The following is a 144179-nucleotide window of genomic DNA, read 5'->3' on the forward strand; positions in this document are numbered from 1 at the left end:
GAGCTGATGTTTGGAAATGAAATCTTTGTCCGGCTATCTAGATGGGGTTGCTTAGATAAAATTTATCTCCAGCAATAACTCTTCCCTGGGAAAAATCCCCAGTATAAATTATAGGTAGTTAAAGGAGGACAATAGTTTCTCTTGAACCTGCAATGTCTCCATTGCCTTTAGCTCAAAGTAATCTTCATACAAAAGTGGCATATTTTGAGGAGGTCTGTTTCTGAAACCGTCCAACGGCAGTGTGAAAGGTAGAGTTTAGAGAGAAATGAAAGATAATGAGAACACTGAGTTGCCTCTGGTCCAGTTTAGAGGAAACAGGCTGCTTCAGGGCAGTAACTGTGGAGATATTGTCATGCAGATACAGAAGAGAAGATGAATGTGAAACAAGAAATAAAGTTAGCAAGACTTAGAAACAGGGTAGATGTGAAAAGTGAGGGGGCTTCAGCAATTCAGGTGGTTTCTCAAGCTTGTATTATAATGGGTTTCAATTTGAAAAGATGAGATATTTCAAAGAAAGAATTGTTTTGATGTTACGGATTTGAGGTGCTGGGAGTAAGAAGATTTCAATAAGGAGGGCAGGGTTGCAGTACAGAACACTAGCTTTGCACAAAATCTCTATTTATAACACCCTTGAAGGAAAGCATGATAAAGAACAGTCATGCTTCAGAGAAGTGAAAAAGAATGAAGTTTGAAATTGTCTCATGAGGGAGTTTGTGGCTCAGTCGTAACAAATCCGACTAGTATCCATGAGGACACGGGTTCAAACCCTGCTCTTGCTTAGTAAGTTAAGGATCTGGCGTTGCCGCATATGGAAGTCTGGGAACTTCCATATGCTGCACCTGCAGTCCAAAAACGACAACAAAAGAAAAATAGATATAGTCTCATGATAGCAAGTAGGAGGCCGTTGGTTAATTTTGCTAAAGATTTTTGGCAGAAGACTGATTGCATTTGTATGAGGAGAGACTGTGAGGTGAGGAAATGAAGACAGTGACAAGGAAAGACATGATAAATATGGGATTTAGAAAGTATATGTCCTTTCTCTTAAGAATTACAGTCCTGCACAGCCTGTCATCCAGTGCATAAAAATACCTGCCCCTACTATGCTCAATTTTATGTTTGTTTATGGTGGAAGGCATTTCTGCAATCTATGATGAGGTTTCCTAAGAGAAATTTTGGTGAGTAATGTTTTTTTTTTTCCAATAAAATTGCATATTTATTAAATAGAAGACACATAGCAGACTATTTTTAATGTTGAGATAAGAACAATGACTATTTGTTGAATGCCACTCTACCTTATTAAGAAATATTTCATGATAAGATGCATAGTGATGAAATATCACCAAAATGTTTGCTCTGCTCTGGTGGAGTAGTGATTGTCCTAATTTTTAAAGGTGAAAAACAGACTAATTCTACATGATATTGTAACATATGTCAACTAATAAATAATAAGACCAAGCACTAAATCCATTCATTTCTCTGATTCTAATGCACTGAGTCATCAGACACTTATTAAACCCTCAATAACTATTTATTGTATTATAGGCTTATTTCACACCTAAGAACATTTTGTATGTTTAAAATATTTAAATTTAAAACACATTAATATATCTGAAAACATAAGGAAATGATTACAGAATTTATGGCTTTGAAGAGTTTTCTAAGCACAACATCAAAGGTGAAGCTATAAAGGTCAATATATTTCACCATCTAATTTTATAATTAAAAAATATCTGTTGTCAAGTGTATGAGAAAATGTTGAATGACAAATGGTAAGCTGGGAAAATTATTTGCAATATATGCAATAGGAAAACATAAATTTTAAATGTATACTAAGTTCTTAGATATAGTTTTAAAAAGATAAAACCAGAAACAGAGAAATGGGGTACAAACAAAAAAAAGAACTTTGTAAACATAGAAACACATACATTAAGAATATGAAAAAATACACAATCTAACTTGTAGTAAAGAAAATGCACATTGACACAAAAAATTAACTTGCAATTTTTACTTATGAACTTGAAAACGATTATGACACACAGTAATATTCTGTCTTTTCAAGCCTGTTGAGAAATGAGTATTCATATATAGTGCAATAAGGTTGTAAATTAATGATTGGTTAATGGAACAAAACCTGTTAAAATGTGAACGTTTTGTCACTTAGAAATTCTGCTTCCAGAAATCCGTTCTGTATAAATTATCGTTTATATATTGATTGTTTTTTTGTTTGTTTTTTTGTTTTTGTTTGTTTGTTTGTTTTGTCTTTTCTAGGGCTGCACCCACAGCATTTGGAGATTCCTAGGCTAGGGGTCTAATCGGAGCTGTAGCCTCTGGCCTACGCCACCGCTACAGCAATGCAGGATCCAAGCCACATCCGCAACCTATACCACAGCCCACAGCAACGCCGGATCCTTAATCCACTGAGCAAGGCCAGGGATTGAACACGCAACCTCATGATTCCTGGTCAGACTTGTTAATCACTGAGCCACGATGGGAACTCCTATTATGTTTGTTATATATATGATTTTCCAGAATACTATAATTCATAATTCAAATTACAATGGTGAAAGTTTGGAAGTTATTAATTATTAAACAGTAAAAGTGCGTTCAATGGTTAATGGTATATTATAATTTCAAAAACTCTGCAGCAATTACAAATACTGATTGTTGCACATTGTACAAGATTGTTGCATGTGATAGGGAAAATGTTATGATGTATTTTAACTGGAAAAGGAAGTTAAAATTATATAGACAAAACATTGTGAATAGTTTGGCCTCATTTGTGTCATATTCACACATACATGTCTAGTAGTTATTTCTAGATAGTGAGGAATTTTTCTTTCATTTTGAGTGTCTTAATTTCTACAGTACTGAATATGTATTGCCATTGTAAAATGTTATTTAAAGTTACACACACACACACACGTACATCCACAGAACACATCTTAATTCTATAAAATTAGATCTGAAGTGATAATAAATCTTTTGGCAATATCTTTTAATCCTTTTAATACATGTATTTTACTTTCCAGGCAATTCTTTTTTCTTTCTTTTCTTTTTTTTTTTTTTTCTCGTCTTTTTCTAGGGCCGCGCATGTGGCAGATGGAGGTTCCTGGGCTAGGGGTCTAATCAGAGCTGTAGCCACCAGCCTATGCCAGAGCCACAGCAACGCAAGATCTGAGCCGCATCTGCAACCTACACCACAGCTCATGGCAATGCTGGATCCTTCACCCACTGAGCAAGGCCAGGGATCGAACCCACAACCTCATGGTTCCTAGTCAGATTCGTTAACCACTGAGCCAGGACGGGAACTCCCAGGCAATTTTTCTTTGGATGGTATTTTTAAAAAACCTTTTCATCCTGGAGCTTCACGCTTTTATCTGAACTAGCACCTCAAAGTAAAAGCTCATTGAGTGTGACTGTATATGAAAGAGAGCATCATAACTGTTCCCAAGGGAGTGTATGTGACTATGTGTGGAAGGAGGTGCGGAGTTTAGCAATGATGAATTGGTCACTGATCAATGCCTGGGAAAACAAGTCATTATTGACTCCCCACATTCCACCAAATATGATGCATGAGGTTGAAATATTTCGAGGAATTTCCACTGCAAGCAGCATCACTGGGAGCTCTCTCAGAGCAAGGAACCAAAAAAGGGAAAAAGCAGACAGTCCTAAAATCAGCTCTGTTCTAAGAACCAAAGACATATGATGATTATTTGACAAGGCTCCTTTACAAAACACTCTACAAGCTTCAGCTTTGCCTGCTGTGCCTTGAGTCAAGTGGTGGCTGGTGCTCTGAAATCCATCCCAGCACCTTGTGTTGGCAGTCCCTTGCCAAGTGAATTCAAGAGGTAGCAGCTGCCTTGGAGCAGCGGTGTGGCTGCTACTTCCCTGGGCTGCAAAGCAAGAACTGGAACCCATCATGATTCCATTTCAGTGAACAGAAGGATCTGAACTAGGGGATGTCTGTCCAAGAGTCAGAAAATATTTTCCAGCTGAGAAACTGGATTATGGCTCCTAGAGCTTCTTTTCTAACCCATGAACATCTTTGGGGGGTTGCCTCCCTGGGATCCTCAAATTGCCAAACAAAATTTGAATTAGGCCCAGAGTGAGGGAAAACTCAGATGCTTTATTTTGCTTCCAGGCAAACATATGCCTATTTAAAACTTAGATTCTTCTATGAATTTATTTTAAAGAATGTTCTAAATTCAGTTGCTTTTCAGAGGAGAATGAATTCCTCTTCTTGTTCTACACCTGAATTTGGCCACATTTTGGACAAGGATAAAATTGCATTTGAAGACACCGCCCTTCAGTGAGAAGGTCGTTAGGATAAACAGTATAGTACATGACACTTTTCTCCATGAGCAATGAGACATTCCATTTTTTGTGTGTGAGTGCTGCAAATTTACACTCAGGCTACCTAGATAATAACTCCATCTTCTCAAATCTGCTCCCAAGAGGGACCCATGTCCCCTTCACCCAGAACAAGTCCCAACCCCAGGGTGAATTTTAAGAATGAGTTTGCTATTCAGTGAATTACTTCCTTTTTCTTTGGTTGCTTGGGGTTAGCTCTAGAAGGTTCATAAATTTTACCTCTGCTGATGGGCTACTTAATTCTCCAGCCACCATGTGAGGAGTTAAAGATTTATGAGAAAGGAACTCTACCAGATGCTTTTCTGCAGACTGGTCAGGGGTTTCATTTAAATCATTAACAGTTTAGAGAATTGGGGGAGAGTATGAATGAAACCCCATCATTCTGTCTTCAAAAGGAAATCCTTAAGTAAATAGTCTTTCCTTCTCCAGATTGCAAATCATTATAGCAGTTTTGGGTTGGGTGTCAATCTGGGGAGCATTTGGGGGTCTGTAGTTGGCTATGGAATTTCTAGAGCTTCCTTAGCCCTGATAAATTAAGGAGAGAGTGAGAGAGAGGAAGGGAGGGAGGAGGGAAGAAAGGAAGGAAGGAAGGAAGGGGAAAGCTAGCTGACTATAGGCTTCAGAAGATTCTTCAAATCTCTGCATAGCCAGAGATTTGATTTTGTCTTTTTTCCAGCCTAATTGCAAATGGTACCCAAATTGAGCCCTTCTGTCTTTGCATAAACGCACAGGAAGATAAGCAACAATATTCAAGGAAAGACTTTGACTCAAGGGTCCTCTCTGTGTACAAAGTCTGAAATGAGAAGGGTTGATGAGGAAGATGGCTCCCCTCTGTCCTGTAACTCCAAGGTATTGACTCTTCCTGTCAGGTTGGCAGGATGGCTGTAGCTTTGCAGCAGCCTGCTCTTCAAACTTCTGAGAGAACAGCAGAGAGCTAGGTGCAACAAAGAAACTGCTATGTTTGATTAATGCATCAGAGTCTGCACTATGGTACTGCCAAAGTCTCATTTCAAGCCTCAGCACAGTACTTTTGCAGAGAGTGAATATTCAGTGTAGCTCTCCTCTTTGGAATTCATCATACAAAAGCATTAACAGATTCCATGACTTTCATGAAAGCTGTAAGTTGAGATAATTTCTCTCCTTTGCACCTGCTTCAGCCCTGCCATCTTTGTGCAGCAGGAAGGTCTAAATATTGTGATTTGCTTGCATGGCAGTATGTCTTTTTAAAATTATTCCCTTTTATACCCAGCCAAAGGCTTTAACATTTCAGTAGTGGTTATGGAGTGATGAAAGCAGCTAAGGATGAGACTTTCATGCCGCTAAAGTCCTCTTATCAACAGTGGGTACCTAAGCTATGGAAGGTCCTTCATGGAGAGGTGCAGTTTAATACTATAACAGGGAGACAAGCATTTTGATTCCTAGATGTTTCCTTGAATGAAGGAGAGGGGTTAACTTGTTGCTGAAGCATATAGAGTCAGAGGAAAGATGGCAACATCACTTACAATAGTAAGAAGTCTGGAAGAGGAGCAGAATGGGTCAAAGTGACTCATTCAGTTTGGACATAATATTTAAGGACAAAGGAAAGTACATGGAAGTTTGGTTTATCTAGGTCTGGGAATTTCAGAATGAGTGAAAGACAAAGGGGTAATGTATTCTACGTAACTAAATGTGTAATAGAAATGACTGACATAGGAATTAGACAAGAAATTAGAAATTACTTGGCCTGATTCCTTGTCCATAAACCATTTAAGGACCATGGAATTCCTCTCTTCTGTCCTTTCTTGGTGGAATTCAGAGACACTTTCCAGAGTTGTTTTCAGTATATAAGCCAAGTTCCACACTAATGTCCAAGTTACGTTTCCAGTACATTCAAGGGACCCAAAAGGTCTGGAATTTCTTTCTGAAGCCACACTTCCTGAAAGGGACATTAAAGACTCTTTCCAGAATCTTCCCAGATATTCAGTTCTTGTGATTGCATTGATGGATTATACTCCTAAACTACACAGACACCCAAGAAACAGAGGTTTTCCTTCTTGGTCTCTGTTTTTCAAATTGGTGTTCAGAGAGTTCTCAATCTAAGCATGATCACTAATGAATGAGTCGCAATAATCTCTAGTGTTTTACAAAAGCTGCCATGCTGCCCAAACAGACAGCCTCTCAAACGTCTAAGTCTAAAAGGGTAAATTAAACAATGGGAATGGTATATATATGTTAACAACAGTGTAGGGACTTCTCTATTCCAGCTGGTTACCTCTTGGGGCAATAGCCTGGTCCCATCCCAGGTCCCTACTGGCTTCTGAGGTTGCAGCTGGCTAAGTACCAGCCAATTCTTGTTTATGAGGCAATGCCTGATAGTTAATTAATTCCAGGGGAGTATTTGTGACTTCTTTGGCTTCTCTAGGATGCAAAAATTTCTATCTGCAAGTTTACCGTGCTTTGTTCTTTGATTGACCTGTACATGATGTTTTACTGAGATGTCTCCATTGGCTGGAGATGGGGAAGAGCTGACAAAACTCCAGGAGTTGAAATTATATTCCATAGAGGCACATGTGATAAGATGGTATAGTATATGCATACTGGTCAATGGTCCTTAGCAACAAGTGTTATAAAAGACCAATGAAGGCGCTGGTGATGCTCTGGGATTTGGAGGACCTATGGACAGATCTCAATTTATATCACAGAAGAGATCCTGATTCCATTTAGTTTGCTAACTAATCATTTTTTCATGTTGCAAATTGGTCAGTATTCAATGTGAGTGATTTTTTTTTTTTTGTCTTTATAGTAGCATGCCCACAGCATATGGAGGTTCCCAGGCTAGGGATCTAATCGGAGCTATTGCTGCCAGCCTACGCCAGAGCCACAGCAATGACAGATCGGAGCCACAACTGCGACCTACACCAGAGCTCATGGCAACACTGGGTCCTTAATCCACTGAGCGAGGCCAGGGATCAAACCCACAACCTCATGGTTTCTAGTCGGATTTGTTTCCACTGCGCCACAATGGGAACTCCCGATGTGAGTGATTTATAAAGTACAACAGCAAAAATAATATTAACCCAAAAGTGCATCGTTGAACACTGATGATTTTTATTGCACTCTTTTTTCTAGGTCATAATTTTCAAAAGTGAGTTATATGAATCTAGTATCCTGGGGAATGTAATGTGTTATGGGTTAACAAAAGTTATAGAAAAAAATTAAGTGGTGAATAAGTTTAGAGAATGCTAAGTTAAACAACAACAAAAAAAAAACTAAAATGACCCTTAAAACATTAATCTATTCTATATTTTCCCAAAGGTAAATCAATTAGGCTTGTGAGAATATATACATATTCTTTTTTCCCCCAATCCTGTAAAGGCCAGAGTGGGGGATAGGGATGGTGAGAAAAAAAAAATGCTATGATTCTCTGTTGGTGTTTAGGTATTTTCTGTGCGTGTGTGTATTTTGTAATTTTTTTTTTAAATGGCTGCACCTGTGGCATATGGAAGTTCTCAGGCTAGGGGTCAAATCAGAGCTGCAGCTGTAGCCTACAGCCATGGCAACACCAGATCTGAGCTGTATCTGTGACCTACAACACAGCTGTGGCAATGCCAGGTCCTTAACCCCTGAGCAATGCCAGGGATTGAACCCACATCCTCATGGAGATGACTTCAGGTTCTTAACCTGCTGAGCCACAATGGGAAATCTGTGTATGTTGTATTCTTTTAGCCTGCCAATCCATGAGAGAAGAAATTATTCTGTATACAAGTGAGTTGCCAAGAGATATTTGTTTTTATAAATAAGAAAAGCATGCTACATAAATGTATTTGCATAGTACCTTACCATTTTTTCATACCTCTTTCATACCTGACTGCATCCTCAAAAAGAGAGTAAAGAAAGTTCATGTCTCAAGAGAGTTGTCAGGATTGCACAGATTCAGTTCCAAATCACAAAATAAAACCTGAGAACTCCTAGCTATAGGCAATGATTCAATTTCACAGGTAAAGTATATGCTATGGAAGTCAAAGCTCAAAGTGTTAGCAAGATGAGTAAAAATTAGAATGAGAAACAAGATGATATGAAGTAAGATTTTTTTAAACTTCTCTTTAGTCAAACTCCTAGCTACATTTGCTTTTATGTATTGATCTACAATTTAAAAAAATAGTCTGTTTTATACATATATTACATACATTAAAGAATATATATTTATATATATTTTACATGAAGAGCATCACATAATTTCACAGTAATTGTAAAAATTATTAAAACTTAAAAGAAAAAAAGCAGAAGGACAGAAGGAAGAGGGAGAGAAAGAGAAGAGAGAAAAGAAAAGAAAGGGAAAAAAAAGCTATATTTGGTGAAACAGAAAACAGAAGAGAATTCTTGATGAGGTATAAACTGGCCAACTTCTAGTGAACATTGCAATAGAAATAGCCTTTTACAGGCTCCCCAAGATTGCTTGAGCTTCAGATTCTAAATCAGCCTGAACAGGGTATTCTGGAAACAAGCCTGTTCCTGTTGATGTTTTCTTGCATCTGGTTTTACATTCTTACGGGGATCAAGAACAAACAGACCACTTAATCTCCATCCCCCAAGTATCACAATTTGGCTTTCTGTAGAATGGATGAAAAGTGTTGCCAACTCCATTCTTCTTTCCATGTTCCTTAAAGCAGATGCTTGGCCCCATTAGAAGGAGATACCTTAATGGCCCCAAACTAGTCTGTCATCAAATACCAACCAAAGCAATACAGAAAATTGGTAGAAACACCTGTTTTGGGAAGGGGGTCCAGTTTAATTTGTAGAAGCATTTTTCTGAAGGGAGTATCTATCTAGCACATGTGGTGTCAGGATCAAGAGGATAATTTGTTCCATCCCCAAATGTAGCCCTTGAAGGTTTGCTGAAGACCTAAATTATATGGTTGAAAGTTAGATTTTTCAATCCATGACACAAATATGATCACCTTAAAAGACAGTGTAGTTAAAAGGACACACTAAGTGGGGAACATGTGTTCCATCCCTGATTGGACCAGCAAATAACTATGTAATTTTAAATGTACCACGTTTTCTTATTGAATCTCACTCCTTTCTTATATATGAAATATAAGGATTAGATTTCATGACTTCAAACCTTGATATTTCAAAGGATATTGTATCTCAAACTATTATCAGTCACTTATGCTTTGGTGTATGGATGAGTTTCAGGTTCATTATTGAGAGGACTTGCCAAGGCAGGAAGAATTAGGATTTTGTATGTTTCATGTGAAGATGGTGACAAAGGTACAAGTGACATAATTAAAGGCTCCAAGGCAAATTTTACCATATAATTTTGTTTGTACTGGTAGTACAACTTATAAAAAATATTTTTAAGTTCAGTTAAGTCTAAGCTTCATTGCAAACTCTCATGTCTTTACCAAACTGACCAATCTCATTACACTTTGTGCCGTGCTTTGAGATAGGAGTGGAGGAGTTTATTATCAAGACTAAAAATTATAAAACAACATCATGCTTTGTTATGTGTTTTGCCTTGGTTTACTGTTTCTCCCAAGTCTCCTGTCTAAGGTAACATGCCAAGAAAAGTCACATGTCATCTCTCTCTTAAATAGAATTCCTTGGTTGTAAGGCTGTCTATAGAATACAAGCTCTTTGTTGCTGTCTCTGAAAGTTATGGAAACTTAAGCTGATCTAGATAAAACCCTACTTAAAAAAAATAATCAGTTCAGCTACATTCATGACAGGTTCATGCTGGGTAAAAAGTCTTACTGTGTCACTCCTTCAGAGTTCTGGAATCTAAGGGCTTATCTTGCCAAGTGGTCTATTCTCATTTTGGGTATTTTTAAAATGCCAATTCTTCCTCTTATTAAGTTGAAGAGGAGTGTTCAACCTCTAGGTTTGTGGATCCCATTCCCTATAAGAACATGATTATAAATCTGTTCCCTACCCTACCACTGTGATTCCAGTATTAAGTCACCTATCATACCTAACCGAATTTCTTTTTTTCCAAACCTGCACTGCTAATATGGCAGCTACCAGCCCATGTGGCTCTGAAGATTAGTTTTATATATCACCTTAGTTAGGCTTTTGTCCCCCATTATATAATCAAACACTAATCTAGGTATTGCTGGGATGGTATTTTGCAGATGTGGTTAATACCTACAATGTGCTGTCTTTGGAGATTATCCTTGGTAATATAAGTGGGTCTCTTTCAGTTGGTCAAAAGATTTTTCAAAACAGAGCTGAAGTTTCCCTGAATAAGATAAGATTCTGCCTGTGGAATACACCTTTAGCTCCTGCCCAAGATTTGCCCAGGAGTTCCCAGGCAGCCCTCTCTGGCAAGACCTCACACTCACAGAAGCCAATTTGTTGCAATGAATTAATTTCTCTATGTATACACATACATGTAACTGGTTCTGTTTCTCTGGTGGAAACCTGGTTAACACAGTTGCTGTTTACATTTTGCTTTAAATGAATTAAAATTAAATAAGACTTAAAAGTCAGTCAAAGTGGCCACACTTCACATTTCAGATGTTGGCTACCCATTTGAGACTAAGGTCTATTGTACTGGAGGGCATGGAACATTTCCATCATGGCAGAAAGCACTCATGCACAGCATTTATCTAAACCAAGCTTTTCTAGTTCCCTCAATCATTTTTTATTTCACATGTTGCTTTAACACCATACTATATTATCTTGTTTGAGCTTTAATATCTCTGTTAAAATATTATACTGGCAATTGAACATTATATCCTCCAAGTGAAATCTAATTGGCTCAGGATATAAGGGAATTACTATCCCTTAAACTGGATATTATTGAAATGGTTCCCAAAGCTATCTGTATCTAGATGGTCAGGCTTATTTTCCCAACCTTTATGGAAAATCTTGTTCCATATATCCCTCTAGCTTACCAGTGAATAGTTTTACTGTAGAAATAAAACTAATTAATAGAGAAAAGATGGAGGAGAGAAAAACCTAACCCCAAGAGCTACATTGCTGAGATATTTGCATTGGAAAGTTTAAGATTTACTCATAAACAGAAAAAAACAATAAAAGAATAAGGAAGAAGAGAGAATTAAGGGAAACATACAAGATTACATGGTAGAAAATAGAAAAGAGAGTAAGGGTGAGAGATGGAAGAAAGAGAATCTTCTAAGCAGATGAAGACCCTAGGAAGATTGGAGAAAGAGAGCAATGAGGGAAAGATGACTTTAAGAGGTGGTGGTTGCTTTTTGAAATAAATCCTCTTTAACATTGACATAGAAATATATGGAAGGACTGTACTTACTTTAAATCACTTTTAATTGTAACTAGTTTTCATTTTTAAAATTTGCATTTTAATGAAATATTGCCCTCTCCCTTAGTTATGGAGACCCAGAGTTTATTATATTCCTATTAATCTCATCTTAGATTATGGTTAAATTTGTTTCCATTGCATCTCTTTGCTCATTTTGTGTGTGTGTGTGTGTGTGTGTGTGTGTCTTTTTGCCCTTTCTTGGGCCACTCTCACGGCACATGGAGATTCCCAGGCTAGGGGTCTAATCCGAGCTGTAGCCACCGGCCTACGCCACAGCCACAGCAACGCAGGATCCAAACTGCATCTGCGACCTACACCAGCTCACGGCAAAGCGGGATCCTTAATCCACTGAGCAAGGCCTTAACCCACTGAGCAAGGCCAAGGATCGAACCTGTAATCTTAGGGTTCCTAGTCGGATTCGTTAACCACTGAGCCACAACAGGAACTCCTCTCTTTGCTCATTTATATTGTTTGTAGTCAATAAAAACTGCTAAATGCTTTTACCATGAAATTCTATTAGGTTTCGTCATTCCTTCCTGTACATGGGCAACTGATTGCCAATGCATATACAGAATTTTACATTTTATGTTAAATTTGTTACTGTGAATTTGGTCCCATAATACTAACATGTCAAGAAATTTTTAGAAATTTTCTCTGATAGCTCATATCTTATTTCTTTCTCAAAATTAGAATGATTTTAGCTCCAAAAACCAACTACCTATAAGAAACTCACTTGAACAAGGAAAATTACTGGTTTGTGTATCATTAAAGTAGAGGTAGAGTGGACTTCAAAGTTCATTGACCTAGGGGTTGTACAATGCCATCCATCAATGTTTCAGAGTCATTTTTTCCTTTCAATGTGCTTTCTGCAGTTTCATCATGAAATGGTGTACCCTTATGGTAATACAGTAGCTGCCAGGAACATTCAGGGTCATTGCTTCCTTGATCACACAAAAGGTAGCAAGAGTAGCTTTCACAGCTTCCCCTTAAGAGATAAAATTTTTTTAGTAGTCTCCAACAAACCACTTCTTGTCGATCAGATTAGATGACATGCTTATTTCTGAACTATCTCTGGCAAAGTAACAGGACTGTCTTAGACTAATTATATCTCACCTGTAAGGTGAGGATAGTCAGCTTCCTTTGAATAAAATTGTATTTATGTTAAGAAGAAAGAAGTGGAAAATAGATGCTAAATCAGTAGTCTACATTTGCTATTTCAAAAATCCTTTCAATTTTGAGTGACTGAAATTTTTGATTATGTCTTTATCCAATTTTTAATTAAAATGTTCATAAGGTGACATGCAGGAATACCTCCAGGAATCACTTTTCAACATGTCCTCCATTTGTTAGTTAACAGGCTAAGTGTTAATGTAAGAATCACTGACAAAATATTAACTAATTAGGATCCAGAGTTTCTAAAGTGCAATAATTTGGGAGTTCCCGTTGTGGTGCAGTGGTTAACGAATCCGACTAGGAACCATGAGGTTGTGGGCCTTGCTCAGTGGGTTAAGGATCTGGATTTGCCCTGAGCTATGGTGTAGGTTGCAGATGTGGCTCGGATCCCATGCTGCTGTGGCTCTGGCGTATGCCAGTGGCTACAGCTCTGATTAGACCCCTAGCCTGGGAACCTCCATATGCTGCAGGACCGGCCCAAGAAATGGCGAAAAGACAAAATAAATAAATAAATAAATAAAATAAAGTGCAATAAGTTGTAAGATGTGTTAAAACTTGTTGCTAATAAGGAAAATCCAAATGTTTACTGAACACCTATTATGTGCCACATACTTTTCTAGGTGCTGAGAATGTATGGTGAACAGAAGAGGCTCACATGCTTATTCCCATGGACCTTATATTTTAATATGAGGCATTGATTCAATAAATGAATGAGTTAAATTTTTAGCATATCCAATAGTGATAAATAGGGGAAAATAAAGCAAGAAAGGACATGAGAAAGTGCAGGAGGTATATTGGGAGTGATTAGGATTTAAATAGGATGATTACTAAGAGCCTGAGAGGAAGGAACAAAGATCTGAAGGAAATCAGGGAATAAGATATAAAGATTTGTGAGGAAAGATCATTCCCCACATAGGGAACAACAGGGCAAAAGGAAGAGTTCAGAAAACAGAAAGAAGACATTTACGGGTGGAGCCAAGTAAGAGTGTTAGAGAGGGAGGTTGGGGACAGTGCAACGGGAGAGGGTAGCAATTACGTTGGGCTAAGATAATATGGGGCCATTTTAGTGACATTGGCTTGTATTCTGATGAAGATGAGAAGCGTTGGAGAATCTTAAGCTGTGAATTGAGGTAATCTAAATTATGTCCTTAAAAATATTTTTCTGGCTACTGTGTTCAACAGTAACTTTCAGAAGGATGAAGGAAGAAGCTGGACATCACACTGAAGACCATTGTGAGAATTCAGGTGAGAAACGATGGGAGAAACAGAATGATGATTCTGTATTGAAAAGAGGTCAGAGTCTGGATGCATTCTGGAAGTTGCATTCCTACCAACAGAGTACAAGGGTTCCCTTTTCTCCACATCCTCACCAACATCTGTTATTTGTGTTCTTTTTGATGATAGATGTTCTGACAGGTGTGAGGTGATATCTGATTGTGGTTTTGATTTGCATCTCCCTATGAATTAACAGTGTTGAACATCTTTCATATGCCTGTTGGCTATTTTCATTTCCTCTTCAGAAAAATTTCTATTTAGTTCTCCTACCCATTTTTTAATTGGGTTGTTTGTGTTTTTGATGTTGATTTGTATTAGCTGTTTATATATGTTGGATATTAATTCCTTACAGTCACAGTATTTGCAAATATTTTTCCCATTAGTAGGTTGTCTTTTTGTTTTGTTGATGGTTTCCTTTGCTGTACAAAAGATTTTAAGTTTAATTGGGTCTCATTTGTTTATTTTTGCTTTTATTTCCTTTACTTTGGGAGACAGAGCCAAAAAATATTGCAGTGATTTATGTCAAAGTATGTTCTGCCTATGTTCGCCTCTAGGAGTTTTATAGCATCTGGACTTACATTTAGGTCTTTAATCCAGTTTGCATTTGTTTTTGCATATGGTGTTGGAGAATGTTCTAATTCCATTCTTTTATATGTAGCTGTCCAATTTCCCCAGTACCTCTTTTTTTAGAAGAGAGTACGATACTATGCTTATACATTGATGGAAAATGATGCAGAAGAAAGGGAGGGAAAGATGTTGAAAAAGAGACAGGGCAGAATTCCAGATATAGCAACCATGTCCTTTTGTTAAAGAGTTGGAATGACATTTACTGCACACTTGTTCTAAATGTGAATAGCCAGCAAATGAGTCATTGGGAGATTCCAAAATGAGATTAGGGAGCAGTAGCAGGTAAGCATCTTTGTCTTCAGTGTGTATAGGCCATTCATAGATGAATGATAGTTAGATAGTGTCATATATTTTATCCTCTGAAAAAGTTAGTTTCATACTAAAAAACACATCATTCTATGTGATTGCACAAGAGGATAGCCTATTACACATTCATAAAAATACTTTTAGATTGTGTTAAAATTAATTTTATTATTGATTTTAAAATGATATAATTAAAAAGACATCAGGGGATAATGGGTCCATTTAAAGAGTCAAGAAGAAACCTAATGGGAAGTAAAGTCTGCAGAAGTCTCAGAAAGCATATTAGTTTCCAACTGCTGCATAAGCTAACTTGGAGACTTAAGAAGACAAAAATATATTATCTTAAAGTTTGCAAGAGCTCCTGTTGTGGCTCAGCAGGTTAAGAACCTGACATAGTGTCCACAATGATGCAGGTTTAATCCCTGGCCTCATTCAGTGGGTTAAGGATCAGGTGCTGCTGCAAACTATGGCATATGTCACAGATGCGGCTTGGATCCCATGTTGCTGTGGCTGTGGTATATGCCAGTAGCTACAGTTCCCATTTATTCCCCACCCTGGGAAGCTCCCTATGCTACAGGTACAGCCCTAAAAAGAAAAAAGAAAAAAAAAATAGTTTTCATGGACCAGGAGTCCAGGTATCGATTAACCAGGTCCTCTGCTCAGGTCTCACCTGATGGAAATCAAGGTGTACACCTGGGATTGAGATTCTCATCTGAAGTTCAAGGTCCTCTTCCAAACACTTGTTGTGGGCGCTCATTTCCTTGAAGCCATGTGACCAGTATCCTCATTTTCTTGCTAGCAGCCAGCATGAGATTTCTCTCTGCAACTAGAGGCCACCACAGATCCACATGGACCTGATAGGTAATTCAAAGCTTGGCAATTTGCTTTCTTCCAGGCCAGTAGGAACACATGGTTATGATATTACACCTTCTTTTAAAAGGTCCTCTGATCAGGGCAGGTGCACCCAGAATGGTCTCTCTTTTGATGAACTCTAGTCACTTGATTAGCAGCCAAGCACAGGAGTGATACCCGGTCTTATTTGCAGATTGCTCACACAGGCAAGGTGTTAGTACACAGGGTGTGTACTCCAGAAGGTAGAAATTTGAGGGGACAAACCTTTTTTTTGTCTTTTTTTATGGCCTCACTCATGGCATATGGAGGTTCCCAGGGGTCCAATTGGAGCTGTAGCTGCTGACCTACACCACAGTCACAGCAAAGTGGGATCTGAGCTTTGTGACCTATATCACAGCTCACGGGAACGCCAGATCTTTAACCCACTGAGCAAGGTCAGGGATCAAACCTGTGTCCTCATGGATGCTAGTCAGATTCATTTTTGCTGAGCCATGATGGGAACTCTGAGGGGACAAATCTTAGAGTCCTACACCACAGAGAGTAAACTGTTCAATGGAAATATATAAAACCTACCTCACCATTCTTGGTGTCTTGACTTTATCTGACTGAGAAAGAGAAAGAAGATAGAGATTTGAGAAGAATATTGCATGATAAACAAGGCCCATTTCTGGGGAAAGACTATGTTGTCTAATGAAGGTCTGCAACCACGTGAAAGGAGAAGTTACCATTCATTCATAAGTATCATTTTACATTGTCTCCCACTGACCTTAACATATACATTTATATATTTATGTGGGTAGATATAAATGGATCACTTTATTGTATAGCAGAAATTATCACAACATTGTAAATCAACTAATACTTCAACAAAGCTTTAAAAAATTAAAAAAATTTTGGGAGTTCCCATGTGGCTCATTGGGTTATAAACTCAGCTAGTATCCATGTGGATACCAGTTCAATTCCTGACCTTGCTCAGTGGGTTAAGGATCTGGCGTTGCTCTGAGCTGTGGTGTAGGCAGACATGGCTTGGATCTCACATTGCTGTAGCTGTGGTGTAGGCAGGCAGCTGTATCTCCGAATCGACCCTTGACCTGGGCCCTAAAAAAAAAAGAAAAAAAAGAAAAAAGAAAGAAAAAAGAAATGAAAAAATTAAACAAAGAAAATTGGGGTAGAAATTTTCTTCCCCCCACCTGCAAAGAAAAGATAGGAAACTCAATGATTTGGGAAATCCATAAATATATTGCTTTAAGATAGATGATTTTTGCTTTAAGATCTGAGCATCCTTTAACCTGGATTCCCCTTGAATGAAGGCAGCAGTGACTCTAGGGTGAGGTGAGGCAAGACTCAGGAAGACTGAGGCTTTTTGATATTTTTACTCCCCACAATTGGGAAAATCAATGGAAATTCGAAATTGCTTGTCTGTGCCATGAGATCACAAGGGATTTGAGCGTATCTACGTTGATCACCACACCAGTGGATAAACTAAAAAAATAGCTCTGTTGGGAGACAGATGAGAAAATCCCGTGGGAAGGCTTTTTTCAGAGGATTCTCTGGGCATAAAAGATGAGACTGTCACTGATTTATTACATTCTCTTTCTGAGATGAGCAAAGCCAGACCCAGTCCATCCAAAAAAGAAGGCAAACTGTGTAAACATATTCAGATAATTTTGGCTTGTTTTCCATTACCCTCCCTGCTTGTTTGGCATTGAGCTTGGTTGGAGGGCCAGTATCCACCCCCTCCCCAGGATTTAGGTTAAAGGGGAAAAACACAAAATGGGAAGTTTTCCAGGAGTTTGAGTACAGAATGGCTCTTTCCCAGCACCCTGGTGGTGAGTGAAGCCTGAGTGACTCAGGAATAAACTCTGACAGCCAATGAGCAGACCTCAAATTGGCCCTGAGTCATTCCATTATCGTTTTGTAATTACATCTTCACATACAGCGGATTTACATGTGTTAAGATTCATTTAGAAATGGCACAGGAGCACCTGCAATTTGGCATTCCAGTTAGAGTGTCAGTGTATCAAATACTTGATTAATAAACTCTGAAGTGTTGAGATGATTCTCTGTCATTAATCATATTCTCTTCTATCTCTATATTACCTGAAATCATTAGAGGAGAAGAAAGCCTAAAGCATAATCAGCTACCAGCATGTTAACGCAATGACTAGACACTTAGCTCCGAAGAGGCAAAAGAAATTAAGTAGGTGGGAAATTACACTAGATGTGTTTTTTATTGGGGGGCGTGATTGTAGGGCAATCCTTCTTTAAAGCAGGGGATAGTGAGCGAAAATCACCTATTAATAATGATTAAGAGAATTTATGACCACAGATAGGGTTTCATCTACTCAAATAAGAATCTGAAGAGCTTGTTGCTTTGAGCAAAAGGAAACCCCCCAATAGCAACTCGGGAATTTATCCTTTGTGTGTGTGTGTGGAGCTATTGGTAATGAACCATGCAAAAGCAGCGGGAAGCTTCTTTTTTACATCATCAGTTATCTCATTCATATTCACACAGATTTAATTCACTCATCAATCAGTGCTTACCAGGAGATAATGCAGTCTCTTTGAGGTATGGATGTGTCTATATTTCAGTGAGATCAAGCAGCCTCATAGTCGAGGTGTTTGAAAAGATTGTAGCAAAAATCAGAACACATCGGGGACAAAGTCATACAATGTACATCGGCTGGTCGATGTAGAATTTTTCAGGAATGCCCTGAATTATTGTGCACCTAAGAATTAATGTCACTTGCAAAATTGTAGAGGATAAAAGACTTTTTACAAGGCACAGGCAGAGAAAAATCTTTTGACTCAGACAAGCTAAATCACTATGAGTGTTGAATCCTAATATGGAAAGGGATTTTAATATGCAGACTGGAGTGGGGAAGAGATACTTACCTTGAATCAAATAACTCTTATGTGCACTTTGTTTCTTATAATTTAAATATTATATCTTTCTAGTGTCAAAGATCCTGAAAGAGCAACCCTACTAACTTTTAAGAGGCTATGTTAATGGAGTTATTTCTTAAATGTACGGAACTATGGAGATCACCCAGCCTGGGATGTACTGGGCTGCTAGTCCTTGGTTTATATCTTGAAGAGTTGGCTGAAATATGTCATTTTTACCTAATTATTTTAAATTATTGAATTGGCTGTGGAAGTTACTGAGGCTAAGAATGGAAAAACAATATATTCATATTTCATGTCCACATTTTTGCATTACCCAGTAGTTCAATTCAGTGGTTTTCTCTCATTATTTGTGAAGTAAAGACTCAGACCAGGTGACCTCTGAATGACCCCCGGCTCACACACTCTAGGACTCTTCAACAAATGCACAAAGATGTAAGCTCCATGAAGGCAAGGACTTTGGATTTTTCTGTCTACTAAAATCTTTAAAGAACATGTACATTCATGACTTCACTTGTTCCCCACAGAAATCTTAGCAAGCAGGACTATCAGACTTCTAGCTTCATTTTACAGAAGGGAAATCGGAAGCCAAGAAGTTAAGCAATTTTCTCCAAATCCCAGAAACCAGTGGCTGAGTCAGGACCTGATTCCAAGTCTTTCCATAAAGCTTAGAGCTGGTGGTATCCTGGTGAATGTTTAATAGTCTGATCTCGGAGGAGATAGCTCTATGTATATAATGTATCCTTTATACATATGATATTTACATAATATATATGATATATATAAACCTATAAATATACATGATGTATTTCCTATATATAGGATATTTATATATATATATAAATTTATAAATATATAGGATATCTATATCCTTTATAGGAAACTTACTGATATAAAGGAGGTACAACACAATTTAAAAATAATAATTCAAATATGCATTACTCTTTATTGTAAATTCCTACAGCCAATTGATTCCTGCAGATTGCTTTGGTTGATTTCTGCCAGACTTTTACATTTGAAAGCACCACAATTTGACAAATAGGGCTTCCTTCTAATTTAAGAGCTCTTTCCCAATAAATGCATTGTCATTAAATCTGATATGTAATATACTGTAAAACTATTTCTCATTTTGTATAATACTAATTAAATTGAAACCTTTTTAAACTACAGTACCAAATCAATCCTTAATTTGTCATGTTTTCTGATTTTTGGTGGTGTAAATACTTGGTCATGTTCAAGCCACCAATGTGACATGACTGAACACAGATTTGGGAAGAGATGTGCAGTGACCCACTATCCTAGAGTGTTTCCACTCAACAGGTGCAGCAGACATAAATAAACACAGCACTGTAGGCAATGGTAAGTTTAAGTAATGTTGCTAGGAAGTAATGAGCTTCAAGAATTTATTACCTTTGGCTTTAATATAAGTTATTCAATCATAGGCTTTTATAATTTAAGTTTTAATAAAGAATGTGTTTAACTACTAGGTTGCAAAATTTCCTGAAAATTTAATGATTAGCTCTTACAAACAAAGCCACCTGGACCTGAACTTTTTTTTTTTTTTTTGGCCTCTCAGGTAATTCTATGCTTTCTTACTATTTTAATGTTCATGTGGGAAAAATACTTTGCCTCCCTTGAGGTAGGTGTATTTGACTTTAAGATGCTCATGATATTTTTGTTTGGTGGTGGTGGTGCAGCCAGATAACTGGTGTGCATGTGAAATGATCGACTCTCTGAAGGAAGTTCTCTAAGCCCACAGTGAAAAATAACTGCCTTTGCATCCTCCATGCTCCCATCATTCTGGTTTCAGATGCTCTCTGCTGACTATCAGGATGGACGTCCTAGCTTCTTGACTAGCTACCTCATCCCCATCATTCTCAGGGAACCACTGGCTTTCCTACTTCCTCCCTTACACCACTCCGCCCACCAGTTCCTGCTGACCCATCCTTCAGAGGCCTTGCACATTACCCGTATAAATGTGACCACTTTAAGTTCTGTAACAATGCACTTTGATGCCTCAACCATAAATAGTTTCAAAATTAAAAATTAGGTGTCACTCCAGCATGTTCTACCTGCAGACATATTATGCTTCTTAAGTGAATTAGTCTAACCCTTTAGCCATATAAAAGCCAAACCAATCCAACATGCTAAAATGAAATATTTTGACTGCATTTCAGAGTAGCATTTGATTATACAATGTTTGATTATATATATGTATTTATTTATATTAAATATATGTGTGTGTGTATATATATATATATATAGTTTTAAATTATTTTCCTTTTCTTTTTTCTTTTTTTAGGGCCACACCTGTAGCATATGGAGGTTCCCAGGTTAGGGGTCAAGTCAGAGCTGCTATTGCGAGCCTACACCACAGTCACAGTAACACCGGATCCAAGTTGCGTCTGGGACGAATGCCAGAGCTTGCTGCAATGCTGGATACTTAACCCATTTAGCAAGGTCAGGGATCAAACCCACATCCTCCTGGATACTAGTTGAGTTCTTAACTTACTGAACCACAAGAGGAATTCCTCTACCCAAATATTTTTGTTCAAAAAAAGCAGAACTAAAGTTCTATACCTTACGCTCTAAGTCTATACCTGACGTTCATAATAAAAAGTCCCGTTACATTATATCCTTTGTAGAAATACATGATTAATGACAACAGACTTTGATGTCTCAACCATGAATAATTTCAAAATTAAAAATTAGATGTCACTCCAGCATGATCTACCTGCATACATATTGTGCTTATTTGGTGAACTGGTTATTAAGAAAAAGCGCCTCTGCAGCAGACCATGCTGTGTCTGGATTTCCATCATATACAGCATTAGAAAGAAATCCTATAGAGCCTTAGAATATGGAGTTACTGATTTTCAGAGTTTCATCCTTCCAGAGGTTTAGAATGTCCAAATAGGTGAGAACTAAATAAGGAAGAGGAAAAATTATTCAAATCGGCCATTTATTTATAATCTGCAGAGCTTGCCTTGCTCTTAGCCTTACTTCTCTGCAGCATCACAAAAATGCTGTTCTTCTCAAGCTGTTACAAAAGGGTCTTTCCTAGGCAAGTGTCCAAATCCTTAATAAAAAAACCCAGCACAGGTCACAAATATTTGTCATTGAGTTTCCTTTCCTTTCCTTTCCCTTTCCCTTTCTTTCCTTCCTTCCATCCTCCCTCCTTCCCTCTCTCTTTCTGTCTTCCTTTCTAATTTCTTCTTTTCTCTCTTGTTCACAGCCACATGTGTGGCAAATGGAAGTTCCCCTTGGCAACACTGGATCTGAGCTTCATCTGCGACCTATGCCACAACAGCTTGTGGCAACAATGGATCCTTAACCTACTAAGTGAGGCCAGGGATTGAACCTGAATCATCAGGGACACTAGTCAGGTTCTTAACCCACTGAGTCACAATGGGAACTTCATTATTGAGTTTCTCTCCAAATGCCAAACACGAAGTGATATATTTTTTTCCTTCTTTTTTATTTTTATTTTTCCATTATAGTGGATTTACAGTGTTCTGTCAATTTCTACTGTACAGCAAAGTGACCCAGTAATACATATTTATATATATTCTTTTATTCACATTATCCTCCATTATGTTCCATCACTAGCGACTAGATATAGGTCCCTGGGCTATACAGCAGGATTTCATTACTTATCCATTTCAAATGAAACAGTTTTCATCTACTAACCCCAAAGTCCCAGTTCATCCCACTCCCTCTCCCTCCCCCTTGGCAACCACTAGTCTGTTCTCCAAGCATGTGAGTTTCTTTTCTATGGAAAGTTTCATTCGTGGCATATATTCGATTCCAGATGTAAATGATATCATATGATATTTGCCTTTCTCCTTATGACTTACTTCACTTAGTATGATAGTCTCTAGTTCCATCCATGTTGCTGCAAATGGGTTATTTTTCCCCTTTTTATGGCTATGTAGTATTCCATTGTGTATATGTACCACATCTTCTTAATCCATTCATCTGTCAGTGGACATTTAGGTTGTTTCCATGTCTTGGCTATAGTGAATAATGCTGCAATGAACATACCAGGACATGTATCTTTTTCAAGGAAAGTTTTGTCTGGATATATGCCCAAGAGTAGGATTACTGGGTGCTATGGAAGTTCTGTATTTAGTTTTCTGAGTTTCTACTGCCATACTTTTTTCCAAGGTGGTTGTACTAATTTACATTTCCACTAACAGAGTAGGAGGGTACCTTTTTCTCCACACCGTCTATGGCATTTGTTATTTGTGGACATCATTCTGACAGGTGTGAGGTGGTACCTCAATGTAGTTTTAATTTGCAATTCTCTAACAATTAGTAATGGTGAGTGTTTTTTTATGTGCTTGTTGGCCATCTGTATATCTTCTTTGGAGAAATGTCTATTCAGGTCTTTTGCCCATTTTTCAATTGGGTTGTTGTGTTTTTTCTGTTGAGTTGTATAAGTTGTTTGTATATTTTAGAGATTAATCCCTTGTCAGTTGCATAGTTTGAAACTATTTTCTCTCATTCTATAGGTTGTCTTCTTTTTTTTTAAGGTTTCTTTTTCTGTGCAAAAGCTTGTCAGTTTGATTAGCTCCCATTGGTTTATTTTGCTCTTATTTCTGTCGCTTTGGGAGACTGACCTGAGAAAACATTTGTAAGGTTGATGTCAGAGAATGTTTTGCCTATCTTCTCTTCTATGTTCTCATAAAACTTGTAGGAGTTTGATGGTATCTTGTCTTATGTTTAAGCAACTTTAAGCCATTTTCAGTTTAACTTTGTGCCTGGTGTGAGGGTGTGTTCTAGTTTCATCGATTTACATGCTGCTATCCAGTTATCCCAGCAACACATGTTGAAAAGACTGTCTTTTTCCCATTTGATGTTCTTGCCTCCTTTGTCGAAGATTCATTGACCATAGGTGTCTGGGTTTATTTCTGGGTTCTCTATTCTATTCCGTTGGTCTGTATGTCTCCTTTGGTACCAGTACCACACTATCTTGATGACTGTGGCTTTACAATATTGACTGAAGTCTGGGGGAGTTAAGCCTCCTGCCTGGTTTTTGTTCTTCAAGATTGTTTGGGCAATTCTGGGTCTTTTGTGGTTCATATAAATGTTTGGATTGTGTGTCCTAGTTCTGTGAAAAATGTCCTGGGTAATTTGATAGGGATTGCATTGAATCTGTAGATTGCTTTGAGTAGTATGTCCACTATTATGATATTAATTTTTCCAACCCAGGAGCATGGAATATCTTTCCATTTCTTTTAATCCTCTTCAATTTTCTTGATTAATGTTTTATAGTTCTCAGCATATATGTCTTTCACATCCTTGGTCACATTTATTCCCAGGTATTTAATTTTCTGGGGTGCAATTTTGTATTCCTTTTCTAATATTTCATTGTTAGTATACAGAAATGCAACCAAATTCTGAATGTTAATCTTGTATCCTGCTACTTTGCTGAATTTGTTGATCAGTTCAAGTAGTTTTTGTGTGGAGTACTTAGGGTTTTCTATATATAATATCATTTCATCTACATACAGTGACAATTTTACCTCTTCTCTTCTAGTTTGGATACATTTTATTTCTTTTGTTTGTCTGATTGCTGTGGCTAGGACTTCCAATGCTGTGTTGAATAAAATTGGTGAGAGTGGGCACCCTTGTCTTGTTCCAGATTTCAGAAGGAAGGCTTTCAGCTTTTCTCCACTGAGTATTGTATTTACTGTGGGTTTGTTTTAAGTGGCTTTTATCATGTTAAGGTATGTTCCTTCTATACCCACTTTGTTAAGAGTTTTGTCATAAATGGATGTTGGAGTTTGTCAAATGCTTTCTCTGCATCTATTGAGATGATCCTGTGGTTTTTGACTTCTTTTGTTAAAGTGGTGTATGACATTGATTGATATGTGTATGTTTCAGTTGGTTAAAATTTTGATGAAATTTTTGCATCTATATTCATCAAAGATAGTGGCCTATAATTTTCTTTTTTGATAGTATCTTTGGTTTTGGTATTAGTGTGATGGTGGCTTCATAGAATGTCTTTGGGAATGTTCCTTCTTCTTCAAACTTTTGAAAAAGTTTAAGGAGGATGAGTATAAGTTCTTCTTTGTATGTTTGGTAGAATTCACCTGTGAAGCCATCTGGTCCTGGACTTTTATTTGTAGGGAGTGTTTTTATGACATATTCAATTTCATTTCTAGTAATCAGTCTGTTCATTTGATATATTTCCTCTTGATTCAGTTTTGGCAGGACGTAAATCTCTAGAAAGTTGTCCATTTCTTCCAGATTGTCAAATTTGTTGGCATATAATTGTTCATAGTATTCTCTCATGGATTTTTGTATTTCTGTTATATCAGTTGTGATCTCTCCCTTTTCATTTCTTATTTTGTTTATTTGGGTTTTTTCTCTCCTCTTCTTGGTGAGTCTGTCCAGAGGTTTGTCAATTTTGTTTACCTTTTCAAAGAAGCAGTTCTTGGTTTTATTAAATTTTTTCTATTTTTTTTTGAGTCTCTATTTTATTGATTTGCTCTTTGATCTTTATAATTTCCTTCCTTCTACTGACTTTAGGTTTTGTTTGTTCTTTTTCTAATTCATTTAGGTGGTGGGTTAAGTTGTTGATTTGAGATTTTTCTTCTCTTTTGAGGGAGGACTATATCACTATAAACTTCTCTCTAAGCTTGCTTTTCTGGCATCCTATAGATTTTGAACGGTTGTGTCTTCATTATCACTTGTCTCAAGGTATTTTTTTAATTTCCTCTGATTTCCTCATTGATCCACTGATTTTTTTAGTAGCATGTTATTTAGTCTCCATGTAGTCGGTTTTTTGTCATTTCTTTTCCTGTGGTTGATTTCTAGTTTCATGCCATAGGGATCTGAGAAGATACTTGAAAAAATTTCTATACTCTTAAATTGGTTGAGGTTAGTTTTGTGCCCCAGTATGTGGTCAATCCTTGAGAATGTTCCATGTGCACTTGAAAAGAATGTATATTCTGATTTTTTTTTTGGATGTAGTGTCCTGAAAATGCCAATGAAGTCTAACTTTTCTATTGTGTCATTTAGGATCTCTGTTGCCTTAATGATTTTCCATCTAGAGGATCTGTCCATTGATGTGAGTGGAGTGTCAATGTCTCCTACTATTATTGTATTTGTATCAATTTCTCCCTTTATGTTTGTTAGTATTTGTTGTATATATTTGAATGCTCTTATGTTAGGGGCACATATATTGATGATTGTAATAACCTCTTCTTGAATGGATCCTTTTGTCATTAAATTGTGTCCTTTGTCTTCCTTTATGGCCTTTGTTTTAAAGTCTATTTTGTCTGATATGAATATTGCAATTCCTGGTTTCCCGTCTTTTCCATTGACATGAAATAACTTTTCCCACCCCCTAACTTTCAATTTATATGTGTCCTTTGCCCTAATGTGAATCTCTTGTAGATAGCAAATTGTAGGCTCTTGATTTTTAATCCAATCTGCCACTCTATGTCTTTTGATTGGAGCATTCAGTCCATTGACATTTAAGGTGATTATTGATAGATATGTATTTATTGCCATTTTAAACCTTGACTTCCAGTTGATTCTATGTTTCTCCTTTGTTCTTTTTTTTTTTTTTTTTTTTTTTGGTTGGATGATTTCCATTTATTTTATGCTCATGTCCTTTTCTTTTTAGTTTTGTGAATGTAATGTTTGGTATTGATTTGTGGTTGCCCTGTTTTTCAAGTATGTAAACCCCTTCCTATATCTGCTTACTTTAGCCTGATAGTCACATAGGCTCAAACACATTCTAGAAAAAAAAGAATCTAGATTTTTCGTTCTTTCCTTCCCTATGGTTTATGATTTTGAAGTCATTTTTTAACATCTTCATATTTGTCCTTTTGCTGTTTCTTGTGTTGATTATCACTTTTACAATAGGTTTTTTTTTTTTTTCCTTTTAGATATGTATACTGGCTTATTTAAGTGACTGCTTTCCAATTCCAATTTCCTCCAACCTATTTCTTTTTACTTTTTTATTTAGAGAAGCCCTTTCAGTATTTCTTTTAGAATGGATTTGGTATTGCTCTACTCCTTCATTTTTTTGTTTGTTGGAGAAATTCTTTATTTCTCCTTCTATTTTAAATGATATTCTTGCTGGGTAGAGTATTCTAGGCTGCAAATTTTTCCCTTTTAGAACTTTGAATATATCTTACCGCTCTCTTCTGGCCTGTAGTGTGTCTGTAGAGAAATCACCTGTTAGCCTTATGGAAGTTCCCTTGTAATTAATGCTTTGTGTTTCTTTTGCTGCCTTTAGAATCCTCTCTTCATCTTTAAATTTTGCCATTTTTATTATAATATGTCTTGGTGTGGACCTGTTTGGACTCAACTTGCTTGGGGCCCTCTGTGCTTCCTCTATCTTGATATTAGTTTTCTTTTGATTTGGAAACTTTTCAGACATAGTTTCTTCAAATATATTATCAATTGCCTTTTCTTTTTGTTCTCTGTCTGGAATCCCTATTATGCCTAGATTGGCCTGTTTTATATTATTCCATAAATCTCTTACATTGCTTTCATGTTTCTTCATTTCATTTTCTGTCTGCTGTCCTGACTGGGTGATTTCCATTATTTTATCTTCCAAGTCACTAATTCATTCTTCTGCATTATTCATTCTGCTCTTTAGTGCCTTTAGCTCAGTTTGCATCCCTGCAAATGAATTTCCTAATTTTCCTTGATTCCTCCTTATATTTTCTTGTTCCTTTCTAAAATAATCTGCATTACTGTTTATATACACTCTTATTTCCTTCATATTCACCCTTAATTCCTTCAGTATTTTCACTATCTCCTTTTGAACTCGGTGTATATTAGACTGCAGAGGTCTATTTCATTGTTTGCTGCTTCAGGAGAATTCTCCTGTTCTTTTAACTGGGAATGGTACTTGAGCTTCTTCATTTGGCCTATATGTGAATTTAGGGAAACCAACTTCTGTAGGAGGGTTACTTCTATGCAAGTGTGCCCCTTTGTATTTTGTGGGGGGGATTACTACTTATTTTTGCTGTGGAAGTTTGGCTATTTGGTGTCTCTTTCTTCAGTGTGAGCTGTTATCCCCTTGATAAAGTGCTGAATGTGTTTCCAGGGAGAAGTAGACAATGGGTAGGTCTAGTAGTTAGTGCCTGGTTGCTGGGCTCTTGCCAGTAGCAAGGACCTGCAGGGAGGTGGCACAGGATACTCTTAATTGCAAGGCTCTTGGCAGTGGTAATGAGACTCAGGCAGATTTAGATGGGGCCAAGTGCCTGGAGCATTTGGCAGCAGTAGTGGCATGGTGTATGAGTTCCCAGGGAAGTGAGAGCAACAATGGGTGGCGTTCAGTCACAATGCCCTTCTCTGTGGTGCCCTCTGAGCTGACTGGGGCTGCAAGTGGTGCCTGTTCACAGACCCCTAGTGGTGGTGGGGCACGTCCACCTCTTGAGTCAGAGATAACTTCAGTGGTTTGCCCCTGCTACCTATAGACCATGCACTATACACCCTGTCCTGCTTAGCCCACACAGGAGGTGCTGCTCAGACTGTTCATTGTTGCAGGGTCCTGGGATTGACAGTGACTCAATTGTGAGTGCTGCCTGGAGCATTTGGCAGTGTCATCAGCAGGGTGGGTGTGGTCCTAGCAGAGTGAGAGCAACAACAGGTGGTGCTATGTTGCAGTGCCCTCTTTTTTGCCAACCTCTGGGGTTACTGGGTTTACAGGTGAAACATGTTCACAGACTCCCAGTGGTGGAGGGTCATGTCTCCCTCTGGTTTCTGATATGACTGCTGTGGTTTGTCCCTGCTGCCTGTAGACTACATGAGAGGCGCGACATTGCACTTAGCCCCCCACTGCCTTTAGCCCACACCAGAGGTCCCAGACAACCTCTAGCCCACACAAGAGGCACCCAGTCTCTTGTAGCCTGGGCAAGGCGCCTCTCACCACCAGTAGCCTGTGCCAGGGGTGCCCCACACTCTGAGAGCCCACACCTGCACAAGGAAAGAGATTTCTATGGTGGTCCACGCAGCCTTATCTTGCCCTTGCCAACAATGGCACCTTGCTTCTCCTGTGAGCCCAGACTTCCTCCTGGGTTCCCTCTGCTGTGGCATTTTGCTCCCCAGCTCATGGTGCACTACTCCCCTAGCCCCTCAGGCTGTCTCCACACAGCCAACACTAGTCCTCTCCCTGAAACTGACCTCCAGAGCCGTAGTCTCAGCACCCAGCCCCCACCAGAGTGTCTTAGGCTGTGCCATTCAGGGCAGCGGTGCAGATGATCTGTTTGGCTCACTCTGCTCTACCCTTCTCAGTCAAGCTGCTATGCTTTTCTCAGTGACTTTGAGGCCCCACCATCTTGGCTGATCTCCTGGTCAATAAGGTGTCTTCCCAGGGTGTGGGTTTCCTTTCTCTTTAACAGCTCTCTCTCAGGACTGGTAGTCCCATCTTAATTTCTTCTCTCTCTCTCTTCTTTTTTCTTTTGTCATACCCAGTCATGTGGAGGGTTTTTTGCCCTTTTGGAGGTTTAAGTTCTTCTGCCAGCATTCATTAGATGTTCTGTTTGAATCGTTCTACATGTAGATATTTTTTTTCTATGTCTTTGTGGTAGAAGGTGAGTAGATGTCTTACTACTCTGCCATCTTGATCCTTCCTCCATGAAGTGGTGTAAATCTTGTTCCCAAGAGTTTTCTGAATCCCTCATTAAGCAGATCTCTGATGATTCTATAAATCCTTCAGAATAATGGTATTTGAACTTTAATAAAAATTCCTAATTGCAAAAAAAGTTTAAGGATTTAGTCTGTTTATAAGTGTATAAATAAGCAGGTATATGTGATATAAATACACTACTGAATATGTACACTAAAAATGAACTCTAAGGTAGAAATTTTATGGAATAAGATGGAAGATACTTATAAAGAGCTGTTGTGTTACAGAATATTGAGTAGAGATTCCTGTGCTATACAGTAGGTCCTTGTGGTTACCCAATTTATATATGGTAGTGTGTATCCGTTAATCCCAAACTCCTAATTTATTCTCCCCCTCTCCATATTTCCCCTTTGTTAGCTATAAATTTGTTCTTGAAATCTGTGAATCTGTTTCTGTTGTGAATAAGTTCATTAGCATCATTTTAAGAATTAGGTTCCACATATAAGTGACCATATATGACATTTGTCTTTCTCTGACTTACTTCACTTAGTATGATCATCTCTAGGTCCTGCAAATGTTGACTATTCCTGCAAATGTTGAATCTATATGGGAAAATAATCTGAAAAAGAATGAATATATGTTTACATATAACTGAATCACTTTTCTATTTCCCTGAAATTTACATAACATTGTAAATCAACTATGCTCCAATAAATAATTAAAATTAAACAATTTTTAAAAAGAGTAATTGTAGTGTCTCCCCCCTGTTTCCCTCCCTTACAGGGGATCATCAAGATTGAACCCCTGGGTAATAGTGCTGGATTTGGAGATCCCCCAACACAGCTTCCAATTTTAAGCAGAAAGCTCTGCTAAGACAAGAGTGAGCCTAGACCACTGCATGAAAGATACTCCTTTCAATAATATTAGGTTTGTTGATTTAGGAACATGACTGCTCTTCTCTGTATGTACTTCATTTCTTGAATGTAGTTTAATTCCTACTTGGTCTATTTTTCTCCTCTCTTTTCCTTCCTGCCTAAACATCTTACACAGAGTTCCATCCCCTGGAAAATCCAGTTATGCTTATCCCTGGTACCTCCGCATCCAGAGCCTTTGGGATGGTTTCCTTTTTGGTGGACTTAACAATATAAACGCCCCTTTAGTTCACATTGCACTCCTGTAGGAGGTGATAAAAAGTAAGATGTGCGACATCTGCCTGGGTTTCCCAGCTGAATATCAGGAGCAGCTGTTGCAGCTGGGCTGGAAGAACTGATTCTGAACAAAAGGGCTGTGAATAGTATTTCTACAGCCCTCAAGGGACTGTGAAGGTGGTGTGCTCGCATCAGTTATTTTATGACTAAATTATCCAGTTTGAGAATTATTCAATCTCATGTTTCCTTTTCTTTCCTGTTGCCTTCCTAATGTCACTTAATCTAATCCCTTCGCTGACATGTGACAAGAGGATGGGAAATAAAATCCTAATCAGCCAATGTGACTGCTTTGCTATACCTGGTCACATCTAATCTTAGGCTGCTCCCAATATGTGCATAGCTCTGTGCTAAATGAGAGGCTTAATTTGTCTAATAAAAATTAAGTAGAAATAATCACGAAAATGTGTGATGCACACTTAGGCTACATTAAGAAGTATGTACCTGAAAAGAATAAATCCAGGTCTTCCCATAGATAATTACAAAAACCACTTTAGGAGAAACTTAACTTTGCTGACATTGCTAGATGGAGAGATTTAATTCAAACAATGAAAATTACTTAAACTGTTTTTTCAGTCCACAAATAGGTCCCTTGGTCATTTGCAGAAGACCTGCAGCCTCTGGTCTCCTTGCTCATGGCTCTTTTCCTTCTCTCTTATCTTCCCCCTTTAAGCAGAAAACAAAACATTCTTCATTTCTTTCTTAAGAGCAGTTTTGTTCTTTTTAGCACTTAGTCCCATCCCTAGGTAGCTGAAGTCTCTGTTAGAGATTTCGTATTTGTAAAAACCCACCAAGCTGAAGCTAGAGACACCCCAGAGCTTAATGGTTTACCCTCCAGATCTCCCCACTCCCCATCTCTCCTACAGTCACATGCAGCCACGGAGGCTTCTCAGAGGCGCTGCCAGGGACAATTCCAAGGCCACTGGGGTAGCTTTTGATTATTTTCTTTTTTTATGGATCTATAAGTGACAATGGTTTCTTCCCCATCACCTTGGTCTTCCTCACCTCTCACCTCGGCCCATCGTACTGCCATTTCCTGCTTCCTCTAGTCTACACTGAAATGGTTCATTCAGTGAGAATCCACTTATTTTGTTCTGCTTCATTAACATACCCCTCTGGCCACTCTTTCAGTTTGAGGTGGGGTGAGAAGAGGTGTGGGCAATTCAATGTAAACCTCTGGTGTTTTGCTGAAAGGTGTTACAGGATGAAACCATCACATGTTTAAGTGTGTTTAAAATTAAGTGTTTAGACTTTTCCAAATGTCTTTTTCACAACAGAACCTGAAGAAACATTGTAAATCAAATATACTTTAATATAATTTAAAAAAATAAATAAATCTTAAAAACAACCAAATGTCTTTTTCACTTTCCAATTTTCTGTAAAGCATCATCATATAATACATACAATAGTCCTGTGAGGAAGAGTTGTTTTTTTCCCCTACCTACTTATTAAAAAAAAAAAAATCATGTAATCAGAACACCTAAGCTACATAATACATCATGGAATTAATAAGTGATGATACCAGGAGCTGAGTCCAGATTGCCTCACTTTATTTTTTTTTTTCCTTTTAGGGCTCTATCCGTGGCATATGGAGGTTCCCAGGCTAGGGGTTGAATCAGAGCTGCAGTTGCCAGCTTACATCACAGCTCACAGCAATGCTGGATCCTTAACCCAACTGTGCTAGGCCAGGGATCGAACCCGCAATCTCATGGTTACTAGTCAGATTGGTTTCTGCTGCACCACAATGGGAACTCCTATTAATTCTACAAATACCATTCTATTCTGCAAAGTAGCCACGATCTCTAACACACAACTTCTTCTTTGAGATACCTCACTCCTCTGCTATTTCCCCCCCCCCCACCACCTTGGAAAGAAAGAAGAATGAATTCTCAAGCAAGGTGTAAGCAGAGCCCTGAAAAAAAAAAATAAAGAAAGAAAAAAAAAAAAAAAAACAAAAAACAAAAAACCTCAAAGCTGCAGAAACCACAAAGCCCAGCTTTCAGGTCTGATTGGATTAATGGTGGTATACAGAGCAGTTAAGACTCACCTGGAGCTGGGATATTCCTCCACCATTTTTCTCTTTCAGAGAGTCAACTACCATACCCACTACAGAATCTGTGTGTTCATGTGAGGAAACAACTGCTTGAATAGGGTCACAGCATATGGAAGCCCACTGCTCCTGCAAGAACATGAAGTTGTGCCATCTCCTGATGGCACTTCTCCAGTCTTACCCCAAGCCCACAGAATAGACTGGTACATTGCAGGTGTCCTTCCAGGCACAGAGTCTTGGTAGCAACCACATGGGCATCTTTTTAGAGAGGTGTGACTTCTCAGGGGGGTGTCAGCACAGTTGGTGAGTGTACAGAAGGGATTGGGTGGGGGTGGGGATGGAATGGATAACATTTGTCAGAACTCAGAAAAATCTTCAAATTCTCCTCTTTCTGAGCTGGAGTGAGGAATCTGAACAGATTGAAGCACAAGTCAATGCTGTGCTGTAAATTCACAGCCAGACTCGAAGTTGAGATGTGTAGAGTCGGGAAGGAGGAAAGCCTAAATTCATTTCTGCTCTTTTTGATATCCCCACCTGCCAAAGAAGATCACCACCGACCTCATCCTGGCTTCCATTTTCAGGTACTCAGAAGATGAAATGTTTGTCAAAACATGAGTGAGCTCATGCTGGGAAAACAACCGTTTTGAAAGAATGGATGGTGTTAGCGTTTGGTGTAAATTTTCTCACGTTGCCCAAAGTTTGTGAAATTACTTTTGAAAAATGCATTTGCATCATTCTAAGATTCCAAAGTCTCTTAGGTGCTAGTTACTTGGAGTGACTCTGTTTGGTCTCTCAGTTTTTTTGTCAGCAGTGAGCTTCATAACCCAGTCTCAAATATATTAATGTTGTTGGTGTACAGGGCTCTCTGTGCTAATAACACATCAGTGTTTTAAAGGAATACCTTCTAAATAAGCCAAGGAAAATTAATGCACTATTTTACAAGTGAAAATCTAATCTCTCCTAAAAGTTGTCAAGGTCAGAACATGAAAGTAGATTAAGATGTTTGGCTCACATTTGTAGCAACATGAATGCAACTATAGATTCTCATATTAAGTGAAGTAAGTCAGAAAGAAAAAGACAAGTACCATATGATATCACTAATTTGTGAACTCTAATTTGTGAATATGGCACAAATGAACCTACCAATGAAAGAAAAACAGATACACAGGAATAGAGAACAGACTTGTGGTTGTCAAGGAGGTCAGGGGAGAGAGATTGAGATGGACTGGGAATTATGAACTATTACATTCAGAATGGATAAGCAATGAGGTCCTACTGTACAGCACAGGGAACTATATTCAATCTCCTGGGATAGAACATGATGGAAAATAATATAAAAAGAATGTATACATTTGTATGACTGAGTCACTTTGCTATATAGCAGAAAATGGCACAATATTGTAAATCAACTATAACAATTAAAAAGAAGATGCTTTGACACAATGATGTTCAAATCATGTTTCTCATGATCCTGGGTTTTTTTGAAAATCCCTTTGGGACTTCATTAGATGTGAAGAAAGATGTTGAGAAGTCAGGAATTCCAACCACATTTCAAAACAAATGAATTCTATTTTTTTCACAGTCCATCAATGTGGGCCCTTGGAAAGATTTCTGTGGGTGAAAAGACTGCCAAAGCTTAAAAAAGTGGAAAAGACCAATATCGCTAAATCCTTCCATGATAATTGCACAAAGAACTAAAGAGAAGCTAATTCATCTTCTTTGTTATTGTCTGCCACTTTCTGATGCAAAACCTTCAATGACTCTGTATTGCCTAATTAAGTTCAAGTTCCTGATTAAAGCATTCAAATCTCTTTATTATATTTAAACTTTATCTAATATGTTCTCTTACTCTTAAGTTCCAACCCACCTGGACCTCTTACCATCAGAACAAACTTCTCACTAACTCATTTCCTCTTCCTGTCTTTGCTCACTCTATTTCCTTAGCTTGCAATGGATTCCCAGGGAGTCACCTCTACTTGTCAACATCCAACTCTTCCTTTGTCCCCCTTTTTAATGGTATTTCTATACTCATACATGCCTTCATTTTCCAGCAGGCTACATTCCTTCTTCCCACTGGACTTCACCAGCACTCTTTCCATCTTCAATAGCATCTCATAATCTCTGCTACTATCTCTTTTTACTTGTCTTATTTTTTGATTCGTTCTTTGTTTTCATTCATTAATTTTCTTTCAATTCTTTTCATCCATTTCAAAATGAGTCTCTGCTGCACCATATGTCTTCCAGAACCTTCGCAGGACCAGAGCACAGCCATTTTAGGTTGAAATAAAGACATACCATTGGCCTGGTGGATCAGTTGAGGGACTGAATGTGGCTTTCGTTTTATCATGGAGAAAATGTAAAATTTCCTTGCTGTGCAGCCACTTCTCAGTCTTTTTGAGACAATGAATGTTCTCTTTCTGCTTTCACTGGAATTGCCATTCTACTCATATAGGAACTAGAAATAATCATGAGCTATAAATATGTACTCATCTCCTACTATTTTCAGCCACCCTCACTGTTCTGGACACACTGGCCTCATTGCTATGCTGTGAAAAGAAACACACGTTTATTTTTGCCTCAGGGCCTTTGCAATTTTCTTCTCTGTGTGGTTATTTTTTACCCTCTGTTCAGCCAAATCACTGCTCTTGCAATGCAGCCTCAAAGAGACTTTTGCTAACACCTTATCTCAAAAGACACCCTGTTATTCTCCATCCCCATTATTCTGGCTTATTTTACTTAACCTGATAAACTATCATATGTTTAAATTGATCCTTTGTCTGACCTAGCTAGAACTGAAGTTCCACGAAGGCAAGGACTTAGCCTTGTTTACTGACATAACTCCAGCACCGGAATGGTCCCTGGCACAAATGGAGACCTCAATAAATATGTACTAAATAGTAAATGGAGAACTAAAGAAATTAACGTAAGCAGACTACCAGAAGGGTAGTGTGATTTTTCAGAAAATTACACACTAGATTAGAAGAAAGAAGATTTGAATTCCAGTCCCTGTTCTGTCCTTAACCAAAAAGTGAACCAAGTAAATCCTCTAAATTTAATCTGTTTAAAATGGTGTTTTCTTTCTTTAAACATTGAGAAAATTAGACCAAAAAAGATAAAAAATTTCAAATCTAACTTTCTATTCTTTTAAATCAATGACTGCTTCTTCAGTGAGTTTCATTGTACCTCCTTATACAATGAAGACCTGTAGGCTGCTGGCATACACTGGGAGGAGTCAGCTTTCAGAAAGCATGGTGACATAGACAAGAAGTGACCAGAATTCACCCTGGAGTTGTTTATATGTGTGGAGCAGCTTAATGAAATGACAGCTCTTGTTTTGTAAAGCAGCTAATGGACTTGACAAGAATCACAGTTTCCACGCAAGGACACTAGCAGTCCAAATAATGAGTCTTTAACTCACTCACCAGGGCTGTCATATCCTCCAAATGCATTTGTTAGGAGCTATATTGGGCCAAATGCTTAATAAATTCAATAATCTTTTCACTAAGTGCATTAGCTGTGCCCGGCTATGATCTTGTTGGATTGTATTCGCTGTGCTTAAGCAATTAGAAGTAAGGGCAATTGTTCCAAAGAAGTGGGAGGGAATGGGAAACTGGAACTAATTGGTTGCTTTTCCTGAACTGGGATGGGGTAACCCACCTAACTAGGATGCAAAGCCAATTATAAAATCCATTTAAGTGTAACAAATGAAGGTCTGAAAGATTAAACTACTAATTAAGGTCAGGGACATTAAATTTCAAAAGGTGACCATTTAGCCTTAGTCCAGTCATGCATATCTCTTGCCAAGTAAATTGGTGATAGAAATTTAGGATGAAGACCTTGCTAGAACTCTGAAGTACTGACATGAGGCTGGAGCAGGAGGCATGAAACCAAGGAGTCTAACTTCCAGTGGCTTCTTGACTTCCTGGTTGATTCTCTGCATCAGAGATTTCTTACTTTGCACATTACTACTGGCCTATAGGTCAAGGACTTGGGGAAAAAAAAAAAACCAGACATCTTGCAGAATTAAATAAAAATTGGAATCAAGACTCAGGGCTACAGCTGAGTCTTTATGTAGAGATAATAATACCCACATTTTCAGGCTCCCTAGGTGTTATTACTAGGCAGAACCACTTCAAGGTATATGGTTTCTAAATATGGCTATCTCACTTGTCCATCTCTTTTTCCTGTGAGTATCTATCGTTACTCAGCACCTACAGCTCTGTAGTTCATCTTCTTGGCACTCAGAGATATACATTCTCCAGTCAGCTCAGATTGTATCTATAATGTCTTCTTACCCTCCCAAGCAACTGACTTTTCTTCCATCCTTTCCCTCTGTACCCTCACCATGATTACTTCCCCACCCTGTTCCATTGCTCAAGGGGCAGCTCTTTCTTCTGTGATGGCAGAAGACTCATACACAGACATGAGTTCTGATAATTTATGAGAGGCTAATATGTTTATTTCCATAAAAAGAAAAACACAAAGTCTTAATACAAATATCATCAAACACATACTGAATTTTCTGACAAGAGGAAAATTGGAAGACCATTTATTCTGGAAAATTCTTTGTTACCCATAATGAATCTGAAGCCAAAAAATGTGCTATTCCAACCATCATGACACAGTATTCTTTCCAGTAACCATACTGACACCTTACCAAGTCATAATGTTGGACTAAAATAGATTTCTCAAATGTTAGATTTTTAGTCTCCCTGGCAGGATTTAGGGAAGGACAGCATTTTGATGACCCTTGGATCACATTCATTGCCTTGGTTAATCTAGAGGTAAAGGACAATACTATTGCCAGAAGACAGGAGTGTAAGATATTGGAAAGAGTTACACATCAGTACAAGCATAGTCTTATTAAAAACTTAACATCCCTCAAGGTACACCTGATACCTAGCTGGAAAGCAGCCTTGTAGAAACAAGCATGGCTTTGAGGATCAGTTTGGCCTGGGTTTACATGTTGACCTCATTATGTTCTTCAGCAGCTGTTTATCCTCCTTTCTCCTTAGTTTCTCTTTATGTAGAGATAATAATACCCACATTTTAGTAATATTGTGAACATGTAATATATATATAGATATAGACATAACTTTTTAAAAAAATTTTATTGTTATTTTGCCAATGCAATTTTTTTTCTACTGTACAGCATGGTGACCAAGTTACACATACATGTATACATTCTTTTTTCTCCCATTATCATGCTCCATCATAAGTGACTAGACATAGTTCTCAGTGCTACATAGCAGGATCTTATTACCAATCCATTCCAAAAGCAATAATTTGCATCTATTAACCCCAAGCTCCCAATAGTCCCCTCGGCCCCCAAGTCTATTCTGCAAGTCCATGATTTTCTTTTCTGTAGAAAGGTTCATTTGTGCTGTATATTAGATTCCAGATATAAGTGATATCATATTGTATTTGTCTTTCTCTTTCTGACTTACTTTAAATCGGCAACTTAACCCACCACCTAAATGAATTAGAAAAAGAACAACAAACAAAACCTAAAGTCAGCAGAAGGAAGGAAATAATAATGATCAGAGAACAAATCAATAAAATAGAGATTAGAAAAAACAATAGACAAAATCAATCAAACCAAGAGCTGGTTCATTGAAAAGGTAAACAAAATTGACAAACTTCTGGACAGACTCACCAAGAAGAGGAGAGAAAAAATCCAAATAAACAAAATAAGAAATGAAAACGGAGAGGTCAGAACTGATATAATAGAAATACAAAAATCCATGAGAGAATACTATGAACAATTATATGCTAACAAATTTGACAACCTAGAAGAAATGGACAACTTTCTAGAGATTTATGGCCTGCCAAAACTGAATCAAAAAGAAATAGATCAACTGAAAAAACCAATCACTAGAAATGAAATTGAATATGTCATAAAAACACTCCCTACAAATAAAAGTCCAGGACCAGATAGCTTCACAGGTGAATTCTACCAAACATACAAAGAGGAACTTATACCCACCCTCCTTAAACTTTTTCAAAAGTTTGAAGAAGGAACATTCCCAAAGACATTCTATGAAGCCATCATCACCCTAATTCCAAAACCAGACAAAGATACCATGAAAAAAGAAAACTATAGTACGAGTTCCCGTCCTGGTGCAGTGGTTAATGAATCTGACTAGGAACCATGGGGTTGTGGGTTCGATCCCTGGCCTTGCTTAGTGGGTTAGGGATCTGGCGTTGCCGTGAGCTGTGGTGTAGGTTGCAGACGCAGCTCGGGTCCCACATTGCTGTTGCTCTGGTGTAGGCCAGCAGCTGTGGCTCTGATTGGACCCCTACCCTGGGAACCTCCATATGCTGTGGGGGCGGCCCAAGAAATGGCCAAAATGGCCAATATCTTTGACGAATATTCTCAACAAACTTTTAGCCATCAGAATCCAACAACATATAAAAAAGATCGTACACCATGACCAGGTGGGATTCATCCCAGGTTTACAAGGATGGTTCAACATATGCAAATCAATCAATGTCATACACCACCTTAACAAAAGGAAAGTCAAAAACCACATGATCATCTCAATAGATACAGAGAAAGCATTTGACAAAGTCCAACATCCATTCATGATCAAAACTCTTACCAAAGTGGGTATAGAGGAAACATTCCTGAATATAATCAAAGCCACTTAAACCCACAGCAAATTTAATACTCAATGGAGAAAAGCTGAAAGCCTTCCCACTCAAATCTGGAACAAGACAAGGATGCCCACTCTCACCACTGTTATTCAACATAATACTGGAAGTCCTAGCCACAGCAATCAGACAAACAAAAGAAATTAAAGGCATCCAAATAGGAAGAGAAGAGGTAAAACTGTCATTGTATGCAGATGACATGATACTAGATATAGAAAACCCTACAGACTCGACCCAAAAACTACTTGAACTGATCAACAAATTCAGCACAGTAGCAGGATATAAGATTAACACTCAGAAATCAGTCACATTTCTGTATACTAATAATGAAATAGTAGAAAAGGAATACAAAAATACGATACCTTTTAAAATTGCTCCCCAAACAAGCAAATACCTGCGAATACATCTGACCAAGGAAATGAAAGACTTATATGCTGAGAACTACAAAACATTAATCAAGGAAATTAAAGAAGTTGTAAAGAAATGGAAAGATACTCAATGCTCCTGGGCTGGGAAAATTAATACGGTAAAAATGGCCATACTACCCAAAGCAATCTACAGATTCAATGCAATCCCTATCAAATTACCCAGGACATTTTTCACAGAACTAGAAGAAACAATCCAAACATTTATATGGAACCACAAAAGACCCAGACATGCCAAAACAATTCTGACGAAGAAAAACCAAGCAGGGAGCATAACGCCCCCAGACTTCAGGCACTATTACAAAGCCACAGTCATCAACACAATGTGGTACTGGTACCAAAACAGACAGAGAGACCAGTGGAATAGAATAGAGAACCCAGAAATAAACTCAGACACCTATGGTTGATTAATCTTTGACAAAAGAGACAAGACATAGACATATCTTATATACACACATATTTCACAATGATTTTGGCATGTAGTAGTAGTCAGAGAAGCAGTTATTGCACTTTGTTTTTACTAAGGTACATAGAGACTACTTTCTTAGTTATTGTGAAGTGTGAATTACCTGAAGAGCCACCAAGCTACAAATGCAGGGTTTTCCTTGCCGCACACTTTTGCTACGTCAGAATAACTTTGTGAAAAATTAACTCTGTGAAAATTTGAACCTGCCAGAAAAGGTAATAACACTTTGAATGGCAATTGTGCCAAATCAGATGCCCTTTCCACAATGCAATTAGGCACATACATGCATAAGCGCATGCACACACACACACACGGTTTATAATTTAAGTCCTAAGATTTTGTGAATCCGATAGAAACAACATTCTCCTCCTCCTCAACCACCTGCAAGAGTAACCTTTCTCCATGACCCTAGTGGACCGTCCAGGATGATTCCCCCAGCTGCATGGCCAGGTGATCCATTTGCTGCCAGTTACCACCAGGAATGTCCTCCTTTCATGAGCACCTGACTATAGGTTGGTGGAGGAAAGTCCAGGTCTTCCATTTCTGTTTCCGTAGTTTTGTTCCCCACTACACCACTGAGCAAAGCTAAATGAGTATTAATGATTATACCAGAGGGTAGGGGTAATTTGGGTGAACTGTAACAAAAGGAGAAAATTTCAAACAGTTGGCTAACTACTGCTTTACCCATGGTTCTTAGAAAGCTGATCCCTTGCTGGGATGTTCTCCTGAGAAGGTCATTTTCTGGCATCCTTGGTGGGATCCCAGGACCCCCCGGAGGTTACCAAAACACATAGATCCACTAGTCCCTTACACAAAATGGTGTGGTACAGTCAGCGCTCCACCTGCCGGTTTCGTATTCACTAATTCAATCAACCACACATGTGCAATCTGCGGATGTGGTGTGGAGGGCGGACTCTATGCTTGTCTCCCTAACCTGGCTCTAAAGATCCCCCTCTCTCCAAGAGCATTTCCTTCTTCTAACCTGCACTGGGCAAATTAATAACCATCTTTGGGAGATTCTATCCCTTATCCTGAGGTTGGTGATGGATACCCCAGGTTTGAATAAGTCAAGGTAAAGAACTGGAGAAGGTCAAGCTTCATGTTTTGTCATAGCTATTCGCTGACACCTCTAACCTCAGGAATAGCTCAGAGCAGAGCCTTATCCTGATAAGTGGCCAGCACAGTCCAGGCCTGACACAGAAACACTGAGTCTGATCCTCCTTTGAGATCACTTCACCCGAGTGAGTGATGGGCACACCTATTCATCCCCTAGTTGTCCAGTGAGTAACTGTTAGGTACAAGTGACTGCTAACACAAATGTATGCAATTCCCAGAATAAATTATCAGTGAAATAGTAATTATCAGTTATATATCTGTCATTATATACATATATATATATACACACACACACATATCTGTATATCTATATATATCTTCTATGTTTTCTAGGTACCTCTCTAAATGATGGCATTAATATTTCACATGCAAAATTATGGTTTGCACAGTAGTTATCTCCTGCTCTCAAATTTTGCCCTTTGTGACCTCTGAACATTATTTCTTCCAATGGTCACTGCTTGGGATACAAAAGAGCAGGTCAAAGATTTGAAATTATTCCCTGATAGAATTATATTAAGTTCTTTATCATGGACACACATGCACATAAATTTCCATTTCAAATAAGGGTGGGGAGGACTTATTTATTTTTCAGTTGGAGGAGTATTTCCAGAAGTAATTTCCCTTCTAAAAATTATGTGATCATTTCTCTCTGAGTTGACTTCTTAGGGACGCTTCCTTAGAAAACTGCCTTTTCCAGATCTAGCTTGAAATCAACCTGATGCCTAAACTAAAAACTTTTCCCTTTAAATGTTGTTGATGTGCACATTAGAATACGCTGGCGAAAAAAAAAATAAAATAAGGCAAATAGCCTTTGTCTCATAATGGGCCAAGCTTTTAGTCAAAGCCTGAAAAAAATAAAGGGATTTCCTGCCTTCTTTAAAATGGGTCCCACAATATCTAGCCTGGTGCTCAAATGCCTTCCAAATCCCCTTTGAGTGCTTTTTAATCCCTACTAATGTGCAGCAACAAATCAAAGATTATTCATCCTCCTCCGTCGACCAACGTATTTGTCTGGCATGTAGCACTAGGCATTCTAGGTCCTATTAGAGTTGAAGCTATTAGAGGAGGACAGGCATCTGAGCAGGCCGTAAGGAGGGTGGGAAAACACTTAACCTAATGCTTATCCTTTAGACTTGAAGCACTGGTGTCTACAGTTAACAAGACATATGGTTGTATTGAGCCAGGAGGCGACTGCTTTCCAATTCAGTTAAATGTCTATTTCCACAACATATATAATTTAATTGCATATCTGATTAAGTCAAAAAATGGGAAAAATCTCTGGATATACAGCACCCTATGCTGACTACCTTAACGTGGACTCACTTGTTACCTCACTACCAGCTTTAATACAGCAATTAGTGCTGGCAAAACTCTATTTGCTTATAGACCTAATTAGAGATCAAGAGAGTGGCTCACTTCTGATAATTGCATGGCTGTGGCCCATCTATCAGCCATTGTTAAATTGTTGTTATATTAATGTAAAGCTTATAATCACTGCTGTTCCAAATTGAATAAAATGTTCTTGCCAATTCTCCAATGCAATTAATTTACATAAAAGCCTCTGGAACCAAAATTAAAATGATATACATCTTTTCAAAGTCTTCAGTTAAAACAAAGCTAAGTAACAAGGAACTCATACATCTTGTTCCCATGCATTTTTATGTTTACTGGCGTTAATGGCCAAACAATCATTAAATTGTGCCTAAAACTAATTAAAATGGTTATGCTCATACCTCATTTACTTTAAGCTCTAATTTATTATTCAAAGCATTAATATTTTAAATTCTCTGTTCCAGAGTCCGAGGAGATTCCAGGCAGTGGAACAGGAGGTCAGCCACTCACCTTCCTTCCAGGAATCTGCATATAAAACACATTAGTCTCACCAAGGCATTTGATACTGGCTCAGAAGAACTAGTGGTAAAAGTAGACTTGTCTGTTTGTTCCTTGTGCTTAAACTAAACCAGTAAAATAAAACATAGTCATACATCATCAGAAGATCTGTATGAGCAATGCAAGCAAGAAATATTAAATTATAGATGGCATACTTATATCATCTCCAAAATAGAGAAAACCAAAATTTGTTACAGGGCATGTGCCAGGCACCTCACCATTAAAACTAGTGGAGGCAGCTATTACACTGGGTGGTATTAGGGATCTTCAGAGTTTCATCACAAATAATAGCATTGGTGTGATCACTGATGGCAGAGTCAGGTCAGAGAATTCAGTCTCCAGTCTCTGGGTCACTTTGCTATACAGCAGAAATTGGCACAACATTGTTTTGTTTTGTTTTGTTTTTTAATATAGTTGATTTACAATGTTCTGTCAATTTCCGTTGTACAGCAAAGTGACCTGGTTATACAGATATATACATTCTTTTTCTCATATTATTCTCCTTAACACAACATTGTAAATCAACAATTCTTTAGTTAAGAAAAAAAAATTTCAGTCTGTGTGTCTAACATCAGAAGTCACATTAATAATGCAGTATGCTCTCTGATAATTTTACACTATTAGTCGAGTTATGTTGTTACTCAATTACTAAAATCTACCATTTATTTAGAGACTACTCTGAGGCAGTGTCTCTTACATAATTTATCTAATTCAATCTATACAACAATACTATTATTGCTGCCATTTTAATATTTGATGAGAAACCAAAGCTCAGAAATATTAAGTAGCTGGTCCAAGGTCACAACAGCAGATGACAGAGCAGGAAATTAAGCATATGTGTAATGTTTCTAAAGTCCATGATCTTTCAATGAGACCCTGATGATCATTTTACATAATTTTGATTCTTCTGGAGCTGAGAGGTATTTATTCCTCACATATCTCCTATATGATTCATCTTCACAGTTTTTGTTCTTTAGTTCTTTCTTATTATCTCCTTGCCATCCTATTACCATAATGTAGATCAGAAACCTGCACCTTGAGTAGATTAAACAGGAGTAGAAATCTACTACAACAATAGTTGCTAGGAACCTAAGCCTGTTAAAAATAGAATATTTAGTAAATTCCTCATTTACCTTGAGTCAACTTTCACTGCTCAGTAGACTGAGTAATATTTCAGAGTAACCTAAGGAAAAAGAAAATACTGGTTATTTTGGCAAGGTAGAGGATAAAATGTGCATTCTTTTTGAAACCCATTTCTAATTTTGATCTTTTGACTTTTGTACTAAGTGGCAGCGTGAATGTGAACAAATTAGTCCCTCTTAGGGGCTAGTTTTGTCATCTGTAAAAAAACAGGATGTTGTACAGGAAGTTCAAAAGGCATCCTTGAAACTCTACTATCTATGATTTTATTTAGAAGAACCTAAATCTAGACAATGACCATAACTTGGAGCTCATAAAGTTGAAAAGGGAATATAAATGTGCTCTGGAGTGTGGTTCAAAAGGAAATTGGAAACTGAAAACTCTTGTGCTGATGAGTGGCCATATATTCGGGGTTTAAAAATATCTTTAAGAACAGAGTCATTTTGTCAAAGAAAACATGTCCCTGTCTGTGTGCACACATGTGTAGGTGTATAATCCCAACATATCCGACAGGTATAGCAGAAACAGATATGAGGGCTAGAGTTGTGGACATAGACATGATCTAGGAATTCCATCTTCTTGACTTCCCCTTTTATCTCTACAACATGAAACTCTGCAAAACCCCAGGTCTCCAAAGACCACAACTTAAACCATTTCAATGAAAAATTACTGCAATGGAAGACACAGCAAGGAGGGGGAAAAAAAAGGAGGCATCTAAAAAATAAAAACACGTGAAACTCCTCAGAGCCTTCTATAACTTTAAGTTGCCAAAAAAAATTGAAAGAAATAAAAAGAATGATTAAAAAATATCAAGGAGAAATAGGGACAAATGATATAATACCTACCATGGCAAGGGATTCAAAGTGTATCAGGACTAATGACAATAAAATTGACTTTATATACAGTGTTCAGACTGAGAATGAAAGGGGATAACTAGGAGTCTCCATTGTAGTTCAGTGCGTTAAGAACCTGACGCTGTCTCAGTGAGCATGCAGGTTCGATCTCTGGCCTCATTCAGGGGGTTAAGAGTCCACCATTACTGTAAGCTGTGGTGTAAGTCACAGATGTGACTCAGACCTGGTGTTACCATGGCTGTGGCTTAGGGTGCAGCTGAAGCGTCAATTCAACCCCTGTTCCAGGAACTTCCATATGCTGAGGTGTGACACCAAAAAATAAATAAATTTATTAAAAATAAATAAAGAGGGATAAAATAAAAACAACAACAATAATAATAATAATAAAATTTATTAAAAATAAATTTATTCAAAATAAATAAAAGAGGGATAACTTACCACCAGTGGGGGATGGACATTTTGGAGGGATGTCATGGTTGTTCAGAAGGTGAGAGATTACTTCCAAGTGTGGTAAAACTGTGACAAGAATCAGAATAAAGCCAAATACTCTTAGGTTAAAAAGATACTGAAAAGCAGCTGCAGACAATGGAAACTTTTAGAAAAGAAATGAAGTGTTTATAAAATTTGGGTTTGAGGAGATTTAGAGAAAGGACAAAAGACATTCAAGGCAGAGGAAAAGGCTGCCAAACTAAAGAAGGGCAAAAAGAGGATAATGTGCATCTGGGAACATCATCTATATTTTTCAGAAGCAAAGGCTGAAAAGTAGTGGAAAGTATATTTATTCATTCAATAATTAACGATTCAAAATTTACTGTGTGTTCTAGGTATTGGACAAAACCCCTTGACATCATTCTATGAGGCGACAAATAATATGTAAGAGGTTATACAAGATAAAAATACATGTTATAGAAAAATATATATCAAGAAAAGGAACTAAAATGATAGAAACATGAAATGTTTGAATGAGAGTTGCATGGGAGCCTCATTGAGAAAATGAATTTATTTTTTTTTTTTTAGGACTGCACCCTTGGCATATGGAGTTTCCCAGGCTAGGGGTCACATCGGAGCTGCTGCTGCTGACCTACGCCACAGCCACAGCAACGCTGGATCTGCCCTGAGTCTGCAACCTCCACCACAGCTCACGGCAACGTTGGATCCTTAACACACTGAGCAAGGTCAGGGATCAAACCAGCATCCTCATGGATATTAGTAGGGTTCATTTACCCATGAGCCATGATGGGAACTCTGAGAAAGTGAATTTTGAATCAAAGCCTGCACTAGTCTTACTGGATGTGTGAGTGAAGGGAGGAAAGGCCTCCTGTACCAAGGACCTAAAGTGGGAACAAGCCAGGAACAGTAGGGTAATATGGTTGGATAGCGGTCTGAGATGAGGGGAACAAGGTAACCAGGCAACAATGCATGTAGGGTTTAGAGAATATAGTAAGTGCACTGATTTTTACTGACACAATTAAGAAGGCACTGGAGGGCTTTTTTTTTTTTTTTTTTTTAAATTGGTTCTCGTTTAAAAAAAAAACAGCTTTATTGAAACATAATTGACATACAATAAACTGAAAATTAACATATAATTTAATAAGTGTTGTCATATGTATTGCACTGGTCATGTTCTCCAGGAACAGAACCAATTACATATTTTTCTTTTTCTTTTTCCTTCCTTTTCCCTTTCTCCTTCCCTCATTCCCTCATTCCCTCATTCCCTTCCTTCCTCACTTCTTTCTTTCTCTTTCTGTCCTTCTTTTTTCCTTCATTCCTTCCTTTCACCCTTCCTTCCTCCCTCTTCCTTCCTTCCTTTCACCCTTCCTTCCTCTCTTTCTTTCTTTCTTTCTTCTTTCTTTCTTTCCAGTTGGTTATGGAAGCTGAGAATTCCCACAATCTGTCGTCTGCAAGCTGGAGACCCAGAAAACCCAGAGGCATAATTCAGTCTGAAGCCACTGGAGGGTTTTAACCAGAAGAGGAGCTTGATTCAATCTGCATTTTCCAATGATAAATCTCTCCACTGAGTTGAGAGAAGAGAGCAGGAGACAAGAACAGAAATGGGAAGATCAGTTAGGATGTTAGACCAATAATCCAAAAAAGAGAAGATGCTGAATGGGCCAAGATGATGGTGGGGGAAATGGTCAGATCCTGGTTATAGGCTAAGGATGAGATGGATGAAGGAAAGAAAAGTTTCAAATTTGACTTCTAGGTTTTCAGCTTTGGCAACTAAAAGATGAACAGGTGATGTGGGAAGACTGAGAAAGGAATTACTTTTGGTTTCATGTTATGTTTTTGACAGGAAAATATCAGGAACTCAATTTTGGATGTGTTATTTTTGATATGAATATGAGATATCAAGTGGTGGTGTTAATCAGGTAGTTAGATATATAATTCTGAAGTTTAGGGGAGAGGTCTAAACTTGAGATGTAAATACAATGTGAATGGCTTGTAAAGCCATGAAACTGTGTAAAGCCATCTAAAGGAGTGGGTGTGGGTGAAGAAGAAAAAAGCGAGAAGGACTCAGCCTAGAGATCTTCAATAGCTGGATCTGGAGGCATAAAGAAAGGCCAGTGAAAATAATCTAAGAGAGACCAGAAATATGAAGAAAAATCAGGAATGCATAGAAGCCAAGGGAAAGTGTTCCAAGAGGGAGAAAGTAGTTGACTATGTCCAATGCTTTTGACAGATCAAGTTAAATGAATATTAAAAAATGACAGGATGGTATCTAGCCAAGCAGGTTTGGGGGTGTGGTTAGGGCAAAACTGGACTGGATTGTGTTTAAGAGAGCATGTAAAGATAAAAATAGAAACAATAGGTATAAAACCTTTTAAGAGGATCTAGAAGGAATAGAAGTAATGGGGCAGTTTTTACAAGAGGGAGCGGGATCCAGATCTGATTTTCCTTTCTTTTACATTTTTTAAGGTGAAACACTGTAAGCATGTTTGTGTGGTGATGAGAATCACCAAGTCAAGTAAATTGGAAGGGGAAGATAAAACCAGGTCAAAAAGGTATTAAGCATTAGGCTGATAACTTTGAGCTTGTCTTATAGGCAGTGAGGACACACTGAGGTCAGAGGCATATATGTTCAAAATTGATAAAAAAAAAAATCAGTGGGAATCATAGCTTAAATTAGTCTCAAAGTAGATAAAAGATAGAGACAGAAGGTAATTGAAATGATGCTACCAAACCAGAATCAAGCATACATCACAACAAATAATGTGGGCTGGGAGTGAGAAAGAGTGAACAGTTCAAGTGAAGTGTAAACTTTCATTTACAGGTGATTAAAAGAACAGTGGTAGTATTCACTGAAATAGGGAAATAGGGGAAAGTGGGGCATGGACCAGGTTGAGATAGTATTGCTGTGCTCATAAGACATCTATATGGAACATTCTAAAAAGCAGTGGAAAATAATCACTGTGTTGAAGAAAATTAGCTTAGGAAAACTCTTGTCTCTTCTGAATGTTTAAAAATCATAAAAAGCTTAGTAAACCAAATTAAAATAAAAATATAGCCAATGCTTTGGGGCTCATTTCCCTTTAATGTGATTTGGAAGGCAATGAATGATGAGCAGGATCATACAGTTATGCGAGAATCCTTTAATACTTCCTTAACAAGTTAAATAGTTATATAAGAAATAAAATAATACTTTCTTAATATCCTATTTTATCTCTTAGGAAGCAAAAGGTAATATGCACTAATTGGAAATGTGGGAGAATTTATACCTAGACATTTTGATTCCAGGAGATACCGCTAGTTTTATGGTGTCTGAGATATGAAGATACCATTGTTGGAAATGAGACTAAGCAATAGTACCTGAGACTTTGAGAATTCTCAGATAATAGGTGTAAATAATCATGGCCCAAGTCTATTACTCTGAATTGCCTTCACCTCAGCCCTAGTATATCCCGAGATATACTAGGGATATACTAGGGATGTACGCTTCTTCTCTACCATTAATAGCATTTTGCCCAGATTTTGGTGTCAGTTCTTAGTTTTCTGATGCTTCACGTTCTGAATGCCCCACACCCTCACCCCAACTTTATTCTTAGCTCTTTAGTCCTGTTCTCAGCCCTGAGCACTTCCTTCTCTCTACCCCAAGTACTTTTCATTTAGTCTTTTCCTGTCCAGCACAGAAAGTGAGTTTCATTGCTTAATGGGATGGGCCACCTAGATAAGATATATTTAAACAACTTGAGAAAAGCTTTTAATCCAGTTTTCAGCTTCCATGATAGCCTTAAGGTGCAAGAACAAAGGTATGTTATGGCCATTACATCCTAAGGCAAGGGCAGATGAGAAGGAAAAAAAGGAGTAGAAGAAAAAGGTCGAGAGAAGCATAGAAAAAAGGAAACACATGCACACACAGAAACAGAAAGAGGGGTTATATTTATCCTGAATACTTAAGCCATAGGTCTTAGGTCACAGGTGATAGGTCTTAAGTCATAATATTCCAATCCAAGGACTGCTGTCAACCCATAATTAATTTTTTCAAATGTGTGTGGCATGACAAAGTAGGATCAACTTAATGAATTTTTTATAATTCAAGTTTATTAAATTTACAACTGTGATTTATTCTAGAGCATATTCTTCCTATGTTTTGTGTCATATATTCCATTAAAAATGATAAAAAAAAACCAAATGATACTGCTTTGCTTTTTTTTTTTTTTTTTTTTTTTAAATGGCCACACTTGCGGCATATGGAAATTCCCAAGTTAGGGGTCAAATTGGAGCTGCATCTGTGGTCTATGCCACAGTCATGGCAACACCAGATCCTTAACACACTGAGTGAAGCCAGGGATCAAACTTGCATCACATAGAGATAATGTCAGGTCCTTAACCTGATGAGTCAAAATGGTAATCCTAATACTGTTTATTTTTAATTTCTGGCAAAATTAAAAGTGGACATTTATGTGAATGAGTATACCTGTGTATATAAGTATGTGTAGTTTATATACTATTTACTCAACAAAAATTCCTAAACCTGGCAACTATTATCTAACTTACTTCTGTATCAACGTATTTCAACTTGCAAGTTAAGCAAAGGGGTCTATGAGTAAATGAAAGAATTCATCAACATAGCCTCAGTACATATATACTCCAATGAATCTAGTTAGCACCTACTTTTGTCTCTATTTAAGTGGCAGAATAAAGTAGAAATAAAGCTATACCTTGAAGAGGTAAAGAATTAAGAATGTAAAGCATCAGCAAAGAGCCATCATCACCTCAGATGCTCTAACATCTATCTGTAAGACCAGTTTGGTGATCCTTAACCCCATGTAGGGATGGTTTCATGTGAGGTTAGGCAGGTCCCTACATTTTTCTTTTCTTATTTATAGGTATGTTCCTATTCAGATTTTTAAGGGCCTTCATCTTATTTGGGCTGAACTTAAATGTTTCCCAGGACTGAAACAGTTTTTTTTTCCCTTGATTGTCTTGTGTATAATTATCTCCATTTTTTTTTTTTTTCTCCTGTCTCCACTCACCTTTCCAGGCAGGAACTTCTAGGGACCTAAATTCTATTTGCCTGTGTGTGACTGCCCTCCAGTTAACATATCACAGGACCACCTAATGTTCACTCATTTTCTTCTGATGCCTCTAAATCAGTATTCTGAGTGACCTTTGGTATAACTTCCCTCTGTTGCTCTAGTCTTTTATCCAAGAAGGTGGCAACATCAGGTCTCCAAGCGCCAGCCCACAGTTCAATAATGTGGATCGGTTTCTCAATCTTTTTTGCCTGAATACATACAAATGAAAAAGAATTGCCTCCATTTCTTTTCAACATGCTTACTTCTGACCTTTCACGTTTTCGCAAATCAACATTTGCAAAGGCAACAGTACAAAAGGAAAAAAAATTGGAAGGAGGAGAGAAAGGATAACCCAGCACTTTCACTTTGCCAGAGAAGTCTATTGACTTAGAGCAACAGCCGACCTTTCTCAGGAAGGACATCTTCAGACAGGTGGTGTTCCTGTTAATCATGAATTATCATTCTGCTCCTAGTGTCTGGGCCTTCTCTCCTCACGAATATGAAGATAACGCAGTAACACAGAGGCAGGCCAAATTCTCTTAGAATCTGGAATGCTAGTGCTGAAAAAGCATTTAGAGGTCAACCTGTGCACAAAGGCACTCATTTCAATAACAAACACAACTTGAGAAATCTTTCTTTACCTACCTGTGTGTTTGAGGGGCGGGGGAGACCCACCATGGAGCATGCTAGGTAATGGGAATGTACAGATGGAAAAAACAAATGAACAAAAAAACCAGTTTCTATCCTCTTGAATAAATAAATACTATCCAGAGAGGTTAAGTGATGTAGCAGAGATTATGTGTTTAGGACAGGAGCTATCCTGATCTCTAGTATTATATACCCATTATCTTTCTTTTTTTAAGGCATATTTATTTGCCCTTCCAGCTCTAAGGGGATTAATAACATCCTCATGCTGCTGCTGAGTTACCATTGTATCACCCTCATTCATCCTTGTGCTCACCGCTGGCCAGTAGAGTGCCTTGAACATGGCTCGTGCTTGTATTTCTTGTTAAATATGTGTACACTTCCCAGGGGGTATAGACACAACTATAACCTATGTTGGTGGAATTGTGTGTAGGGCAAGAGTGGGGATGGGGAAAATATGTCATTATGGAGGACTGGGCTAGTGTTCACAATGATTTCATAATTCAGTGATTCAAAGGTCAAAAAGGTTAAAACTGAGTCATTGACACACCAATAAAGGACATTCTTTTCAAACTTGCTTCATCCTTGTCTGCCTTGTGACTTTCAATCAACTGAGAACCTAATTAATGATTTGTACTGCCTCAAAAAACATAGGAAAGTAAATAATGCTTACATATAACATTAAAGTGTAGCAAAACAACTGGCCCAAAGATAATCAAAAAATATCAGAACAAGAACATGGATAATTTTGATACATAAAAATATGATTTAACTTTTAAGTTTTGCACCAGAAAGAGCTTCGTGAAAGCATACTTAGTGATTTTATTTTCTATAAATGAGACTATTACAGCCTAAAGAGTTTGTCAGGATATTCACTATAAATCAGACTAATTTTCAGGGAGCACAGTTGGTAATAAAAATAGAATAACTTATTAAGACAAAAAAATTACCCAGATATTTTTCAAGAAAAAAAAAACAAAACAAAACTCATATGAGTAACAAAACCCTCAAAAAGATATCTGACTAGGAGTTGGAGTTCCTGTGGTGGCTCAGTGGTTAACAAACCTGACTAGTATCCCTGAGATTGCGGGTTTGATCCCTGGTCTTGCTCGGAGGGTTAAGGACCTGGTGTTGCCGTGAGCTGTGGAGTAGATTGTAGATGTGGCTCAGATCATGCATTGCTGTAGCTGTGGTATAGGCCAGCACCTATAGCTCTGATTTAACCCCTGGCTTGGGTATCTCCATATGCCATGGGTGTGGCCCTAAAAAGACAAAACCAAAAAACAGACAGAAGATATCTTACTAGGAGTTCCCTGTGGTGCAGTGGATTAAGGATCTGGTGTTGTCACTGCTGTGGCTTGGGTTTGATTCCTGGATCCCTGGCCTGGGGAATTCCGCATGCTGCGGGTGCAGCCAAAAAAGAAAAAGAAAGAGAGAAAGAGAGAAAGAGAGAAAGAGAGAAAGAAAGAAAGAAAGAAAGAAAGAAAGAAAGAAAGAAAGAAAGAGGGAGAGAGAGAGAGAGAGAGAAAGAAAGAAAGAAAAGAGAGAAAGAAAGAAAGAAAGAAAGAAAGAAAGAAAGAAAGGAAGAGAGAAAGAAAGAAAGAGAGAAAGAAAAGAGAGAAAGAAAGAGAAAGAGAAAGGGAGGAAAAGGAAGGAAGAAAGAAAGGAAGGAAGGGAGGAAACTACAGAGAAAGGCTGAGAAGAATGGTATAACTTCTGGGAATAGAGCTAAAATTGAAGTAAGATAAACCACTAAAATCTTGGTAAATTTGTAAGGAAGCCACATTAAGATTTCTCCAAATTCAGACCTAACCCTTCAGCTTTTAGGTACAGATAAGTCCAAAACTATTTCTTGACTGGTTAAATCAAACAGATTTATTTTTTGATTCTTGCCAAAGGATTATTACTAATACGTAGGGTCACCCCAAGCCCAAATCTGGCCCCAGGCATGTCTAAAACTCAGTTTTATCCTTGTACCTCGAAATGATCAAGTTCTTGGTAAATTATAAATTAGAATTACAGTGAATTATTTTCAAGCATAAATTATCAAAAGAAACGGGTTTCAGTTCCTCTGATATTTACATTCTCTCTGCATCGGGCCAGGAACTCTCATGGGAGAACTGGGTCTGAAGTGACCATGGCTGTATCCCCCTGGGTGGGCTGGCAGCCACTGTCCTGGTGGAAGGTAGCTCTGGAGATAGAGGGGCTGGAGCCAGAGCTAAGTGCCAGCCAGAGCTTCTAGGCTCCAAGGCAGTCACCACCCTATCTGAGCTGGGGGTCCAGTGGAGGCGTTGGAGCAGATAGATGCCCTTAGGGAGCTAGGTTTCTTGCTGGGTGTGATGGCAGTTTCTACATGGGTTGGAGGCCTGGGCTTGTGCTTCTGTGCTGGTTTCATCCTCCTACCCCTATAAGCTTTTCCCTTTGTTAATAGCTGGGTTGGTGCTGGAGTTGTTGGACCTGCATTAAACTAGTCCCTCTCCCTCCCAAAGGTGTGCAAGGATGTGGGTGCTGGCAGTGACTGGTCAGAGGCAGGGCCCTGGCCTGGCCAGCTCTGTTCTCTGTAAATGTGTCCTTGGCAACAGCAGCCTTACCCTTAGTGGGGAGCAGTGCTGGAGAAAGAGGGGTTGTATCAAGAGCCTAGTGCAAGCCAAGGGCACATTGGGGTGTTTCTGACACTCCTGCCAAGGGCCCAGGCAGTTTTCAATCTGTTTCCTCCGTGCTGGGACTAGCAGTGAGACAATCCGCGCAGGTGCTCTTCAAGATCTGAGGCTTGCATTCTGTGGATTGTCTTTTTGTTTTTTTAATGGTTTCATTTTCTGTGCAAAAGCTTTTCAGTTTGATTAGATCCCATTGGTTTATTTGTGTATTTATTGTCATTATTCTAGGAGATGGATCAAACAAGATATTGCTGTGATTTATGTCAAAGAGGGTTCTGCCTATGTTTTCCCCTAGGAGTTTTATAGTGTCTGCCCTTATATTTAGGTCTTTAATCCATTTTGAGTTTATTTTGGTATATGGTGATAATGTTCTACTTTCATTCTTTTGCATGTAGCTTTGCCAACAATGCAACAGACAAGGGCCTAATCTCCAAAATATGTAAATAACTCAAGCAACTCAACAACAGCAACAACAAAAAACAACCCAATTGAAAAATGGGCAGAGAACCTAACATTTCTCCAAAGAAGACATATGGATGGCCAATAGGCATATGAAAAAATGCTTAATGTCACTAATTATTAGAGAAATGCAAATCAAAACTAAAATGAGGTACCACCTCACACCTGTCAGAATGGCCATCATTAACAAGTCAACAAATAATAAATGCTGGAGAGAGTATGGAGAAAACTGTTGGTGGGAATATAAATTGGCAAAACCACTATGGAAAACAGTATGGAGGTACCTCAGGAAACTAAATATAGAACTACCATATGATCCAGCAATTCCACTGCTGGGCATATATCCAGACAAAACTTTCACTGGAAAGGATACATGCACCCCTATGTTCATAGCAGCACTATTCACAATAGCCAAGACAGACATGGAAAGAACTTAAATGTCCATTGACAGATGAATGGATTAAGAAGATGTGGTGTATATATATATACAATGGAATATTACTCATTCATAAAGAAGACAAGCTAATACCATTCACAGCAACATGGATGGAACAAGAGAATCTCATATTAAGTGAAGTAAGCCAGAAATAAAAAGACAAATACAATATGATATCACTTATTTGTGGAATCTAAAATATGGAAAAGCTGATCATATCTAAAAATAACAAACAAACAAACAAAGTGAACCAAAAAAATGACCAGATGATGGCCAAGAAGAGCAGAACTGGAGTTTCTGGGGTGGGGAGGAAAGGGGAGGAAGTGGGATGAATGGGCATTTTGGGGGTTTTGGGGATGCAAACTGTTATATTTGGAATGGATGGATAATGGGATCCTACTGTACAGCACAAGGAAATGTGTATGATTGGGTCACTTTGTTATACAACAGAACTTGATGAAACATTGTAAATCAATTATGCTTTAATAATAATAAAATTTTAAAATGCAATGGCATAAAAATAATTATATAACTGTGTTGGTAAATTCATAATATATAAAGATGTAATTTGTGTTACCATAATAGTATAAAGGAAGGCAGAGTGTATGGGAACCATGTTGGAGTAAGGTTTTGTATAGCACTGAAATTAAATTGGTATTGAAGCACCCCCCTTCAAAAAAAATATCAGAGGATTACCACCATCCCCTAAGCTCCACTGGTCTTCAAAACAGCTAGAGAGCTCATCTTCCCAGTCAGTGTGGTACCCTGGGGCTGAAGTCTCCAATATGTGGCTCAAACCTCTGGTTTTCCAGGGAGGGCATCCCAGATCCCGGGATGTCCCTTCCTCTTCTGGATTCCTTATTGGGGTATGGGGCCCAAATAAATAGCTTCTCCCTTTCCATCAGTCTCCATGCAGATCTCCCTTTACAGCCATTGTTGTAGAAGAACCATCTTGCTAGTCTTCAGGTCACTGTCAGCTAGAGTTGTTCTATATGCAGTTGTGGTTTGATATGTTCTTGATGGAGGTGAGATCACCGTCCTTCAGGTCCTCCGACTCGGATCATGAGCCTGCTCTTCAATCATGTTTTTCTTTATTAAACAAGTTTTCTCCTAAAGCAGCTTTACAGATGAATTTTAGAATGGTTTATTTCTCCAGAAACCTAATCTCCTTCATTACAGGGCTTTTAAAAAATAATTTAATTTTAGGAAGATAATTTTAACTAATGCTGGGGCTACTCTGCTGATAGCTCCTTGTTTAGACCAGGCTTCTTCACTGAATATATTTTTTAAAATGTTTTGTATACTCTTAGTTTATAGGCAGTAGATATCTAGTCGGACATATATATAGCTTTGTAATTAGAAACTTTGTGTGTTTGTTTGTTTGTTTTTGGCTATAAAAAAAGAGGCATGCAGCTGGCCAAGGATTAAACTGGCACCACAGCAGTGACAATGCTGAATCCTTAGCTGTTAAGCTACCAGGGAATTCCTAGGAACCAGCATTTTTGTGGGCAGAACTGGAGTCAACTCCTACCTTGCATATATTAATTCAACTGTTTATGTCTTAGTTTTTTTTATTGGTAAATTATCAATAGTAAAATTACCTTAGGGTCTTTTCAGGAAGACTGAATGAAATAAAGCATTCAAATGCTTAGCACAGTTTTCAATACATGGTAAACATTCACATGTTAAATTTTCACTATTATTATCATTGTAGAGCCTGATGATTATGCATCGATACTTAATCAGAGATTCTTGATGAAAAAAGTATGCTGGTTCAATATGCTTGTTTATATTCTATGAAGCAAAGCACTTATTCTACGATAAATGAACTCAACATACAGCCATAGCAACAATCCACAGATAAAAACTGAGTGTAGCAATTGTACTCCTACAGATTCTGTAATCAAAAATACTTCTCAAAGCCAAACCTCTAAATTGGACTGACAATTATTTTTAGAGGGACTGGGAATATTCTTGGTGTCTGTTTCTGGTTGTAAAAATCAACTAAAAGTAATGATGAAAAAACAATATTGAAAATGACAGTGTTTTTTATGCACCTAGGATGTTTTCTGCAAAAGGCTTTCTTATAAAGAAAAAGCAGCATTGGAGCATAGGGGTTAAGACTGAGGACTCTAGCATCAAGTGCCTAGATTCATATCCATGTCCTGCAATTTTCCATGTATGTGATCTTAGACAATTTCTTCACTTTGTATTCTGGTTCTTTCATCTATAAAATGGAGAAAATATTAGCATCTATATCATCGGAATATTATGAAACTTAAATGAGTTATTCCTTCAAGAAATTCTCCATATGGCCAGTACATATTGAATATCATTAGTTATTAACTTTCACAACCATTATTTTATATACCCAAGGCAAATATTATGATTTTTATTTTATAGGAAAAGAAACTAACCCAAGAGTGACTTCTTTGACCAAAGATGCAGTATTTGTTTTGTGATGGCACTGGGGTTAGAATACAACTCAAAACTCTTAAACGGGTGATATTTAAGCAGTAATATATTGTCTTTCTCACTGACATACAAAAAATAGTACAGATAATAGAATTAATGGGCAGATAACTTATTCAGGATTCACTACAATGTACTATTGTTAAAACGATGAAATGCTTCCATCTTGGTTGATGAAAAGCCACTGCCCTGAGCCTCTTGGATGGTCAGCCCCACCCCCCATCAGTGCCTGCACTCATCTAGTCCTTTCCTACAGAACCCCTGCACATTTCACAGTTAGCAACTAAAGGATTCATGTCTACTACAGGCTTTGGATGCTGTTTGATTCATCCTCTGTTCTGATTAATTTGGTACAAGGGCAATTCCTGTTTTTAATATTTTTACAAGCATCACTGGGTGCCAAAGATCTCACAGGAGTATTATGAGGATCAAAGGAAGTTATGTTTATGATGGCAATAATAAACTAGAAGATTCAGAGGGTGTAAAGATGAGCTCTCTTGATCTATTCTAGGCAGGGAGCCACATTCCCATGACATACGTCTGAGCATCCCTGAAGGGTATCCAAGTGTTAACCCCACTCTTTTTTTCTTTTTGGCAGTTCAACTCCAACTCCTAGTTTTTATATTGCGATACCAGTTAGGTTATTTTTAGAGATCATCAAAATTAGCAATGAACTTGAAGTCAAGCATGAATTTAAAAAAAAATCAATATCACTCTACATTTCTTGTCAATATCCTATCTATCTATCATCTATCTATCTATCTATCTATCTATCTATCTATCTATCTATCATCTATCCATCTATCTACCTGTAAGTCAATTTCATTTCCTGCCAAAGTGTCCAGAAAAGGGCATCTTTGTAACAGTGCAGCAAACAAATACCCGCCCGATAGAGAAAGTGAGGGGAAGGTGAATTCAAGTTAAAAATAAGATGTTATTGCCAAGGTGCTTAAAAGAAGTACTATGGAGTGGGGAGGTGCCAAAGAACACACAACTCTCTTTTTCAGAGGCCAAGACAGTCAGCGGCTTTACGATTTAATTCAATAGATTCGGTTTTGAGGACAGTCACCTCTTCTCAGGAATCATAAATAATGTGAAATTATATGAGTTAAGTGTCTAGGCAATTTTCTTGGGAGAAATTTAAAAAAAAAGAGTTTACCATATATAGTAAAATGATCTTTTTCTTTTTCCAAAGCTCCAAATTCTGTTCTGTTATTTATATTTCTAATTTCTTTTTCCATTTGAACATGGTTAGCCACAGGATATTTTTGCCTCACTAAAGAATGGAGTAAAATATAGAAAAATATAGTGTGGTAATGTGGGAAAATGCTTGTTTCTCAAAACTCAGAAAATAGGTCATTTAAAATGTAATTCAGCACACAGTATACTGAAGGCACTTTGGCTGTTAGCTGTAATGTGTGCACTGCAGTTCATCTATACCCATTAAGGTTTATTTAAATCTAACTATCATTGCCTTGGAAATAATTATTGTTCTACTTTAGGAAGAAAACAACATAAACATTTTGGAAACTGTGTCCTTTGTCATAATTTTAAAATTACTAATGTGAGAAGCTGTGCTTTAAGAAAGGATAAGAAAACAGGAAAAAAGACAAAAACAATTGTGAGGCATGGAGAAGAAGAACTAAATTTGCATAAACTTACATACTTAAATGTAGCTTTTGACTGCCTTCTACATTTCTTCATTATACATAATAACACAAATTTATCTTAGGTTTTGTTGACATGGCTCTAACATCACTAGCCCAATAGTAAATGTTATTGGGGTTTTTCCTTGTGCACATAAGTGTATGGATTGAATATATTGTTACTTTAGTATTGTGTGGACAAAAGTTTGGTGGCATCGAGATATAGACATGATTTTGTGTTAGTGGTGTTTGATGTCAAGCAGAGGGAAAGAATTTAAAATTCACCATTATATACACCCCCAATTATCAACCCATCATGGCAGACTCTCCTTTCCTCCAGCCTCATAGGGCACGAGGATCCTATAGCTGGGAATCAGCAAACATCGATTTATAGTAATCAGAGGACTATGCTGAAGTCCTTGGAAGTTGTTTACAGTTCTTTGGGGAAATGAGTGGAGCAAACAGGCAGGATGTTGCTGAAAGCACATTCCATTGTCACCCAAGGCTGCCTTGAAATGACGCAATTCAAAAACATGAGAACAACCTCTTCAGAAAGAAAACAGGTTCAACTACATAATGTGGTAAACAGGTAAACAGTGTACAACAAACTCTAATCATATTGTTTCATTTCATCCCTTTGTAGAGCCATGTGAAATAGAAGCAAGAGAAAAAAACACTCCTGGGGTTTGTAGATGACATCCCAATATTCATAAATGTCATGCTGCTAATGCATGCCAGGCTCCTTTTGAGGCCAGAGTATTTGCAAACTCACTTTCTTTCTGACTCTGACTTCGTGGTAGGATGTGCAATTTTAGTATTCAATGTGGGATTCATTGGAGCTATAAATTTAAAGAATTCTCGAAATGGGGCAAGTGTCACCTGTCTCAGATAATTTTCTTTTAAAAAGCAAATCCTATTCTTTGAGTAATTCATCCATGTTTCCTCTTCTTATTGAGTAAATGAAAAAGTTTGAAATAAAGCACATTATCTCCCCATTCGCCTCAAACCTATCAATCTTGCCACCCGCTACAATTACTTTTCACACCACCCTGCATGAACCAGAGGGACAGCCATTAAAACACGACCATACATTGGAAGCCAAGGCTGCTCCAGCCCACAGCTGAACTTAATAAAACCGTTAATGTCAGAGCCTGCCGGCTAGCTTCCCAGGAATGCCACTTGCTCAAAATCCTTCCATCCAGCCATGCATGTGGCATTTCATCCTTCTCCCCATGCAGAACCAGGCCATCTGCTATGAGATACAGATATACCACATGCCAGGTGACATTTTCCTTTAAATTTCTTAAAAAAAAAATTTACTGGGAAACATACTCAACAGGCAGAAAGCAAGAAGAAATTTGAGCGCTACCTAGGCCTATTTTTCCAATCTCTTGATATTTATTATATTCTGGCTCTGCATTTGAACGATGAGTAATTTATGGGCAGGCATCCTTAGAAACAAGTCTGTAGATATGTAATAAAAAGCTCTGAGCACTGGCACTCTAATAAACCAAAGGATAACTGTGGAGTTGAATTTAAAAAAAAAAAGAAAGAAAAAGGAAAGAGTCATTAAATCAATAATACTGAGGTCTGATAGAGCTGTGTGAAGTCAATAACATCATAAACTTTTATACTGACTTCAGCATGGGAACATGCTATTATCTGTGGCAAGTGATGGCAAAAGAATTTAGATCTGATACATTTTATCTAACAGAAAAAGAGATAGGAGGTTTTGGAGATGCAGCATGCTTTTGTCCATTTTGGGTAAGGATTCAATTCTATATGCATAAAGGGCAATGCATTTAAAGTCACGTGTGGACTGTGGTGGGGTCAAAAGAAAATATGGGAGAGTCTATTTATTTAGAAAGAGAGAATATAATCCTTTTCTCCATGTTCAATTCAAATTGTAGCTATACTATGTCCTTCCTTTCAAGAACTTTTATGGGAAAAAAAAAAAACACCCTGTAAGCTATAGATTTGGAATGTTCCATATGACAGAGAGGTAAAGTATAAGATCCATATGTTTAAGTCTGAGGAGCCTCTCTTGTAGAAGGAAGCATGTTCAGTTAAGTACCACGACCTGTCTTAAAAGCCAGATCAGCTACACTATGACCCATTATATTTAGTGCACACCAGAAGACTCTCTTATTGATTATGATTTGGCCTAATTAGTGGACACTTGGACAACTTAAGGTTGAAGTAGATGCAATGAGCATGGCACTCAAGCCAACACAATCAGAATTAATTTTCTCCATATACAATTACTTGGTTAATTTGTTTAAATTATTTCAGTTTGCTACCCCTGGCATTGATTACTAAATAATAGATTTATGTTTAATAGATTCTTAATTACACCATATGTCCTTTTATTAACTCTCAATTCCCTCCTTGACTTCATACCTTCAAATATCCATTCACTTCACTTCAATAAAATTCCATCCAAAGCTATTGATGACCTCCCCTGACTACCACAACGTTGACTTAGGCAAAAGATAGATTCCCTTAGGCAAAAGATAGATTCCTTGAAAACATCAGTTCTGATCAGGTCAGTTCTGAGTCCTGCCTTCTCCTGTCTTCTGTCTCCCAGCCCTGACCTGACAAAACACTTAAATGCTAAAGTCTTATGGTTCTTGCCTCTGGTCTGTACACACCCCTCCAGCGCACCTCACACCAAAGGGGCTTCTGCTCAACATGCTCGTGGCACCATCCTTCCCTTATTTTCTTGTACTGTCATGGTCCCTCCACTTCTGCACACATGACTTCTTTTCTGACGCCCTTCCTTTTCTCCCCCTGACAAGGTGCTCTCCTGGCACATGTTTCTCCTCAGGTGTCCCGCTATTGCAATTTTATATTTCTACAAGTCTTTGGTTATAGCGGAAACTTCTTTTGAATTGTTTGTGTACTTCCTGAAGACATGAGAAATAATATAAAGACAATATGTCTCTGACCTTTGAATCTCTAGCATCTAGCACTGCTTTGGGTACATACTAAACACAGGACAAAAATCTGTTCCATGAGTGAATGGAAAAGTATCATTTCTGTTATGCTCCTTCTTGACTCTTATCCCACTCCTGTTAACTAAGGGCTAGGAAGTTTAGAGAATGTGTTTGAGATCAGGATGCAAAAAAATTAGCTTTTGGTTCAGTCATATAATATATACAGTCATTGCTCCTCTCAAGCAATGCAATGGCAACATAGTTTAAGCCATTGTTGAAGGAGGTCATCCAGAGGACATGACTGCTAGTTAACCTGGGATCTGGACCCAGGCAATTAGAGGATCATCAGTCTCCTTCCGTCCCTGAAGTGTATGTTCTGCCCACTGTTCCACAGGCAGAGCTGTTTTTAAGGATGCAGCCTTGAGAGAGCATGTGTTGTTGAGACTATCTGGACTGACTATGTGACTGTGACTAAATCCAGTTAAGACCTCTGTGTACACAAGATTCTGGCAGGTGGGTGCAAAGATCTACTTGTCTTGTGTCCATCCAAGACAAGCCTTGTATGTAAGTTCTCTTACTTGTTAAACCTGCCACCTACCCCAAAAATGTATATTGTGCCTTTCCCAAAAAAAAATAAAATTAAGACAATAATGGTCGCTATACTCAAAGAATGGATGGTCTCACATGATGATAGGCAAAAGAAGAAGAAAAGAAAAAATAAGGTAAGCAAAGTTACAGATTGTTCTAAGGATTAAAAATGAAATACACAAGAGAATGAGATAAAGAGGACCAGAAGCATCCTTGGGGTGGTCAGGGAGATCATCTCTGAGAAGAGCAAGATGAGACACCCGGATGAAAGGGGACATCCAGGGAATTATGGGGGAGAACATCCCAGGCAGGAAGAATAGCATGTGTAACAATGAACCTGGCATCTTCTAGAAATGTAAAGAAGTTTAGTAAACTAAGCGTAAAGTAGCAAGATGAGATCGAAGGTGATCAGGGCTCTGCAGACCAACAGGAGTTTAGATTTTATTTTATATGCAATGATGGCTACTATGGTGCTTTAAACAGGCACTGCTGTCCTCTGGTTTACATATTGCTTTGGCATGAAGAATGGATTTGAGTGGGCAAAAGCAGATAAAAACAGGCCAACTAGAAGGTCACAGACTTACTGAAATAACAGGATGTGGAGAAGGAAATGTCAATGGAGATGGTGTCATGTGGACAAATTTGAAATATACATTGAAGGTAGAAATAGGAGGACTTGTTAATGGCTATGCGTGTAGGGAAGTGCAAAACACGCCATTAAGCATGACTTGAAGGTTTCCAGCTTCAGCACTTGGCTGCATGGTAGTGACATTTGCTGAGAGGGGAAGCTTGGGGGAGGAAGTAAGGAGGGCAAGAGAACAAAGCAAGATAGATGAGAGCAAAATTGGGGGGGGGTGTCAGTATTTTTTGAATGACATATTTTGCCTTTCTGCTCAGTAAAATCTCTACAAAGCTGTCTCTAGGCATCTGTATTATCCAGTTAAAATCAGAAATCTTTATCCTATACTGGATACTGGAAAATAGGATTTGATCACCTTTGTCAATGTCAACTATATAACCAATAGAGTCTAAACCTGATATGAACCCTGGATTTGGTGAAATTCTTTCAATATATAAGGTCATTGTCTGCCTGGCACCTGCAAACATCCACAGGAAACATCACTGTAACAGGCCTACTGGAGGTAGGAGGAAAGCTAGCAGGTAAAGGACCAGAGGTGTTCGCTACTACTTAAAATAGAAAGTCCACTTAGCAATGGCACAGAGAAGTGAGCTCCAGTTGATCAAAACTTGTAGCATAAGAAGAGAGTCCAGAATGTTCTGAAAGATGAACAGAGGCTGTGGTAGCATCTAGTCAATATAATTCAATTAAAGAAAATGGGCTCCAACAGTGTAGCAGCACGTGAAAATCACTGAAGCAAAGTTTTGAAAGACAAAAGTCATGGCAAAACTGGAAGTCTAGAAATGTAATGCCCCTTGTTTAAAAAAATGTCAGAAAAAAAAAGCCCCCTTAAAAAGTGCAAAATAAAGACATCATTTCCACAGATGTAGTTTTCAACACAATTGGGGCAGGTGTAGGGGATGGACACAGGAGACAGCTGGTAAGTATTCTCTCTTACCTTTTGACTAATGTCTTCTTACTTTCTCCTGTCAAAATAGAGGCCCTCAAGTAATTAGCTGAATCCCAGCCATTATATAGTAAATTTTAAACACTAGTTACTCCTTGCAGACCAATTGCTTTTGATTTTGATGAGACAGCTTGTTTAAAAGGCAATGAAACTAGGGACCCTCTCCTCAGGAAAAATGAATTTAAACTTAGGCACATTTATTTACATACAATTTCACGGTACTCTCCTGCAAACTGGTCTTGCAGGAATAGAAAGATACCAGGTTAAAAGCTCCTCTTGTCTTAGCTTAAATGGAAAATAACTGATAATAAAAACTGAAAATTTTTAATTTTTAGATCGTTCTGTTCACAAATCTGTAGATTTCTTTTGTTGAGTTGGCAGGTGCAGCGGGCCCTCTTTACCTCTTCTTCCGTGGCTGTAAATGACAAATTGCTGTCTCAGGTCCCTTTCACTCTCTGGAATTCCCAATATTTCAAGTTTTTTGAGGTTGCTGCAAATGAGGTTTGGTCTCAAAAGCCACAGTACTACCATTCCAAGTATAATAATTTACATTTATCATGCACTTCCTGTGGTTGGACATGCTCACACCAACCTATAAAATAAGTATTGCTATTCACTCTATCTTACATTTGAAGAAATTTCAATAAAGGCACTTTCCCAATATCAGCCATTTAATCCTCAGAATATGGAAGACTACATTTCCCAATATCCTTGCAGGCAGCTTGGGCCATATTTCTGGTTCTATCTAATAGAAAGTGAATGGAAATGATGTTCTTCCCTTTACTCTAAAATGTTCTGTGTGATGTTTTATGTTTCACTACACACTTGTCAGCCAGGTGAATACAGCTATTCCAAAGAGTGCATATGTGATGCAAGAGGTCATCAGATGGTAGAAGCATGGAACCCTCAGTCACCATGTGGGCAAAGACACCCAAGAAAGGCACCCAATAAGGAGCGTCTGGGCAGGATTTTGAGAGCCGAAAGTAAATACTTTTATTGTATTAAGCCACTGAAATGGTAAGGGGGTTGACTGCAGCCATGTGGATTAGCAGCCCTGATTAAGATACTTTTACACAATCATTTGACAGAAAGAGATTAAAACCCCTGGGTTTCTTACTTCAGAACACTCAAGCGTAATGGCAACACTATGCCATATCCTAAGTGTGAGGCACTTATTCTTTTAATAAATATACAATAATTGATTTGTTGTTTGAGAACCACAGATTTTTAAGGAGAGCTAAAAAGGATCTGTCACAGAAATTTGTGAATAGAATAAAATAGTGGAATATTTGGGCAATGTGTCTTAGAAGTGAAAGGACAAAAATTGCTTTGAGAGTATTTGCCAAGTCCCTATATATTTTTTTTAATAGAAGCTTATTTTATTTTATTTTTAATTTTTTTATTAAGTTGATTTACAATGCCCAGCCCTGTCTTAATCATACAATATTCTGGCTTTAAAATTCTTTTCCTAGTTAGCCAGAAAGCTGAGAACAAAACAACATGAAAGCTTGAAAAGAAATCACAATAATTTCCACAGAATGGGTCTCTGAACTTTTAGGATAAAAAGAGCTTTCTGTGAGAATTAAGATAATTACTGAAGGAAGATTGACAGAAATTGTTACACCAGTGTGAGTGAAATCTGGAGCCGTGTTAATGAGAAGTGGGACATGGGATGATAGGGAAGAAAATCTTGATGGTATATAAGAGAAATAAGTGGCTATCACTTCAGATGGAATGCTATTAGGTCCTGGAGTCTTCCAGGAGTTTAAAAAAAATAGAATTTGCTTGAATGAAAGGAAAGAGGCAAAAAAAAAAAAAAAAAAAAAAAAGAAGATCTGGGATTGAACTCTACTCTGTATCCCGGGAAACGGAAAATGAACAGATGGCCATAAAAAATGCAGAGATTTACAAATATGAGAAAAACAAAGAATTTTATGACTATGAAAGTGGATCAAGTTGGCTTCTCTTAGTGGGAGATGTTAAAACAGAATGATGCAAGAACAATTGGCAGTGGAAGAAATAGTAATACCTCTTTGTTAATACCTTATATCTAGTTCCAGATGACTAAAAGATTTCTGTTTTTTTTTTTCATTAGATCAGTGGAACACATTGTTAGAATGATTTCTTCATACATTGATGAGAAAGAAATTAGGGCAAAGACTTCATGTCCTCTTCTTTGCTAAGAAAGTAAAGCAATTTCTACTGACAATGAGCTCTATTCCTACCTTAGAGATAGATAACAAATGGGTAGAAGAGACCAAAACTCCACTCACACCCCCAGTACTATCCTCTGTTATTACCCTCTGAGCGAAGTTAGGCTTGGAGAGTGAAACAATGCTGTAATGTATTACTTATTATCTCCTTCTTCTGAGATGAATCTCTTGTGAAATTAGAGACGTCAAGAGACCATAGACACCTCGCTTATACAGATGTCACTTCTCTCCACTTTGATCTAATAGGTTTGATGCAACCCAATTATAATAAAACTCCCCAGAGTTATAACAAAGGAAAAACCATATTTCCAATTAGCAAACTCACTTTGACTTGTGGAGGCCAAGAGAAAAATTTGCATGAGACCATGGGCTTATGAATATAATACTGAGTGGAGAATTAAGAGGAACAAGCAAGAGAGAATAAACAAGGATCATAATCCTGCACTGGGCTCTTTCTTCTTGAGCTTAACACCAAGTCTTGCAACAAAAGACCAAAGGGAAAAGTCTCATCTATGTACCTTCAGACATTTTAGAGTCAGACTACTTATATTTATTCCTTAAATAATTCCTAAATTGTTCAAAGACAAAAAGCTTTTATTTTTCTCATAATTTTGAATAATATTACCAGTCCAAAAAATTAACTCTTGTAGAATGGTTGTATCACATTTAAAATACATCACTCTGGATTCAAATCTGGAATATACACTATACTTGAGTAGCTGCTCTGTGGTGAATTACCTTAGCAGTTGTATTCATTAGTCCTTCCTGGGGAAGATGGGCAGATCCTACTCCTCCAGCACTCCAAAGATACCATAAGTACCTGTTCCACATAATAAGTCCCCTTCTGCTTAAAAAAATCCAAAACATTTTTAGTTTCATTCCACTGGAATCTCAAGTATTACAGTTGACCCTTGACAGCATAGGTTTGAATTGCTTGGGTCCATTTAATGTATGGATTTTTTTCAATGGTAAACACTACACAATCAGTTGATTGAACCCACAGAAACAGAACGGCGAATGTAGAGGAACCACATATATGGAGGGCTGACTTTTCTATTATATGCAGATTTTCAACTGCATGAGGATTAGTGCCCTGAACTCCTGCACAGTTCAAGAGTCAACTGAATATATAAGATGTAATTATTGATTTTCTTGTCTGCTTGAGTTTCAAGGAAATGAGATCTAGATATTATTATAAAATAGAATGTTGATGATCCAAGGGATATAGGATCAAAACAGTTATTAAAATAGTTTATTGAGATACTATCACCTGGAAGGAAGTACCTATTAAAGGAAGATTTAGCGATAGACTGACATGTGACAATCCCTCCCCCAAATGTGTTTTTATCTGCATTTAAAGGAAAACATTATAAGCTAATATTTTGGAATTCTTAGCTTAAGCCATAATCAAATACCATCAAACCATAAGACTTTCTTCTCTTTGACAGCTAAATGCTAATGTAGTAAAGTAAATAAATGAAATAAAATTCGATCATTGGGTGAATTATAGGGTGAGTTGAATTCACAGTCTCACTAACCCAATTACCTAAATATGGGAGAGAATTAATTGCCAAAGAATGCAATCCTCACACTTGGTTTGGGGATATTTGGTTAGATTCAGATAATTCTGGATTAGTCAAATCCTTTGAAATTAAAATACCCAATGACCATTCCTTGACAGAACTAGCCCATGTCTATTCTCCTGACTTGTTAAGACACCTTAACAATCAACTTATGAGAGGCAAGAACATACTGTTTGTCCTGAGGTGCCATCCTTATCAACTTTCTTTGCTCCCAGATGTATATACATAACTCAAGTCAGGTCTCTAGTTGAAAAAATACTTATAGGTCTTCATAATCATAATGGGAAGGTACAGTTAGTTATCTTCAAAAAGAAACTCTTTTAGGTATTTCTCACTTTATTTTTAATTGAAGTATAGTTTATTCATAAGACTTTTAATTTTGCACTTTTTCAGTCACCTATTCGAGACATATTACCATGTGCTAACTCTGTGTGTTAGGCATTGTTCCAAATACTTGGCAGAGAGTGGTAAGTGAGATGAACATAATCCTTGCCCTCATAGTAAAGACTATTAATGAAGTGATGAGGTGAGCAGACCATAAGACAATCTGGAGGAAGATCATCCTGAGAGAGGGAGAAGAGTTTGCAAAGATCCTAAAGTGGAAATTAATTTTCCTCTATTCATTTTTCTCTATTCGGAAGGCTAATGTGTCTAAGAGTAACAGGAAACAGAATCAGAGAAGTACCCAAGACTCCAGGTAACCTAGGACTCTGTAGATGACTATAAAGACTTTGGATTTTGTGCAATCATAATATGACAACAACAGCTACTACTTATCTGAGAGTGTGCTTTAGAATCTCATAGTTAGGAGTTCCTGCTGTGGTGTAGTGGGTTAAGAATCTGAGGTTGCTGCAGCTGTGGCATAGGTTGTAGCTGCAGCTCAGATTCAGTCCCTGGCCTGGGAACTTTCATAGGCTGTGGGTGCAGCCAAAAAAAAAAATCTCATAATTAAAATAACATAATGCATGATATGGAGCTCCTACCTGTAAATAAGTAAGAGAAACAGCCCTGGTTACATATCCCAGAATGTCTAAACCCACTCCAGAATCTCTAGGTATGAGGCCTAATCATTAGCATCTTTTAGAAGATGTGCAGGTATTTCTAATACACAGCCATGGTTTAGAAACATTTCCATAGAGAAAATATGATAAAGTGTCTGGAGAATATCTTTTCCAAAGACTGGAGAACAAGGGAGAGCTCCTGATTTCCATTCTATCCTGGTCACTAACAGCCTGGTTCAGTTTATCTCTGAGACTAAATGTTTCCATCACCTCTCAAATGGGCACTACTGCAACAGTGGCTTGTTCACAGTGAAATAATAACTAATAAGCTGCCTCTTCTTGGCAATTAGTTCCTGGGGTTTCTAAAATATTTATAAAGCATCTATCATTTCTTGGTGTTACATATAATATTTGCCCTAAAGGAACTTATATTCCAAAACAGATAAATTTAAGAAAAGGCTCAAAAACTCCAGGGAAGTACATTCATTATTTATTAGAATTGCAACATTTTACTTTTTTTCAAAATAGCTCAAGGCACATTACTTACTCTCTCCCTTGGTGAGGAGATGGACATTCACCCTGGAAAACCAATTTTAAGTGACCTGCTTATAGTGACATTTAGGATCCACCTGCTTTTATTGTTTCTTGTCTTACCTCACCTACCCACCACCTGATTGCCTAAAAATCTTCACTCAGCTATTATTACAACTGAATTTGAGAAGCAGAACTTTGACTTAACTTTCATGTCTGGGAAAGCCTCAGGTGTTAGAAATGAGATTCTGCTACTCTAGGACCAGAAACTTTAAGCTGACTTCTGGTTGGAATACTACCATTTGTCTGCATGGAAAGCTCAGCATTTATACTAATATTAGCTAGAAGGCAATGCTGCTTTATATTTCCCTTAAGAGTTTTGCATTGGGAGAGCAAATGTCTATTATCTAGCTTATCATCTTGGAACACAATAAGCAACATGACTATTCTGTTCCACTTCAAGGGAAAAATTAAAACATCTTAGAAGATCTATTTGTGCCCTCATGTAAATAGAAGTTTAGTTCAGATTATTTAGCTGTACCTTCTTTTATCAACCAAAATGTAACTGCACAGAGGAGGAGATCAAGTGTGTCTCTCCACTGTAGCCCTTGGTACCCAGTGATTTATAAGCCAAAAATAAGGCTTCCAGGAAAAACATGGGAGCTGTTTAACAGAAGTTTTAACCTATGCTTTGAGGAAATAAATGCTATCTCAATAACATATTCAGAAACTGTCCCAAAGAAGTTCATGGATGCTGATTTTGTAAAATGAAGAGTTCATCAGGAGAAGAAGGATGCATGTACCCTGGTAAAAAAGAAACAATTAAGCAAACAAATGAATCTAAGAAAGCAAAGGCACAATCTGAGACATGGAAGAGATCATGGCTTGAGTGTGGTGTGTAGTAAGGAAGAGCAATGGCAAGGAAAGACAAGGGTGTGACCGAAAAAGAAAAAAGAAAGGGCAATCATTAACATATTTTAAGGTCAGGGCTACAAAGATTACACTTGCTTTTAGAAGGATCACTCTTAGGACTCTAAGAATGGAAGGGCGAACTGAATCTGGACATAGAGAGACTATCAGTAGATAAAAGATGAACCTGCTAAAGAAAGCATGATGGAGATATTAGACATATTTGAGAGATATTAAGGTGATAGTGCAAAAAGGTTTTGTCACCATTTGCATGTAAAGTTAGGGGGAGAAGAGGAAGTTTTGGATGACCATTAGACAGGTTTATGGTTTATAAGACCAGGGGCTGGAGTTGCAATAATTCTAAAAAGAGAAATAGATGAGAAGCAGCAGATACAAGGGTAAATGCAGCAAAATAAACTTCAAATATATACCTATGTGGTATCTAGGGGCCATGCACCAGTAAGCAAAAGACAATGATGAATATTATTGAAAACCTATCAGACACCAAGCATTACTCTATTGTAAACCTTACCTCATTGATACCTCATAATTAATCATAGTAAGAATTATTCTCTCAGGGCCAATGCTCAGAGTTTTTAAACATTGAATTAAGACCAGTGCAAAAGTAATGCTGAATGTCAGAATCAATAAGAATTCACATCTGTCTGAATTTAAACCCCATATATCTACACCTTTCCAGGGCTTCCATGAAATTTAGAGGCCATATCAAGACTGGAAATAATTACTTGGGAGTAATCCAGCTATTTGCAGTAGTGAGAATCATAGTAACAATATTGCATGCAGGAACGTCTGCATAGTGACACTAGTACTTGTGACCAAAACATTTGTGACCTTGTCCTCCTCACCTTTTCCTGATCCTCCACATTTCAGTATTATTCCTCCTTTCCTAAACCATTCTCATGGCTGCTCCAATAATTTTCCTAAAGTACAGCCCAAATCACGCCACACACTTGTGCAGGCATTCATTGATTCAACAGATATTTGAATATCCATTGCAGGCTTTTTAGATAATAAGTGATAATACTTGCCCTCAAGAAGGTCACCATTTCTTTGGGAAAACATTTAAGAAAGAGGGCAATTTAAAAATAGTTAATTGTTGGAGTTCTGCTGCAGGGCAATGGGATGGACAGTGTCTCTACAGCAACAGGATGCAGGTTTAATCCTCTGTCTAGAGCAGTGGGTTAAAGGATCTGGTGTTCTTGCAAGACTGGATTAAGATGGTGGAATAGAAGGAGTGGAGCTCAACTTCTCTTCTAAAAACAACAAAATTCACAACTAGAGACTGAACGTTCTTCACCCAAATGGACTGGAAACCTTAAAAAAGATATCCTACTCCAGAAGAAAAAGAGGAGGACATATCAAGAGGTAGGAGGGGCGATTTCAAGATATAAACAACCCCATACCTCCTGGGTGGGAAGCCCCACAAACTGGAAACTAACTGGTTCACAGAGACTCACCTACAGGAGTGAGACTTCTGAGCCACACATCAAACTCTCATGTGTGGGGATCTGGCATGTGGAGAAAGAGCCCCTAGAGCATCTGGCATTGAAGGCCAGTGGGGCTTTTGCACAGAAGCTCCACGGGACTGGGGGAAAAAGAGACCCTATTCTTAAAAGGCATACATGGACGTTCGCGTACACTGGATCCCACGGCAAAGCAAAGACTCCATGGGAATCTCGGTCAAACCTGACTGCAGTTCTTAGAGGACATCCTGGGAAAACAGGGGTGAACATGGCTTGTTGTGAGGAAAGGACATTGAAAGCAAAGCTCTCAGGAATATTCAGCAGCTTGCCTGTCTCTGGAGGTGGCCATTTTGGGAAAATCTGGCCCTACCCATCAGTCAGCTACTGAGAAGCCCCAGGGCAAACAACAACCCAGTTGGGATCACAATCCCACCCCTCAGTAAACAGGCTACCTAAAGACCCCCCCAGGCACACAGCTGCCTCTAATCCCATCCAGAGACTAAGCCCTACCCACCAGAGGGATTAGAATTACCTCCACCTACCAGTGGCCAGGTATCAGCCCCTCCCATTAGGGAGCCTACAGCAAGGCCCCCACACCGACTTCAGCCACAGGGGGGCAGATATCAGAAGTCAGAGAGGCTACAACTCCATTATCTGTAAAAAGGTCACCACACCAAGAACCTATAAAAATGAAAAGACAGAGAACTCTAACTCAGATGAGGGAGAAAGGAAAAACCCCAGCTAAGTGATGAGGAGATTTTCAACCTCCAGGAAAAAAACTTTAGATTGTTGATGCTAAAGATGATGCAAGACATTGGAAATAAACTGGAGGCAAAGATGGATAACTTACAGGAAATACTGACCAAAGAGATACAAGATATAAAACTTAAACAAGAAGAGATGCAAAAAACAATAACTGAAATAAAAAAATTACTAGAAGCAGCTAACAGCAGAATATGGGAGGCAGAAGAACGAATAAGTGAGGTGGAGGACAGATTAGTGGAAATTATGGATGTGGAACAGAAAAGAGAAAAAAGATTTAAAAGAAAAGAAGAGAGTCTCAGAGAACTCTGGGACATTAAATGCACCAACATCTGTATTATATTGGTGCCCGAAGGAGAAGAGAGAGAGAAGGGGACAGAAAAAATATTCCAAGAGATAATAGCCGAAAACTTCCCCCACATGGGAAAGGAATCACTCACTCAAATCCAGGAAGCACAACAAGTACCATACAAAATAAACCCAAGGAGGAATACACCAAGACACATATTAATCAAACTGATCAAAATTAAAGACAATGAGAAAATCTTGAAAGCAGCTGGGGAAAAGAAACAAATAACTTACAAAGGAACCCCGATAAGGCTATCAGCAGATTTTTCAACAGAAATTCTGCAGGCCAGAAGGGAGTGGAATGATATACTTAACATGATGAAAGGAAAAAACCTGCAACCAAGATTACTCTACCCAGCAAGGCTCTCATTCAGATTTGAAGAAGAAATCAAAACCTTCACAGATAAGCAAAAGCTGAAAGAATTCAGCAACACTAAACCAGTCTTACAACAAATACTAAAGGAACTTCTCTAGGCAGAAAAGAACAAGAGAAGAAGGAAAGAAAAAAGAGCAACAAAAGCAAATCCAAAGCAATTAATAAAATGGCAATAAGAACATACATATTAATAATTACCTTAAGTGTGAATGGACTAAACACCCCAACCAAAAGACATAGACTGGCTGAATGGATACAAAAACAAGACCCATATATATGCTGTCTTCAAGAGACCCACTTCACTTCTAAGGACACATAGAAATTGAAAGTGAGAGGATGGAAGAAATTATTTCATGCAAATGGGGATCAAAAGAAAGCTGGAGTAGCAATACTCATATCAGAAAAAATAGACTTTAAAATGAAGAATATTTTAAGGGACAATGAAGGACATTATGTAATGATCAAAGGATCACTCCCAAAAGAAGATATAACAGTTTTAAATATCTACACACCCAACATAGGTTCACCACAGTATTTAAGGCAACTGCTAACAACCTTAAAAGGAGAAATTGACAATAACACAATAATAGTGGGGAACTTTAACACCCCACTTACAGCAATGGACATATCATCCAGACAGAAAATTAATAAGGAAACACAGGCCCTGAATGAAGCATTAAACCAGATGGACTTAATACATATTTATAGGACATTTCATCCAAAAGCTACAGAACACACATTCTCTCAAGTGCACATGGAACATTCTCTGCCGACCACAACACTATAGGACTGGAAATCAACAACAAGAAAAAAACTGCAAAAAACACAAACACGTGGAGACTCAACAACATGCTACTAAACAACCAATGGATCACCGAAGAAATCAAAGAGGAAATTAAAAAATACCTAGCAGCAAATGACAATGAAGAAATGACACTCCAAAACCTATAGGATGCAGCAAAAACTGTTCTAAGAGGAAATTTTATAGCAATACAAGCCCACCTCAGGAAACAAGAAAAAGCCCAAATAAACAAGCTAACTTTACATCTAAAGCAGCTTGAGAGAAAAGAACAGACAAGATCTAAAGATAGTAGAAGGAAAGAAATCATAAAGATCAGAGCAGAAATCAATGAAATAGAAATGAAGAAAACCCTAGAAAAGATCAATGAAATGAAAAGCTGCTTCTTTGAAAGATCAACAAAACTGATAAACCCCTCACCAGACTTATCAAGCAAAAAAGAGAGAGGACTCAAATCAATAAAATTAGAAATGAAAAAAGAGAAGTAACAACGGACACCACAGAAATACAAAGGATCATAAGAGACTACTATATGCAACTATATGCCAATAAAATGGAAAACCTAGAAGAAATGGACAAATTCTTAGAAAAGTACAATCTTCCAAGAGTAAACCAAGATGAAATAGAAAAGATGAATGGACCAATCATAAGAACTGAAATTGAAACTGTGATTAAAAAACTTCCAACAAACAAAAGTCCAGGACCAGATGGCTTCACAGGCGAATTCTATCAAACATTTAGAGAAGAGCTAACACCTCTCCTTCTGAAACTACTTCAAAAAATTGCAGAGGAAGGGATACTCCCAAACTCATTCTATGAGACCACCATCACCCTGATACCAAAACCAGACAAAGATACCACACAAAAAGAAAACTACAGGCCAATTTCACTGATGAACATCAGTGCAAAAATCCCCAACAAAATACTAGCAAACCGCATCCAACAATACATTAAAAGGATTGTACATCATGATCAAGTGGGATTTATCCCAGGGATGCAAGGGTTCTTCAATATCTGCAAATCCATCAGTGTGATACACCACATTAATGAACTGAAGAATAAAAACCATTTGATCCTCTCCATAGACACAGAAAAAAGCCTTTGAACAAAAGCCAACACCCATTTCTGATAAAAATCCCTTGCAAAAGTGGGCATAGAGGGAACCTTCCTCAACATGATAAAGGCCATATATTACAAACCCACAGCGAACATGATTCTCAATGGTGAAAAGCTGAAAGAATTCCTGCTGAGATCAGGAACAAGACAAGGATGTCCTCTCTCGCCATTACTCTTCAACATATTTTTAGAAGTCCTAGCTACAGCAATCAGAGAAGTGAAAGAAATAAAAGGAGTCCAAATTGGAAAGGAAGAAGTAAAACTATCACTATTTACAGATGACATGATACTATAACTAGAGAATCCTAAAGGACTCTACCAGAAAACTATTAGAGCTCATCCACGAATTTGGCAAAGTTGCAGGATATAAAATCAATACACATAAATCGAAAGCATTTCTATATACTAACAATGAAAGAGCAGAAAAGGAAATTAGGGAAGCAATCCCGTTTACCATCGCATCCAAAAGAATAAAATACCTAGGAGTAAACCTACCTAAAGAAACAGAGGACCTATACTCTGAAAACTACAAGCCACTGATGAAGAAATCAAAGATGACACAAATAGATGGAAAGATATACCATGCTCATGGATTGGAAGAGTTAATATTATCAAAACGAATATACTACCCAATGCAATCTACAGATTCAATGCAATCCCTATCAAATTACCAAGGACATTTTTCACAGAACTTGAACAAAATATTTTAAAGTTTGTTTGGAAGCACAAAAGACCCAGAATATCCAAAGACATCCTGAACAAGAAAAATGGAGCTGGAGGAATCAGTCTCCTGGACTTCAGACTATACTACAAAGCAGCACTTATCAAAACTGTATGGTACTGGCACAAAGACAGACATATAGATCAGTGAAATAGGATAGAAAGCCCAGAATTAAACCCACTCACCTTCAGTCAACTAATCTATGACAAAAGAGGCAAGAATATACAATGGAGAAAAGATAGCCTGTTCAATAAGTGGTGCTGGGAAAACTGGACAGCCACATGGAAAAGAATGAAATGGGAACACTCCCTAATATCATACACAAAAAGAAACTCCAAATGGATGAAAGACGTAGATATAAGACCAGACACTATAAAACTCTTAGAGGAAAACATAGGCCAAACACTCTCTGACATAAACGATGGCCACATTTTCTCAGAGCCACCACTTAGAGTATTGACAATATAAACAAAAATAAACAAATGGGACCTAATCAAACTTAAACGTTTCTGCACAGCAAAGGTAACCCTAAACAACATGAAAAGACAACCCACAGAATGGGAGAAAATATTTGCAAGTGAATAAACTGCCAAGGGATTCATCTCTAAAATTTATAAGCACCTTCTGCAGCTCCATACCAAAAAAAATAAACAACCCCATCAAAAAATGGGCAGAAAGGAGTTGCAACACTCATATCAGACAAAATAGACTTAAAAAAAAAAAGACATAGGGAGTTCCCATCATGGCGCAGTGGTTAAAGAACCCGACTAGGAACCATGAGGTTGTGGGTTCGATCCCTGGCCTTGCTCAGTGGGTTAAGGGTCCGGCGTTGCCATGAGCTGTGGTGTAGGTTGCAGATGCACCTCAGATCCCGCATTGCTGTGGCTCTGGCGTAGGCCGGCGGCTACAGCTCCGATTCAACCCCTAGCCTGGGAACCTCCATATGCTGCAGGTTGGGCCCTAGAAAAGGAAAAAAAAAAAAGACAAAAAAAAAAAAAAGACATAAAGAATGACAAAAAAGGACACTACTTAATGATTAAGGGATCCATCCAAGGAGAGGATGTTACTATCGTCAACATATATGCCCCAAATACAGGAGCACCCAGATACATACAACAAATATTAACAGACATAAAGGGAGAAACTGATGGGAATACAATCATAGTAGGAGACTTTAATACCCCCCTCACATCAATGGACAGATCCTCTAGACAGAAAACCAATAAAGCAACAGAGATCCTAAAGGAAACAGTATAAAAGTTAGACTTAATTGACAACTTCAGGACACTACATCCAAAAAAATCAGAATACACACTCTTCTCAAATGCACATGGAACATTCTCAAGAATCGACCACATATTGGGGCACAAAGCTAACCTCAACAAATTTAGGAACATAGAAATTATCTCAAGTATCTTCTCTGATCACAACACCATGAAATTAGAAATCAACCATAGGAAAAGAAATGAGAAAAAACCTACTACATGGAGACTAAACAACGTGCTACTAAAAAACCAATGGGTCAATGAGGAAATCAAGAAGGAAATTTAAAAAATACCTTGAAACAAATGATAATGAAGACACAACCTCTCAAAATCTATGGGATGCTGCGGAAGCAGTGCTCAGAGGAAAATTTATAGCGATACAGGCCTTTCTCAAAAAAGAAGAAAGATCCCAAATTGACAACTTAACCCTCCACCTAAATGAACTACAAAAAGAAGAACAAAAAAGACCTAAAGTCAGCAGAAGGAAGGAAACTATAAAGATGAAAGAAGAAATCAATAACATAGAGATTCAAAAAAAAATAGAGAAAATTAATAAAACTAAGAGCTGGTTCTTTGAGGGTAAACAAAATTGACAAACCCCTGACCAGACTCACTAAAAAGAGGAGAGAAAGAACTCAAATAAACAAAGTTATAAATGAAAAAGGAGAAATCACAACGGATACAGCAGAAATACAAAAAACCATAAGAGAATACTATGAACAACTGTATGGCAACAAGTTTGACAATCTGGAAGAAATGGACAATTTTCTAGAATATTACAGCCTTCCAAAACTGAGCCAAGCAGAAACAGACCAACTGAACAGACCGATCACTAGAAATGAAATTGGATACGTCATAAAAACACTCCTTACAAATAAAAGTCCAGGACCAGATGGTTTCACAGACGAATTCTATCAAACATATAAAGAGGATCTGGTGCCCATCCTCCTTAAACTCTTCAAAATGTTGAAGAAGAAGGGATGATGCCACCATCACCCTAATTCCAAAACCAGACAGAGATACCACCAAAAAAGAAAACTATCACCCAATATCATTGATGAATATAGATGCAAAAATTCTCAACAAAATCTTAGCCAACCGAATCCAACAACATATAAAAAAAAGATCATACACCATGACCAGGTAGGGTTCATCCCAGGTTCACAGGATTGTTCAACATAAGCAAATCAATCAACATTATACACCATATTAACAAAAGGAAAGTCAAAAATCATATGATCATCTCAGTAGACGCAGATAAAGCATTGGACAAAGTCCAACATCCATTCATGATCAAGACCCTCGCCAAAGTGGGTATAGAGGGAACAGTCCTGAATATAATCAAAGCCATTTATGATAAACCCACAGCAAATATAATACTCAAGGGGGAAAAACTGAAAGCCTTTTCACTCCAATCTGGAACAAGACAGGGATGCCCACTCTCACCACTGCTCTTCAACATAGTTTTGGAAGTCCTAGCCACAGCAATTAGACAAACAAAAGAAATAAAAGGCATCCAAATAGGAAGAGAAGAGATAAAACTGTCACTGTACGCAGACGACATGATGCTATACATGGAAAACCCTAAGGACTCAACCCCAAAACTACTTGAACTGATTAATAAATTCAGCAAAGTAGCAGGCTATAAGATTAACATTCAGAAGTCAGTTGCATTTCTGTATACCAGCAATGAAATATTAGAAAAGGAATACAAAAACACGATACCTTTTAAAATTGCACCCCACAAAATCAAATACCTCAGAATACACCTGACCAAGGAGGTAAAGGACCTATATGCCGAGAACTATAAAACTTTCATCAAAGAAATCAAAGAAGATGTAAAGAAATGGAAAGATATTCCATGTTCCTGGATTGGGAAAATCAATATTGTAAAAATGGCCATCCTACCCAAAGCAATCTACAGATTCAATGCAATCCCTATCCAATTACCCATGACATTTTTCACAGAACTAGGACAAAGAATCCAAACATTCATATGGAACAAAAGACCCAGAATCGCCAAAGCAATCCTGAGAAACAAAAACCAAGCAGGCGGCATAACTCCCCCAGACTTCAAGAAATACTACAAAGCCACAGTCATCAAGACAGTGTGGTACTGGTATCAAAACAGACAGACAGACAGACCAATGGAACAAAATAGAGAACCCGGTAAGAAACCCTGACACCAATGGTCAATTAATCTTTGACAAGGGAGGCAAGAACATCAAATGGGAGAAAGAAAGTCTATTCAGCAAGCATTGCTGGGAAACTGGACAGCTGCACGCAAAACAATGAAACTAGAACATACCCTCACACCATGCACAAAAATAAACTCCAAATGGCTGAAAGACTTAAATATACGACAGGACACCATCAAACTCCTAGAAGAAAACATAGGCCAAACACTCTCTGACATCAACCTCATGAATATTTTCTCAGGTCAGTCTCCCAAAGCAATCGAAATTAGAGCAAAAATAAACCCATGGGACCTCATCAAACTGAAAAGCTTTTGCACAGCAAAGGAAACCAAAAAGAAAACAAAAAGACAACTTACAGAATGGGAGAAAACAGTTTCAAACGATGCGACGGACAAGGGCTTAATCTCTAGAATATATAAGCAACTTATGCAACCCAACAGCAAAAAAGCCAATCACCCATTTGAAAAATGGGCAAAGACCTGAATAGACATTTCTCCAAAGAAGATATACAGATGGCCGATAAGCACATGAAAAAACGCTCAACATCGCTGATTATAAGAGAAATGCAAATCAAAACTACCATGAGATACCACCTCACACCAGTCAGAATGGCCATCCTTAGTAAGTGCACAAATAACAAATGCTGGAGGGGCTGTGGAGAAAAGGGAACCCTCCTGCACTGTTGGTGGGAATGTAAACTGGTACAGCCACTATGGAGAAAGTTTGGAGATACCTTAGAAATCTATACATAGAACTTCCATATGACCCCACAGTCCCACTCTTGGGCATTTATCTGGACAAAAGTCTACTTCAAAGAGACACATGCACCCGCATGTTCATTGCAGCGCTGTTCACAATAGCCAGGACGTGGAAACAACCCAAATGTCCATTGACAGATGATTGGATTAGGAAGAGTGGTATATATACACAATGGAATACTACTCAGCCATAAAAAAGAACCAAATAATGCCATTTGCAGCAACATGGTTGGAACTAGAGAATCTCATACTGAGTGAAATGAGGCAGAAAGACAAAGACAAATGCCATATGATATCACTTATAACTGGAATCTAATATCCAGCACAAATGAACATCTCCTCAGAAAAAAAAAATCATGGACTTGGAGAAAAGACTTGTGGCTGCCTGATGGGAGGGGGAGGGAGTGGGAGGGATTGGGAGCTTGGGGTTATCAGACACAACTTAGAATAGATTTACAAGGAGATCCTGCTGGGTAGCATTGAGAACTATGTCTAGATACTCATATTGCAACAGAATAAAGGGTGGGGGAAAAATGTAATTGTAATGTATGCATGTAAGGATAACTTGATCCCCTTGCTGTAAAGTGGGAAAATAAAATAAAATTAAATTAAATTAAAAGAATGGGCAGAAGATCTAAACAGACAATTCTCCAAAGAAGACATACAGATGACCAAAAAACACATGAAAAGATGTTCGACATCACTCATTATTAGAGAAATGAAAATCAAAACCACTATGAGGTGCCACCTTACACCAGCCAGAATGGCCATCATCAAAAAGTCTACAAACAAGAGCTGGAGAGGGTGTGGAGAAAAAGGAACCCTAGTACACTGTTGGTGTTATTCTAAATTGGTGCAACCACTGTGGAAAGCAGTATGGAGATTCCTCAGAAAACTAAAAATAGAACTACCATTTGATCCAGCAATCCCACTCCTGGGCATCTATCCAGAGAAAACCATGACTCGCAAAGACACATGTACTCTGATGTTCATTGTAGCACTATTTACAATAGCTGAGACATGGAAACAACCTAAATGTCCATCGACAGAGGATTGGATCAAGAAGATGTTGTACATATACACAATGGAATATTACTCAGCCATTAAAAAGAATGAAATACTGGCATTTTTAGCAACATGGATGGACCTAGAAACTATCATGCTAAGTTAAGTCAGCCATACAATGAGACACCAACATCATATGCTTTCACTGACTTGTGAAATCTGAAAAAACACAGACTGAATTTCTTTGCAGAACAGATGCTGACTCACAGACATTTTAAAACTTACATTCTCCAGAGGAGACAGTTTGGGGATTGGGGGGATGTTATTGGGCTGTGGGATGGAAATCCTGTGAAATCAGATTGTTATGATGATTATACAACTACAGATGTGAGTAATAAAAAAAAAAGGATCTGGTGTTGTTGCAACTGAGGCTTGGATCTGATTCGTGGTCTGTGAACTCCATATGTTGCAAGGTGGCCAAGAAAGAAAAAAAAATGTATAACTGGTAAAATAGAGGTAAGTTGATTGATCTACCTTAACACAGAGAAGTAACTACACTAAACTACTAAACTGTCATTATAAAGGTGGATATCAAAACAAACAAAATCTTCCCCCCCAAAAAAAAACAAAAAACAAAAAAATATGCTCTATGAGCTCTGTTTAGAAGGTTAGAAAGGATAGATGAAAACAGTATCAGGGTGTCTTTTTGGCAGAGAGGACCTTATTGTGAAGCAGAAAAGGTCTGATGCCTCTCTTTAAGAAAGGTAAGGAACTGACAGATTTGGTAGGGATACATGAAATGAGCTGTGGAGGAAATCAGGTGGCAAATCATGAATAGTCTTGTGTGCTTAGCTCAGGAGTTTGGATTTTATCCTGAAAGAAATGAGAAACCATAGAAAGGTGTGTAAGTGTGGTTTGCACAGATTTACAATTGCAAAACTATTCTCACTCTGATGGTAGATAAGGGTTAGATGATTCTAGAAAGAAGGATGTCAGTTAAGAGGCTCTAGAAATAGTCCAGGTATAAACTGATAATATTGATACTGCTCCAAATGAATTCCTTAGCCTAACATTTAATACACCTGACATTCTGGATCTACCCTACCTTCCCAACCTTATGTCCAGTATTCCCTTTCCAATAGACTATGCTTCTGTAAAAGACCATCTGGCTATTTTAGAAGCATTGCTCTCAGATTCCATGTGCTTAAGCACAGACCTCAGTTCAGACTATCTTTATGGCCCAGCACACTGCATAAAAGGTTTTGGATGGTCAATACAAACTGAGAAGATTAATTTTAAAAAGGCAGATCCCTTAAAAAATTAGATTTAGTTATTGTATAGTCAACATTACATCTTAATCTGAATACTTGCCCAAATGTTTTCAGAATTCTTTCCTTAAAAATAAACTAGCATCATTTGAAATTATTTTCTCCCATTCTGTAAGTTGTCTTTTTGGTTTCCTTTGCTGTGCAAAAGCTCATTGGTTTTATGAGGTCCCATTGGTTTATTTTTGCTCTTATTTCTGTTGCTTTGGGAGACCGACCTGAGAAAATATTCATGAGGTTGATGTCAGAGAATGTTTTGCCTCTGTTCTCTTCCAGGAGTCTGATGGTGTCTTGTCTTACACTCAAGTCTTTCAGCCATTTTGAGTTTATTTTGGTGCATGGTGTGAGGGTGTGTTCTAGTTTCATTGATTTGCATGCAGCTGTCCAGATTTCCCAGCAGTACTTGCTGAAAAGACTGTCTGTTTCCCATCTTATGCTCTTGCCTCCTTTGTCAAAGATTCATTGACCATAGGTGTCTGCGTTTATTTCTGAGTTCTCCATTCTCTTCCGCTGGTCTGGTCTGTCTGTTTTGGTACCAGTACCACACTGTCTTGATGACTGTGGCTTTGTAATATTGCCTGAAGTCTGGGGGAGTTATGCCTCCTGCTTGGCTTTTGTTTCTCAGAATACTTTGACAATTCTGGGTCTTTTGTGGTTCCAAATGAATGTTTGGATTGTGTGTCCTAGTTGTGTGAAAAATGTCATGGGTAATTGGATAGGGATTGCGTTTAATCTGTAGATTGCTTTGGGTAGGATGGCCATTTTTACAATCTTAATTTTTCCAACCCAGGAGCATGGAATATCTTTCCATTTCTTTACATCTCCTTTAATTTCCTTGATTAATGTTTTATAGTTCTTGGCATATAGGTCCTTTGCCTCCTTGGTCAGGTGTATTCCCAGGTATTTGATTTTTTGGGGTGCAATTTTAAAAGGTATTGTGTTTTATCTCTAGACTATTTTTCTATACAAGCACCTTATTCAACTCAACAGCAAAAAAGCCAACAACCCATTTGAAAAATGGGCAAAGGACCTGAAGAGACATTTCTCCAAGGAAGAGATACAGATGGCCATCAAGCACATGAGAAAATGCTCAATGTCACTGATTATGAGAGAAATGCAAATCAAAACTACCATGATATACCACCTCACACCAGTCAGAATGGCCATCCTTAGTAAGTCCACAAATAACAAGTGCTGGAGGGGGTGTGGAGAAAAGGGAACCCTCCTGCACTGCTGGTGGGAATGTAAGCTGGTACAGCCACTATGGAGATCAGTATGGAGGTACCTCAGAAATGTATACATAGAACTACTATATGATCCAGCAATCCCACTCTTGGGCATATATCCAGATGTAACTTTCCTTAAAAAATACACATGCACCTGCATGTTCATTGTAGCACTGTTCACAATAACCACGACATGGAAACAACCCAAATGTCCATTGACAGATGATTTGATTAGGAAGATGCGGTATATTCACACAATGGAATGCTACTCAGCCATAAAAAAGAATGAAATAATGCCTTTTGCAGCTACGTGGATGGAACTAGAGACTCTCATACTGAGTGAAGTAAGTCAGAAAGAGAAAGAGAAATACAATATGATATCACTCATATCTGGTATTTAATATACAGCACAAATGAACCTTTCCACAGAAAAGAAAATTATGGACTTGGAGAATAAACTTGTGGTTGCCTCTGGGGAGGGGGAGGGAGTGGGAAGTACTGGGAGCTTGGTGTTAACGGATGCAAACTATTGCATTTGGAATGGATGAACAATGAGACCCTGCTGTTTAGCACTGAGAACTGTGTCTAGCTACTTACAGTGCAGCATGACAATGGGAGAAAAAATTATGTATACCTGTATGTGTAACTGGGTCACCATGCTGTACAGTGAAAAAAAAAAGTTTGTTGGGGGAAATAACAATAAGAAATAAATTTAAAAAAATTAACTGGTTTGGGACTTTAGTCCCTATGTTTAACCATTTAAAACTGATCTCACTGAGTTAGTGGTACTGTGGTCACTATGGGACAAATAAATTTCTTTGCAACCATCTAAATGATAGAAGTGTCAAAAATGATGCCATTTCTGGTTAAATGTCATAAATAAATTCACGATATGTGACTGCCTTTCTTACTCCAGTACATCAAATTCCCACTAATTGAAGTCAGACTACTCTCTCAGATCTTGCTGTTATCAGATTATTATTTTTCAATTTCTTATAAGGTATCAGCATAACTTAGGGAATTCCAGCAATTATTGCAGCTATTTGCCTTTTTAAAATTCTCTTGCTATCCAAGGAGATTAAAAGAAACTTCAAAACAAGGGTGAAAATTCCAAGAATCTTGAGAAAATAATTTATAAATATGTTTTATGTCAAAAGGTAATATATAAATAAATAAATAACAAAAATCTTTCCAAGGCCAAACTTTATTTTCTCATGGTTATAGAAATTATAGTGTAGCTAATAAAATGAGGGTGTCATACACATACTACAATATAGTACAAATCATGAATTATACAACAGACAAAGATGAGGAACTTCAATGGAATTAAACCTAATGGAAATAAATAAAACATACAAGCAAAGTAGCAATCATGTTGTTTCTATTAACAAAATGTGCATGCATAGGGGGCTCCTCAGCAAGTGTATGTAATATATTAATTATTATTGGAGAATTCACTGCAACTATGAAATAGTTTGTAATTAACAAGTAATTAGAGCTACAAATTCTTTGGAAAGTAAAGCAATGGTTTGTAAAATACTCATATACATTGAATGAAAGGATAAATCAGATCTAATAGACACTTTCTGGATTGGATATAGTTGAGCTTTTTAGGGTTTCTCATCAGAAGTCTCGATAATTGAAGAAAATCTCTGGGTGTTTTTCTGTGGTTTTGTATGTCTGTGCATCTGCTTAGGTTATTGGGGTAGAGGGATTGTATAAGAAACAGAATATATATATATATATGTATGACTGGGTCACTATGCTGTACAGCAGAAATTGACACAACACTGTAAATCAACCACACACTAATAATAATAAACATATACTTGGTCTTAGTCTAGATTCTGGTACAGAGCCCCTAAAACCTTTGAGATTTCCTAAGGGATAAGAACAAGAAAGGTGTCTTATAATTCCATTCCAATCTCCTTTCAACCACAGCAGAGTTTATGCTAGTGAGGTGAGTTTTGGAAAGCCCCCTAAGTGTGGGTGCTGAACACCAGGAGAACAAACCATGTGATTAAAGGGTTGAAACTTTCAGTCCGATTCCCCTGACCTCCTGGGAGGGAGAGGAGAGCTGGGGATTGAGTTAATCGCCAATGCCTAATGATCTCATCAATCATGCCTATGTGATAAAGTCCCCATAAAACCCCCAAAGGACCAGTTTAGAGAGCTTCTTGTTGGTGAACATGTGGAGGTGTTGGGACATGCATTCACAGAAGGCATGGCAATTTAGCAATTTTCCCCCATACCTTGCCCTATGCACCTCTTCTACCTGGCTTTTTCTGAGTTAGATCCTGAGTTAACTTGGTAATCTAGTAAGTAAGCTGTTCTCCTGAGATCTGTGAGCCATTCTGGCAAAAAAATCAGACCCAAGAAGGAGGTGGATTTATATCAACCACAAGCATAGGTGACAACCTGGGCTTGGGATTGGCATCTGAAGTGCAAGGCCAGGATTAATCTTGTAGCAACGGATGCAATCTCTAGGCAGATAGTGTCAGAATTGAGTTAAAGTGTAGGACACACAGCTCATGTCACAGAATACTTGGTACGTGGGAACCCACACACAAGCACATTTGGCGATGAGAGGTGTCAGAAGTATCGCATGTGAGCAATAAAGGAAATGCAGGAGCAGGTGAGATTTCCTTTACAGGTATGAGTTGGAAATGTTAAAATAATATTTTTTTTTCCTGGAAAAATCAGGCAGAGTTCATTTGATCTTACCTTCCATCCTTATTAAATGTCCATTTATGAGGAAGACTGTTTTATGTGAAGAATAATCTTATATTTATGTCCACTTTTTGTCTTTAGGGTAGCTTATAGAAAATACAAAGAATTTTCTTCTTATGAAACTACATACCTTGTTGCTTGATGTGATAAACCATATACCCTATATTTCTCCTTATGTTCCATCACCTCTCCGTGGCCCAACCACCCAGCCCAATCAAAAAAAAAAAGCAACTTTGGAATCGAATTAAAATAACCCAGTCAAAACATCGAAAAAGTGGAGGCATTCAGCTGCAGTCAGAAAAGGACAAGAGTTATCAACCCTCTTGCACTATATCCGTGAGTCTATCCCTGATGGGCTGTATACTGCAGCCAAATCTGGTCTCTGTGATTTCCCTAGAGGTCAGAGTATTTCAATGGCCTCTGAAAGAATCAATGCACCACTTATGTGACTCACTTTTCACCTTTATTAATCTGTCCCAAAAGTAAGGGCAGAGTTAGGCTAAAGGAACTTATTACATTTATTGGCCAGAATTAAATTAGTCACTCAGACTTTTAAAGAGGCCACAATACTTTGTGACCCATGATGACCAGAGTACCCTTCCCTAAACTGAGAGGAGTCCAACTTCAGGTCCTAAAAAGTATTAACTGATTGGGGAAAAAAAAAAAAGCAGCAAAGGCACTTTATGCCAAGAACTTCCTGCGAACATCCTTCAGATCTCAACATTTAGACTTAAGATCTTGTTGAAAACTCAGTTAATAATTGGTATTAGGCCTGCAGTAACTACAGCTACATCCGTTTAATTGAATGAAAACCAGGAAACAGTACTGGTACCACCTCATTGGTTGATAAATAGAATATTTCTTTATATATACCTCACCATTTCTTCTCAGTACTTTACAAACAATATAAAGAATTGCTTGAAAATTCCCTAAAGGATCTATTTAAAAAGTCCAAGTGACTAATTAGTAGATAACTATATCTTCAATCCACATAAGGTCCAAAGTGCTCTAAAAATTTGACATTTTCAGTATGTTTGCTGGCATTAATAACATCCCTTAGCATTAATATTGCCTTTATGTCTCGCTCTACCTACCCTAGCTTCTAACCCCACACAGCCACTAATAGATATAGTTAGGCTTTATTAAGCAAAGTGGATATTTGTTAAGAAAATATTTTGTTGAAATAAAACACCCCAAATCCTAAGTGTACAATTCAGTAAGTTTTCACAAGTAAACACAATGATGTATTCAGAACAAAGATTCAAAAGGAGGAGTCTGTGACCTTTTTCCAATCATTAAACTCCTTAAGATAATCAATATCTTTGACTTCTATCTCGCAGATTAGTTTTAGTCATTTTTTAATATTGCATAGATAGATCCATATTGCACATGCTCTTTTGTATCTGAAGTTTTCTTTTATGACATGTTTGTAAGGTTCATTTGTGTTGATGTATGTACCAGTTAATTCTCATTGCTGCATTCTCATTCATCCCATTGTATAAATGGGAAATAATATTATTTGCTGATGATAAATATTTGGGTTTTGCCAATTTGGAGAAATTACTGTGTGACAATGAGCATTAAAGCATGTTCTTTTGAGCATGCATGTATATGTATCTAATGTTATACAATTAGGAGTGGAATTTCTGGGTGACAGTGTTTGCATATGTTTAGCATTAGTAGACACTGGCAAACAGTTTTCCAAACTGATTGTACCTATATACACTCTAGCTAGAGTGTTCTTTCTTCAGTGTGACATCTCTCTTATCTAATTTTAGTGTTCAGTTAATTTTCACTTACTGTAATTAGTGGTGTATGAGGATATATATCTAATATTTATTTCACTTTGCTCTCTCTTCTTGCTTTCTTTTGGGTTATTTTTGTTAGTTACTCAATTTTTCCTCTGAATCAACTTTTTAATTGTATATCTTCTATATATATCTGTTTATAATATGCATATTTGATTCATTGCAAGCTAATATAAATTAGGATTTTTCTTTTTTGTCTTTTGTCTTTTTAGGGCCGCTTCGGCAGCATATGGAGGGTCCCAGGGCAGGGGTCCAATCAGAGCTGTTGCTGGCAGCCTACACCACAGCCACAGCAATACCAGATCTGAGCCATATCTGTGACCTATACCACAGCTCATGGCAAAGCCGGATCCTTAACACACTGAGCAAAGCCAGGGATTGAACCTGAAACCTCATGGTTCCTACTTGGATTTGATTCTGCTGTGCCACTACGGGAACTTCTAAATTAGAATTTTATCAATTCCTGGACAATGCTAAGATCTTAGAATATAGTAACCTCATTTATGAGTCTCCATCATTTCATTTTATTCTTATAATACATTTTAATTCTACATATATTTCAAATCCTGCAAAACATTATTATTATATTGTTCCATTATTAATACTATGGCTCTATATGAAATTATTTACAGTTATCTTCATATACATATCGCACTTTATTCCTTGCATTTTTCTTGTGACTAAGGTCATTTCCTACCTGACTATATAAATCTCTTCTGTGTTTTTCTTAGTGAGATTTTCCAGCAATAAATTACCTGATTTATTTTTAAAGTCTTGATGTTCCTTTTAATTATGCAAGATAATTTCACTGGGCATAGATGTGTAGGTCAGTGGCTACTTTATTTCAGTATTTTAAAGATATTACTCAATTATGTTCAGCCTTCCATATTTTGCTAAGAAGTCAGTTGTCAGTCTTTCAATACCCCTGAGGATAGTGCGTACTTTTTTGGAAGACTTTAAGATGTTTTCCTTAATTAAAGAAGATGTAAAGAAATGGAAAGATATTCCATGCTCCTGGGTTGGAAAAATTAAGATTGTAAAAATGGCCATACTACCCAAAGCAATCTACAGATTAAACGCAATCCCTATCCAATTACCCATGACATTTTTCACACAACTAGGACACACAATCCAAACATTCATTTGGAACCACAAAAGACCCAGAATTGTCAAAGTATTCTGAGAAACAGAAGCCAAGCAGGAGGCATAACTCCCCCAGACTTCAGGCAATATTACAAAGCCACAGTCATCAAGACAGTGTGGTACTGGTACCAAAACAGACAGACCAGACCAGCGGAAGAGAATGGAGAACTCAGAAATAAACGCAGACACCTATGGTCAATGAATCTTTGACAAAGGAGGCAAGAGCATAAGATGGGAAACAGACAGTCTTTTCAGCAAGTACTGCTGGGAAATCTGGACAGCTGCATGCAAATCAATGAAACTAGAACACACCCTCACACCATGCACCAAAATAAACTCAAAATGGCTGAAAGACTTGAGTGTAAGACAAGACACCATCAGACTCCTGGAAGAGAACAGAGGCAAAACATTCTCTGACATCAACCTCATGAATATTTTCTCAGGTCGGTCTCCCAAAGCAACAGAAATAAGAGCAAAAATAAACCAATGGGACCTCATAAAACCAATGAGCTTTTGTACAGCAAAGGAAACCAAAAAGGAAACAAAAAGACAACTTACACAATGGGAGAAAATAATCTCAAATGATGCAATGGACAAGGGCTTAATGTCTAGACTATTCAAGCAGCTTACCCAACTCAACAGCAAAAAAGCCAACAACCCATTTGAAAAATGGGCAAAGGACCTGAAGAGACATTTCTCCAAGGAAGAGATACAGATGGCCATCAAGCACATGAGAAAATGCTCAATGTCACTGATTATGAGAGAAATGCAAATCAAAACTACCGTGAGATACCACCTCACACCAGTCAGAATGGCCATCCTTAGTAAGTCCACAAATAACAAGTGCTGGAGGGGTGTGGAGAAAAGGGAACCCTCCTGCACTGCTGGTGGGAATGTAAGCTGGTACAGCCACTATGGAGATCAGTATGGAGGTACCTCAGAAATGTATACGTAGAACTACCATATGATCCAGCAATCCCACTCTTGGGCATATATCCAGATATAACTTTCCTTAAAAAAGACACATGCACCCGCATGTTCATTGCAGCACTGTTCAAAATAGCCAAGACATGGAAACAACCCAAATATCCATTGACAGATGATTGGATTAGGAAGATATGGTATGTGCACACAATGGAATACTACTCAGCCATAAAAAAGAACCAAATAATGCCATTTGCAGCAACATGGATGGAACTAGAGACTCTCATCCTTAATGAAATAAGTCAGAAAGAGAAATACCATATTATATCACTCATATCTGGTATATAATATACAGCACAAATGAACCTTTCCACAGAAAATAAAATCATGGACTTAGAGAATAGAGTTGTGGTTGCCCGGGGGGGAAGGAGAGAGATTGGGGTGTATTGGAAGCTTGGGGTTGATAGATGCAAACTCTTGCTCTTGGAATGGATTAGCAATGAGATCCTGCTGTGTAGCACTTGGAACTATGTCTAGTCACTTATGATGGAGACTGATAATGTGAAAAAATAGAATGTGTACATGTATGTGTAACTGGGTCACCATGCTGTACAGTAGAAAAAAATTGTATTGAGGAAATAACTATTAAAAAAAATACCAAAAAAATGTTTTCCTTTATCATTGATCTGAATTAGCTTTACTCTGGTGTGCCTATTTGTAATTCTCTTTGTATATATCTAGATATATCTGGATATTAGTACTTTTACAGTCTGTTTTGAAGTTTTACATCAGTTTCAGAAAAGTATAGGATGTTTTAATCTCCAAACAATTTCCTTCTTTTTCCTCCTTGCTCCTTTTGATACTTTAGTTTCACATACATTGATGATTTAATCATGTTTAATATAGCTCTTTTGGTAAATATACGTGTGTGTATATATATACATTTATATACGTTTATATTTTCTTTCTTCTTGGGATTTTCTCTCTCTCTTTTTTTTTTTGTTGGGGTGGGGGTTTCCTGTGCTTTATCTTAAATGTTGTCAATTAACTTACTCCATTTAATAAAATTAACTATTTCTTTCACTTTATCCAATTTGCTTTTAAATGTATAGTTTCAGCTATTTTATTTCTTAGCTCTGGGATATTGATTGCATTTTTTTCTTATAGATTCTATTTCTCTGGTGAAAGTTGCTATTTTGCCATTTATTTCTTTTAACATCACACTTATTTTAATGTCAAAATCTGATAACTTCAGAATTTGGGGCATTTACAAATCTGTTTCTATTTCCTATTTTTTTAAATGAGTCCAGCTATTTTTAAATTTAATGCCTGGCATTTAGTAGAATATTTTGCAGAGGCTAGAGATGATGAAGACTTCCTCCAGGTATTCCTGGAACTATTTCAGATACTACTTCCTATCTACTACTAGGCAGTAATAGTGGGGGGTACTTTGCTTTAATTCTATCTGGGCCTGACCAGCTGATTTGATGCAGGTTTTCACATTTTAAAATGTTCACTCCATTTTTATCTGGATCAATCACACTCCTAGACTTCTGTCTTTTAGGGAACTCCTAACTGAGACGCTAGGTGTTTACTGATGCTCTGACTTCTTGTTTTAAAACAATTTTATCCTTAACTTTTCAATATGTCATATTGTGAAGCTTAAGATTTGGGGAAATTTTCTCATAGTTTGGTAAAAAAAAATGTCGCTTTTGAGAATTTTTCCCATGCTATATTTTCCTGAGCTTCACTGATTTTTTGGTGATATCATCAAATACCAAGGTTTTGACAATATTCTTTATTCTTATAGTTCCTAAATTTAAATCTTTGGTCTTAATCTCTCTCTTCAGCTCTCTACCCAGATACAAAAGGATCATTTCCACCTGGGTGTTATATAGGATATGTAAATTTTTTATAGTCAAAATTCAACTCAACCTTTTTTCTCAGTGGTGTTCTCCTGCATTTCATACTTCAGTTAATGATATGCATAAAATTATATAAAAATAATATTCTATGTGTCTCTTTGCATCACCAAATATTCTTTTCCAAATTTAGTTATATATTCATCTTATCATGTTTCCTCTAGTTCCACTCTATTTCCCTAGTTAGGATTCTCTCATTTAATTTTTTAACACTGTTTCCAGAATTACCTAAGGCACAGATCTGTACACATCACCTTCCCATCCACAACTCTTCACTGAATTCCAGGTCTTGAAAAGATAAACTTTAAATTTCTGAGTGTGATTTTTTTACCAGTTCTTTCACATCTTTCCCCATCCTTCACACTTTTACCTTATTCTCAGTCTCTTATGTCTAACCTCTTCAAACCTCATTTATACGTAATTCTACCACACCTGGTTTCTCTTTTACTTTCCTCATGCTATTATTTCCAGATATAAAGATTTTCCTTCCTCTTTTTTTTCCATTTGGAAAATTCCTTCAAGGTCTATCATGAATAGTCAATTTTATGTGAAGCCTCCCTTTTCCTGCAGCCAGCAGAATTAAAAACAATCTTTTCTATATATATACCACAAGTGAAACTAATTTTGAACTCAGAACCTTGTGTTGTAATGTGTTTGTCCCTCTCTGAACTATAAATTCCTCCTTAATAAAGTCTTATTAATATTTCCAGAACTTAATATAGTGCATGACAACACATTCAACATTTACTATATGTTAAAATAAAACTGAATAAAGTTAAGCTTAAAATATTAAAGAAGGTTGCACTGTGCCTTAAAATTGAGTTGAGGTAGAGTTCCCGTTGTGGTGCAGCAGAAACAAATCTGACTAGGAACCATGAGGATGCAGGTTTGGTCCCGGGCCTCACTCAGTGAGTTAAGGATCCAGCAATGCTATGAGCTGTGGTGTAGGTCTCAGACACGGCTCAGATCTGGCATTGCTGTGGCTGTGGCTGTGGCCAGACGCTAAAGCTCCTATTGGACCCCCAGCCTGGGAATCTCCATATGCCACAGGTCCAGTCCTAAAAAGATAAAAACAACAACAACAACAACAAAAAAACGAAAAAGCAGTTGATTTGAGGTACCATCAAGCAGCTGAATCAGGCCCTATTTTCTAGTCATTACAACAGTTCATTGGGCCAAAGTTTAGTGATACATTGTGAAAGAGCAAGTTTTTCTGTATTACTTTTACTAATTAGCCTCCTCCAACTCTTTAATTTCACAGGTTGCACCATTTAACTTTATTTAGTTGTCTCACAAATGCGTCAGTCACATAAACAAATTGAAGTAAATTCATCAGTGAATGAAATGCAGTCACCCTTGGTATCCACAGGTTCCACATCTGCAGGTCCAACAACCTGGGATTGCAGATGTGGGGTGCCTACATAGGGCCATGAGAGCCCACAGGTTTTGGTGTCCAAAGCAGGATGGGGGGCGTCCTGGAACCAATCTTGTACAAACACCAAGGGACAACTCTAAGCTCCAGGACAGAAAGACTAACCTCAAAATGTAAAACCAGTAGAAGTGTCTATGAATTAATATTTTTAAGATTCAAACATGAAAACTTGTGAAATGCACATTTCAATGATCTTTATCTTATTTATGAGCACAGAGCTTCAATCAAAAGAAAGATTAGGATATAAATAAAAAGATCTTTATTATCACTGTCACCGATTTTACCTCTGACTGGTAATGGTGGAAATCATGAATTGTCTGCTACTGTAATATACCACCCATTGTTGTGTCATTCCAAATGATGTGACTTAAGTGTTCAGCTTAAGCATGTTGTAATCATGAAAATTAACAGTCCATCTCTGACTTCACCTGAGGACAAACTGCTCTGCTTTCTATCCAGATGGTGCTGGTTTAATTTTTAACATTGTAAATATTGTGACCATGTTTTCTAAGAGGTCAGATAATGACAATGAAAATGATGACCATATCAATGCTAGCCTAAACTAGATATCACCAAAAGAGAGGGCTAAATAGCTGTTAATTTAGAGACAAGTGAAAAGATTAGGAAAAAGGAAATAATCAAAAACAGAGCATCCAGCCAATATGCTAAAAATATTTTTGGATTGGGCATTGTGGAGAAAGGCATCTGAAAGCAAATATAGAACCCAAATCTCAAAGGCTAGGCATGATAATAGGCGAGGACTTGTAAATTAACATTTTTTTAAATCTCACCAAATAAAACCAATGCTCACTTGAAAATTGTAGACACTTCATGAGCTATCATTCCTCTAATTTCTCAATGAAACTTAATAAAGTTACCGGTCCCGATTCAGCTACTGCAACTAAAATGGAGACCAACAGCAGCCAAAATTTTGGCATAGATATTAGCCCCTTATGGTATGGAGGTTGTTCTGTCAGACTTTACCAACCATCATGTCATACTGTGTATTGATGAAAAATTGAACCACAGCAACAACAACACAAATCTTCTCTCTACCTCTTGAGTGGTTTGAGAAATGGAGTTTTAAATAAACCTGTTTTCTCTGAAGATTGTAATAAAGTCATAGAAAACATAAAATAAGGTTGTTGAAATCATGTCACATACAAACTAAACCATGCTCCTCTACCTGTATAATTGGCAGGCAATTACAGTTTTGGCCAATTTGGCAAATGTAAAATTTTGGCAGAAGCCATTCGATCTATAATTTCTTACCCAAGAAAGAAAACGATCCTAACTGCTAAATATCCTGCACTTAATACTTCTCCAAGGGCCATGATTAGTTTACCTCTGGTATAATCTTTTGTACTAAGGTTTGGGGTCACTTTTCAGTTTTCTCAAAATATGATTAAGCACTTAGTATAGAAGTGTTTATTTTACCATGTCTAAAGATGTAAACTCCTTAGAAATGTGCCTACATGTATGTCTGCCATTGTTGTTGGTCATATAAAAGATGCTAAAATATTGTCCCCCCCCATAAAGTCAAGAAAAATGATCTTTAATTTGGAAATGCATTGAGGATGAGAATGGAGAAAAGAATTACAGTAGAAAATACATTTTTATACTTCTTTTATATACATTTATGTAGTTTTCTGAAGCTATTTGGTAATACTGGAAGAGGTATAAAGAGCCTAGAAAAAAGATGAACTGTCAAACATTAAGTGTAGGTTGAGATTAAAAGTTAAACTAGAATAAAATTACTCTTTTTGTTGTTCTTGGAAATACGATTGCTTCAGAACTCAAAAAATGTCATCAGAAAGGGGCAGCCAAGTTAAAAGGAACTTTCTCAATTTTTATTGCGAAAACTGACTTTTTTGGAATCCAACTTTGATTTTACAAGCTCAAATTACCTTTGTGCTTTGAAACCACTTTCTCTGAGAAAGGAAAGTTTAGTTTATGATAATATCCAACATGTTTTAAAAATGTGACTGGTTAAATATTGATACCCTCCTGTAGTAAATATATAAATGCAAAGGACTTAATGGATAAACAACTAGTTTACGAAAATAAGCCTGCTGATACAAAATAAATGCACATTTTTGGAAAGGTGAAAACTCATTTATACAAGTTTTTTTAATTAAAGGATAGTTGATTTAGTGTTCCTTCAATTTCCACTGTATAGAAGTGACACAGTCATTTTTTTTTCCATTTTTCATCAGATTCTTATTGTGCCATACGTTAAGACCTCACAAGTTTAAAAACCAATTGTTTCCAATAAATGAAATCCCAAATATTCTAGCTTGTTTTTGTTGAGAGGATATTTGGCTTGATGTTATCACACTGAACTGACACCAGGATGTGAAGTGGGTGTGAAACAGGCAGCCTGCAAATCATGGTGAGATGTACATTTGTACTGTTTTTATCACTACATTTAAAAAAAGAAGGAAGTTCTAGAAGCTGCAGACACTTCAAAAAAGTACTATTAGGAAAAAGAAACAAAAATAAAAATATTCTATAATATGGCACAGAAGTAAATATGCATTTTTTAAAAAAATTAAATAAAGGTAACATTAGTGTAATTAGTCCTACTGCTTTCTTTTCAAGTATATTACACTTACACATTTTAAGAAACAAAATAATATTGCCTACACATTTATATACCCAAGTAAAAGATTTTTTAAAAAGTTAAAAATAAGCCACTGAACCAGAAGGTAAAAATATTATAAAATACTATGTTCTTTTACACGTGTTAGTTAACTAATCCTACCATTAACTAGTACTGTCTAGTCACTGTTGACTAGTCCTTTGTTTGCTTAAATAAAAGCATTTATACAACTGAAAAGTAAATAGTACAGTATAATATAAACTTCTAAATACCTATGTTAGATAAGCTTATGACTGAGTCGTAAAAATGTGTGTATAAAAAATTATTATATATTATATTTCTTTGTTGGTTTGGTATCTTTATATCTCAAGCTGGCTTTCTGAAAAGTTGGTCACACTGTTGACAGAGAAAGAGAATCCTGGCTTGAAGGAAAAGGAGATGCATCAGTCAGCTCTCGCAATGTTAACAATCCCCAAATATCAGTGGCTTAGAACCATAAGACTTATGCATGCCTTACCCAGTATGCTTTAACTGCATCTCTGCTTTCCATTCATTCCTCTTCATTCTGGAAATGAGGCTGATGGAACAGCTTCTATCTGGGACATGCTGCTCCGGTTATGGCAGACAAACAAAAAGTTTTCTCAGATGTGGCTTGGATCCCCTTCTGCTGATATTTTATTGGCCAGAGAAGCTGTGTTGCACTAGCAAATCACATGACTAAGCTAGACGTCAATGGGCTGAGGGTATATAAACTTCCCACAGGTAGAAGCAGAGAGCACTTGAGAAAATTAACAAGATTTCCTAAGTATTCTCTCCTGGTCACAAGTATTTGCTTCCTTCCCTTCTTCTTCCATAACACACTAACCCCTTCCCAAGCTAAACAACATCTAGCAATAATTGGAAGAAGCTCTGCCCTTTGTCTTTATTCTGAGACTGAGGCTGAAAGTGAAGCCTGTATATGAGGCAAGCAGCTCTTGTGAGAGAGAGAAGAGAGTAATTGTAAAACAGTACTGTGGCTTTCAAACCCTCTGCCCACACGCAGCATGTGTCACTCTGCTCACATTTTATTGACCAGTGCAAGTCCCATCACTGCACCTGACACGAGTAGGGTATGATACCATTTCCTTTGTTACAAAGTAGGGCAACAGATACTTGGAAACAATAGGTAAACTTCCCAAAAGGAAAAAGACAGGTGACAAGGCAGAAAGAAAGGATTTGCAATACAGTAGAAGACAGATTACAGTGCGATCCCATGAGCCACTGAGGAGCAGACCTTTTATCAAATGCTTATAGCTGTGGTTTCAGGTGGGGAAAGGATTGATCAAGGCAGCCAGCTGCTTCACACAGCATGTGAGTTTAAAACAGAATTTCTATCAAAACATCCTAGACAATGAAATAACAGGCATCATTTGCAAATATTTTCTCCCAGTTCTTAGGTCGTCTTTTTCTTTGCTGTGCAAAAGCTAAGTTTGGTTAGGTCTTATTTGTTTATTTTTGCTTTTAAATTGCCTTGGGAGAATAATAAGAATCATTGACCTAAGAAAACACTGACCTAAGAAAACATTGGTATGATTTATGCCAGGGAATGTTTTACCTATGTTCTCTTCTCAGAGTTTTATGATGCCATGTCTTATAATTTAAGTTTTTAAGCCATTTTTAGCTTATTTTTGTGTAAGGTGTGAAGATGTGTTCTAATTTATTGATTTATATATGACTGTCCAGCTTTCCCAACACTACTTGCTGAAGAGCAATGTCCCATAATTAATTTCACAATCTGTGAGTCAACAATATATATTTTCTTGATATTATTATACTTATTTTTGTCTTAAAACACTTTCTAAAGAAATATATACTACTGCTATCCATAGAAAATTGGAAAAAAAGATACTCATAATGTGAAATCTTGAAACAAAAGTATTCAAAGACATTGAAATTTTTTAAAGTCACATTTTGCCCATTAAAACGTTAAAAATCATCAAAAAGTATTTATAACCATTAGGGGTTTGGGAGAGAGAAACCTGTGTATTTAGTTATGTAACCAAATTAAATACCCCAAGAGCAATTTGGAAATATGTATCAAAACCAGTTAAGGAGAGGAGGCAAGATGGCGGAAGAGTAGGGGCACAGACTCGACCTCTTCCACAGATCCAACAAAAAAACACATCTACACATAAAATGACTTACACAGAACAGCAACTGAATGGTGGCAGAACTTAAACCTCCAAAAATGGCAAGAATCTCTTGACATAACTGGCTAAAACAAGAGAGAAAAGGAGAGAGAGAGAAGGGGAATCAGGACTGGACTGGCACTCCCGAGAGGGAACTGTGAAGGAGAAAGGTAACCCACACCCTAGAAAGTCACCTAACCCATGGAAATATCAACCGAGTTGGAGGGATCGCCAGATGTGGGGTAAAACACAGCAGCAGGCTGAGATCTGAAAAGCAGAGTGAGAGAGGAACAGATCATCTGAACCACTGGCACAGACACCAAAAACCAAGACACTCATGCTTGGGTGGGGCTGGGTGCTAAGATCTATACTCTGGAGGTTAGTCCCTAGGAGCAGCCTGGGGTTGGCCTGGGGTTGGTGGTGTGGAGACAGCCTGAGGGATTAGGGAACGGTGCATCATGGGTGGAGGGAGCAATAGACTAAGGGCTGGGGAGTAGAAAGCCACAACAGAAGGAACCTGGGAGAAGGTCTGGACCTGCAGGAGAGATAAGGAGCCATTTTTGGGGAGGGGAGAGAAGGAGGGGTGGGCCGCCATAGAACACTCATTGTGCCCCAGTATGCTCACATGCCCACCAGCTAGCAGAGCACAGAGCATTCCCAGTGCATCCCCCCAGCTCCATCCAAGGCCTGACTGGCCAGACGCTGCCTGTCATCTGCAGTGGACTGGCCCCACCCCCTGGGGAATGCCAACCTCTGCCATGGTGTTCCCTGGTCAGGCCTACCTGCCCATGGGAAGTGCGCCACTGCCCAGCATGCCCTGGCAAGCCCCTTCCAGCATCAGGAAGTACATCACCACCCTGATGCACACCTGCCAGCCCTGCCCACCCGCAGGAAGTGCCCGCTTCTGCAGAGAGACCAGGCCAGTTCTGCCTATCCTTGCGAAGTGCCCCACTGCCATGGTGTACCCTGGCAAGCCCCGCCCAGCCACAGGAAGTGCACCTCCAATGCCATGCGCACCTGCCAGCCCACCTATCCACAGGAAGCACCCCGCTTGTGCTACATGTCCAGAAAGCCCAACCTGGCCTAGGAAAGTGCCCAAACAGCTCAGAGCAAGCCACCCAGCACCTCCAGCCCTCAGGAAGTGCTCCTTTGCCTCAGAGTGAGCTGGCTAGCACCACCCTCCCTTGGGAAGCGCTCCACTCCCACAAAGCAAGATGCCCAGCACAGCCCGCCCTTGATAAGAGCTCTGCAGCCCAAGAGCACCAGGGCAAGCACTTCCCAGCCACGGGAAGTGTGCCCCCACTGCAGTGCACACCTGGCAGTCCTGCCCGCCCTCGGAAAGTGTTTCTTTGACTCAGAGCAAGCTGGCGAGCCCCGCCTGTCCTTGGGAAGTGCTGCACTCCCAGGGATCAAGTTGTCCAGCCCTGCCCATTCTTGGGAATGACCCCACTCCAGCAGAACAAGCCAGCCAGCACTGCCCACCCCTGGGAAGTGCTCCTCCGCCATGGAGTGACACCAGCTAGCCCCGCCCACCCTAGGGAAATGCCCAGCTGCCTCAAAGCAGGGCAGCCAACACCACCTGCCCTGCAGGAGCACTCCGCAGCAGTGCCAGGGCAAACCCTGCCCAAACTCAGAGAGTGCACCACCACCATGAAAAAGAAAACTACAAGAAACCATTCTCAGTTAAACCAACAGGAGAATTCACCTAAAGCAGTCAACAATGAAACAGACTGCTGCATTCTGACTTGAAGTTCAAAAGGGAGATAGTGAAAATACTGAAGGAATTAAGAGAAGATATGAACAGTAATGCAGAATCCCTCAGAGAGGAACTAGAAAATATAAGGAGAAGCCAAGAAAAACTAGAATATTCATTTGCAGAGATACAAACTGAGCTAACGGCAGTAAAAATCAGAATGAATAATGCAGAGGACCAAATTAATGACATGGAATATAGAATAATAAATCACTGAAATAGGATGGCAGACAGAAAACCAAATGAAAAAAATGAAAGCAATATAAGAGACCTATGGGATAATATAAAGCAGGCCAATCTATGCATAATAGGAATTCCAGAAGGAGAAGAAAAAGAAAAGGGGACTGAAAATATATTTTAAGAAATTATCACTGGAAACTTTCCAAATCTAAAGAATACTGATTTCAAGATGCAGGAAGCACAAAGGGCCCCAAACAAATTGAACTCAAATAGACACACACCAAGACATAATAAAAATGGCAAAAGTTAATGACAAAGAGAGGATCCTAAAGGCAGCAAGAGAAAAGCAAAATGTCGATTATAAGGGAATTCCCATAAGGCTATCAGCTGATTTCTCTACAGAAACTCTACAGGCCAGGAGGCCAGGAGGGAATGGCAAGAGATATTTGAAGTGCTGAAATGAAAAAATACACAACCTAGAATACTCTATCCAGCAATAATATCACTTAAAATAGAAGGGGAAATAAAAAATTTCTCCAACAAACAAAAACTAAAAGAATACAGCAATACAAAACCCATTCTAAAAGAAAAACTGAAAGGGCTTCTCTAAATTAAAAAAAAAAAAAAAAGAGGAAGAACTAGGATTGAGGAAACCACAATCAGAGAGCAGTCACTTAAATAAGCCAGCACACAGATTTAATCATGAACATGCTTCAAACAAAAGCAAAATAAAATGACATCAAAATTATATAATGTGGGAAGGGAAGTAAGGAAATAAATAGATTCCTTTATTCTTTTTTTTCTTTTTTCTTTTTTTTTAAATTTTATTATGGTAATAAAGTGTTTGAACCTATAGGACTATTAGGCTAAAACACACAATTATAGGAAGGGGTTAACATACTTAAAAAACAGGGCAAGCACAAATCAAACCAAAACATTACATTCACAAAAAATGAAAAGTACTCAAGCAGAAAATAATTGGAGACCATCCAACCAAAAAAAGAAAGGAAGAATGGAGAACCATAGAATCAACTGGAAAATGAGGTTTAAAATGGCAATAAATAAACATCTATCAATCATCACCTTAAATGTCAATGGACTGAATGCTCCAATCAAAAGACACAGAGTGGCTGATTGGATGAAAAAGCAAAAACCTTCAATCTGCTGCCTACAAGAAACTCACCTTAGGACAAAGGACACATATAGATTGAAAGTGAGGAGATGGGAAAAGATATTTCATGCCAAAGGACAAGACAGGAAAGCAGGAGTAGCAATACTCATATCAGACAAAACAGACTTTAAAACAAAGGCCATAAAGAAAGACAAAGAAGGACACCATTTAATGATTAAAGGATCCATCCAAGAAGAGGTTATTACAATCGTCAAGACAAATGCCCCAAATATAGGAGCACCCAAATACATACAACAAATACTAACAGACATAAAAGAACTTGATGGGAATACAATCATAGTAGGAAAGTTTAACACCCTACTCACATCAATGGACAGATCCTTTAGACAGAAAACCAATAAAGCAACAGAGATCCTAAAGGACACAATATAAAAGTTACACTTAATTGACTTAGGACATTACATCCAAAAAAGTCAGAATACACATTCTTTTCAAGTGCACATGGAACATTCTCAAGAATCGACCACATATTGGGACACAAAGCTAACCTTAACAAACTTTAGAGTATAGAAATAATTTCAAGTATCTTTCCCAACCACAATGGCATGAAACTAGAAATCAATCACAGGAAAAGAAATTAGAAAAAAATGACTACATGGAGACTAAAAAATATGCTACTAAAAAAACAATGGGTCAATGAGGAAATCAAAAAGGAAATTAAAAAATACCTCGAGACAAATGATAATTAAGACACAACCTCTCAAAATCTATGGGACACTGCAAAAGCAGTATTCAGGGGGAAATTTATAGTGATACATACCGGCCTTCCTCAAAAAAGAAGAAAGATCCCAAATTGACAACTTAACCCACCATCTAAATGAATTACAAAAAGAAGAACAAACAAAACCTAAAGTCAGCACAAGGAAGGAAATCATAAAGATCAGAGAACAAATCAATAAAATAGAGATTAAAAAATAGAAAAAATCAATAAAACCAAGAGCTGGTTCTTTGAAAAGGTAAGCAAAATTGACATACCTCTGGCTAGACTCAGAGAAAAAACCTAAAATAAACAAAATAAGAAATGAAAAAGGAGAAGTCATAACAGATACTACAGAAATACAAAAAACCATAAGAGAATACTATGAACAATTGTATGCCAACAAATTTGACAACCTAGAAGAAATGAACAACCTTCTAGAGACTTACAGCCTGCCAAAACTGAATCAAGAAGAAATAGACCAATTGAACAGACCAGTCACTAGAAATGAAATTGAAGAAGTCATAAAAACACTCCCTACAAATAAAAGCCCAGGACCAGATGGCTTCACAGGTGAATTCTACCAAACATACAAAGAACTGGTGCTCATCCTCCTTAAACATTTACAAAAGGTTGAAGAAGAAGGAACACTCCCAAAGACATTGTATGATGCCACCGTCACCCTAATTCCAAAACCAGACAAATATATCACCAAAAAAGAAAACTATGGGCCAATATCTTTGATGAATGTAGACACAAAAATTCTCAACAAAATTTTATCCAACTGAACCCAACAACATATCAAATAGATCGTACACCATGACCAGGTGCGATTCATCCCAGGTTCAAAAGATTGGTTTAACATACAGAAATCACTGCATACACCACCTTAACAAAAGGAAAGTCAAAAATCATATGATCATCTCAATAGATGCAGAGAAAGCATTTGACAAAGTCCAACATCCATTCATGATCAAAACTCTAACCAAAGTGGGTAAAGAGGGAACATTCCTTACCATAATCAAAGTAATTTATAACAAACACACAGCAAATATAACAGTCAATGGAGAAAAACTGAAAGCCCTCCCACTAAAATCTATAACAAGACGGGGATACCTATTCTCACCAATGCTATTAAACATAGTACTGGAAGTCCTAGCCACAGCATTCAGACAAACAAAAGAAATAAAAGGTATCCAAATAGAAATAGAAGAAGTAAAACTTTCACTGTATGCAGATGACATGATACTATACATAGAAAACCCTAAGGACTCAACCCAAAAACTAGTAGAACTGATCAACAAATTCAGCACAGTAGCAGGATAAAAGATTAACATTGAGAAATCAGTATCATTTCTGTATACAACAATGAAATATTAGAAAAGGAATACAGAAATACAATACCTTTAAAATTGCACCCCAAAAAATCAAATACCTGGGAATACACCTGACCAAGGAGGCAAAGGACCTATATGCCAAGAACTATAAAACATTAATCAAGGAAATTAAAGGAGATGTAAAGAAATGGAAGGATATTCCATGCTCCTGGGTTAGAAAACTTCAGATTGTAAAAATGGCCATCCTACCCAAAGCAATCTACAGATTAAACGCAATCCCTATCCAATTACCCATGACATTTTTCACACAACTAGGACACACAATCCAAACATTCATTTGGAACCACAAAAGACCCAGAATTGTCAAAGTATTCTGAGAAACAGAAGCCAAGCAGGAGGCATAACTCCCCCAGACTTCAGGCAATATTACAAAGCCACAGTCATCAAGACAGTGTGGTACTGGTACCAAAACAGACAGACCAGACCAGCGGAAGAGAATGGAGAACTCAGAAATAAACGCAGACACCTATGGTCAATGAATCTTTGACAAAGGAGGCAAGAGCATAAGATGGGAAACAGACAGTCTTTTCAGCAAGTACTGCTGGGAAATCTGGACAGCTGCATGCAAATCAATGAAACTAGAACACACCCTCACACCATGCACCAAAATAAACTCAAAATGGCTGAAAGACTTGAGTGTAAGACAAGACACCATCAGACTCCTGGAAGAGAACAGAGGCAAAACATTCTCTGACATCAACCTCATGAATATTTTCTCAGGTCGGTCTCCCAAAGCAACAGAAATAAGAGCAAAAATAAACCAATGGGACCTCATAAAACCAATGAGCTTTTGTACAGCAAAGGAAACCAAAAAGGAAACAAAAAGACAACTTACACAATGGGAGAAAATAATCTCAAATGATGCAATGGACAAGGGCTTAATGTCTAGACTATTCAAGCAGCTTACCCAACTCAACAGCAAAAAAGCCAACAACCCATTTGAAAAATGGGCAAAGGACCTGAAGAGACATTTCTCCAAGGAAGAGATACAGATGGCCATCAAGCACATGAGAAAATGCTCAATGTCACTGATTATGAGAGAAATGCAAATCAAAACTACCGTGAGATACCACCTCACACCAGTCAGAATGGCCATCCTTAGTAAGTCCACAAATAACAAGTGCTGGAGGGGTGTGGAGAAAAGGGAACCCTCCTGCACTGCTGGTGGGAATGTAAGCTGGTACAGCCACTATGGAGATCAGTATGGAGGTACCTCAGAAATGTATACGTAGAACTACCATATGATCCAGCAATCCCACTCTTGGGCATATATCCAGATATAACTTTCCTTAAAAAAGACACATGCACCTGCATGTTCATTGCAGCACTGTTCAAAATAGCCAAGACATGGAAACAACCCAAATATCCATTGACAGATGATTGGATTAGGAAGATATGGTATGTGCACACAATGGAATACTACTCAGCCATAAAAAAGAACCAAATAATGCCATTTGCAGCAACATGGATGGAACTAGAGACTCTCATCCTTAATGAAATAAGTCAGAAAGAGAAATACCATATTATATCACTCATATCTGGTATATAATATACAGCACAAATGAACCTTTCCACAGAAAATAAAATCATGGACTTAGAGAATAGAGTTGTGGTTGCCCGGGGGGGAAGGAGAGAGATTGGGGTGTATTGGAAGCTTGGGGTTGATAGATGCAAACTCTTGCTCTTGGAATGGATTAGCAATGAGATTCTGCTCTGTAGCACTGAGAACTGTGTCTAGCTACTTACAGTGCAGCATTACAATGGGAGAAAAAATTATTTACACATGTATGTGTAACTGGGTCCCCATGCTGCACAGTGGGGAAAAAAAAAAGTTTGTTGGGGTAAATAACAATAAAAATAAATTTTAAAAAAAAGTTAAAGCTGATCATGGATTCCACAATAGTCTACCTCAAACCAAAGTTTTCTCTGCTTTATATAAAAGGACTTGACTTTCCTCCCATTACTCAATGCTAAAGTGCACGTATCAACAGGAAGGTTAAGACATTAATTGTTATCAGTCATAGACATTTGGTCATATTAGAACCATTTTGGAAGACCACTCCTTGGCATCAGCATTCCATAGATTAAACACATGATACATAAGTTCTAATACAGGAAGAAGCTGTGGGACCAATTCAGAGAGCAAGTCTTGTGTCAAGAAAGTGCTCTGTAAATAGGGAAGTATCATGAGAACAGGCACACCCAGATGTGTGGGCTAGATACCAAAGATAGAATAGCAACAACAGAATGGCAGAACATCCCTAAATGTGGATGGTACCACAATGTTGGCTTTTGATCATGATGCTTTGAAGAGAAACAATAAAGAAAATATGTTGCAAAGGAAGAAGGCGTGACTGAGAAAAGGCATCCAGTTCCATCCAGGCAGATGGCCAAGGTGATATGGAAAAGGCTTTTCACCTCTGGCCCCTTTGGATTTTGTGAGTCAACTCTCAGTACCAACCATATAATAGTGAAGACATAGGTTGTACTGATATTCAATAGAACTCACTAAAGGATGCATCAAGGAAGGGACCGAGGTGAGAATCCACCTAGGGCCTCCCCTGTTCTCACATTTGTTAATATGATGAATGAGTTTTTGGCATCAGTCCCTTCTTTTCTTCCCCTTCACACTCCACAATACTTCCAGAAGAACTCCCTAATTGTCTCTGTGCATTAAATCTTTCTAATGATAACAGCGTTAACTCAGGCTCACTTTTATTTTGGGCCAAATTATCATCATTGTACCATATGGAATTAATTAAAATGTAGCCAGGAGAGGCTGCTGTGAACGACAGAGGCAGAGTTTGATTCTAAAAACCTGTAGGAATCATCAGTGAGATGGATAGAGTAGCCAGCAGTCCAGCACCAGAGCCTGGCTGGCATTTCTGGTGCTATTTGTAATAGGGGGCATAGTGGGCCAGGGGAAGGGGACAGTGAAGACAGAGGAAACACGGGTCAGATATTGAGATAGCAGTTTTAAAAACAAGCTTGGGCTGTTCAAGTTGGGAGCGTCATTTAGTGTAATTGCATATGTTCAGCATTTAATATCTCTAGAGAGATTTAGCTTGAGTTGCGACTTCTCACATTTAATGAAGCGAAACTCTTTCAGGCCACTGCAAGACATATCTAAGGATGAAAACCAGTAATTTACAGCTTTAGTGACCTTATTACAGTGTACTTTGTGCTTGGCTGCTCTTCACTCTTATCCAGGCCATTATCAAAGGCTCCATGGAATATTGGCCATTAGCTACACACAGACCAAGGGGTTTTGTCTTCAAGGGCTGTGAGTGGTGGGTGAGATAGACATTGAATATTTTATCTTGACTCCTAAGAAAAATCAAAATAGCAGCATGCTCTTTGAAACACTAATATGCATGTGAATGGTGGTGATGAGGCAAAGTCTCCAATAACAAACAAGTCTTGGTGCAAAGCCTTCTAAAAGATGAGCTAATTACACTGACAGCCCAAATAACAATGAATATTCTCCACTAGCTGTTGAATAGCTCCTGATTTTGAGATGCCTAACCTACATCTGTGCTATGGAGATGGAAATAACAACGGGACAGAAAACACTGTCATGTTTGCCAGATGCTAGTGGCTCACAGTGGGAGAATGGAGGCATTCAGGTTCTCTCATTTGGGTGGGTCTTATTGCCAGGAATTAGCAGCCTGGAAGAAGATGCACTTCAACACAGGTGCATGCATGCACACATTCATTAGACAGATACATGGAGGTCCTACCATGTGCTGGGCAGACTCCTAGACCAAGAGTTGGCAAGCTTTTCTGTAAGGGGCCAGATAATAAATATTTTAGGTTTTGTGTGCCTATATACCATCTCTGTCATATATTCTTCTTCATTTTTTAATTACATTTATTTTTTCCCTATGGTGTAGTTGATTTACTGTGTTGAGCCAGTTTCTACTGTACAGCATAGTGACCCTATATTCTACTTTTTTATACTCTGTACTATTATAGTCTATCCCAAGAGACTAGATATAGTTTCCTGTGCTATACAGTAGTACCTCATTGCTTATTGATTCTAAATGTCATAGTTTGCATCTACTGGCCCCCAAATCCCCATCCATTCCACTTCTGGTCAGAAGAGCCATCATTAACAAGTCTTCTTCATTTTTAAATTTAAAATTTAAAATTTTAATTCATTTTAAATTTAAAAATCCTCATTTTTACCTTTTAAAAGTGTAAAAACAATTCTTAGTTTGGGAGGTCAGGTAGAAACTAACTATAGACTATTGTCTGTTTATCTTTGTTCTGGACACTTAACCAAAACTCCACGATGAAAATAAAACAACCATAAAAAAAGTAATCCTGCCCTCAAGGAGTGGGGAGGAAGAAATTCAACAGAAACACATCATTAATACCGTAAAAATAGATTAAAAAGTGATTAGTGCTAGAATACAAGGAAAAAGTAGATCAGGGACAGCCAATATAGTGTTTGTACATCTGGTGGGAAGATAATGTTAAAGAAAAAGAAATTTGGAAGGAAAAGACTTTCTTTGATTTGAGATTTCATGATTTGAGGTCTCAGTGAGGAGAGTACCTCCTGGATCTGAATTCTCAAAGGAATCCAGGTATTTTAGAGCCAACACACTTGAACTTAACACCTCAACTCAGTTAATCTATATGATGATGCTTTGCAAGGTGGTCAAGCAAAAGACAGATTTTTTTTTCATGACGTCCTTATCAGGGCTGTAGCTCCTAGAAAGGTGAAGGTTTTGTTGTTATTATTTTGCTTATGAATTTCAAGAAAGTCTGAAACAAATGATAAGAATATGGCTTTACGTTTCTACAGTAAAGACAAAGGTATAAAGAAAGAGCAGCTTGTGAGTCAACGGAAAATGTGTTCTCTTGTGTGAAGTGATTTGAGTAAAACCATCCAAAAATCCCTTTTAACATAAAATATTATTTTACAATAACTATGAATATGCCCACAATTTGAAGTATTAGTCACACAGTCTTAACTGAGTAGAGTCATGTGACGTCATGAGGGGTCCCATAAGTACGAAGAAATTGGGTTGTCATGGTAATGCTGTGTATTTTTTTTTTAAGTTTTATTGAAGTATAGTAGATTTACAAGGTTGTGACAATTTCTGCTGTAAATGCTGTGTGTTACAATCTTCTGTTAGGGAATAATCAACCACTTAATTAGGCATTTCTATGGCACAGCAGATTAAGGATCCGGCATTGTTACTGCTATGGCTCAGGTCTCTGGTATGGCATGAGTTTGTTTCTTGGCCCTAGAACTTCCACATGCTGTGGTCACAACCAACCAACCAACCAACCAAACGAAAACTTCTTAATTAAAGCAGGGCTCCCGTCCTGAATGATTTATCCAAGGCATGGAATTTTAGGTTGGAAAGAAAAAGTTCAGGAACAGCCAATAAAGTGTTTGTACATCTGGGTATAAGAATTGCCAGGGCAGCAATCTAAACAGCATGGGGCAAGACAGAAGCTCCCTGCATACACTTGAGAGTGCAAGGCAGACACCAAAAGGAAAGCATATACCAAATATGGCTTTGGCCTTTTAAGTGTTTTTCATATAGGGCCAATCTTGGGAACCTAGTGAAAAATCATGTATGATTTAAAGAAAAAACCTGCTGTAGGCTTCATGGAATTTTGTTAACCCTTAGACATTCACATAACCCTTGAAACTGAAAAATGAACAGATGTTGTACATTTTTCCTTCCATTTCACGGATACTGCAGAGTTCCCCTGGGTAGAATCTGCTAGCTTTATCCTAAAATATTAAGAAAGATAGATTATAAAAGATAAAATGCCCTAAAATCATTTTCTTTGAGAGTGTCCCTGTGATGGACTCCACAGTCCATTTTTTTTTTTAAATCTTTAAAAAAAATTTTTAGGGCCACACCCATGTCATATGGAAATTCTGAGACTAGGGGTCAAATTGGAGCTGTACCTGTTGGTCTATACCACAGCCACAGCAACGTGGGATCTGAGCCACATCTGTGACCTACATGACAGCTCATGGCAGTGCCAGATCTTTAACCCACTGAGCAGGGCCAGGGATTGAACCTGCTCAGTGGGTATCTTCACAGATACTTGTAGGGTTTGTTACTGTTGAGTCACAGCAGGAGCTCCTGCGCAGTCCATTTGAAGGAGAGAAAAATGTACCACAAAATTCATCATTGGCAAGAATATCTTATAAATGCCAAAGCCTCCATGATGTCAGGGTGTGTAAAAAGGAACAGCTTCCTGAAAGGACACCAAGAGAGCATACCTGAGACTGAGGTGTAATTAAGCCATTAAATAACGATCTCGTCTTCACAGTTAATCAAAGGAGACCTCTCTCCTCTACACACACACACACACACACACACACACACATACACACACACACACACACACACAGAAAAACACACTTACTTAAAAGCTACCTTTTTTAGAAGAAATGAAAGATAAGATTTACTTTCAGAGACTTCCTCTGACAACCTGTTACAAAACTATTCCCTTTAATTCTGCCTGAGGCCATTTCATTTCTAAAAATTTCTTCCTATATAATTAAAGAACCACTGCCACATTCTGGCAAGCTCTACCAAATATACTTTAAAAAAAAAAAAAACACTTCTAACTCCATTTTAACTGGCATTTGCCTATATTTCCTCTCTTGTCATCACTGATTAGCAGGATATTTCTATGTAAACAGAAGCTGTCTAAGTTCTAATCAGCCTGCCCCACTCCCTGTGGTGACTCACTAAGATACACCAGCACCACGATGAATCCTTTCTGCTCTGCTGTGTCCTAGGCTGTGCTGTGGCCACAGCTGTGAGGCTGAATTGCCTAGAGAGGGGTTTATGAAAGGCAGGTCTTAGGTCTCATTTTTGAGTCAGTTGGCCAAGGGGCTATGACAGAGTCACAGACTTGGTGCACACAGTATTTTTGAATTCAACAATGTCCATAGGAAAAATCTCCTTGTATCCACTTTCTAGTGCTCATAGAGTCTTAGGCACATTGAAAGAACCCAATAAATATTTATGGAATAAATATTGAATGATTTTTTTTTCTTCCTGATATGGAAACTCAAGTTTAGCAAGGTAATAAACCAACTTAATATCAGATGAAAACATAGATCTGAGCATTTTGGTTTGACTCCATCTTGTGAAAGATTTCAGTTAACAAAGCAAAACGGATTTGCTAAATAAATTGACTTGTCAATGGATTTGTCTAGTACATACCTTAGATATCAGAGACATAAAACTGCCAAGGGAATCTGGATAAAATGATCAGCTTTACTAGTTGGAATTGATGTACTTTCAGTTAAAACAAGAAATCTGAGATACAGTTGGCTAGTGCAATTAATTACAGCATCAGAATATCTAAAATAATAAAAAGCTCTCAGAAGCTCAACTTGCCATGAGAAGCCAGAGAACTTGGATGAGGACTCGAAAGCTAAGTAAAATTCTTATAAATCTGTCAGCTGTCATTGAGAATAAAGACCTCTAAGTGATCGTCTAGCTTCATGGTGAGGTGACAGCATTATTTGTGTGTATAAAGGAAAATAGAGTGAAAAGTCAAATGAGTGAGGAGATCTAGATTTCTAAATTTAACTTGACTGCTAAGTAGGACGTGAACTTCCACAGGTCACTTTAGCAGTTGTGATTGCTTCTCTTCAGTTTTTTTGTGCAGATAGGTATGGCTGTTTCAGGTCTATATAAAATCAAGCCTATAAAACTATTTTTAAGCTATAAAATACTATATTAGCTTAGGTGTTGTCAAATATTGTGATTACTTCGTAAAGATCTGAGGAAAAGGGCTGAATTTTGTTATTAATTTCACTTTATCAAGCTTGTCAGTTTAGCCTGCTAGAACTATGAGCACTCAAGGTGAGACGGTCAAGACTGAACTCTTTGCTGCTATTAAGTCGTCTGCATAAACATTTGATGAGCCATGGATAAATGGCAATGGGGAAAATGGGCAGTATTGATTGATTCTTAATTTTAAGGAGAACAAAAAACATTTTATTGCCATTACATTTGATAGCTTCTAGTGAAAGATACTATGGAATATTGATTACTCTTTCCATACTGAGGCTTGCTGTCAGCACTGGCTACTGAAGGATGAAAAAGGGAAGAACTAGATCAACAAACCATTCTTGAGTGACTATGGTGTGTTTGATTTCAGGCAAAGAGGGAAAAGATATCCACACATAGAAGAGAAAAATGGCACATTTTTTCCAAATAATCAGAAAAAAATTTTTTTTCTGAATGATAAAATGCATAACTTTAGATTTTTTTAATTATTTCTTAATTGCCTAGCTTTGTAAAAAATATTCTGCTTCCTCTTCTTCCTAAATTCAACTTACTTAAAATAACGAATACTCTGGAGTTCCTGTAGTGGCTCAGGGGAATTGAATCTGACTAGCAACCATGAGTGCGCAGGTTCAATCCTGGCCTTGCTCAGTGGGTTAAGGTTGCAGACACGGCTCAGATACAGAATTGCTGTGGCTGTGGTGTAGGCCAGTGGCTACAGCTCTGATTCAACCTCTGGCCTGGGAACTTCCATTTGCCAAGTGTGCGGCCCTAAAAAGACAAAAAATTAAAAGATAAAAAATTTAAAAATAAAATAAAATAAGCAATATTCCATCCAGATGTACAAATTGAGATTCACCACAATTTCTCTCTCTTCTTCAACCCTTCCTTCAGTTGTATCACACAATCTAATTGATGCTACCCAAAAATTATGTCTTGAGTCTAGACACACTTTTTGTCTACAGAGCCTTAGGTAAAGTCTTTATTATGTACAATACCCTCCAGGATGTCCCCCATTTTATACCTCTCCCAATTAGAAAATTTTCTTCATTGACTTATCATAGAATATACGATTTCTAATACATAAATTTTTGCCAGGTCAACTCTTCATATATATATATGCATCCTGGGTTCTCCTATTTAAAAAAGAAATCATGGACCTGGAGAGTAGACTTGTGGCTTCCCCGGGGGGAGAGGGAGGGAGTGGGAGGGATCAGGAGCTTGGGGTTATCAGATACAATTTGGAATGGATTTACAATGAGATCTTGCTGGGTAGCATTGAGAACTATGTCTAGATACTTATATTGTAACAGAACGAAGGGTGGAAAAAAAAAAGTATACATGTAAGTGTATCTTGGCCCCCATGCTGTACAGAGGAAAAATAAATAAATAAATTTAAAAAGAAAAGAAAAGAAAAGAAAAAGAATAGAGGGAAGGAGAGAAAAAAAATAAAATAAAATACAGAAAAGTATAATCAGACTTCAAAGAAAGCCAGATAAACTACAAAATCCCAGCCTTTCTAGACTGAATCAGAGAGCTGCATCACAGGGCCACCAAGTAACCTGAACTCTGAGAACTGCAACGCACCTGGTGCAAAAACACCTAGTACTTGACCAGATGCTTGTTCATCACAGTCTTTGAAAATGAGAACTGTGCCCACTTTGCCAGTGAAGGCTCTGCTCTATTTGTTAACTCATAGCTAGCACTTTAGTACTTTGGTCAAACAATATGTCCTTATGTTTAAAGGATTGAAAATTCAATGCATTCAAGGACAAAAGTAGGCAAAGCAAAAGAAGGAGGCAACTGGGAACCCTGAGGACAGTGAGCAATGGCTAATTCCTGCTTTTTCTAAAGACTTTTGTTGCAAGCCAACCGTTTTCCATTCTTTTGATTTCTACAGAACAATTGGAAATTCCTTATTTGGGGTGAAATCTCCTAATTTGAAAATATGACAACTACTTACTATTTTTTTTAACTCCTATGGAAATGAAACCCTGATCTCTGCTTAATGTCTACTTATTTAAGATAGGACTAAGACCAGGGATGACGATTTGAGGTATAATCGCACAAGAGACAATGCGTGTTTCCTAAAAAAAGTGCATGTTGATCAAATATATATATGCATATATATATATATATATATATAGTTCTAAGATGTATATGTATCAAGTTGATATATATATATAAAATTCTCTCTATATAAATAAATTTCTTTTTAAAAAATATATCCCTGTAGCTTATTTATTTTTTATTTTTATTTCTTTTCTTTTTTGGGGGGGGGGCACACCAGCAGCATATGGAGATTACCAGGCTAGGGGTTGAATTGGAGCTATAGCCACTGGCCTATTTCACAGTCACAGCAATGCCAGATCTGAGCTGCATCTGTGACCTCCACCACAGCTCACAGCAACACTGGATCCTTAACCCACTGAGCAAGGCCAGGGATTGAACTTGCATCTTCATGGTTACTAGTCAGATAAATAAAGTTCTAAGTGCATCAGAGATACTGGTGATTTAAGGAAGCCCATGATGAATCCTCTTGTAAAGAATTATTCCCAATTTTTTGATAAATTATTATTGAAGGTATAGAAAGAGATCACAGAAAGAATAAAGTGCAAAGACAGTGGAGTTATCTGAACATGTATCTATGCTAGCTTTGCTATACATGAACACTGCAGACAAGATCATCTATATCTCTGCTTCCACCTTATATCACTTTTGTGAAAATTATATCAGATAATGTACTTAACACAGTTTTAGTGACAAATAAGATATTTAAGAATTTAGAGAAATGCCTGATTAAAGGTAGATATTACCCTTATAAATAGGGCAATTCTGTAGTTTGTAAAAGGAATATTTCATATAAACATTATTACATTTCAATTTTAGGGAGATTTGATCATAAGATAAAAGATAACTTAATCATATTGTTTTTAGGTACCAAAATGGGCACAAAGCTGACAATCTACTTCAGCTCTAATTCTGTTCCCTAGGCTTGGTCCTGGGGCCATGGGGAGATTGTCAGAGTTTAGTCAAACATGGCTAATATCCTTGATCTAAAGGTTATTAAATACCATAGCAGGTCATAACTGTCTTGAAAGACCTTTAAAGACTGGATAGACAATTTTGTCTTGTAGGAATTAGGTGTTGACTGACCAGGACAGGAACAAGACAAGCCAGTTGCTCTCCTGTGACTTCTTCCTTCTGCTTATTTGGATTGACTACTATATGATCTTGAACAAAAACACCTGGAACTTCTGTGACTTCTTCATACTTCTCAGCAGCAAAGAAGAACAGATAATGCCCTCCCATTTCTAACCTTACAGGAATTATGAGGCAGGGATGGCACGTTAAATTACTTCACAAGAAACCCTAGAGCACTCTCTAGATGGATACCTTGACAGCATGTTGCCACGCCATCCAAATTTAATGTTGGCATTGCTTCACAAAATTCTGGCTACCGTTACTGAAAACTTAGCCTGTGGCACTGAAACAGCCTCCTGGTCCACATACACACAAAACATCTTTTGTTAAATTTTAAAGATATTCACAGCAATTTTTGGTTTTAACTTACATGACTAGTTGACAATGTTTATTAAGTAATGTGTGTACATTCAGGGTCATAAAATATATTCATAGTTTTGTAAAATGAAAACTTTACAAAGTTTAAGTTGTGCTTATCCACCCAAATATAACCAAAATCAGATAAGAGGAAAAGAACTGATTTAGTATGTCCTAAAGAAGAATTACACGTCAAACTTCTGCCTCTCTATATGATAAAAAAAAAAAAAATCACGAGAATGTACTATAAACCAGATAAGCTAAAAAACCCATAGATTTTTTTATCCCCATTATAAAGTTGAGCTACAGTCATCAGAGAAATGTAAATCAAAGCTACAATAAGCACACTCAACATAGCAGAGGAAAGAATTAATGAACTTAAAGAAAGGGCAATAGAAATTAGTCAAACTAACACTTTTATAAAAAAAAAAAAAAAGGAAAAAAATAAAACAACCAGGAGAGAGCTTCAGAAATCAGTGGGACAATAATCAAATGATCTCATGTATCATATACATATATATATGCAAAGGGACTATATATATGATACATAAGAAACAGAGAAAAAAGAGAATAGTGAACTAGCTACATTTGAAGATAGAATGTCTGAGAATGTTCCAAAATTGTCAAAAGGCATCAATCCATGAAGTAAGGTAAGTGAATGAAGCAGGACAAATTCAAAGAAAAAGACATTTAGGCACATCAGAGTCAAAGGCAGAAAACCAAAGCTAAACGGAAATTTGCAAAAAGGCAGTAGGACAAATAGGTGAACAAACACATACAGTGAACATACAGTAAAGATATGAATAATAGATGATGCCTCTTCAGAAATAGTGGAGGATAGAAGGAAAACAATGATACCTCTAAGATACTGGGGAATTTTTCTAACCCCCAATTCTATGTGTTGTAAAAATATCAAAAATCAAAGCTTAATGAAAACATATTTGGAAAGTCAATAGCTGACAGATTTGTCTCCAGTAGACCTGTATTACAGGAAATGCTAGAAGATCTCCAGGCCCAAGGGAAATAATAACAGATGGGAAAGTCTACCCTCCATTACATTAAAGTAATGAAGAGGTCTAGTACATACAGTAAATATAAAACACATTCTTCATTCTATGTATAGATACATGCATACATACTACATAAGTACCTACATAAATTCATAGATACATAGATATTTTGATACTTTGATAATTACATAGATGCATAAATACTTGTATCTATGTTGCTAAATTTATTTAAAAAGTTATTGACCATTTAAAGAAAAGTCATTGAGGATTTCCTGTTGTGGCCCAGCGGAAATGAATCCCACTAGTAACCATGAGGTTTCAGGTTTGATCCCTGGCCTCACTCAGTGGGTTGAGGATCCAGCGTTGCCATGAGCTATTGTGTAGGTCGCAGACATGGCTCAGATCCCACAACTGTGGCTGCGGCTGTGGCATAGGCCAGCAGCTGTAGCTGCGATTTGACCCCTAACCGGGGAATTTATATAAGCTGCAGCTGTGGCCCTAAAAAGCAAAAAATAAAAATAAAGTCACTGACCATTTAATTAAGTACCAAGAATGAAAGAGGGTCTATCACACAAAGTACCATGGATATTAAATATAAGTTGTGGGGATATATAAACAACTTATTTCCAATAAATTTGAAAACTTAAATAAAATGAGTTAAAAAAGACAAAAGACAAAATAAAATAAAATAAAATGAACATATACCTTGGAAAACTTAACTACAATAAAACAAAATAAAAATCTTGACACCATATCAAAAAGTTAAATTTGTGATTAAAAAAACTCTAGGTGTCTTCACTTATTGAATTCTAGAAAATATGTAAGTGAGAAGTAATACTAATATTACAGAAACATAAAAGAGAGAATGGGGATATATTTCCTGACTCTATTTAATAAGCCAAGCATAACTCTAATACCATTAGAAAGAAAGAAAATTGTAGATAAATACTCCTCATTAAATAGAAGAAAATAAAGTCCATAAATTATTGAAAAACTAAACATTATGTTCAGTGAAATGTGTCACCGGAGTGCTTGTTTGGTTTAACATTTGAAAATTAATCAATGTAAGTCACTACACTAAAAAATAAAAGTATAGTGATCTTCAAAAGCGATGGAGAAAAGGCATTTGGCCAAATTCAGTTGCAATTTTAGCTTACTAAAAATAGAAGAAAAGACATTTAACCTTATAGGATGTACCTACAAGAAACTTACAGTTAATACTGTAATTAATGGCGAAGCAATCAATAATTTTTCTTTAATATTGAGAACAACACAAGGACATCTATTCTGACTGCTTCTATTTAACCTTTGGGGGCAGGCCCTACGCAGTGCAATAAGATAAGAAATAAATGTCATAAAGATTGAAAAGAAGTTAAACTGTTTTTGTTCTTATACAAAATTGTGGCATACATGCAAAACATTATGGAATTTACTTACAAAAACATCTCCTGGCACTAATATGGAAACTTAATAAGTAACAGGATACAAAGGCAATATTAAATAAAATTGTATTTCTATATATTGGCAACACAAAACCAAAAGTGAAAATTTTAAAATAATGCTGTTTGTAATATAATCAAAAAACATTAAATAACTTGCAATGAATATGATAAAAATGTTTATGCCTCCATTCTCAAAGTAAAACATCACTACAAGAAAATAAATTAATAAAATATATTTTTACATATATAAAAGGTATCAATAAGAATAAAAGATAAAAATAAAAGTTTTCATATACTAGAAGACTCAGTATTGTCTAAAGTTTCATTCTTCTCAAAATGACCTTTAAATTCACTGAAATTCCAATAAAAATTCTATTTTAGAAATTTGTTGAGCAGGATTTCCCATTGCATTTCAGTGGATAAGAAACTGATGTAGTATCCATGAGGTGCAGGTTTGATTCCTGGCCTTGCTCAGTGGGCTAAGGATCTGGAGTTACCTCAAGCTGCAGCATAGTTTGCAGATGTGGCTTGGATCCAGTTTTGCCGTAGCTATGGCATAGGCCTCAGCTGAGGCTCTGATTAGACCCATAGCCCGGGAACTTTAATATGCTACAGGTGCGGTCATAAAAATTAAAACAAAAAAAAAAAAAAAAGAAAGGAAAAGAAAGAAAGAAAGTTTTTGAAAAAGAACACAATTCCCTTAAAAGGACAGAGTTGGAGGATTTTCAGTATCCAATTTCATGACTTACTCCAAAGGTAGAATAATCAAAATAGCGTTGTATCTTCATGAATTAGACAAATTAATCAAAGAAAGACAATGAACTCCAGATTAGCTCACTAATACTATAAATTGATTCCAACCAAAGTATCAAGTGTGTTGGGTGAAGACAAGATAGATTTTTCAACAAACAGTGCCAGGAAATGGAATATTTATATGGAAAAAATAGACTTGAAACATTTCAACTGTTAAAGCATAATTTTTGATGGTTCATAGAGCTAAATACCTTGCTAAATACCTTTAGTTCATAGAGCTAAATATAAAAACTAGAACCACAAATGTTCCAGAAGAAAACACAGAATAACTTTGTGACCTTAGGCTGGGCAAATCTTCTGTAGGTAAGTCACAAAATACTAACCACAAAAGAAAAAAAAATAACTTGGGCTTCTTCAAAATTAAAAATTTCTTCCCATCAAAATAATTATTGAGAAAATGAATAAGCAAGCTCAGGTCCAACTCATATAGGTCAGTGGGCAGTCACATCCTGTCAATTACCTCCTCCAACAGTGAGAAAGAAACAAACAGGAAATCTCAACTCACTGCTAGTGGGGGTGCAGAATCATTCAATTACTTGAAAAATGTTTGGCCATTTCTCATAACAAGCAGGTACCACATGATGCAGCAATTCAACTCATAGGTAATTATAAAAGAAATCACAGCATGTGTTTTGTGTAGAAACTTTATTCATAATAGTTCCAAATAGTAAACACCCCCAATGTCCACTAATAAAGAAAAGGATTGACAAATTGCTGTGTAATCATAGAATAAAATACTACAAAGAAAAAAATGGAACATAATGACATATTCAAAACATGGATGAAAATGTTATGTTCAGCAAACAAACCTAAACACAAAAGAAGACATACTGTATGAAATATTTGTATTGTAACCAAGAACAGGCAAAACAATTCATGGTGAGGTCATAAAGTGGTTGCCTCTGGGCTGGGAGGTGGGGAAGGAAAGGGATAAATGTTATGCAAATTAACTGGCACAAAGGGTCTTTTTTGGAATGATAGGAATATTCTATAGCTTGTTTGGTGTGGTCATTTATGGATGTACACTTTTTGGTGCATATAGTTGTCAAAATCATCAAACTAAACATTTATTATCTGTGTATTTTCCTCTATGGAACTGATATCTCAATAAATACAAATAAATAAACATGAAAAAATTTATGATAAGATTGAAGAAATATAGAGTATCAGTACCCTCAGATAATATTATTCAGACTCCCTGTGGAAGAGTGAACACTCCCACATAAACATTCATCTGCTCTGTGGGAGGCTTGCAGTGGAAGAACATATTGTACAGACAGCCTTGCAAGCGGCTGTGTTTATTTTCGGTTTAAGACAATGAGACAATAACAGGCTGTGAATTTGAGATGAGGAAAATTATGGTGGAAAGAGCTGTTAGGTATGTGAGAAATGGCAAGAGGAATGGGCTTCAGAAAAGAGCAGTCTGAGCATCTCTTCAAGTGGTTAAGGAGCTTCCAAGGGGACAGAAATCTGATGGTCTTTTGTGTACACATTCATTTGCACAATCCTCAGATTTGAGCACCATCCTCTCAATAAGCTGAAACAAAACTTGCAGCAAACTTCACCTGCAAAGGAAAGAATAGGCTACCAGGAACATAATTCACTCCCCTTTATGGAATTCTAACCTTCTGATGGCCAATGGTAACAGGAAGAAAAATGGCTTTTCTGGTTATCAACCTTTGCATTCATATCAATAGAAGTAGTATTTTCCTGTAGCCAGTAGCTGGACCAATTAGCAATTTGGGGGGTAACTGAGATTTAAGCATTTTTTTAAATATTTAAATATTTACAGAGATCAAGCAATCAGTGAGTTGTGGACAACTTGCTGTGATGTATCCTGTGCAAATCAAAGAACTGATCAATGTTTTAGAAAGCTAACACTAAACCCTTCCTCCACCTTCTATGAAAAGGGAGGAAATCATATACTTTAGTCAATAATCAATTACACCAGTTTAAAATTTTTAAAGTGCTCATGTAGTTTTTCCCAGTTTTATTGAGATAGAATTGACAATGCAGTATAATTTTAAGGTTATACAACAGTGATTTGACTTACATACATGATTCCCGTAATAACTTTAGTAAACATCCATTATCTCGTATAGATTCAAAGAAGAAAAAGAATTTCATTGTAATGAAAACTCTTAGTATTTGCTCTCTAAACAACTTTCATATATAACATACTGCAGTGTTAATTATATTTATTATGTTATACTTTATATCCCTAATACTTATTTATAACTGGGAGTTTGTAACTTTTGACCACCGTCATACAATTCACTCTCCCAGAAATCCTTTTGGTAACCACAAATCTGATCTCTTTTTCTATGAGCTGGTTTGTTTGCTTTTGAATTATAATTAACCTATGGCAGTAAGTTAGTTCCTGGTAACACAACATTTGTGATTCGATATTTCTATACATTTCAAAGTGATCATAATGATAAGTCGTGTTATGATTTGTCACCATACAAAGATATTACATAGTTATTGACTGTATTCCTCACACTGTACATTTTATACTTGTGACTCATTTATTGTGCAAAAGTGCTCACATGGTATTATCTTAGTTCCTCTTATCCAAATCTCTGAGGAATATACAGTTTTCTTTGCTCCTCTCACTTATGAATGGAGAAGGATGGTTTGCTCAGCTCACAGAGTAACTTACGAAGCTCTGTACTGTACTGTCTCCCGATACTACATTTCAATGGATGTCATCCTATTCTTATCTCTGTTTCCTATTTTTTGCAGCAATCCAGTCCAGAGGGTTGGGTGAAATACAAACTCTTGGCACCAATGCTAGTGAAGACATTGCTTAGGAAAAACTTTCCATAACCTCATTAAAAACTGTATGTAACCAGAGATCTGAAGAAAGAGGCAGGCTGCAATATCAGGCAATTGGTTCAAAAGAAAAAAAAATGTTATATTTGAAGAAGTATAATTCACTGAACGAATTTTAGGACTTGATTCCAGGAAGAGTTGCCCATGTTACGTTGTAGAAGTTATTGGCTGCCATTTGTGACAACATTAGGCTCAGTTTGATCCTAACCTAACTTTTTCTCATTCTCTTCTGGCTGAACATAATATCTTAATTCCTATTGTTAGTTATTTATTTCAGATTTGCTTGGGATTTTCCTTCCTTGAAAAAACCCTTTAGGGTTTATAGCCATGAAAAGTCATAAAGAATGGAAGACGATATCTGTTTGTAACATGGCAGAGGTTTGCTAGGATGCGGGACAAGGCATTGAAGGCAGGGAAAGTGCATGAAAAGAGGCGGGGAGCACAAGGTCCTTCTGATGGGTTAGGTCCAGAAGGGACATCCAGTGGGGTGACTGTGGGCAGCCCAGACAAATGGATGTGTATCTGCAGTGCTAGAAGCTTAAGGAAAGGGGAGACTTCAGCAGCCAGGAGGATAATTTCAGGTAAAGAGAATCAATGTTTAATATATAAACTACAAAAATACTTATTGAGAATATACTATGTACCAGACATATTGTTCAGCACTAGAAACGCAATTGTAAAGAAGACCAACAAGAAGTATAAGTGATCACATTTGACCCCATCATTTGAGAGATATGTGGCCATGTTGAAAGGGTAGGGAAAATGTAGAAACAGGGAGATAGGAGCTTAAAACACACACACACACACACACACACACACACAAATGCGCACACGCATTCGCGTGCACACCCACACACATGTATTTCTTTTCTAAATTTTCTCTGTTCTGGGTTTTTCTGCTTGATTTTATATTAATTTCAGAAATTCTGATTCTATTGAAATTCTATTTTGAAAATCCATATCACCTGTTCCTAATTTCAGAACACCATAAATCTGTTTGCTTAAGAATCATGAAAAAATTAGTTTAATTATATGGTGTTTTCTTTAGCAATTTTCTTTAGCAGTACATGGGATTAGAATTATTTTTCCTGCTGCTCTGCTGCATTCTTCATACTACTGTACCCACCTCACGTTTGGAGGTCCCATCTCATTAGATGCTACAGTTCTGTGTGCAGAGAGTTGGCATTATTATGATCGGAACATTATTTATTCCTATTAAACAAAAGGTGGTTTTATGTAAGTGCTAAAACATTATTGCTTTTTGACTCCCTGGATCCATCAAATACCAGCTTGTGCTACATGGCCTGGCAGGGAGTAATCATACGTTAACATTCAGCCCTGGTGTACACAGAAAATGAAACTAGTATTGGTTGTCTTTAAATGTTAGAAACGTGCTCCCTTCTGATGGCTGTGGCATCCCCCCGCCCTGCCAGAACACCAGCTACAAGGAAGTAAACAGAGAGCTTTCCTAAAGCCTATGCTTGGAAGGAAGGTAGACAAAAAGCTCTCTGAAACCTAAGCCCCACTTTCCAGCCCTGAGAAAGCAGGTCAGGAGACAGAGACTTGGGGGCTTTGCAAAAGCTTTGGAAAAATCTAAGGAAAAAAAAAAAGATGCTGAATTAATATCAGGAGGAAATGGCCAGAGAGGAGTGGAAGAGGTCTGTCTCTAACCCTCAGACCATGCAGACTTGTCAGCTTCCCCTGATCCAAAGGATATCTTTAAAAGAAGCAAGAGTATCTTTTTATCCTCATTTTTCCTTGGATTTTTTATTTCTTAAATGCAATTCTAAAAACAAGCAACCCATTTCCAGGGTCTTTTTTATTATTTACATATGCTTATACCACTGTCATGAATAGCTAGACATAGTAGCCTCAATGTGGAGTCCTCAGGAGACTGGGATCCTAGTCTTGCCATGCCACAGAATGACTTCCAGTGTGACATTGCATCATTCTGTTCCCAATCAGCAGCACTAGCTTAGCTGCAAATCCATTACAAGTGCAGGTTCTCAGGCCCTGGAAGTACCACATCAGAAACTCTAGGGATGGGTTTCTGTTTAATGATTTGTGCTCTAGAGATTCTGCTCAAAGCTCAAGGATGAGGAGCACAGCTTTAAATCCTGGGTATTTTCTGTGACTCAGTTTCCTCATTTACAACATGAGGGAATTCATCTAGCTATTTTCCATGTGCCTTACTGAAATGCATACTGACTTTGTAACATTGTAAATTGGATAAAGAGTCTTTAACGGTCTGTGTGCCTAGGCAGCATGGCACCTGCTACCCAGTTGTGCTCATGAAATAAAATGGTTATGAGATGATCTCTGGCCTGACCTGAAAACACTTCCATCTTAATAGGGAAATATTTCAGGACAATTATCAGTTGTTTATATGAACTGGATCTGCCAAGTAGAATTCTGCTTAGAAGCAAATGTAAATAATTCTGCCCAAGAGAGCCAGGAAAATGTTATGAAAGAAATGTGCATTCCACATGGCTCTTAAGAGTGAGTTCATCAGAGAGTGGGAGAAAACCAAAGAATAAAGCAAATACAAAGAAATTGGGCATGGAGGAGCATTTTGTTTGGGAGTATGGCAAAGTGTATGTAGTAAAACAAAAAAGCAATGATTTCTACTCAGAACTTTGTTAAGGAAGGTTGTATATATTTTCCCAGACTTGTGTAGCCGATATAAATGTGCAACTGTGAATTTGGATATACAGGAAATATAACATTTTTTCTTAATGAAGCAAATAATTTTTGACTCCAAGCTTCCATTCTGCTAGATGTCAAGAGATTCAGTGATCTCAGCCCTGTATATACCTGCCCCTACCCCCAAGGACAGAGGGGCTATTGGACCAAAAAGCATCACATCCATATTATTTCCTTCAAGTCTTATGATTCTGTGGTTTCTATGACGCCTAAAGCATGCACGCCTTTGCATGGACTATGTCAGTCTCCCTTAGATGCCAGGGAATTGCCAGGAAGTAGGTTGTATGTTTCTTCTGATCTAGGAGTATGTAAACTTCTATCCCAGGAAAATCTAAAGAAACCTCTCCTCTCTCTTGCTGCCTCTCAAAATCCTCACCCCTCGGTATTTGATCATTTCAAATACCTATGAGAGTGCAGCTTCTGCAAGGGCTAGCTTAGGAAAAAAGATGGAAGGAAAAAAATGCTGAGAGCAAAATACAAAGGAATGCAGTCATATTTTGTGAGCCAGAAACAGCAGGACTGTATTCTTTCTGAGATTTGGAAGGCATAATGGTATTGTACAAAATAACACCGAGATGGGGCCGCATATCCCAAAGGACTGTTATTTTCATAATTCAAAGCAGAATCTATGAGGTAGACTATTTCCCCTGCCAGGTCATGGCTTTATAATAAATGAAAATGTTGCACTGGTAGAGTCCTCCAATTGAATTTATCTAACCAAACTAAAATCTCCGTTAAGGTACCACAAACTCGTGTCTCCGGGGAATGAGTAGCAAAGAACATTTTCTCCTGACATACAGAGAACCGAAACCATACTTCTGACATGCAGGCTTATTTTCTGATAATTTCAAGAAAGCCTTGGCAAGGTCTGGAAGGATTATTTCTGGGCAGGGGGGATGTCTACTGTGTGTGATGTTTATGCAGTTTTGTGAAAAGGAGATTCAAGCCATTAGACAGGAATCATGTGGTTTGCTAAGAACTAAACTCTCACATCAGGACCCTTTCATATTTCCTGGTCCTTCTGATTTAGACAATTTAAAGGGGATAAAATTTTTTTATTAACCTTAGTTTTACAATAACCAGTGAATGTATCCTCTTAAATTTTTTAAAAAGTTTTTTTTTGGGGGGGGTTTAACACATTTATTTATTTTTATAATGATTTTTATATTTTCCATTATAGTTGGTTTACAGTGTCCTGTCAATTTGTACTGTACAGCAAAGTGACCCAGTCACACACATATATACATTCTTTTTCTCACATTATCCTTCATCATGTTCCATCATAAGTGACTAGATAGAGTTCCCTGTGCTATACAGCAGGATCTCATTGCTTATCCACTCCAAATGCAATAGATTTCATCGATTAACCCCAGACTCCCAGTCCATCCCCAAAAAGTTTTTATCTGTATTTCCCCATCCTACTCCCACATACCCAAGGAAATTCTTCCTGGATGGAGACAGGGCAATTCAGGGAAAGCATCAGTTTATTTGCTTAGAAAATCATCTTATGCTTCCCTGAAGAAATTGCTATCATTCAGATCTTCTTTCTGATTTCTTATCACTGTATGAATAAGTTTGTCCTAGCTGTGGTTCTTTTTAAAGAAAAAAAAATAAGCATCATTTTCTTTCTTTTTTAAGGATGTCTATATTGATTTGAAGTCTTGAGAAAATTCCGAAAAGGAGGCATACACATATACATACAAAAGTCATCCATAATTAGGGTTTTCTCTCTCAGTATTAACCACTATTAACATTTTGGTGCTTACTCTACCAGAATTTTTCCTACATATGCCACATACATACAAAATCACCCATTATGTCATCATGTAACTGCTTAGACTTAATCACTGTTAAAATTAAAAATAGGTTTTAATACAACTCTACATGGATTATACATACTTTATAAAATTGAAAATATATCCAATATATGAAGCTGCTGCTGATTTTTTTCCATTTATAAGAGATCAGGAACGTGCCCTAAAGCCCTTACTCATTTCCTTCAGTTAAGTGATGTAAACAGAATGCAATTTATTTAATTTCCTTTTGTCTTCAGTTTTTCACTATTATTAATATCATTATGATTAACATTCTTAATGATGTCATTGCACATATTTATTTTTTAGGATAAAATCCAGAAATTGGATTGCTGATTAGAGCTATGCACATTTTATTTTTTAAATATTAAATATTTTTTCTATTGTTTGTGAATAAACTCTAAGGCGGTTGAATGATTTATTGATACCATCATTCTTATTCTTTGAAATTTTCAAGTGAAATATCCATTAGCAGTTAATCTTGAAAATGCTATGCACATTTCAAATGTTTTGAACAAAAATGCATTCTGAATAACATGTAACAATATATAGTCCTAACAAAAATTAGAATACCACTTTTTACATGCTCACAAACACCAGGTATTTTCTTTCTTCTTTTGCTTCTGAATAAATTTTAGCAGAAAATTTAAATTAAATGGTAATTTAAATTACATTTAGAGAATTACTAGTGAGAATTTAAATTAAATGGTAATTTAAATTACATTTAAAGAATTACTAGTGAGATTCCACTTTTTGCCAAATTTTTCCATTGTTGCTCTGTATTTCTTCATAGATTAATTGCCTTTCATGTCTCTTCAATTTGATCCTGTTTTCCTTGAGTTTTTACGGTTAATTTTATTATGTAAACTAACAAAATATTGGCAGCAATAAAAAAAGCTCTGTAAGACATGGTAGTTAATGGATCACCAAGGAACTTACTTTCTACCTGTGGATGAGTGATTTGGGGTTCCTTTGGCTATTCGGTGTCTTACATGGGTGAAAAAAAAAAAAACACGTGTTTTAAAGTCCCTGTTAGCGAAAATGTCATTTAGGTGTTTCTATTTAATATCTTAAGTTGAGTAAATTTTCCTGTGTTTCTATTAGTGTGTAGTTCTCTTCTCCAGGAAAGAAGGAAGTATGACCTAGACCCCCTTGGAAGATGCTACCAGAAATCTCAATTCCTGGGTAATGTTAGTTTCAAGCTGTTGCCTTAACGTTTTCAGATGGCCTCTCTAGCCCCTTTTCCTTTGAGAATATGTCCTCATGGATATATTTTACAGAAAGAAAAGGAGAGATGAGAAAAAATGAAAATGGTTTTTCTTTCCCCTTGGACTAGGCTTCCGCTATTTCTCTTCCTTGAATTATGATGCTATTGTGTCATGAGAAGTGATTTGAGGTTCCATTTTTTCCCTCGGATTTCTTTGTCACAAGACTAGGGTATCAAATATTTAAGGTCCTGTATATTCCATGAATAATAGCACAGTGGATGGGATACAGTGACCTTTTCAGTATTCTATATTGTGACTAGCTCAAGCCAATCCATTCATTTCCCTCTTTTATGGCCTCCCCGAGCTTGAGAGGAAAGAGTGAATGGCCGTCCGAATCAAAATATGATGTGCCAAAAGGTCAAAATAGTAAAGCACACTAGTCTATTTCATAGAATATATTAAAGCATTAAAAGCCTAATATCTCGCCCCAGTGCCAGAATCCATAATGGGAAAAGAAAATGGCAGTTTAGGAATCTGCCCTTGTTGAGAACTGGAACAAGTCCAAATGGGTAATGACTATTTCTCATCTTAATTACAGCAAAATTGTATTACTTATGTTCAAAAGCCTATCTATGGTGCTACATTTTTAAAAAGCATATGTGTTGGGGGTTTGTTGACACATATAATCTCCCCATTGAAGGTGTGAGAACTTGTCTTCTCTATAGCTCTTGCCATCTGGTACCTTATTTTCTATAATTTCCCACATCTTTCTAATTTCATCTCACTCTTAAAAAAAAAGTGTTTATATGTGTATCTGAAGATAGATATATAGAGATAAGATAGGCAGATAGATGACACTATCCCTTTCTTATTTCTTTCCTTTGCTTTTTATATGTGATAAAATTTTAAACTTAATTTCACAAAGGATACAATGCCCTAAGGTCAAAGGGATGGTTGTTTTTCTTTCTTTCTTCTAATCTTTTGAGAATTGATATCTCAACATCTTTTTATCTAGAATTATTTCAACCAAAAATATTGTCAAGTGTTGAGTCAATTCTACAATAGTTTACAAAAAAATTACCTTTCAAGCATGTTATAAAATTAAGTCAGAACATAATTTGCTATCAGGTCCATGCTGAAATTTATTTTGAATCAGGAGATCATGGTAGCTATATTTGACTATGTGTTCTTCCCCCAACACAATGAAAAAAAATGTTATTTTTTTAAATTGATGAGAAGGATATACTTGCTTTATTTTTTTGATTTAGAGTCAGATGTTCATATATTAAATTTCATTTGAAATAGCAAGGGAGAGCTGGAGAAAGAAACTCAAAATTATAATTAACAAAGAAAAACATTATGAAGCTTTTCTTACCCAGACTCAGGGTCAATATTCTCCCTTAAAAAAATCTATAATTAGGAGTTCCCGACGTGGTGCAGTGGTTAACGAATCCGACTAGGAACCATGAGGTTGCAGGTTCGATCCCTGGCCTTCCTCAGTGGGTTAAGGATCCCGCGTAGCCGTGAGCTGTGGTGTAGGTCACAGATGCGGCTCGGATCCTATTGCTGTGGCTCTGGTGTAGGCCGGTGGCTACAGCTCTGATTAGACCCCTAGCCTGGGAACCTCCATATGCTGTGGGAAGCGGCCCTAGAAAAGGCAAAAAGACAAAAATAAATAAATAAATAAATAAAAATACTTTTTTAAAAAATCTATAATTAAAAGATTAGGCCTAGTTTCAACTTTTAATTTTTAATTCCATCAACTTAGAAGCTGCTTAAGGAAATACCCAGAGTAACTTTTACAATGTACATGCGTATAAGAATAGAAGAAAGATAAATTTAAGTTGTTAAGATCATGAACTTTTTTCTTGATACTATTTTGATGAATAGCAAGCATTTATTATCACTAATGACAAGATCAAGTTATCCAGCTGGCCTGGGCTTTCCCAGCTTCTCTTTGCAGTCTCTTCTGACTTGCAATGGTATTGTTAATTAGCTCATTTTCTACTGTCATCCTTGTTGCTGATCACTTGCTCCCTTGGAAATTGGGCAAAGAAAAAGTAGAGGAAAAAACACTTTTCAGTTCTGTTACTTTCCCTTACACATACATATTAATCCCCGCATAGAAACACCATATGTTACCACAGTTAGCCTTTTCTTAGAATGTGTATGCCAAGTTACCCAACAGTGAAGTGATTGTGACCACAGAAATATATACATGTGAAATTCTCAAGGATGGCCCAAACTCTGAATTTCTGAAGAGGAGTATAAGGATTTGAAATAGTTGGCCACCTCTTTAACAATGCCCCCAAAGCAAGGTCCTTTTGATTTATCAGGTCACTTTATATAATTTATTTTTTACTGTGATGAAATAGGATAATAAATATTTTTCAGATAACCAATTAATACTGCTTGATTACCACACTTCCAAAAAAAAAAAATCAATCATCTTTTATGACCTCCTTAGAAAAAGTCACTCCTCTTTCTAATCCTTTAAACAAATTAGTCTATGAATAATGACTTTTTTTTTAGCTTAAAGTGATCCCTGTGAACATGCACTGAGGTAATAATATCTTTTTTTAATATTTAAAAATGGTCCCAGACTTCTGGATTTTCAAGTTCTCATACTCAAGATATATAGAGTTACTATCTCTCTGTCTAAACTCACTGAAGGGGAAGTTTTCTTTCATGGTATGGTTGATGTTCTCTCATCTCCTTTACTTCTTAGGTCTTGGTTCTCTGCTAGTGGTTGAGTCTCTGACATACAGATATGTGAAAAATTATTGTGTAGTCCAAACTCCAGGTAGGCACATAATTTAATATTTCTTCAAGTGTGTTCCTTAAGCTTTTGTTCCACATTTATTTAAACAACAACTGAATGATATCTTTGGGAAAGACAGAGAAATAAATGTCGAGAGCAGAGATCACCCTTTCTTCTGCTGTCCTGACCTATTCCCTTTGCCTCCCCAGTTTTTGTACTTCATTCAGCACTTTTTCTAAAAACTTTTTTCCTTCTCTTTTTAAGTTTTATTGAAGTCTAGTTAATTTACAAGGTTATGATAATTTCTGCTGTACAACAAAGTGCTTCAGTCATACATATGCACTTATCCATTCTTTTTCAGATTCTTTTCCCAAAGAGATTATCGCAGAATATTGGGTAGAGTTCTCTGTGCCATATAGTAGTTCTCCACTGGCCAATCATCCCGTATACCTTAGTGTATATATGCCAGTCCCAAACCCCCAGTCCCTCCCACCCCCACCAGCCATGCCCTTTGGTAATCATAAGTTTTCCAAAGTCTGTGAGTCTGTTTCTGTTCTGCAAATAATTTCATTTGCATCCTTTTTTTTTTTTAGATTCCACATATAAGGATATCATATGATGTTTATCTTTCACTGACTGACTAACTTCATTTAGTATGATAGTTTCCAGCTAGCCATTATTTAAATCTAACAATTGTTAACATTTCACTGCGTTTGTATCATCTATTTTATTTCCCAAAGTATTTGAAAACAAATTGTAGACAGTAGACCATTTCAACTCCAGGTATTTCAATAGGGGGCTTCATAAAGTAAGGGCATTTTCCTGTGCAAACACAAAACCATTATTACTCCTAAGATGATTAAAATATTTTTAAAATATCATCCAACAGTCTGCCCTTAACCAGACCCAGGTTCTTCAGATGGTGGTTTAGAGGTGGATCATCTGTTTTTACTCAATCTGCATTTTAGAATATTACTCTTAAAGTTCCCTGATGGTGCAGTGAGTTAAGGATCCTGTATTGTCACTGCTGTGGCAAGGGTTCCATCCCTGGCCCAGGAACTTTGGTATGCTTTTGGTGTGATAAAAAAATAAAATAGTAAAATTAAGAGATCTGTCTTTAAAAAGAACATTACTCCAGCTCTAATGCCAACTCAAAGCTCTCAAATTTGTCCTTCTAACCACATGGAGTCCTCCTTTGGAGAATGGGTTTGCGGAATGGGACAGTCTCTATTATATTAAGTCCCCAATCATAATTTAGTGTAGCAATGAACCTTAAGCAGACTTTGTTTTTTTGTCATTTCAGACTTCGGAGGCTTTAAAGGAGATGCCTTAATTGTGATTTGGGGTGAGAAATCATCAGAACTCTGCACCCCAGTTGGAATTCCAGAGACTAAGAAAAGAAGCAAGGACAAAGTCAAAGGTCGTGATCAAGTTCATGAAGTGGGAAGAAAGCTAAGTCATTTAATATCAGTGAAACTGACTCTTGCATCTGAAATTCTAAGCCTGGTTATTCTGCTGCTTAAATACACTGCAATATGGATGTTAGATTTTTGGTCAAAATGGGTTTAGCAGCTTTGGTTGTTTAAGCAGTTTGCTTTTCCATTCAACCTCTTTGGCAGTAGTTTCACTGTTTTTACTGGAATTGAAACCCTGTGCACCAAATGCTAACCATAGACATTAAAAGCCATCATGAATCAAGGCTAAGACAGAACAAATCTGCAGGGCTCTGTGTCCTAAGATGTGCAGTGAGAATGAAAATTGCAGTTATTATACACATTTATTCCCAAAGGGAACATGAATCTGGAAGAGCAGAAGCTGCCACCAAGACTCAGAAGTAGAAGATAAAATATCCTTTTTCATCTATGGGACAAAAACCGATGTTCAGACTAAAAGCTTCCAAGATGTATACCAATCAAAATAGCTCTGGAACTATAAACATTTGCGATGATGATATTAACATCTATGCCTTCCTGATGACAAATAGGAGATATTTTCCCTTTGAGAATTAAATACTCCACAGTGGTGATTCTCAACCACAGGGCTACTTAATTTACCAGGTGGAAATCAGTGGAAAAGGAATTGTGGGAGGAAAAGGGTAATATGTCTAGATGGCAGGATATTGAACATAATTTGCAGCTTGACTTAATGGTGCAGAAGCCAAAATAAACACATGACCATTATGACAGAGATGCATGCCCTTATGAACATCACCCCATCAGTAAAGTCAAGATGAAATGAATGTTGTATGTTAGTTTAGAAATTCAAGTGTGGTCAGCCTGCCATGGTTGTGTTCCAAACATAGCCTTGTGGTTTACCAGTTGTGTAATATTGGATAAGTTATTAAAACTCTTAAAATTTTCTGTTTATTCATTTATAAAATGGGAATATACCCCAAAAGCTGTTGTGAGGATTAAGTAGATGTAGGAGAACGTTGTTGCCTTTTACAATGTGTGTTAGCTGCTATCCACGTGGTGTCCTTTTTTTGAGAAGAGGTGAGTCAATTTGATGTATTTTACTGCTTCACGGTGGCAGCAAACCTCCAAGATGACCCCAAGGACCCTTACCTCCTGGTATTCATGGCCTTATGCAGCCACTTCCATGATTAATGAAGCCACTGTATAACCACAGGGAAAGTGTGGAAAAGATAGAGTATGACGCCCAAGGCTAGATCTTAAAAAGCATAATGGCTTCTGCCTACTTCTCCTTGACTCACTCTGGGGCAGGCCAGGTACCATATTGTGAGGACGTGCAAGCAGGCCTGTGAAGAGGCCAAAGTATCAAGGAACTGAAGCCTCTTGTCAACACCATGTAAGCAAATCATCCCGGAGATGAATCTCTGAAGCCCCACTCAAACTTGCAGACAATTGCACCCTGGGCCAATTTTTTTTTTTCTTTTTTTTTTTTTTTGTCTTTTTGCTATTTCTTTGGGCCGCTTCCGCAGCATGTGGAGGTTCCCAGGCTAGGGGTTGAATCGGAGCTGTAGCCACCAGCCTACGCCAGAGCCACAGCAACGCAGGATCCGAGCCGCGTCTGCAACCTACACCACAGCTCACGGCAACGCCGGATCGTCAACCCACTGAGCAAGGGCAGGGACCGAGCCCGCAACCTCATGGTTCCTAGTCGGATTCATTAACCACTGCGCCACGACGGGAACTCCCAATTTTTTATTACAATCTCAGGACAGACTCTGAGCTGAATCACACAGCTAAGCTACTCTTGATTTTCTGACCCAAAGAAATTGCAAGATAATAAATGTTTGTTGTTTTAAAGTACTACATTGAATTAATTTGTTAAGTAGGAGTAAATAACAAATATACTTGCTATGTTACCCTAGATTGGAAATGAATAAGATCCATGTGATCTTGTTATAATGCAATCAAAATTGTGTAGCAAGATGTTTTCAGGTTCATTGAATCCCAATTTCATTAAAGGAGTTTTTTTTTAATTAATACATGGCAATACCCTTTTAGGAATAAACTTTCAAGTTTAAAAAGAGGATAGGTAGTAGGTAGATTGAGATCTAGGAAAGTAGGTAGATTTAAAGCATGTAAAGCTGAGAGCTAACGCAGAAAGGAGTCTGAAGAACAATCCATAAGTAGGAATATTAATGACAAGATTTCTTTATATGAGAGCCTGTAATATCCTACATAACTAGTTAGCCAAAATCATCTATTTAAGAAGATTCGATAAGATAGCCTTTGATAAGTAATAATCGAGGGTTTACATGTGGCTTGGTGAAGTGGTAAGGCCTCATTGACTTTGTTGCCTTTGAGATATGTCCATGGTTCTACATCTCTGCCTGGGCTCCAAACATAGCACTGAGCTCAGCTAAATGAGGGTAGCCTGTGCATCCTCTGCAGAGTCCCTCCCATATCCCATTACTCTGTTAAGTGAAAGATCAGATTAATACTCATTCTTTACCTGTGAACTAAGAAATCTGAAGGGTCACATGAGTGTAGCAGGCACCCGTTAATTGTATGGCATTTTCCTGGAGAGATTTTTCTTAACAGTTAACATTTTAAAGCAGTTTTAGGTTCACAGCTAAACTGAGGAGAAGGTATAGGGATTTCTCATATGTCCTCTACCCCTACACATGCTTATCTTCCCCCCACTATCATCATTCCCCCCCAGAGTGATACAGCATTTGATGCTGTGATTGTTCCTCATTTGGCCATTCTAATAGGTATATAGTGGTATCTTGCTGTTCTTTTAATTTGCATTTCCCTGATGACAGATGATATGAAGCATCTTTTCATATGCTTATTTGCCATCTGTATATCTCCATTGGTGAAGTTTCTGGTAAGGTCTTTGGCTCATGTTTTTAATTGGGTTATTTGCTTTCTTATTGTTGAGTTTTAAGAGTTCATTTTCTACTATCAGCAACAGTCCTTTATCAGATTTTTTTTTTTGCAAATATTTTCTCCCAGTCTGTATTTGCCTTTTCATTCTCTCAGTGTTGTCTTTTGCAGATCAGAAGTTTTTTGTCTTAATGAAGTCCAGCTTATCAGTTATTTTTTTCATTGGTTCTCTCTTTGGTGTTGTGTCTAAAAAGCATCACCATATTAAAAATCATCTAAATTTTTTTCATAACTTATCTTCTAAGAGATTTACACTATTGCATTTTACGTTTAGGTCTATTATCCATCTGAGTTAATTTTGGTGAAAAATGTAAAGTCTGTGTTTAAATTAATTTTTTAAATGTTGATGTCCAATTGTTCTGACACCATTTGTTGAGGACACAAGCTTTGCTCCTTTGTCAAGTTATCAGTAAACTATATTTATGTGGGTCTCCTTCTGGGCTCTCTGTTCTGTTCCTTTGATCTATTTGTCTACTCTTTTGCCAATACTTCATTATTTTGATTGCTGTAGATTTATAGTAAGTCATGAGGTCAGATAGTATGAATTTCTCACCTTGTTCTTCTCCTTCAATATTTTGTTGACTGTTCTGGGTCTTTTGCCTCTCCATGTCAGCTTTACAATCTGTTCGTTAATATCTGCAAAACAACTTGCGGGGAGGCCAATTGGAATTTAATTAAACTTACTGATCAAGTTGGGAAGAACCAACATTTTAATATGGAGTGTTTCTGTTTATGAAGATATAAGATCTTTCCATTTATTTAATTATTGTTTCATTTCTTTAGTCAGAGTTTTGTAGTTTTTTTTCATATAGATCTAGTACATACTCTGTTAGATTTGGACATAAGTTTTTTTTTTTTTTGGTGGTGCTAATGTTTTTAATTTTAAATGCTATTTTTTCATCTCTGGTATGAAGGAAAGCAATAGATTTTTGTATATTAAACTTTTATTTGACAACCTTGCTATAAATATTTATTAGTTCCGGAGTTTGCGGGTTGATTGTTTCAGGTTTTTTACATGCATGGCCAAGCCATCTATGAATAAAGACAGTTTTACTTCCTCATTAATCTGTACATAGCTTTCCACATACATGCAGAATGTGGAAGTTCCCTGACCAAGGATGGAACCCACACCACAGCAGTGACTCCAGCTGCTGTAGTGACAATGCTGGATCCTTAATCCACTGTGCCATAAGTGAAATCTGGTAATCTGTGTATAGTTGACCCTTGAACAATATGGAGATTAGGAGTCCCAACCCACTTCACAGTTGAAGATCCACATAACTTTTGACTCCCCCCAAATTTGACTACTAATAGCCAAATAATAAACCTTACCAATAACACAGTAAATGAACACATATTTTATATGGTATATATATATATAATACACTGTATTCTTACAATAAAGTAAACTAGAGAAAAAAAGAAGGAAATCACAAGTAGAGAAAATAAACTTACTGTACAATATTTATACTGCAAGTTTATGTCATCTGTATACGAGATGAATCACCTGTCTATCTGTACCTACATCAATAATGTCTTATAAGATACAAAACACAGTGAATGTTATATGTATTACTAATACCAGACATCAAGAATGGAAAGATAATGTGAAAAAGAAATTCATATTTATTTGTAGGTGTAATAATTCATGCTTTGAAAATGAAGCAGCAATATGATTTCTTTATTGTCTCCTAGTGTAATTGATACAATTGTTTCATGGTATCCTAGCCTACACACAAATGAATGAATCAGTATAACTTTTTTATGGCATATGGTAGTACAGTCATACTCATAATACAGTGTTGAAACCACTGGTACATTTTCTAAAAAGACACTTGCCCGTGCTAATTCATTGATAATGCAATTTCTCCAATTATCAGAGAGGCATACTAAATAGTATTGTAATTCTTTGAAAACAAAGTAATAAAACTGTATAAAATTAACACATTATATTTATTTTATATTAAATATCATTCATCTTATATCAATGTAGGTGTAGACAAGTATCTACATATATTTTAATGCACCCATGACTTACTGAAATGTTTAGAAATCATTTTATATTTCTGGGCTATGCAGTTTATCTGTGAGTTTTTCAAATTGTCACAAACCTCTACATTTTCTCCAATGTATTTACTGAAAAAAATCTGAGTGTAGGTGGACACATAAAGTTCAAACTTTTATTATTCAAGGGTCAAATGCACTTTTTATTTTATTTTCCTAATTGCATTAGCTAGAACTTCCAGTACAATGTGGAAAGGGTTTTCCAGATACCATTTTACTATTGATTTTTAGTTTCATTCCATTGTGGTCTATGATTAAACCTTGCATAATCTCTATTTTCTATTTTTTGTGGTGTATTTTATGGCCAAGAACTGATTGTCTATCTTTCTTTTCTTTTTCCTTTTTTCCTTTTTTTGCTTTTTAGGGCCATACCTGCAGCTTGTGGAACTTCCCAGGCTAGGGGTCAAATAAGAGCTACAGCTGATGGCCTACACCACAGCTACAGCAATGCTGGATCCTTAACATTCTGAGTGAGGCCAGGGATTGAACCTTGCATCCTTACGCATCCTAGTTGGGTTCGTTAACAGATAAGTCATGAAGGGAACTCCCCAGAATGACTACTTTTAACTGCCTTATGCCAAGAGTACAATGGGATTTTGTTCAATCTTCCCTGTGAAAACCTGGAAGAATTCCTAGAAGTAAAACATAGGACGGCCTGGGACCAAGGAATGCCTCACTAAAACTGGACCTCTGTGGATTTTTTTTAACCTCTCAGGCCTCCCATAGTGAGTCTCCAGCAATTAATTCATCAATTACAGCTACAGTTTTCTTCTTGAGTTCTGGTTCCAGTGGTTGGTTCTGCTCCTGGACTTCTGCTCCAGTAAGCTGTGGATGCTCTGTGTTCACCTGTTTGTCTCTCCAATTTGGGGGGCAGCACTTTTCCCTATGATCTCAATTATCTGATGAATCTAAGAGGAATTGTTGACTATTTTCACTTTGTTCAGTCTTTTTATTGTTCTGAGGTTGAGAGTGATGCCTTCTAAGCTCCTTAACTGGTGGCCTGGAAACCTAAACTCTTAAGGAATTTCAAATTGAACAATAGGGGAGACCGCACATCTGGCAGAGACATCATATACAGAGCAATAGTTCCTTGATATCCACAGGGAATTGGTTCAGGGACTTCCCTAAGGATATCCATATCTGCAGCTGCTCAAGTTCCTTATACAAAGTGGCATAACATTTGCATTTAACCTGCACATATCCCCCTGTACTTTAAATAATTTCTGCATTACTTATAATAATAATACAATGTAAATGTGATGTAGATATTAACTAATACAATAATACTAATAATAACTTATAATAACTAATACAATGTAAATGCTAGTGTAGCAAATTCAAGTTTTGCTTTTTGGAAATTTCTGGAATTCTTTTTCTAATATTTCCTATCCTCAGTTGGTTGAGTCTGTGAATGCAGAACATGCAGATACAGAGGACCAGTTGTAGACATGAAGCCCAAACATGTATCATAAAATTTGAAAATGAAAAAACAATAGAGAAAATTTATAAAACCAAGAGCTCCAAAAAAAAAAAAAAAAGAAAAAGAAAAAAGAAAACCAAGAGCTGGTTCTTTGAAAAGGTGAACAAAATTGAAAAACCCCTGGCCAGACTCACTAAAAAGAGGAGAGAAAGAACCCAAATAACCAAAATTATAACTGAAAAAGGAAAAATCACAACGGATAAAGCAGAAATACAAAAAACCATAAGAGAATACTATGAACAACTATACGGCAACAAGTTTGAAAATCTGGAAGAAATGGACAATTTTCTAGAATATTACAGCCTGCCAAAACTGAATCAAGTAGAAACAGACCAACTGAACAGACCAATCACTAGAAATGAAATTGAAGAGGTCATAAAATCACTCCCTACAAATAAAAGTCCAGGACCAGATGGCTTCACAGGTGAATTCTATCAAACATATAAAGAGGAATTGGTGCCCATCCTCCTCAAACTCTTTCAAAAGGTTGAAGAAGAAGGAATACTCCCAAAGACATTCTATGAGGCCACCATCGCCCTCATTCCAAAACCAGGCAGAGATACCACCAAAAAAGAAAACTATCGCCCAATATCAATGATGAATATAGACGCAAAAATTCTCAACAAAATCTTAGCCAACCGAATCCAACAACATACCAAAAAAATTATACACCATGACCAGGTTGGGTTCATCCCAGGTTCACAAGGATGGTTCAACATACGCAAATCAATCAGCATCATGCACCACATTAACAAAAAAAAAGTCAAAAATCATATGATCATCTCAGTAGACGCAGATAAAGCATTTGATAAAGTTCAACATCCATTCATGATCAAGACCCTCGCCAAAGTGGGTATAGAGGGAACAGTCCTGAATATAATCAAAGCCATTTATGATAAACCCACAGCAAATATAATCCTCAATGGGGAAAAACTGAAAGCCTTTCACTCAAATCTGGAACAAGACAGGGATGCCCACTCTCACCACTGCTCTTCAACATAGTTTTGGAAGTCCTAGCCACAGCAATTAGACAAACAAAAGAAATAAAAGGCATCCATATAGGAAGAGAAGTGATAAAACTGTCACTGTATGCAGATGACATGATACTATACCTAGAAAACCCTAAGGACTCAACCCAAAAACTACTTGAACTGATTAATAAATTCAGCAAAGTAGCAGGATATAAGATTAACATTCAGAAGTCAATCGCATTTCTGTATACCAGCAATGAAATATTAGAAAAGGAATACAAAAATACAATACCTTTTAAAATTGCACCTCACAAAATCAAATACCTCGGAATACACCTGACCAAGGAGGTAAAGGACCTATATGCCGAGAACTATAAAACTTTCATCAAAGAAATCAAAGAAGATGTAAAGAAATGGAAAGATATTCCATGTTCCTGGATTGGGAAAATCAATAGTGTAAAAATGGCCATCCTACCCAAAGCAATCTACAGATTCAATGCAATCCCTATCCAATTACCCATGACATTTTTCACAGAACTAGAACAAACAATCCAAACATTTATATGGAACAACAAAAGACCCAGAATCGCCAAAGCAATCCTGAGAAACAAAAACCAAGCAGGAGGCATAACTCTCCCAGACTTCAAGAAATACTACAAAGCCACAGTCATCAAAACAGCATGGTACTGGTATCAAAACAGACAGACAGACCAATGGAACAGAATAGACAACCCAGAAATAAACCCTGACACCAATGGTCAATTAATCTTTGACAAGGGAGGCAAGAACATAAAATGGGAAAAGGAAAGTCTACTCAGCAAGCATTGCTGGGAAACCTGGACAGCAACATGCAAAGCAATGAAACTAGAACACACCCTCACACCATGCACAAAAATAAACTCCAAATGGCTGAAAGACTTAAATATATGACAGGACACCATCAAACTCCTAGAAGAAAACATAGGCAAAACACTCTCTGACATCAACCTCATGAATATTTTCTCAGGTCAGTCTCCCAAAGCAATAGAAATTAGAGCAAAAATAAACCCATGGGGCCTCATCAAACTGAAAAGCTTTTGCACAGCAAAGGAAACCCAAAAGAAAACAAAAAGACAACTTTCAGAATGGGAGTAAACAGTTTCAAACGATGCAACTGACAAGGGCTTAATCTCTAGAATATATAAACAACTTGTACAACCCAACAGCAAAAAAACCAATCAATCAATGGAAAAATGGGCAAAAGACCTGAATAGACATTTCTCCAAAGAAGTTAGACAGATGGCCAACAAACACATGAAAAAATGCTCAACATCGCTGATTGTAAGAGAAATGCAAATCAAAACTACCATGAGATACCACCTCACACCAGTCAGAATGGCCATCCTTAGGAAGTGCACAAATAACAAGTGCTGGAGGGGCTGTGGAGAAAAGGGAACCCTCCTGCACTGCTGGTGGGAATGTAAACTGGTACAGCCACTATGGAGAACAGTTTGGAGATACCTTAGAAATCTATACATAGAACTTCCATATGACCCTGCAATCCCACTCTTGGGCATCTATCCGGACAAAACTCTACTTAAAAGAGACACGTGCACCCGCATGTTCATTGTAGCACTATTCCCAATAGCCAGGACATGGAAACAACCCAAATGTCCATCGACAGAGGAGTGGATTCGGAAGAGGTGGTATATATACACAATGGAATACTACTCAGCCATAAAAAAGGATGACATAATGCCATTTGCAGCAACATGGATGGAACTAGAGACTCTCATACTAAGTGAAATGTGTCAGAAAGACAAAGACAAATACCATATGATATCACTTATACCTGGAATCTAATATCCAGCACAAATGAACATCTCCTCAGAAAAGAAAATCATGGACTTGGAGAAGAGACTTGTGGCTGCCTGATGGGAGGGGGAGGGAGTGGGAGGTATCGGGAGCTTGGGCTTATCAGATACAACTTAGAATAGATTTACAAGGAGATCCTGCTGAGTAGCATTGAGAACTATGTCTAGATACTCATATTGCAACAGAATAAAGGGTGGGGGAAAAATGTAATTGTAATGTATACATGTAAGGATAACTTGATCCCCTTGCTGTACAGTGGGAAAATAAAAAAAAAATTGAAAATGTCTTTGGAAGTTCTTTTTAATACATTTTAGGTACTTACTCAAAGGCAAGTTCAGTGCTGGAAGGAAATAGTAAAAAATTCTCAATGTGTCAATGCAGTTTGCTAAATTTCTCTAGGTCTCTTGCTTTGTAATGAATCACATAGGTATTGCTTTGTAACTGGAGTCAACTGAAATTAGAAGAGGAAGCGAAAAAATACTCATTGGCTTTTGGAACTTTGGAGATTGAAAGCAATTCACCTGCTAACTTGTTGCTGAGTTGTAAAGAGAACAGTATCTCAATTTTTCTTAATCTACTGTTTTCACCAAACACAAACCAATACATTTAAAAGTTTCCAGGGTTTAAATATCTGCCTTATGAGTTAATATTCTTTTCAATTTTATATCTGTAAACACATTTATATGAGAAAAGTTACCTTTAATTTAAGTAATTAATTATGGTGTTGAAACAGTTGTCATTATAACACCATAATGCTACAATCTGACTTGCTCCTTGCCTCTTCTTCCTATCTCTCCCTCTTTCTCTTTCTTCACTACTTATGATGTTTCTTATATTTAAATATGAGGTTTCCTATATTTAAATATGATGATAATAGATCAGCCTTTCATTAGCAGAATTATGATTCTGAACTAAGTTTGCATTAGCTCCAAAAGCACAGTAAAAGTAAGTACATGGATATTAGGTAGATAGATGAATGGATGTAGGTAGCTGGATAGGAAGACAGACAAAAACAAACACAACAAATACCTTCATCTATATCCCACTAGAGCAGTGCCTGTGGACAGCTAGACACTAGTATCACCCTCACACAAATGAAAACCAAATTGAGAGAGAGAACACTTTGTAAGTCCTTCCCTTGGACTGGCTTGTTTCACCCAGAATTCCTTGGCTCTCACAGTGTTCACTAATTTGCTGTTACTGTTACATAGCACCAACACTTCAGTGTCCTCCAAAGTGGTGGGGAGATAAAAATAAATCTTGTTTTTTTATTTTTATTAGAGTATAGTTGATATACAGTGGTGTGTCAATTTCTGCTGTATAGCATAGTGACCCAATCATAGATAGATAGATAGATAGATAGATAGATAGATAGATAGATAGATAGATAGATAGATAGAAAGAAATATGGATATATAGATATATTTTTTCTCATCCTATCTTATTATGTTCTATCCCAAGATATTGGATATAGCTCCCCATGCTGCACAATAGGGCCTCATTTCTTGTCCATTTTAAATGGAGTAGTTGTTACTTGTAAAAGACAAATTCTTGTCCCAAAAGAATCTACTACATCGGAATTTCTCAGTGTAAATCTTTGTAATCTGTATACTTGACAGAAATTCCAGATAATTCTTATCATCAGGAAAGATTTGGAGATGTTGATTAATTGTTTCATTTTATTTAAAATGTATCTGAACATTTATCTTAAGTAGGAGCTATGAGCTAGAAAACATCTCAATTATTACAAATGAGAAAAATGACACTGAGAGACAGTAAATGACTTGGGGAAGGTCACCCAGCTAAAAGGTAGCAAGATTAGATCTTAGTATTCTGGATCCATTTTTGTTATACTTCTCTACCAAATGTTTGTTTCTTACATTGTTTTTGGCTTTTAAGTGCCACACCTTTGGCGTATGGAAGTTCCCAGGTTAGACGTCAAATTGAAGCTATAGCCGCTGGCCTAAACCACAGCCACAGCAACGTGGGATCCGAGCCACAGCTGCCACCTATACCACAGCTCATGGCAATGCCAGATCCTTAACCCACTGAACGAGGCCAGGGATCAAACCTGCAACCTCATGGATCCTAGTCGGGTTCATTAACCACTGAGCCATGAGAGGAATTCCCGAAAATAACCTTTTCTTATAACTCACAGAGTCCCTCTGCTGTCTCCCAACACTTCCATCTCTTGCACAGATTTCTTGACATACCTGGCTCTCTGAAGCATTCCTTTGCAATCTCCTACTGTAATTGCCCTGACTTCCTTCTGGAAAGTCTAGGCTCAATATTATCCCTTCTTGCTCTGCCTGCTTCTTCCCTTATACATGTTTTTTGTTTGTTTGTTTGTTTGTTAAGCAACTTTGGCCAATCAGTGACTTCAAATGGACCACCAGCCAGTAACCCAAGGCTGAGATACAAAGGATGTGACAAACCTTGAGTATTTAGTGAAACCAGAGCTGGAAAACTGGACTCTCATGATCTGAGACAAAACATTTCACTTCTTTCAGTCTCCCATGTGATTTACTTTAATCTGATGAAAGGTTCTAGAGATAGAACAGTTTAGACCATCTGATCAAGCTACTTATTTTATTTTATTGGCCCTGCCCAAATCATACAGAAGTTCCCAGACCAGGGATTGAACCAGAGCCTCAATAGGGACAATACTGGATCCTTAAGCTGCTGATCCATGAGAGAGCCTTTGCCTAAACTAGATGCTCCCTTTCTAGCCCGTGCAGATCAGGAAGTAGCTCATTTTCTTTTTTGTACTAATTCCATGCCAAAACTTGCACTGAGAGCTTTATATAAATTATATTTTACTGAATTCCAAAACAACTTTTCAAACTAAATATGGCAATCTCCAATTGATTTATGAGGAAACTGACTCACAGGTTAAAAGCTTGTTACTTTTTGCAAAATAAATAAATAATTAAGAATAGGGTGGAAAGAAAATTCATATTTAAAGTTTTTAAAATTATAAAATGTGCCCCTTCTCCAGAAGTTGTCATCTTACAGCTCTACTTTTCACAATGTATAAATGCTTCTAAAAAACACTTGAAACAAATACATGTTGGAAAACAGAATGCATTTGTATATAAAGCTAATTAGAGCTGATAGGAAAGCCAATAGATAAAGAATAAGAGATTAATTTATAAAGACAGTTCAATAGATCAATACTATGACCAGAATCAATAGAGTGAAATGCCAACCTATTGTAATAATACATTTAGGTAATAGTACAGCAGATGTACAAATACTAGATAAGAGGTGGTAGCTTTATTGGTCAAAAAGTATAGAGTTTCTATTATTTGCCTGGTGTATTTATATTCCCTGGGAATACAGCACCTAATTTTGTAGATTATATTTTCATGGGGAGTGTGGGGGGTAAAAAAAAAATGTAATAAATGCATAGCACAAAAAAACAAGCTAATTTCAGGAATTGATTAGGTGGATAAAAAACACAAATAGGGGAGTTCCCGTTGTGGCTCAGTGGTTAACAAATCCGACTAGCAACCATGAGGTTGCGGGTTCGATCCCTGGCCTTGCTCAGTGGGTTAAGGATCTGGCATTACCATGAGCTGTGGTGTAAGTCGCAGACGCGGCTCGGATCCCGTGTTGCTGTGGCTCTGGCGTAGGCCGGCGGCTACAGCCCCGATTGGTCCCCTAGCCTGGGAACCTCCATATGCCTCAGAAGCGGCCCAAGAAATAGGCAAAAAGACAAAAAACAAAAAAACCCAAAAACACAAATAGGATCATGTGACAGCAAGTGACTTAGTCCCCAGAGTGATACGGGAAGATGTTTGGTGAGGTGGTAATATTTGCCTTGAGTCCTGAATAAGAAGC

General features: G+C 37.4%; 1 long non-coding RNA gene across 4 annotated transcripts; it reads right to left on the reverse strand.

The window, feature by feature from the left end:
* Positions 1-15161: 15161 nt before the first annotated feature.
* Positions 15162-96960, reverse strand: LOC102162238 (uncharacterized). 4 transcript variants are annotated; one of them, XR_014830098.1, is made up of 6 exons: positions 96809-96940; positions 45608-45685; positions 44309-44358; positions 43128-43142; positions 40273-40372; positions 37959-38097 (listed from the first exon to the last, which is right to left on the reverse strand). It is a non-coding gene; the product is annotated as an uncharacterized LOC102162238 (long non-coding RNA). The 4 variants fall into 4 exon arrangements; XR_014830097.1 differs by lacking the exons at positions 37959-38097; positions 40273-40372; positions 43128-43142 and adding an exon at positions 15162-16963; XR_308034.4 differs by lacking the exons at positions 37959-38097; positions 40273-40372; positions 43128-43142 and adding an exon at positions 31111-31240 and having other exon boundaries at positions 96809-96960.
* Between the last annotated feature and the right edge of the window lie 47219 nt (positions 96961-144179).

This window comes from Sus scrofa, chromosome 15 (genome assembly GCF_054392235.1).
Source record: "Sus scrofa isolate SSC_HxYL_T2T_F1_AM1 chromosome 15, Sscrofa_HxYL_maternal_Yorkshire_Landrace_v2.0, whole genome shotgun sequence".
Lineage (NCBI taxonomy): Eukaryota > Metazoa > Chordata > Mammalia > Artiodactyla > Suidae > Sus > Sus scrofa.